Raw genomic sequence first — 113,152 nt, 5'->3', positions numbered from 1 at the left:
ATCCTGTGAGGTAACTCTACCACTCCCAGAGGTCTGAGGTCCACAAGTTGGGACCTGTTGGGCCAATTAATTTGAAATCAGTCTCATTTGGAAAATCCAAAATGTATGATGGTGATGCCTTACAAAAATATCTCTTTTAGTATTCCAGTCTGTGGACTCTGGCAGAAATAATAGATTTTTGCAAAACAGATCACTTTTTTTTTGGCTGCATGGAGTCTTCGTTGCTGCGAGGTGGCTTTCTCTAGCTGTGGCGAGCGGGGGCTACTCTTCGTTTCGGTGCACCGGCTTCTCATTGCAGTGGCTTCTCTTGTTGCGGAGCACAGGCTCTAGGCACGTGGGCTTCAGTAGTTGTGGTGCACAGGCTCAGTAGTTGTGGCACGCGGGTTCAGTAGTTGTGGCTCGTGGGCTCTAGAGCGCAGGCTCAGTGGTCGTGGCCCACGGGCTTAGTTGCTCCGCGGCATGTGGGATCTTCCCGGACCAGGGCTTGAACCTGTGTCCCCTGCATTGGCAGACGGATTCTTAACCACTGCGCCACCAGGGAAGTCCTGATCACTCTTTTTTGTTTGCAAAATCTTCATACCAGCTGAATCACAGCTTGCTTTTCACTTCTCGTAACACCTTGCAACATCGCAAAATATTTGCTGGAGTTTGGGAAGGGCGGCTACAGAATTAGTAAACTGAAAGGAAGCCTGCCTTCACTCCCACCCCTGTCAGCACCTTCTGTTCTAGCAGACCGAAAGGCAGCTTGAGAACTCTGATTGCTTCTCCAGATAAGGACAACTCTTGGCACCGTTGCCTGGGGCAAGAATGGAAGCAAAGGAAACATTAGGGAGTTGTGCAGGTGCCAGTACATAATACCGTCACTTCACAGAATGAAATTTATAACTGACTCCATGAAGGTAAATTGCTATGGCAACCAGCCTTCTCAACTTTTGTATCTGTAAGTGAAGACAATATGGGCCATTTCTATTTGGGAGTATATAATCTGGGTTTAATGAATAGCTACCATGCTCTAACTCCTAGTACTCGGCTCGTATAATGCTAAACCAGGACGGGACCTTTGCAAGTATCTAGTTCACATCCCAGGTTTATAGACGGAGAACTGATACTCAGAGAAGTGATGCTACACAGCTAACATGTCTCAGACCTGAGCCCATGTTTCCTCACTTAGTTTTCTAGTGCTCTTTTCCTTTCACCATGCTGCCTTTCTGAATGGACTCACCCAACTTCCATGAGTGGATAAGAGAAATGGGACCACAGTTAGACATAGGGCCACCATCACTTCTTACTGAGATGTCAAATCAAGTATTATGGATATGCTGGTATCTAAGTATATAACTTTCTCCAGAGTTATGACAGATTCCATATTCCAACAATTTTCATTTAGCCAGCTGATACTAAAAGTAGAGTTAATATCATGCTTGTGTTTAAGCAAAATCTTTTTTTTTCATTGTTGAAATGTAGTTTTCACACTTGTTAGATCATTTGACTTGATTATTGGGTCAGAGAATTTGGAAACCTTACCATTAGGAGAGAACGTTTCCCCCAGTTGTTGGCTCTACTTTCATGGCATATGCTGGACCACCAAAGGTACTAGGAGAAGACATAGCAGTGTGGGGAGGTAGGTAGTAACCTGAAGAGACTTGATCCAGTATTATGGTTCTATCATACATAGGTTAGCAAAGAATTAGAATGTACCAAAACTATATTGAACAGGTATAGTAGGTAAACTTCTTTTGGTGATTCAGAAAACATCCTTTAGGAATTTTCAAGGCCTAGTCACTTGAACGACAATTTCCATCGCATAAATACATGCAAAGGTGCTTTGGATACCACCACATGCTCGGTGGTATCAGAGCAACTGGTCCTTGGTTTACATCTTTAGAAGAAAGGGACAAGTTTACTTGCTGCCCATCTCTTTAAATGTGTTTTCTGTGGAGGTCAACCCTGACTTTCAGATCTATGACCACCCCAGTCATAGGAATCTTCCTGGCCTCTGAATTCCTAGTGCTATTATTATATAAATCATCCACGAGGCACTTAGGTACTTCAGTGTCTTATGTCCTGTATATGCGTGTCTTGTATCCCCTACTAGATTATAAACTCATCTGTGTTTGCTCAGCCCTCTGTGTGCAACACAGATGCTCAGTGAAGAACTACTGATGACTGATTGATACACTGTATATCATTTACTCCTTCCTCAGAATGCTACACATGCTGTTGGAGGCCAACAGTCCTGGGTTCAGAGCCTCATTATGTCACCTGCAAGGTGTGCTGGATAGTTTTCATGCAGGGTATTAGCTCCATCTAGTGGCTTACTGCTGCCTAAGCTTCCTCACAAAACTCTTCCCCTAGTACATTTATTTATTTATTTATTTATTTATTTATTTATTTATTTATTTATTTATTTATGGCTGCTCGCTGGCTTTCTCTAGTTGCGGTGTTGCGGTGCGCGGGCTTCTCATTGCAGTGGCTTCTCTTGTTGTGGCACACAGGCTTCAGTAGCTGTGGCTCGTGGGCTCTAGAGCGCAGGCTCAGTAGTTGTGGCGCACGGGCTCAGTTGCTCCGCGGCATGTGGGATCTTCCCGGCCCAGGGCTTGAACTCGTGTCCCCTGCATTGGCAGGTGGATTCTTAACCACTGCGCCACCAGGGAAGCCCCCTTCCCCTAGTACATTTGATGGTCGTTTGATTCATTCATGCAACAGCATTTATTGAATGCTTACTGTGTGCCGAGCATTGATTTGTCTGCTAAATCTACAAAACAGTGAACAAGATAGACGTGGTCCCTGCCTTAAGGGAGTTCACAGTCAGATGGGAAAGACAGAAATTAAGTAATTTGTCAAGTAAATTTATGTTTTTACTTTTGTTTTTTAAATTTTTATTATTTTTAATTGAAGTATAGTTGATGTACAATATTATATAAGTTATAAGTGTACACTATAGTGATTCATAATTTTTAAAGGTTATACTCCATTTATAGTTATTATAAAATAATGGCTATATTCCCTGTGTTGTGTAATACATCCTTACAGCTTATTTTATACATGACAGTTTGTACCTCTTAATCCCCTCCCTCCTTCCCTCTCCATGCTGGTAACCACTAGTTTGTTCTTAATATCTGTGAGTCTACTTCTTTTTTGTTATATTCACTAGTATGTTGTATTTTTTAGATTCCAAGTAAATTTTGAGTTCAAATTGTGAAAAGCAGTATGAAGTACAGGATCCTGTGAGTTTGTAATAAGGCTTCCCTAGAGAAGTGACACTGAAGAGAAGTTGGCCAAGAAACAACATCAGGCAGGTATCAGGCACCCAGCAGCATCCCTCTGGAGACCTCAACTCCCATTTAGGCTCAGCATCCTGCCAGTCCATTGGGAGCTCCAACCTTGAGCTATGGCCTCTTTCATCAGTCATTTAGCATCTATCAGTCCACCCTATGCAAATCAGTTTACATACATCATCACTAATCTTCTCATATTATTCTTTTACAGACAATATTCAGAGAAGCTGTCATTCGCACAAAGATATAAATTGACATGTCAGAGACAGGATTCACATGCTGATCTTTCTGCCTCCAATGTCCATGTCCTTTCTTCTACTCATGCTGTCTTCCTAATGCCAAGCCCAGATCTCTTTATTCTGCTGCTTGCCTTCCACTAAAAGGAAATCATTAGGGGGAGTGTCTTAGGAAGAATGAAAACACGAAGGGAAAACAAAATAATAGCTTGGTGGGTCATGTGTGAAGGACATCTTACTGAGGGATCTGAATCACTCTTTGTCCCACCTTTTCTGCCTTGGTCTATGACTAAGCCTTTCTTTGGACCTCAGGTTTTGATAACTGCCCCAGCCTGACTTTCATGGGTATAACTTTCATGGCCTAACCTTCAGACCCTCCCAGTCTGGCCCATTTCTAAGATGACCAATCAACATGGTTTGCCAAGAAATGTCCCAGTTTTAAAGCTGCAAGTCCTGTGTTATAGGAAACCTCTTAGTCTTGGGCAAACCAGAATGGGTTGGTCACCCTATGCACCAAACAAACCTGCAGCCATTTTCTGATCCACTGAAGTTTAGCTCCTGGTTTTAAATCACAAGAGGGTAAAGAACATTATTGGGGAGACTTTCTTTACTTTTTTTATTTTTAATATTTATTTATTTATTTAGGCTGTGCTAGCTCTTAGTTACAGCATGCAGGCTTCTTAGTTGCGGCATGCAAACTCTTTAGTTGCGGCATGCATGCAGGATCTAGTTCCCCGACCAGGGATCGAACCCTGGCCCCCTGCACTGGGAGCACAGAGTCTTACCTGCTGGAACACTAGGGAAATCCTGGGAGACTTTCCTTCCTGATGGAGGAATCTCTCCAGTTTACTTTTCTAAAACACAATGATGGACCATAACTAACCAAGCCAGCAGAGCAGTGCCTGGCCCATAAGAATACATAAACTGTCACCATGGCATTCTCAGGAAGAGGAACTCACGCGTCACCCTGTACTGATCACTTCTATAGCTCAGTTTGCCCATCTTTGTACAGTGGAAATCAAAAGCCCTGTCAAAACTTTCATAAGAAACAGAACAGGCCATGATCAACAAGGAAATGGATAGTGGTTAGGAATGTGTGCTCCGGAATCAAACCACCTGTGTCACATCCAGCTCTGCCATTTAGATGTTCATTTGTTATTTCACAAACACTTATGGGCCAGGCACTGTGCGAGCACCTTACGCATATCAGCTCACTTAATTCTCTTAATTCTCATAGCAGTCTTATCAGGTAGGTACTGTTATTCTTCCCATTTTACAGATGAGACCGAGGTGAGGCACAGAGAGGTTATTTAACTTGCTCAACTCATACAAGGAGCCAGAACCTTGGGCTGGTTTGTTGACATCTCTGTTCCCCTAGTTCCCCCAGAAAAGTGGGGCTAATAAATTATGATACCTACTTCACTGGGTTGTTTTGCAGATTAGGTGAGAAAATCTATGTAAAGCACTTAGCAAAGAGTCTAGAACATAGTAGGCTCGCCATACTTAAACACGAAGTATGTACTACTTAATTGGAGTGACAAAACACATATTATGTGCTATAATTGTCAAAAACATAACCGGCCGTTAAAGAAAATGCCTAAATGAGTAAGGTAGTAAAAGTCTGGGGTGAGGCAGGATACATAAAATACCCTGAGCTTAGGAAAAGGAGGGCAGGCCTAAAGGTCTTATTTGCATGAGAGACAATTCTCCCATTTCTTTGGGGAGAACTGGCAAAGAGGACTGTAAGGATTGACAATTGGTCCCAAAGCTCCAGGCTTTACTTTCCTGAAAGAGGGACAATAAACAAGTCCTCAGTTCTGGGAAGAAGTTCTTGAAAGCCCCAGGTAGGAGAGCTGAGGTACCTGGAGAAGTCCACACCTGGGCCTGGGCTGGGCTGGCCAGGGAGGCCTGTACACGCAGCTTTTTCTGGCCTCTGGCTGTGGAAAGCCTGGGCAGGGGCAGGGCTCCAGCCCACATACCAGATTTCTACCATGACCTGCTTGCCAGTGTGAAGCCACTGTTGTCTTGGCATTATCTCCCTGGCTTCATCCATTTAGACTCCCGTCTTTGGCTCACAGAACTCAGCCCTCTCCTCTTCACCTGTTCTATTTTTGATTTGCTCCCCTGATTCCAGGGCAGACACATGCCCATCTGCCCCAAGCAGGGGGAACTTGAAGGCAGAGGGGATTTAGCAGGGATGGGTGAGGTAAGAGGAATACCTTTGATAAGAGACGTGGCAGCGTTACTCACAAATAGCTCTAGACTCCTGGCAGAGTCCTAGGAACTCGTCCAAGTTCTTCATCAGAGCGGGCGTTAAACTTCATTTCGGAAACCTAGTAAGAGTTGTAATTAGCAGCACAGAGAGAACAAGAATCCTCCTCTGGGTTGAGTGACCAGGGCAGTAAGCATTGAATGGACATAGCTTGTCCAGTCAAGCTGTGGTCCCTTTCTTCTTCTCCTGCCTCTTAAAAAGTGGCTGGAGCTGTGGTCTTGGGCTTAGGGAATTCTTCCTGGCTGCACTGCTTTGCCTACAAATGGATTCTCCATCTCTCCTAAGCCCTTTTGGATAGATGACTGGATTGGATGGGATCGGATTTGCATTTCCATTTCTCCCCTGGATGTTGCCCTCTTCAAATCATTGGCACCCAGAATTGGCAGATTCCATTTCTCCCCCTTGTGTGAGTGCTACTCCCTGCCCAGAGTCAGTCCCTCAGGACCCCTGGTCTGTGTGGAGGATTTGGACGTTGTCTGCTGCAACCTTGGTGCCTGGCATTTCAACCTTGGTTTCTGCGGTCTTGGATTGTGGGTAGGAAGTTGCAGAGTGGAGCCACCACACGGCAGAGTGGGGCACAGCAATGAGGAGATTCTCCCACAATGATTTTTGTGGGAGGAAAGGAGCACCTGGGAACCCAGGTAGTGGAAGGCAATTGAGTTGTTGCCTACAAATTGATGTTGCCTGGGGAGACAGCTAAAGTTATCATGTGCCTCTAGGGTTCCTCTAGGAAAGCTTCCAAGAAGAGACTGCAATTGAGCTTCAATTGGGCTTGAAGGGTGGTCCACCCACATTGTGCATTCAGGTCTGCATTTCAGCTCCAAGTGTTGCAGGAAAAAGGAGCGTGAGAGGATGGTCACGTCCCAGGTCTCGGGTGAGTCCCTGGGATGGGCTGCCAAGTGAGGGTCCTTGGCTTTGCGCAGGAAAGACTTCAAGAGTGAGCCATAGTAAAGTGAAAACAGATTTATTCAGGGAGATACACACTCCATAGACAGAGTGTGGACTGTCTCAGAAGGCAGGAATCAGCCCCAGGGCATGAGGTCATCTGGGAAATTGCGAGCAGCCCCGAGATGTGGGGTAGTTAGTTTTTATGGACCGGGTAATTTCATAGGCTAACAGGTGGGAGGAATATTTTAACTATCTTGAAGAAGGGGTGGGGATTTCCAGGAATTGGAGAATTGCCCACTTTTTTGGCCTTTTATGATCGGCCTCAGAACTGTCATGGCGCCTATGGGTGTGTCATTTAGCATGTGCTAATGCATTACAATGAGCGTATAATGAGCTTCAAGGTCTACTGGAAGTCGAGTCTTCTGCCATCTTGGATCTAATGCGTTCTAACCAGTTTTTGTCCTGTCCTCTCAGATTTGAGGTGAACCTGTCTATGAAGTAAGGTGTGGACTTATTTTAGTTTAGTTTATTGTGATTTTAAAGGGCAAGGAGGAGAAAATGCAGACTGAGGCAAGGAATGGGGAACTAGCATTTATTGAGCCCTTCGAGTGCTTGAGATGGCTGCCTCACACGCATTAACTTGTTCTTCCTCACAATGATCTTGGGAGGTGTTATTTATTCCATTTTACAGAGGAGGAAACAGAAGGTACTTTGTAGCACAAAGTACCACAGCTAGTAAACAGAGAAGCCAGTTGCTGATTTGCTCTTTATTTAGTGTAAAACTTAATGAAAATTTTCTGAATAATTCAGTCCTTTTTAAAAAAAAAAAGACTTCATGAAGCATGCCATCCAATGAGCTGTGTGACCTGGGACAAGTCAGTGAACCTCTCTGGGCTATAGTTTGAATTTCTATAAAATCAAGAGGCTATTCTGGAGTGATCTACCATCTAAGAGCTTTTGACCCAGTCTTTAATTACCCTTGTTCTCAAAGAAGGACTTCCTCTTGCCCAGCCCAGATCTCTCAAGACCCTAAATCGTACTAATAGGAAGTAAATGATTAGTACTTATCAGGAGTACATCAGGAATTCACAACCGTTTTGGCTGGACAGCACTTGTACAGCTATGCTGTAACTCTCCTAAATCAGGACCTATGAATAGGCAGGAGGATGAAAAAATATAGTGAGTGCTGAAGGGTTTCTACCTCCCCTGGGTTTCTACCTCACCACTCTCCGACAGCCACTGCAGCCAGTGTGCCTCAACCCTGCCATTATTCCCTGTGCAGCACAGGTGCTCCCCCGCAGCTGGCCACCAGCATCACGGGAAGGGCCAATGCCTACCATGCTTTATCCCTGGGCAGGCCTAGCCAAGACACAGAGGCCGGATTGGCATGACCTCCCCTGCACCCTGGGAGAGCACTGTCCAGGTAGGGGAAATAAGATAATATTTATGAGAAACAATAAAATCTGCAGCAGCATGTGCACCTTGACATTCTAGGAGCCGTGAACTGAAAAGGCACTCCCTGACTCCCCGTGCAATTTGTCCTCACCTGGCCTCGGTGGGGAAGGGATCACATATACACACACATATGCGTGCATGCATGGACACACATGTACACATATGTATTTATATGCATGTGTGCATACCAGCTCTCTCCTTGGGGTTTGCTAAGCCTCTTACATGAAGCATCAACAGCCCTAGGAAACTGTACTTATGAACTCTAATTCGGCTGGAGCTTGCCAGCATTCCAGGGCCAAGTCAAGGCTTTTAAATAGCTGTGGACTAGATTCTGACCTCAGAGCACAGACTGGACAAAAAAGGGCCTAAAGATGCCAGGGAAGCCAAAGCCTACCTTTCTCACCATCCATGTCCCTCTCTCCTCTCCAGCCTCCCAAACCCACCCCGCAATACATACACCAAAAAAGCATTAAATCCCAGAATGGGCAATTGGGTATAAGAGAGACAGACACCAGTTGAAGCTTTGTGAGTGGGTGTAGCTGTGCCCAGTGCTCGATCCAGAGATGACCACCAGAGGCAGTGTTATAATTTAAGTCAAGTCGTCTTTGGCACCCGCCTGCATCTCACAGTTTAGCCTCTTTGTTCCCATCCCAGCCCTCCTCAGGCACCCCTCCAAGCTGCTCTGTGCAATTCAACTAAATTTATAGGACACTCCTCTGCTCGGCACTGTACTGAGGAATACAAAGTCATTCTGGTACTAGGTCTGTTGCAAGCTCTGTGACCTTGGGCTTCTTAAGTGACTGTGTTCTTGCTCCGCCTTAGAGAAACCGGCATGATGCAAGAAAGATGACAAGGAACTTGTACTTAGCGGAAAAGCCTAGGTTTCTCATCAAAAGACTGGCAAATAAACCCCTATCTGTATGTTTTAAGTTAAAGTAAGATGCTTAAGGCTTGTGTGTTTCCTTGTCTTATCTGCTTTAACCAATGTTTTCAAGTAACTGATCAACAGTAGTCCCATTTGCATTTGATGAGAGGATCTGCAATGATATCTTAATTCCTTTTTTTATTAACGTCTACAATTTGTAAGGGACTAAGGACGCACTGTGCTGGAACCAAAGGGAGGAGGTACTGGAGGGGTGGGGCAGGGTGGGGGGGTCTTGAGCCAGGATGATTGACAGGAGAAAGGATCAGGCTGGGGAAGGACACATGGACCCAGGTCTGGATGCAAGGCCAGAGTGGGGGGTCAGGGAGGAGATGGGCCTGGCTGGGGCACAGGAACTTGTAAGAGAGTAAACAGTAGGAAATAGAATTGGATAGGTAGAATAGGGAAGAGGGAAAAAAATTAGTATGCACTAATTAGTTTATCATATGATTTTGCATACTATATATAGTTTCATTTAATCCTAACATCCCTGGGAATAGGTGGACCTGGGGATGGTGGTTCCTCAGCCTCTAACAGGGTTCATCAATGAAACTAACTTACTTGCTTAATCTCAAACAGCTAATTAGTGGTAAAACCTACATTCTCATCCTCCATTTCTGTCTCCAGGTCCAAGGCTATTTCTTTTCATTTTACCTCACCTACCAAGTTACTACCATGTTAACTTTCTAACAATATTATATGAAATGGATTATATGTGCAAATGAATATAAGTAATATACAAGTATTGTTTAAGAAAATTAAGTGCTTATGAACCCACCCCTCAACTTAAGTAATAAAATATTACCAATATTATTGAAGTCCCATATGCCCCTCTCTTCCCTTCCCACAATCCTGAAATGTGTGCCAGTGATACCTTTGTGCCTTATAATTTTACCATGTGTATTTGCTGTGTCATTGCCATTTGCCCCTCCAGATCCATTCTTCAATCTTCTCCATCCTTCCCGGTGCCCCCTGAGGCTGCCCTGTATGGACTGTACCAGGAGGCTCCCTTGATCCCTGGCTTTCTGATGGGTTTGGCTAAAGTGAAGTGCTGACAGGAGATCAGAGGATGAGGAGAATGAGGTTGGGATGTTAGCTCCCCTGCCCTTCCCTGCTGGGTCACCCACGATAAGTCAGTTGCATTCCTCTACCAAAGGCAGGCAGCCCTCCATACAGCTCCCTGCCCACCCCTGGCTCCTTCAAGCCTAGGGAGGGTGAAGCTTCCGGACTGTCTTGCCAGCCCCCAGGGCACTACACCATTGTTTGTGGTTACCCAAACCTAGTGTTTCTCAATTTTTTTTTTTTTTAATTTTCACACCCGCCCCCAACCACTATGTAGCCTTTTCAGATTTTTTTCCCTAATCTTCTTCCCCACCATGAAATTTTAATACCACAGACATACTATGTATCTATTTATGTACTATACATATCTCTGCTTTATACATGACAAGAATAATACTTTTTTGCCCTCAAGAATCAATTTTTGCCCCCTTGGGGATAATACTCGCCTCATTGAGAATGCATACCCTAACCCAACTCACATTTTTTGTAAAGAGTGCCTTTAAGAAGCTTCATCAGCCACCCAGCTTGTGTGTGCCATCTCTTTCTTGCTAGAACACTGACTAGAACATACCTGTGTCCCTGAACAACATGTTTTTAGTTTTCCTGGGTTTTGATCTTTACATAAATGAAATGACATAGTGTATTTTTCTTGGTCTTGCTTTTCTCACTCAATATAGTTTGGGAGATTCATCCATATTGAGGTGTGTAGCTATCGTTCATTTTCACTGCCGTATAGTATTGCATTGAAAGGAACACATCAACATTTACATGTTCATTTAGTGTTGATGGATATTGGGGTTGGTTATTCTGAACATGTGGCAAAAACATTCTTGTAAGTGTCTCCAGGTTTGGATATGGATATCCATGAATGTGGATGTGGATATAGGTATAGGCATAGATATAAACATAGATAGAGAGTATCTCGGGTACATACTTGGATGTAGAATTGCTCGTGGTAGGGTATGCCTATCTTAACCCTTAGAAGGAAATACCAACTTGTTTTCCTATACCTGTACCAGTGTACACTCACACTAATAAGGAGTTTTGGTTGCTCCACATTTCTTCCAGCATTTGTTTTTGTTAGACTTTAAAATTTTTGCTCATCTGGTGGGTATGAAATGGGTATCTCACTGTAGCATCTTGTCACTTGTTCATTAGCCATTTGTGTTTCCTTTTCTTTGAATGCCTGTTTATGTCTTTTGTCCATTTTTCTACTGGGGTGTTTCTCTTTCTTCTTTATTCATTGGTATCCTTTGTATATTCTGGACACTAATCCTTTGCCAGTTACATATGTTGCAAATATTTTCCCAGACTGACTGTGGCCTGTCTTTTCATTCTCTTTAAGGTGAATTCTGATGAATAGGAGTTTAAAATTGTAAGGTAGAAAAATGTATTAATCATTTCCTTAATGGTTTATGCCTTTTGTGACTTATTTGAGATACTCTTTCCTATCCTGAGTTCCTAAAATTATTCTGTAGTTTTTTAAAGATCTTTTAAATTATGCCTTTTACCTTTAAATTTTTATTCTGTCAGAAATTCGTTTTTGTACATAGTAGGGATCCAGTTTCCTTTTTTTCCTTATGTTAATAGAAACTAATTTTCCAGTCTCACTTACTGAGTAGACCCTCATCTCCCTTGCCTATCTTTAGTACCTTCTCAGTCATATATTTATACATGTGTGGCTCTGTTTCTGGATTCTTTATTCTATTCTATTAGTCTATTAATATATCCCTGAACCAATAACACAGTTCTAATTTCTATAAGCTTAATAATAAGACTTGATATCTGTTAGAGTAAGTCTCTTCTCTTCTTATCTATTCTTTGCTCTTGGCTCATCCCTGTAAAAATTTTTAAATGGTTTGTCAGCTTCTTAAAGGGACTTGTCATGGGTAAAAGCAGGAGCAGGGAGCAGCATCTACATGCAGAGCAATGAGGACCACTTGGGGCAGAGTAGGTGATGAAAGGTGGTGCCAGTGAAATCCAGTAGCCAAGGCCTCTGGGAGCCAGAACAAGATCACCCAGTATGGGGAAGCTCAGCCAATGTCAAAAAGTGATACGAGGCTGTCTCTACTTATTTTTATTAACCCGGTGGCCCAGGGGCATCATAAAGGTACTAAACCTCTGCCTTTGGGGAGGTTTATTAATGAACTGGAATTATTTATTCTGAAAAAAGAGAAAAACTAGGAGTGACTTAATTGTTGAATACTGTTCTAGGCCAAGGAGATAAGTGAAAATGGGAAAAGAGGCCAGAGTTGGGGATTCAGACTCATAGGGCTCAACTGATATCACAAGGAGACAAACCTAGCTGAACCCATAACACCCGCCTGTTTTCTTCCAAAAAGAATAGATGGTTCTGGTACAAATCCATGTCCATTTACTGGTATTTTTGTTTGTTTAATTGTTTGTTTAGACAGCACTGAGCATTTGCTATGGGCCTGCCTCTCTTCCAGGAACTTACCATGTAGTAATTTATTTAAATCCTGCCTACCCCAACCCAAATCAACTCAGAGTGTGTATCCAACTGATGATTTTCCTGTCGGTGTGCTCCCATGAGGAACAGACCACTGAGGGAAGCTGAAGAATTCTGTGTATAGACCTTCCAGAGCCACTCCTCAAGCCAGGCTTTTAAACATTTCCTAGTGATATTGTTTTGTGTGTGTGTGTGTGTGTGTGTGTGTGTGTGTGTGTGTGTTTGTTTGTTTGCAGTACGTGGGCCTCTCACTGTTGTGGCCTCTCCCGTTGCGGAGCACAGGCTCCGGACGCCCAGGCTCAGCGGCCATGGCTCACGGGCCCAGCTGCTCCGCGGCATGTGGGACCTTCCCGGACCGGGGCACGAACCCGTGTCCCCTGCATCGGCAGGCGGCCTCTCAACCACTGCGCCACCAGGGAAGCCCTAGTGATATTGTTTATTTGACTAAAGCCAGGTGTCAAGTTATGCAGTTTAAAAACAAAAAGAAACAGGATTGTGGTGACAACATTTTCTCTGTGGAAGCAGGCAGAAGGAAGGGGATGAGCAGGAAGATGGGTATTCTAGAACAGGCTGCCTGGAGCAGCCATCATACACTCCACAGAGACTGTATGAATAAGACCTGGCCCTCTGCTACAGGCCAGAAAGCCCACGGTATCAGATTCCAGGTATTGGTAACAAGCGTTTTCCAACAAGAAGGCAGCACCTCAAATCCTTTGTGGAGCAAGACAGGTTATAAATAGACCTATAAATTTTTTTAACTAGAAGGCAACAGGCTTAGCACAGCTATTCTTCCTTGCTGGTCCTCCTCCCTGCGCTGCTTTGCCTATTAAATCCCTGCTACCAGGCAGATCCACCTGCCTCTTAGCCAATCCGCTGCAGCAGCCTCAGGAGTGCTAGGCTGGAAACTGGCTTCTATTGACTCCAGGTTGTGACCTTGCTTGTGGAAAAGAGTAAATCTTCCTATCTTCTCTCTGGCTAATTGGGCAGGAGGTAGAGGAGACAAGAATTTATGCTACAATTTGCCACCTGCCGACTAGAACACTAATGTATCCATTTCAGAGGCAGGCTCTGATTTTAGTGACAGGCTGAAGAGAAAAAGGATGTAGGCTGGGTTTCTGGAACATGTAGTGAAGACCTGCTCATAAAGCTTTTAACTACAAGATCCGAAGACTGGTATTTTACTGGTCAAGTTATATGTGGCTTGTGTTTTGTGTGTGTGTGTGTGAGAGAGAGAGAGAAACAGAGAGACTGATCTCATCTCTCCTAACAGATCCAAAGGCATCTGAGCATTCAGAGACTTAGAAATTATTTAGCGCAGGGCGTCTCAAACTTCGTTGTACATCAGAATCACCTAGGGCTTGTTAAACACTGATTGCTAGGTGCCGCCCTCAGCGTTTCTTTTTTTTTTAAATAAGTTTATTTATTTGTTTATTTATTTTATTTATTTGGCTGTGTTGGGTCTTGATTGCCGCACTCAGGCATTTTCTAGTTGTGGCGAGCAGGGGCTACTCTTCATTGCAGTGCATGGGCTTCCATTGCAGTGGCTTCTCTTGTTGCGGAGCACAGGTTCTAGGCGTGTGGGCTTCAGTTGTTGTGGCACGTGGGCTCAGTAGTTGTGACTCGCGGACTCTAAAGCGCAGGCTCAGTAGGTGTGGCGCACGGGCTTAGTTGCTCTGCGGCATGTGGGATCTTCCCTGACCAGGACTTGAACCTGTGTCCCCTGCATTGGCAGACGGATCCTTAACCATTGCACCACCAGGGAAGTCTCCCACCTCCAATGTTTCTGACTCAGTAGTTCTGGGTGGGGCCTGAGAATTTGCATTTCTCATAAGCTTCTGGGTGACACTGATGCTGCCAGTCTGAGGACCACACTTTGAAAACCACTGATTTAGCCCAATGTCCAGATCACAGATGAGGAAACCAAAGCCCAACAATTAATAAACGTATGTGTTTAAGGGCCCACAACTGATTATTAGCTAAAGTCGGACTAGAATAGAGACTCCTGACTCCTAATCTGGTGCTTTCCCCACGACTTCAGGCTGGTGCATGGTCAGAGTGCCATTCTAACAATAACCATGTTTTCCTTTATGGCTGAAGCCAGTCTCCACGTTGTTTCCTCTTCTGCTGCCCTCCCCAGCCCAACGTCACTGGTCCTGCTGGCTCAGTACATAAATAGCCCAGCCCAGCCCACTCACTCCACCATCCAGGGGGACTAAGAATCAGGTCCTGTTCCCAAAGCCTGGTGCCTACTGCTAAAGGCTGGTGCCTACTCACTCCCATAATAGCCTCACGGGTAAATGAGTGGAGATCTGAGGCCTCTGCAGTGACCATTGGTCATGCCTATTGGCCCCGAGTTACAGCTCTTCCTACATCCTCCATGTTCACCAGAGCTTTGACCTTGGTGTCTGACATTTAAGTCTTTTATCCTGCTTAGTAACTAAGTCCCCTTCTGAGGCTGGAGCTCCACTCTGAATGACCATCCAGCATTGGGGGACTATGCTTCTGTTGGTCTTCTTCCTGGGCTGGACTGTTGGCCTATTCCCAAACCTGGTGACTGGGTCCTACAGCCCGTGGGCAAACCTCCTACATGGTGTTTGCCCACCCAGAGGTCTTCTGAGCACTAATTGTCTCTTGAATTCCCCAGGGCTGCGCTCTGCCTGCCAGATTGGAAATCCCAGGCTTGACCTGGTGTAAATCATTGCTGAGATTTTCATCAAGCTTGGGATGCTTGTCTACCTATCATGGGCCAGCTTCTCCATTGGATCAGTTCCCCAACCCCATCTCACCCTAGCCACATTCCTTGGTTTGCCCAGTGAGATCCAGCACAAAGATGTCCCAAAGAGGGCAGGTGCTTCGAGTGGGTTTTCCCCAGCGTGGGGAAGGGATACACTGACCCATCCACGATGGTACCTTAGAGGCCTCTTTTCATTTGGAAGTGATGCTCCAAAGGCATGGTCTGAAAGCAGACAAAGAGTTGGCTAAATTATTCTGCATAAGGAATTGGTGGATACTGGAGGTGATGGAGTGAATACAAAAGAGAGGACCCTGGAGAAGGTTGGCGTAGTTTGAGTGACACAGTAGGATGCTGTAACCTAGGGGGAGAGGAGCCAATAAGAGATTCCCTGTGTGGCATGACCAGAGGACTTCTGCTGTTCAATTTTAATTTGTCTGCTGTGGGACAATATGAACTCTTCCCTGCTAAAAATCTGGATACACCTGTACAACTTTTGTGGTGGAGACATGAAGAGTGAGAGAGCAAGACAGTGTAGAGAAACGTGCTCTGCTCCACTCGCCTCTGCTGAGACTCACGTGTAGCTAGCAGCACTGGATCTCGATTCTAGGCTGGAATCTGCTAGTTCCAGGTGGTCAACACTAGAGGGGTGAGCAGAAGCTAAAATTGGGTCTGGGAGAAGCAGGGAGGAGTCCTTGACACAGAAACAACCGCGGGTAGACTTAGGCAGGGACATGAAACATACCCCCTGTTTGCCAAACATACTGGAGGCTTTGAAGGCAACTCTTAGATGACTGTGCCGGGTTTTTCTGGGATTCATTGTCATTACACACTCACCATTTGAGAGAGCTGGCCTGATATGAGACACTCTAGAGTCTCTTAAATTTGGATCCAATTAACTTGGAATTTGTGTTCCCAGGGTCAGGGGTTTGGGTGAAATTATCTTTTTCTTGTCTGTGAAGAAACAAATCAGAAGTAGAGACAAGATGGTAGGAAACATGTTTAGCCTTTGTAAATTTAGTAATTCTTGGTTTATCACCCTAGGGAAAAAATTACAATAAATACATTGATAGTTAATGGGGGTTTACAATTCTGGGGAAAATTGTTTTTAAAACCCTTGATCCTTTTTATACAATTTGATTTGAGGATAGTTCCAAACCTCTTCCTAGCCACTCCCTCCCCTGTAGAGAGTTGATTCCTTTGTTTCTCCCAAGCATACCTGGCATGGTGAGAAGACGCTATGGAAAGCCAGGTTGCCATTTTAAAGGCTCCCCCAAGCATCCTGGAATGGGACAAATTTTCTTTCTCGCGTCCAGGTAAGTGTCAATCATCAGGGCTGGAGTAGATTGTCAGGATGTGGCAGTGGGGATGAAAAGGGAGGCGAGGAAAAGGTTCTTGCTGAAACCATTCCCTTTCCTTCATTTGTTCCTAATCCAAGAGCTGCTGGAAAGTATCTCTCAGAGCACACCTTGGTCCTTTTCCTGAGAAATCCAAACTTGGAAGTGACTAGCAGGTCTAACTGTGCCTCTGTGGAATCTAAATTCTGGAAGGAGACAAAGAGAGTTCTGGAGGCCTCTGACTGAAGAGCCTAAAGGATTAAATCCAAGTCTCTTAACAGTCCCAAAAAGCTGTCAGGGTGCCTGGGCAGTGTGGAGCCAATCTGGACGATGCATTCCAGATGGTTTGCCTTCCTTCCTTGGGTTTGGGGCCAGTTGGAGCTCCCGGGCGGTCTCCCAAGGTAGACCCCCAGAGAGCACAGGGCAGCTGTCCAGATGGGAGGGACCAGGCTGAGGATCACTGTGGCAGGCTTGAAATTAGAGGGAAGGGCCCCCTCCTTTGTGCTGAGCATCTGGATATCATTTTTCAGGCTATTAAATAAACTAACTCTACTCTGCTAAATGCAGCCAATTCACTTTTTTTCAAAAAGCACTTGGGGGCCAAGCAGTTGCCCCAGAAGGGATCCAAATAATTTGGGGCTATATGATATGGTGAAGCTCAGAGAAGGGGCTCCAAAACTCTCTAACAGGCATCCAGCCACCACCCCCACTCCAACCTCCCAACTTCACCAGTTCACGGGCAATGACGCCACCAACTGCAAAGACTCAGGACCATGCCAGGTCTTTGCAGTATATTTTACTTTTTGTTTTTGTGCAAAATGTATGAGGCAGATGTAGAAGATTTTCTTCCATGTTGAAGGCTTTCTGATTAGGTTAATGAAAATAAGCAGGAGACAGATAGAAGGGTGGGGGCAGGGAGAGCACGTGAGAGAACAGAGAGAAGGAGCAGACTAGATGAGCCACCACAAATTCTCGGTGGACTCCAAGGTCTGTGAATCGGCTCTAGGCATTACTGAATTTTCTATTGCAGAAAGAAGGCCTATTTGCCTATGGTCCTGTTGCAACCGTGTGCTTTGGCCGGCAACCTAAGGGCAGGCAGCTAAGAGCAACCCCCTCCCCAAGGGGCCTGAGGAGGGGACAGGAGGTGAAGAGTGAGCTTCTACCTATGAGTGTCCCAGGCTGGTTGGAAGAGAAGCGGTCCCTGCTCTGGGGAAATCCAGGCTAACGAGGCAGCAGGTCCCAACGCTGGGGAGCTTCTGGCTTACTAGAAAAGAGTAATCACAGAGCAGCATGCGATAAACAATTGCAAGGGAAGGGAATCCATAAATATTGAGGGGATACAGGGAAGGGGTGAGCAGAACAGTCTGCGATTATTTGGAAGGAGAAGTGTTGCTAACAGAGAAAACCCTTTCCAATCCAATAATAACCTTACACAGAGGAAGCAGAGGAAGCCCAGGCACAGATCCTGCCCAACCATCCCAATGTCTAGTCTGTTGCTTTTGGAACTGTGCTTTAGTCAAGCTATTCTGGATACATTTCCAGAGGGTAAGTATTAGAGAATTAAAATCTTACACACCCAGTTAATCCCCGAAAGTCACCCTATTTGAGGAGTGGAAATGTCTTCTATATATATCTCCCAACTCTATGAACTACCTGTGATGGCAGAAGCAGGTTTCCTAAAATTTTCAGCCTAGTCCATGTTGGAAGAGAGTGATGACGTTCAGGACATAAATGTCTAAATATACATCATTATACATGAACAAGCCATGAGTAATCAAATACACAAATCTGTATACTCCAAACTTGCGGTGGCATACCACGATGTGATGTATCCACACACCCCTAACTCTTACACTTTGTCCTTAGGAATCAGTCAAGAGTATTGTTATCGCCATTATTTAGAGACTTCACTTGACCCTGGTCCTCCTGGATGCCTGCAAATCTCCAGCCCCGAGCCTCAGACCCTTGCCTCTCTTGACAGGGCTTTTCTAGGCTGCCAAGCAGCTCCCTGTTGTATGTATTAGTTAATTTTGATCTCGTTCATGGCAGCTCTGCTGTGAAATGTCAGTCCTGTTAATAGCTCACCATCAGGCTCTGTGATTATCTTCTCAGAGTCGTACCTCAGGACTAACCTTTACCTTCTTTTATGATACCAGAACATTGACAGACTCTCAAATGCCATAAATAATAATTTTCTGAAACTCATCCATCTTGTAACTGAAACACGTCATGAGCACCAGCCAATCCTTCTGAAACAATATTGATGTAAGTGACAGGCACACAAGGAAATGATAGGTATTTTTGCCTCCAGATTCAAATGGAGTGTTTCGATATTGTTTCTCAGACCAGAAGACTTACATGGTGGAGAACTTCCCTGGACTGAATCTTTCTTGCTCACTTGAATATTAAGAGAAACTTTCTCAAGGGGTCCAGACAGTGTTGCTCTGATTATTTAAATGGAGCAACATTAGTTCTTGTCTTGTTCATACTTGGTAACCAGCGTTGCTCTTCTGCATGATGTTAATGTACTTTCCCACTATGGTTGGACCTCTGCCCTTGTGACTCCTGCTTCTCCACAATAGGTTGATGAGGGAGCCCGGGATTCCCCCAATCAGAGAAACCTGAGACGGGCCCCAAATCAGTTAGCCTAGGGAACAGAAGCAACGGGGGCAGGGCATTGCTACCCAGCCCCAATTCCATGGCCATCCCATCCTCATTTCTTTTCCTGGAGTTGCCATGAGCTCCACTTGAGGTAGAAGCTCTGGTGCTTGCTCAGGAAGGAGATGCCTGGGGAACTATTCCATGACGAAAACTGGACTCCTTAAGGCTCTGCTCCATAGAGGTTTGGTCTAGCTTTCCTAGGATAACTCATCCCACCAGAGGAAATGAGCTCATCTGGTCACTGACCTGACAGATGGCAATGATTTGGGTCCAGAGTGCCAAGGAAAACTCCCCAGAAGATTGCTGCTCCTCCCTGCGGCTTTAGTGGCAGTGCCACATGGATGGGTCTGTCTGCCTGGTAGCCTTCTCACACCCACAGAGTGTAAATACCAAGAGCAGCCACGTTCCTTGGGATCTGCATAGGGGATGCCTCTGAGGGCATCTGACCTGATTTGAGTCAGCAGAGGAGAATCTGTCAAGCCAGATCTCATTCGGGAAATGTGGAGCTGTTTTTAGACTCTGACCTGGTAGAGTCCATCCTGGAACCATGAGCTGAGGAAAATTGGCTGAAAGGAGTAAGACTCATTTAAGAAGCTGTGATGGAGGAACACCCATCCTGCCCTGGTGGCTGGCTGCCAAAGTAGATTGGCTCCAGGTAAGTCACTGGCAAAGAAAAGAATACTTCTTCCTGCTCTGCCTCAGTAAACTGTGCATGGATCATGAGCTGCTGGAGCAAGGGCACGCCATGGAATTGGAAGGACACCAGGAGGGTTTTGCAGCCTGTACTCCTGGGGCTCAATGAATTCTTCCATCTGATCTCCTACTTCCAGGAGGCTTCCTCTCCCCGCTTCTCTCCAGGTACCGTGATAGGCCTTTCATTTGATATTGAACTGCTATTTCCATACCATCTCTGTCCATGCCTTCATCTAAGAGAATTTGTTGTGTTCTTGGCTGACCGGGGTGAATACAATCTGGGCTTTTTTTCCCCCCGTTTCTTTCACTTGTAACTGAGAAATGAGATTACCATGCAGTAAGTACTCTAGGAAGAAGGTACACATATTTGCTGTTACCAAGAGTATCTAAATCCATAGCAATTCGTGTTAGAGGGAAAGGCACAGCAGTTTTCCTTTTTCAAGAGTTTTCCCTCTGATTGTTCATTTTGTCCTTGTTACTCTTAGGACCTTGTAGGAACGAGTCAAATTACCTCCATTTGACAGCTGAGGACAATGCAGCTCCACAGTGACTTGTTTGAGGGAGTCCAGAGAATTGGTGACAAAACTGATGTCTGGTCCTGATTTCCATTCCAGGGTTCTTTTTACCAATCTTCCTTATTTCATTCATTCAGTGTAGCAACTGAAGTGAAAAATTGCCTACTACATGGCATGGTAGAAACAGGTTTGTAGTCTCATCTCCCACAGCCTGCCCACATAAACCATCTGTCCAGCCGCACCAAAATAGCATCGTGTTTCAGGCTCTGCACCTTTGCTCCTGCATGTCACTTGCTTGAACTGCCCTCCCCCAATTCTCTGCTTAATGAAACTTAACCATCCCTCAAGCCCAAGCTCAACTGCCCTCCCTTCTATATTGCTCTCCTGATTATAGCAGCAAGAAGTGGTTTTTCTTGCTTGGGATGGAGTTAATAAAAAAAGGGGCAACTTTGATGCCATCATATACTGCCTTGGATTATAGGTTTTTGCAGGTGAATTTTATCTCCCCAAATAAACTGTGAGTCAGAAGGAGACAGAAATTTGTTTCACAGATCTTGTGTTCCCTAGAGAGTCTTGCATAGACTATAAGCTCAGTATTTACTGAATGAGCAAATGCGACATGGAGGAGGTTAAGTGGCTCCTCTACAGTTTCACAGTACTGAGACTTGAATTCAGAATTCCAGAAGCTGATCTCCATGTTCTTTCCACCAAGTCGTGCTGAAAACAATGCAGTTTTCACTATGATTAGCCTCTTTGCAGGTCAAAAATGGTTGAAAGTAGGCTACTTCATATTGGCTCAATCTAATACAATGCATATTGGGTTATTTTGAAAGAACAGAATAGTTTAAATGATTGGGCTCAAAAGCTGAACTTCCTGGGCTGTTGGCTTGCATGAAATGAGCAGCCCTTTCCCAGGGATGCCACTTCCTTTCATAAGTTTGAATTGATTCTCACCATGAGTCAATGTGGGAATAAAATATGGTGGTCATTAAGGTGCCTTCATGGGCCAAACAAAGAGGAGGATGAGAGAGTGACCCAGTGTTACCTTCTTTTGATCATCCATGCACTGTTTACAACTGCGCTGACTAAGCATGCTCTGCCCACAGTGGACCAGTTAATGTAGATACAGAAGTAACACAAAAATCCCTAATGGAATGCCAATCTAGTGACCATCTACGGCTACTGCAAATCATTTAAGTAAGAATCTTAAATTCAGCGGAATTTTTTGTCTCTCTTCTTTTTGTTTCATCTGAAGAGTTGAATTAAGGTTGGAACTCCAGGTATCATTCTGTAAATGAAATGTATACTCAGTCTGTATACTGAATCAATCTATATACTGAAATGGAATAAAATAGAGGTAATTATGCTTACTTGGAACCTCTCAGGAAGCTGCTTGGGAAGGGAGACTCCCAAGGGTGTTACTCAAGTGACAGCAGAAGTGTGCTCACCTGCCTTCAGAGAGGGGTGGGGTGTGGTCAACTGTAGAGCTCTTCTGCTGAGCAGAGGGTACAAGTTTGGGTCAGAACTAAATTTCTCAAGGCAGTAGAGAAGAGACAGATTCTATCCTCTTTCTCTTGTGGTTGTCAGGCTGTCTTTAAATAAATATTAAGCCCATATTTAAGATTATGTGTTTGAAGCAATACCAAATGGGCCCATCAAGGCAGCTGTCTGTCTTGGTCTAGCCTTGTTTATCGGCATCATTTTACTTATCAAAGGAAATAGACCACTCCTTGAGCAGTCACAGAAACCACAATGGAACGCAGGTATCTTAACCCAGTCTTGCATCCTCTGCAATAACATCCCATTGCTAATACCAATTCATTCCATTTGTTTATTTATTAATGACAATTATCTGCATTGCTCAAATGACTTCCTCATCCAAATTAAATATTAGGATATTAGGTCAACAACATCAGTTTTCTGAAGGCCATTCCTCTCTGAAGTACAAAAAAGAGTTAATAAATCAAGCAAAGACCAACAGCCTACTTCCTACCAGGTGCTGTGCTGGGCACTGGATGTCACAGTAGGTTAGATCTAGTTTAGTTTATTCAGAAGACAACTCTGGTATACAAACCAAGGAATGTTTTTGTAGAAGGATAAAAATAGTCTTTAGTACATAATCTTTACAAAATTATAGACACACCCTAAGCAGCTCTTGCTTCCTTTAACAACTCATTGTGAATTCTTTATCCACGCAGTTACCTACGTTCCTATAGCATTTATTTTGCTCATGTCTCCAGTGCTTCTTGGTATGATGAATTTATAACTCAAAGACTAAAAGTAGAATTTCCTCTTACATGTTCTAAAATTACTCCCTTCAAAGTTCAATGGCTCCTTCTTCCCTTTAGTTTTAGTGATGGAAAATCTGGTGAATCATTCCTGATTACACAGTGTATAAACTTCATATTTTCATAAAATCTAATCATGTTTCTGTTCAGTCTTCTTTCCAAAGTGCTTCACCCCATTCAGTAAGTCAACAGTCCTCAAGTCATTTCTGAGACCTTTCTGGAACTTTTCTAGATCTTCATGTTTATATTGATGTGTATTGTTTCCAGGAGAGAAGGCAATAAGTACTCGAGGTATAGACTACCACAGTTCTATATATATCCAGGTTGATGTCTACATAGTTCTTTAGTAATAAACAGGTCAGTATTTCACACCACAGTTTGTCATTAATCCATGCTTCTTACCCAGATACTTCATTGCTATATAAATTTCCTTACTGCAAAAACAAACAAAACACCTCTACTGAAGCAAACACCTGTCGAGAACATTCCTTCAAAACTCCTTGTCTACTGCTACATTCTATTCCCTGATTTTGGTTTGCTGTGTACACTTAAGCACTCATCTATGTGCTCAAAATAAACAAACATGCAAAACAAAAGAAAACCAACATATCCTTCCTTTTCTCCTGCAAAATACAAATCAACAAACCCTCTCCTTATTCCCTACACATCCAAATTTTTCTCTTGACCATACTTCTACTCCCTCACTAAACTCCATTTTCTCTTCTGGCCCATAGGGGTTCTTTGTCATATTTCTTTTTTTTTTTCCACTGGGTATATGTTGAAAACACAACAAAAAGAAAAGACTTCCCACTCTCCAACAAATGTGTAGCCAATGCAGCAAGGGGCAAGTAGGTCTCTTAGGCCAGATAAATTTCAGCGGTTAACAGTATCTTCTGTGCCTCGTACTTAAAAATACAGCTTTTGACATTTCATACTTCACAAACGTCAATTGTGAAACTTACATTTAGGTAATAATTAAATACTTTAAAAATAGACTCCACAACATTGCCTATGATTTAGCATGGCGCCCTGTGTATAGGAAATGTATAGTAAATAATTGATGAGGGTTTACTCTGATAACTACATGAGAAATACCTCACTATCCTATAGGTTATACTTCTTACTGCAGATGTCTGGTGGTAGTTTAGTCAGCTCTATGAATGTTTTTGTTGGATGGATAGAAATCATGTGGTGAATTGATGAGGAATGGATGGAGTGTATGGGTTTTAAGTTTTTAGGAGGTAATATACCCTTTGGGACCTTCTAGATAGTTTGAGGGCTAGTACTCTGCAGAATTAACACAAATATGACAGCGATATATATTTAAGTAAATTAATTAGTTCTAGAAAATTATGCGTTTTAATGTTTCATTGGTGTATCTTCAAAAAAGGCAGCATTGTATCCATTCACTCAGGAAAAGCTTTTTTTAAAAAAGCTTATTAAAATTGGAAAATTGTCCAGGGTGTCTTTAATCTTTCACTGAACTGTCCACTCTAAGTACTTTTAGTCTAGGGAATCATCATTGCCCTCAAAACTTCCCAAAGAAAGCCTCTACTGACTTTTTATCCTGAGTTTTCTAGTGACAGGTTCAATGCCAGTAGGGCTGCATGGACATGTAAGTGGGATCTTCACCTTTACATACTCAGGCCGCTGAGCAGGTGGCATCATATTTCAGTATTGGGAGTGAACACAAAATTCACAGGGACAAATGTTGACCCAAGCGTAAGAAGATTGTTGAGTCTAATATTCTAAAATATATAATTAGTCAATGACTAGGAACCCTTCCACACATCAGTCTGGAAAGATAGTCAAATACAGAATGTTTTCTTTTTCTTAAATGTCTGCACTAGTTAAGTAGACAATACTATGTCCGTTGCTAATTTTTGAGGCCTTGGACTCAATTTTACAGTATAGACATAAACAAAATATGAGGACAAAAGAAGCAATTTTTTTGAGAACATAATGAAAGCCCCTGTCAGAAGCTACATGTTGTTCATGAGAATCCTGTTGAAATAGAAGAATATAATAAAAACCAACTGTCCGTTCCTGCTGACTTACTTTTTGAAGAAAGCTGAAAAAACACAGACATATGACTTGTGATTTGAGAGATGCCCAAATAAACTCCTTCAACATATTTATATACAAATGACCCCACAGAGATCTTCAGTTTCTGCTTCAAAGATGCTATGGATTATGGAAGGATCCATGTGCACCTTCCTCCTGACTGGGCCTCTGAAAGGCAGTATGCTTCCCTGTCCTCCAGCTGCCTTATTCATCTCAGAGCAGTCCATAAAGATTCTATAAAAATTCTACAGAGTTGAAGATCCCACCAGCTCTTATTTACAAAGCTCTCTGATACCTATTCACAGACTTTTGGTTCAGAATGAAAATGCACAGGACGTACAGCCTCTTCCTAGAATATTCACTATTTTCCTTTTGCTCTTTAAGAATAGGAAGTGTATTAATTTAAAGCAAATGTTCACAGAAAGCACATCATCCTCCAGGTAATTTGGTTATATCTACCAAATTTTAAAGCGAGGAGGGAATTCTGGGAAGATGGAGGAAGTGGTAGCATAGCTTTGAATGCCCCCCGATCCCTTCCCCAAAACAAAGTAACTAGGTAGCAAAACTCAAAACCCTTGAAAATATTTACAGTAAAGCTAGGTGACAAAGTAGCTCCATGAATATCAAAATATCAATGAAAGGGGATAGCCAGCAGACCTGCATGTTATCAGCACCTGTGCAGGAGGAAGCAGAGAAATCCAAGAGAAACAGCGTATCCGAAAGATCTGGGGACAGGAAAGTTCAACAATAGCTGAGGGGTATTCACTGGAAAGCATTGTGGGCTCATGTGACAACAACCCTGAGTTCTTCAACAGAGAAATTGCATGGAAAAGAAACGTTTGGAAGGGAAAACTGCATATTTAAAGAGATTTAAAAGATACATCAGAAGTTTTTTTAATGGACAAAACTAAACTATCATGTTTATGGATGCCACTTGGGTGGTTAAAACCACAAAAAAATAGAAGGAAGTGATTTCTATAAAAGTCAGAATAGTGGTTATTTTCAGGGAGGGAGGGAGTTTTGATCACAGAGCATATGGAGGGCTTCTTTCGTTGCTGACAAAGGTCTGTTTCTTGATCTGGGTGATGGGTAAAGGGGCCTTGCCTTATAACAATCCATTAAGCTCTGCATTTACTTTGTTTGGTTTTCTGTATTTGTATTTTATAATAAAAAGAGGCTTTAAAAATTTTAAATGCACATATCCTTTGTCCTAGCAATTCCACTGCGAGGGATTTGTCTATAAGATATACTCACCAAAGTATGCAAAGACAGGCATGCCCATTGCATTACTGTTTGAAATTGCCAAAAAGTTGGGGGTGGTGGGGGTGGAAATGAATGTCTGTTAGGTGGGAACTCTGAATAAATTATGATACAGCCAGCCATACGACAGAATACTATGCAGTCAAGAAAAAAAATGAGATGGGTCTGGTCTATGGGTTCCCAGACATATCATTAAGTTTTTAAAAGAGAGAGGTATACAACAATATTACTGTGATCCCTTGTGGGTAAATACACACAGAGACACACATTGTATTTGCATTTAAAATGTTTGGAAGAATAAGAAACAGTTAAATTCTTTACCTTTAAAGTTGAGGTGGGACTAGGGATGGAGTCAAAGGGTGAGAATTCACTTGTCATTTTATATGCTTTTATACTTTTCAAAAGTATGTATATATACTTTTATAATTTTTAAAAAGCTGATGCCTTGATTGCAGTCTTGTGAGAGGCCCTGAGTGGGAGAAACCAGCTAAGCTGTACCTGGATTCCTGACAGAAAGAAACTGTAAGATAATAAATATTGTTGTAAGCTCTCAGTTTGGGGATATTTGTTACACAGCAACATAGAATTAATACGGTTGACTAAATCCCATCCCTTTTGGAAGTAGACCACCTAAGGAAAGACACTTGCCTTTGGGAGAATATCTGGCACATCGGGTGGATGTAGTAAAGTCATGATGGTTTGTTTTTTAGCAAATGTCCTCACCTGTGCCACTTTGTTTGGTTTCAACCCTTCCAGTGAGGTGACCTTATCTGTGAAGGCTTAGTTCAAAATGGGCTTTCTTTACAAATTCATTTTGTTTTCTGGCATTGAGTTTTTTCAATCTCATATTTAAAAAAAATAACTTTATTTATGTATTTTTGGCTGTGTTGGGTCTTCGTTGCTGCTCGCGTGCTTTCTCTAGTTGCAGCGAGCGGGGGCTACTCTTCGTTGCGGTGCGTGGGCTTCTCATTGCAGTGGCTTCTCTTGTTGTGGAGCACGGGCGCTAGGCATGTGGGCTTCAGTAGTTGTGGCTCACAGGCTCTAGAGCGCAGGCTCAATAGTTGTGAGGCATGGGCTTTGTTGCTCCATGGCATGTGGGATCTTCCCGGACCAGGGCTCGAACCCATGTCCCCTGCATTTGCAGACAGATTCTTAACCACTACGCCACCAAGGAAGTCCCTCAATCTCATTTTTAATTTGAAAACTGCAATTTGAAAGTGATTTAGTTAAGAATCATCCCAGACTCCAATTTATTACTCTATACACTTATTATTTTCTGTCCTTGACTGCTTTTCTCCATTGTCTGCATTCTTCTACCTTTCTTTAAAGTTTTTCTTAATTCTTTCAGCTCTTGGATGGAGCATAAGAATCTACTTGAGTAAGATCTCATATTATTTCCACATTTCAACATTTTTTCTTTTCTTTTTCTGGCTGGAACTGCATTTTTAATATTATAGTCATTGCTCTGAAAGCTTGTGCATGATTTCCTTTTATTTCTCATTTAATTAAAAAAGAAGGAATAAATTCTACTTTAAGAGATAGACCATATGACCACATTTAGTAGTGGGAGAACAATATTTGCATTATTTTTTGCAGAATTGTCAGAATACTTGTTCTTTGAACAACATAAGGAATCCAGATTTAGGAGGCCTGAAATTAGAGGGGTGCTCTTCCCTCCTCTCCCCACCACGTCTCAGAATGGCAATTCCTCAGCTATATGGGAGAATTTAGAAAGATAAGTGGAAAGGGAAGATTTCTGAATACCGTTTTATGTTGTTTACCAAGTTCTGAGAAAGCCTATTTGGCATGAAACACAAAGGGATCCAAAGATTATTTTGACTGAATCAAGATTATAGGCTCTCTGGGACTTCCCTGGTGGTCCAGTGATAAAGAATCCGCCTTCCCAGGGAGACCAGCTCAGTGCTTTGTGACCACCTAGAGGGGTGGGATAGGGAGGGTGGGAGGGAGGGAGACGCAAGAGGGAAGAGATATGGGAACATATGTATATGTATAACTGATTCACTTTGTTATAAAGCAGAAACTAACACACCATTGTAAAGCAATTATACTCCAATAAAGATGTTAAAAAAAAAAAAAAAAAGAAGTGCAAGACAGACTCAGATAAGGGCTACATTAAAATATTCAATCCAGCCATGGAAAGACAGATGACAATATGCTGGTAGTATTTATCTCTGGTAGGATCATGTTTTATCTACACTTTGGTATATCATATATATACTTTATATTTTCCAGGATCCCTACCATGATTATGCATTACTTTAGGGAAAAATGTCTATTATTAAAGGCTATGACAGTCCAAAATGATGGTTCAGTTATGAATAAAACAGGACTCATGAATATAATATGTACTACAAAAACAAAAACAAAAACAATCCGCCTTCCAATGCAGGAGATGTGGGTTCGATCCCTGGTCAGGGAACTAAGATCCCACATGCCGCGGGGCAACTAAGCCTGCGGGCCACAACTACTGAGCTCGCGTGCCTCAATGACAGAGCCCGCGTGCCACAAACTACAGAGCCCACGTGCCCTGGAGCCCACGTGCCACAACTAGAGAGAGAAAACCTGCACACAACTAGAGAGAAACCCACGTGCCACAACTAGAGAGAAACCCGTGTGCCACAATGAAGAGCCCATGCCACAACGAAGGATCCCGCATGCCTCAACTAAGACCTGATGCAGCCAAAAAAATAAATTAATTTAAAAAAAATGAACAATGCATTAAACACAGTTAAAGCGTTAAAAAGAATAGATTTTAGGCTCTCTAAATTACAAATAATAATAATAACAAAACAAACAAAAAAATACATCACTTTTCCTTCTAAAATATTTAAAGAGAGATGCACGCAATGTGAGGAAAATGGCCTTAGAAGAGCATAGCAATATATGTCTTCTACCACAAAAAAACACACATGAGATCATGTCAAATAAGAGATCAAAAAAGCTGGCAACCAATCCTGCAAGGTTTTTACTTGCACTAAGTATTTTACCCCGTTCTAAGTGTAGCACAGACCTGACATAGTAAACGTACTCTTCACCAATCAAACCACAGGGGCAACAACAACAAAGACATGCATAAAAAATTTGTTAAATTTTATTTTGTTCGTTTGTTTAATTAGCACATGGCCCCAGAGAAGCTAAGCGAAGACTCAGTCCTCTAGCTCTGTGATGTTACTCTAAGTTGCTCCTCAGGGCAATTCAGACATCAGATATGGTACTTGAAGAAGAAAGATACTCCTTTCCAACCTAGAAGAAAATATTCAAGGATTTGGGAGAGAGCATATGATATTTTGCAAGGTGCCACCAGTCTTTCTCAATAAAATATCACCAGTGAAAAAACATGGAGGCCAGAAAGGGCTGGTGAGGGAGAAGTATGACAAGGAGGGCTGGCAAGAGTAAACCCTTGGTGAATTCAACCCAAGGGAAAATACAGAGAGAGAACATAAGTGAGTATTTCTCAAAAGTTTTTCTCACCAAATTCCTTTCATTTTAGAGTTGAGGAAACTGAAACATGGGCATAATGACCAAAGGCATACAACTAGTAACTGACAGAGCTGGCTCTTTCTACTATATCACAGTGCCTCTTCACGTTCCTAATTTCCTACCTCTGTTCTATTCTAAATTGCCCTTGTTAATTGGCATTAAAGTCTCTGCACCTAGTGTTTTAGACATATTCGGAAACTTTTTAAAACACGTTGATTCATTCATTCAGGGCTGAATTATTTGTGACAGCAGTAACAACTCAACCCTGGGGCGTATCCAACAAGGTGAGGGACTCAGGAATCAATCATGTTGTGTTCCATTCTTCCAGGCTCTCGATATTTTCACAGAAGAGAAATCAGTTTCCTGAGAGTGCACAAGCCCCAAAAAGCCATCATAAGGGTATCTGTGGAGAAAAGAAGGCAAAGTCCCATAGGTCCAGCCCTCTACAATCATCCTTAGAATGACCTTGGGGAACCTGATTCCTCCTTTGGCAAGGATGTATGTGGATTGGGTGATTTGGGAGAGGCAGGTTAACGAGCTATATGTATGTAGTTAAGTCTTTGGTCCTTCTTAGCATCAGCTGGCAAGACCATGTCCTTGTCGCACTGCCTCTGAGAGCCACTGCCTCTAGGCAGGGAGAGGAAGAGGGAGTGATATTGCCTCTAACTTTGAGAGTAACCATTACCGTGTCAGTGTGCAAATGACATGTTCCAACGGGCAGGGTAGGAGTGCACAGGATTGTCTACCTATCTTGTATATTATAGGCATGGTCTAATTCTTCCTCATATTCTTTCTTCTAATAATGAATTGTGAGAGAACAGGATGTACTGTTGTGCTTTATAATTCAGGAAGACAATACAGGTATTGGCTAACATTGACATGATCAGCTGCTTTTTAAATTTTTTTTTAAAGCCAGTCTGGCAGAAAAGCATTGGCCTATTGTGGGAGTTGCGTTGGCCCTTCCAACACTTTTCAGTCCAGTCCATCAATCAGCAGCAGAATTGCCAAGAGAACACATTACTACGCTGTAGCTCAAAAAGGTCTGTGGTTGTGAGTGGGTTGACTGGGAACAAAGTTATATCATTCCAGTTCTGATTGATTAATGCTGAAGTCCTTGCTAAATAATGATTACCAGTCCCAGTCTCCACAAATCATTCAGTGGTGAATAAGGACTAAGTTAAACAAACTTTGGCCTGTGAACACAGATTCTTCTTGCAGTGGGGGGCAGAGGTGTAGAGATGGTAGGAGAGGGGAGAGAAAAATCTAGATTTGACTGAATAAGCGAAGAAAAAACAACTGCAGTCTGGGTTCTCATGGCACCTTGGGCACTTCCCTTCCTCCTGCTGTTGCCTTGTCCCTATCTCTGCATTCGCCATTTCTCTGCAGTCAGATTACCTCCAAATGGTACCACCATAGTCACTCCCTTCTATCACCCTTGGCTCTTTTCTTACAGATGCCCATTACTAGCCAGATGGAGTTATTGCCTAGTCAAATGGTTTAAACCTCCCCTCTCTGAAGGCTTTTCTACCCAAATTCTCCAACTCCCCCCAATTCCTTCCAATTACTTGTTTCTAGCAAAGTACATTCCAAGTCATTCCCTTTGTCTCTTTCTCCCAATTTCTCTTCTTTTTCACTCCCATATCCAAGTATGCTCATGAGTGGAAAGATAGCATTCTTCTGCTTCGGTTAGATGGCCTTTTCAAAAATGCTTAGTGTATTTCCACCAATCCTGGACATGGAGTAGGTAGGGTATTAGAGTTGCAAGAATATTTTGGACAATATCAAATTTAAATATTGCTTTTCTGTTTGGGGTTCTTTGAGACATATCCAAACAATAATGGGGAAAATATTTTTTTCAGTTTTCTGTAAGCTCTGGTTGCTTCAGTGTCAGCAATCTCAAGTGCTGCTTCTTGCCAGCTTTCCATTTGGTAGAAGGTGCTTCCTAAAGATGAACTTCTGTGAAGTCAGAACCAGCGTAGACTGAGCCAAATCACGATTAAAACGCTTGCTGGCTGCTCCTGTTGCCAGTATAGTTCTGTGTTTCCACTTGTTGGAAAGCTATCTGCCTATCAATGTTTACAAACGCCAGTACCTTTTGTTATAACAAACTCACAGTGTTCCTCTTCAAGAATGCCAGCATTCGTAATTTTTAAGCCTCCAACTTTGAAGAAATGGAAGCCTCTGAATTTCTCTGCATTTAAAAGTAGAAATGGTAATATTACATAGCTAGAAATTTCTGTAAAATGGATTGGCAATAATGTTATTTATGCTTTCAAAAATAGGGTTCTTCTAAATTTGTGCCTGTGTATCAGTCACAAGCTAATAAATTCTTTGACTTTAAACGACTTTCTTTCTTGTCCTAGAAATCCTGAGTAATTGCTACGATGTAGACATTTACAGAAGTTTGACTTGAGACAAAATGTTTCAAAACTCAGGTAGATGTAAATTATAATTTATTACTGGCAGGAAAACACTTAGTTCCAACATCTCTGACTGGAAAATTTTTGAATTTTCTAGATATGACAAATAAAGATTTATGAGGTATGATTTCACAGAAGAAAAAGCATTTTGATGAAAACTTTTTTTGGTAGGTAAAATAGGAAATCACAAGAGTAACCAGGATGAACTTCAGTGGAAATCATCTGTGAACTTAATTGATCAAATGAAATCCATTAAACTCTGGGAAACTAAACATACATGTTTATTATTTAGTTTCTGGTATTGAGTCCTTTCCATTTCCCTACAGAGTTGTTTGTGGGATCTATTATTTGGAAAACATGCTATTTTAACTTGAGTTGTCAATAACTTGATCCTAGTAATTTGGTAGAAAGGGCATTAGATTAGGAACCAGATGGCCAGGGTTTCATTCTCACTCTGCTACTCACCGAGTTTGTGACTCTGGACATCTCTCTTCCATACTTTGGACCTCTGTCTTCTCATCTGTTCGACAATAAGAAAAAATACCTGATCTTGTTGCCTCTTAATGTTGTTGTGAGGATCAAAAAAGGTCCTAGTTGTTAAATCATTTTGAAACTATAAAGTGCTATATAATATAAGGCAGTCTACAGTCTACTCATTATCACCTCAGAATTCCTCTCAGATTACATTGCTTCAAATGCATTATTTAGCAAAAGCACAAACTTGGATACCATATGGAGTCCCTGTTGACACTGCAGATGTTGGTTAATTTTAGATTCTAAAAGAACAAAAGAACAGAAGCACCACCAAGCAAATTAGCCTCTCTTTAGCTTTTTCTTCGAAATCTCCTATTATACAAATACCAAACTAAAACTGGCATGCTAAATATTATAGAAAATTACATCATTTGAAGCATTGAAATTCTGTATATCCAAGGCTTTTTGCAGTTTATTTTTGCAGGAGTTTATCCCCTTCAAAGCACATCACCAATGAATTTAATGCTATAAGATTAATTATGGTTATTTCTTTGAGGACCAAGTAAGAGGATTTTAATCTTAAACTTTAACCTCAAATAGCACAGAGACAGGGGAAACATAAAAGTTTCAGAAGAGTCACAAAAAGACATGCAATCCATTTTGGTGGTCATAGTCTCTCTTGAACTAATGGAAAACTGAACTAAGCTCAGCTAGCCTTGGGTTCTGATTCTGAAGGTTCGTATTTACGAGTGGGAATTTCCTTGTAGGACAGGTGTGACAGACTTGCACATACTCATGACAACTGCTTTTACAGCCTCATCAGTTTGGGAAGACCTGTTCTGCTCACGTGTGCCATCTGTAAGACATCTCTTCACATTTTGTCAAATCTGACTCCCTGCTTACACATGCACCAGCAAGAGGTGTTTTTGTAAAATATATAGATGGCATCTGTCTTTCTATCTCTTGTTTGTATACCACCCACTAACAAAAAATATCCTGGAACAAGCTGAGCATTCTGTAAGTGTCTTGAAATTATTTATATTATAAATATATAATGATTATATATATATATATATATAAGGCCCAGTTGATATTCTAAACCTAGATTTTTACTTTTTATTTTAGAGGATAATCAATGTCCCCAAATTGTTCACTAAGTCTTAGTGCCTTGAGATATTGACAGACTATCATTTTAATTAGAAAAAATTTTCAAACTCAGGCCATAAGTGTTTCACCTACAAGACACTTGCTCCTCTAAAAGAGGCAAAATTTTCAAAGTATGTTTCAACCTATCTTTTAGTGATTGGGTGGATACTATACGATATTTCAAAATATGCTCTCATGTGGATTAGAAACATTAAAAGCAAATCCAAAGAGTAGATTTTATGACACAGCTTATTACGGATGCAGTCTAGGCTGATTATTTTCGTATTAAGTATACTATTAATCACCTCCCTCTCCTGCCCATATGCTACCTCTTTTAGCACAAAATGCCTAACAAGACGGGTGCAACTTGATTCTACGTTACATAGTTCTGTCAAACTGGAACAAAATTTTAACTCCCCCAAGTATTTTCTCCTTGTGAAGGACTTTGGATTACTGCAGATGATTACAGGCCTAAACCAGAAATGGATTCAAACAACTCTCATTCACTGCTGAAACTGAACTGGAACTGACCCCCAAAATAAATTGGCTTAATTCCCTATAAGAGGAATATGAATCAGGTTGCCATCTGTTCCCTTCTTTCTTTAACTTCTCCAGTGGGCTGGGTTTAAACATAGAACTGGAGGAGTCTTTAGGGGAAGGGGAAGAGAATTCTGGTTTGGTGTCTAGACAGGTATGCGGCAAGGGTAGATTCACTCTAGATGCAAGAAGAAAGGAGTCTGTGTATTAGCTGGGGAAATCATGTAATTTGGCAAACCGTGGGAACAACATGAGTTTAATTTGTCTAATTTTGTTTGAAGATGTTGCATCAACTAAAAATCCTTTGCTCTCCAGAGGTGAAAAACATAATCCAAAGTAGTTTAGTCAAAAAGGTAAATTTACTGGCTCGTGTAACTGAATAATTTAGAGTATCTGGTTCAGGTGAAGCTTGATCCAGGGCTCAAACAGTATGACGTAGGACTTGGTTTCTCTCTCTCCATTTCTCAATTCAGCATCTTCAACATTGACTCCATTCTTGGGCAATCTCTCACCTCGTGAACCCAATATGGATGCAAGCTGCTACTTACCTCTAGGTTCAAATCCAGAGCCAACTTTTCTAGTAGATCTAGAATGGATCACTGTGACCAGGGGAATAGGATATACTGATGACCGAGACCAAGGTCACATGTTTCACCCCTGAGGCATGGGGGTAGAGATATTGCTATTTTCCCCAAGCCCTGAGAGTATGGAGGTCCAGAGTCCCCAGAACAAAATTAGAGTATGGTCAGTAGAACTGATGTTCTCTACAAATACTCAGGGACCAGATGCACAAATAATTTTATCGAGTATTATTCCTCACTTAAGCAGGAATTCTGGCTATCTCCTAAAGACAGAGTCCAAGTCTTACCAACTGAAGAGAAAAAAGGAGAATGTAAGATTGACATTTCCTAATGTTCACATAGAAGAGTTAGTGCTTAATGAAAACTTGAAGGATAAATATTGCAAATAGAGAAACCAAAATATATGAGAAGGAATTTAAAAATTAATTAATTTAAAAACAAAAAAAGGGGGGGGGGCGTAATGGCCAAAAGAGAGACTGTAGAATCCTCACGTGAGACATTTAAAAAATTGAAGATAGTTTCAGTTAGAGCTGGGGCTAGATACTCTTCAGAGATATTGTACACTTCTAGTTCTACAATTTGTAGATTTTGTGATTTCTGACAAAGAGAGCTTTAGAGCTAAGGAAAGCTTTCTAGATGGCTGTTGGCTGAAACTTGTCAATTTCATGGGGTTTTTTTTCTTTTAATAAATTTATTTATTTATTTATTTTTGGCTGTGTTGGGTCTTCGTTGCTACACGCCTTCTCTAGTTGCTACACCCTTTCTCTAGTTGCGGCGAGTGGGGGCTACTCTTAGTTGCAGTATGCGGGCTTCTCATTGCGGTGGCTTCTCTGGTCGCGGAGCATGGGCTCTAGGTGTGCAGGCTTCAGTAGTTGTGGCACACGGGCTCAGTAGTTGTGGCTCGCAGGCTCTAGAGTGCAGGCTCAGTAATCATAGCCCACGGGCTTAGTTGCTCTGTGGCATGTGGGATCTTCCTGGACCAGGGCTCGAACCCATGTCCCCTGCATTGGCAGGTGGATTCTTAACCACTGCACCACCATGGAAGTCCCTCATGGTTTGTTTTTAAATACTTCCTTTCATGCTACAATTAAAACGAACAAGCAAATTAACAAACCTCCCCACACATAAAATGGAACCAAAGAGAAGTTCTATGTGGAAAGATAATTTTATTTTCTAATAATGATAGTAATATGGACGGGCTATCTTCTTAAGATGTATACATATATTTTTTAAGTGGCAGCTCTCACTGACACGTTACTTGTACATATTTCTACATCTGTATATGCTCTCCTAAATAGTTCATGTAAATTAAGTGCCCTAGGATTCTTCCATCCTGGTCTCATGTATCTGGAATCTAATAAATAAGAAAAAGTATGGGTGGTGGCTAGTGTAAAGACAGGATACTTACTTTACATGGCTCAGTTATAAAGCACATTTACCGAAGTCTACCCATTTCACCAAGGCATTAAACCTATTTTCCAAAAGCAACTATGGAAAACTGAAGAATTACAAAGAGAAATATAAAGGGGTGCTAATAAAAAATGGCTGAAGGATATTTGACCCTGGGGCTAGGGTAGCACTAGAGCTGTTTGGGGCAGTGCATACCTTACAAGTTCTCAACTCCAAACCCATCAATCCCATCTGAGACTTCATTCTAGAGATGCTTCTATAGGTTGAATTAAGAAAACTCAAGTATTTTCTAGAGCTTAAAATTCATTAACTGGGGCATAATCAAGCTGAATTTTATTCTCTTTTTTCTTCTTTTTTAAAACATTATGCCAGCTATTACTGGTTGCAGGAGAAAGATTAAATATTTAAAAAATTTCCTTTTTGGGGCTTCCCTAGTGGCACAGTGGTTAAGAATCCGCCCGCCAGTGCAGGGGACACGGGTTCGAGCCCTGGTCCGGGAAGACCCCACATGCCACAGAGCAGCTAAGCCCATGCACCACAACTATTGAGCCTGCGCTCTAGAGCCTGCGAGCCACAACTACTGAAGCCCGCGCACCTAGAGCCCGTGCTCCGCAACAAGAAGCCACTGCAGTGAGAAGCCTCCGCACCACAACGAAGAGTAGCCCCCGCTCGCCGCAACTAGAGAAAGCCCGTGCACAGCAATGAAGACCCAATGCAGCCAAAAATAAACAAATAAATAAATTTATTTTAAAAAATTCCTTTTTGGAAAAAATACAAGGATATAATTTACAGGCCAACGAATGAGGAACTATTCTTAATGGAACGTGAGAGTTAATCCTTGGAAAGCTAAGGTTCTACTTTGGAAATCTAGTCATACCACCTTAGAATATTCCTTTAGAAGATTTTATTAAAGTGTTTGGGAGACTTCTGGGGATTTATCCTACGGATAAAGCTGCAGACATACGTGTCAGGTTATTCATCACAGCATTGTTTGTAACAAATAGCAAAGATTGTAAACAGCCCAAGTGTTCATCAATAGGGGAATGGTTAAATAAACTGTAGTGTAATGCTATGCAGCTGTGTAAAAGAATGAGGCTGCTCTCTTAGTACTGATATGAAAGATCTCCAAGAGACATTGTCAGAGGGAAAGCAAGATGCAGATCAGGAGATATAATATGCCACCTCTTGTGTAAGAAGGGAGGAAGAGAAGAAAGAAGAATTGCTTGTATTTGTGTGAAGAAACACTGTAAGGACACATGGGAAAACAATATAAATAGTTATCTTGACCTATGAGGGTGGGTGGGCATGGAGAATGGGGTGGAAGAAGCAAGGTGGGAGGGAGACTTTTCACCATATACCTTTTAATTTTGTTTTGATTTTTGAAACATGTGAATATATCAGCCGGTCAAATATTAAAAATTAAATAAATACCAGAAAGAAAAAAGCTTGAGAAAAGTCGTTCAGGAGTCATATGGTAACCTCATAAAAGTTCCAGTTACAATTACAATAAAAAGAAGAAGAAATCTGAATTCATCGTCAACCAAAGGTCTACTATTGGCCTGGTACGAGTAAGTGGGTACAGCAGAAGCTCAGACCATACTGATTCCCATTCCTGTTAGCTGAGCACCTTGCTTCTGTCCAGCATCTTTAACCTACTGGCTGTTTTTCCATATCCTTCCTTCCTCTTCTCTTAAAAAAAAAAATCCAAGATCCTGGAAGATGCTGCTGACAACTATGGAAAGTTATACATAAAGAGTTAAATTAAAGTTTTATCTAGAATGTGGATTGCTGCACATATTCACAAAAGCCAAGAAAGTGCCCGTTATCTTCCCAAGAGAGTAGGCGTCCTGGTTCACTTAGCTGGACTAGACTAGGGGCCAATGCAGGGGACATGGGAGCTCCTTCCTGACACTCTCAGTGGAGACTAGGGGCTCCTTCCTGACACTCTCTGTGCAGAGCTCTGACATTGTGCTTAAAACATCCCACAGAAATCACCGGGGTAGGAGGCAGACCTCCCCACTAGCCTGGGTTTTTTGAGAGCAAGTACTGTGTCTTAGTGGGCTTTGTATTCTCAGAGCCTAACACAGCGCCTCCGTAGGCACTGTGTCAACTCAGTAAACTGAACTTTTATCCACCTCACTGCTTAGCTCCTAATCCTAAGAGTGATCTTTAATGTCTTTCCCTTACTCACTGTCACTAAATCCATCAGTTAGACCGGTCAATTCTATCTGCCAAACATACACCCAAACCTACTACTCTTTACAATCTTCAGGCTACCACCCTAATCCAGACCACCACCATCTCTAGTCTGGACCAAAATCACTAGGCCACTTTCTGATCCTCTCTCCCATTGCCCCCAGAACACATTCTCCATATGTAGTTAGGGAGATCCTTTTAAAAAACAATCAAATCATATCATACTCCTGCTTAAAATCCTTCAGAGCTTTCTATTACAATTAGAATACAATTTAAACTCTTTACCCTGCCCTTCCAAGCCCTGTCTGCTTCTTTGACTTCACCTCCTTCCACTACCCCTCCCTTCTTCCACACCATGTCGGCCTTCTTTCAGTTCCTCACATCTACTTTGCCTTCTCCTGTCTCAGGGCCTCTGTCTGTGCTCTTCCCTCTGCCTGGAAGGCTATTCCTCCTTCCTTCTGTAGGATTGTCTCCTCATTACTGATGCTCAAAGGCCACTTTCTCAGGGAGGCTTTCTCTGACCACTCCTGTTCCATCAGCCCCACCCTCAACATTGTTCTATCTGTAGCGCCTTTGACTCTACAGATTAACATCTTCATTTGTTGGTTTGTGCTTACCGTCCCCACTCTAATGTAAGTTCTGTGAAGGCTCTTGTTAGCCTCTGGATGACCAGTGCCTAGAACAGGGCCGGCATTTAATGGCTCTAAAAAGTTTTTGTTGAATAAAAACAAAGGCATTTAAAATTAATCATGGATAGACTATATATTCCATTTCCTCAGAGACCTTTTGATGAAACTATTTAATTATAAAGGCAATAAACAATTATAAAAAGAAATGAGGATGTCATGATTGGCTTTTATATTGTACAAAGTAGGCTAAGAGAGTAAACGGAGAGAATATGATTCTGCAAGAAATGGTAACTTATGTCATAAACCAGTCTAGGCAACAGGCAGGTCTGAGCATTATGTTAGGTAGAAGGGATATAAAGATAACCAGATGCTGGTTTTGCACTCAAGGAGCTCACAATATATCAGAAGATTCAGCTTTGTTATTATAGCTCTAATATCTGTATAGTGCAAATCACATTCACATTTATAATTATTTCATTTAATCACCAGAAGAGTCTTATGAGGGGGTTATTATTATGTGTTATCCCAATTTTATAGATTAAATAACTGAGGTTCAGAGAGGTTATGTGACTTGCCTCAGATGCACAGCAAGTGGTGAATGAGATTTTTAAGTTAGACCCAGATCTTCTGACTCAGCTCTCCTGTTCTATTTCACCACTCTGTCTGTTCAGTGTGATAAATGTATGTGCAGCATGCTGTGGGAGGTCAAGTGTAACAAACAGAAAGACTATTTTTATCTGGAGAGGTCTGAGAAGACTTTACCGAGGAAAGTCATATAAATGGGGCTGTGAAAGTTGGAGGAGTTTCCCAGTGGAGGAAGAGGCACATTTCAGACAGAGATCTGAGAAAATGCACAGAAAGATGAAAATGTATAGCATGCTTTATGTGGCAGGGAGCAGAGGAATCCAGGAGGGGAGGTTGGGACCGTACGGTGAAAGATTTTCAGTGCCACTTTGTATGCAGTTGGGCAGTCTCTGAACGTAGAGGTTTTAAAGAGTCAGATCTGGGTTTTCAAAAGAAAATTAGAGTGGCAGGTCGAATGAATTGGATCATGAAGAAGCTAGTCAGGAGATTTTATGTTATCATGCAAGGGAGATGTGTCTGAATGAGGATACTGGAAATGGAAAGGACTGATTACAAAATGTTTGTGTGACGTAGAATCACTTTTTTGGGAGGTTGAAGAGAGGGAAGAGTGAAGATTATTTTTTTAATTTTCTAGCTTATATGACTCAGTAGATGACGACTACCTCAGCCAAATTGAAGAATACAGAAAAATGATTTGAGAAGGGAATTGGAAGTAGGAGATGGGGGTTTTCTTGTAGCTAAGATAAAGCACTTACTTTATCTTTTCGTCCTGTTTGATTTGAGGTACCTGTGTGTAGTATCCAGGTAGATATGTCAAATAGGTAGCTAAAAGTATGGGCCTAGAATTTGAAAGCAAGGTTGAAACTGGAAATCTAGATTTAGAGTAACCAAAATATAAGTTGTATTAAAATTCCAACTGCAAAAAGGGCACAAGGGAACTTTTTGGGGGTGATGTAAATTTTCTATTTCATGATTACAGTAGTGGTTACAAGGGTATATGTGTCTCAAAACAGATCAAACTGTACACTTTAAACAGGTTCATTTTATTGAATCTTAAACTCCTTGAAAAAAAACCCACTAAAAATAGAAGTGAACTGCCTTGTACAACATAGTGCTAAATAGTTTTTAAAAATGTGTTAATCAATTGTTTTAGAAAAAATAAGAGAATGAGAAATTGTTCTACATACATCAGTTAAAAACAACTGATAAGCAGCAGAGAAAGCTGCCATGGTTCCAGTTGTTTCAGAAGCCAGTGCCCAATGTGCCAGTTTATGGGCCATTTGGGAGTTCTCCATTCGAAAACTTATTCCCTCCCCAAACCACCCTCCTCCATCCTCAGCCCACCCTTGTACCACCTGGGTTGACTTCCTCATTTGGAAGAACTGAGATAATAAATGTACTTGAAGAATATAATATGACTCATCGCTGAACAAGAAATCTTTCTCCTTATTGATTGATTTTAGGCTTATGGCCAATTTGGCCTCCTTGTTTGGCACCATTCCCTCAGCATCACTTCTGAATTGTCCTTTCAATGCTCAGCTTAAAATCTGTTTTGTTCAAAAAACCATTTTTAATTTGACAGAAGGAGGTGGTATCTGATACCTATATTCATCTCCCAGTGTGGACACATCTACCATGAGTATACAGTCACCAAATTTGCATATTTATGTTAGAATCTCAGTTCTGTCACTAAGTCTTTGAGACCTGGAAGAAAATAAGGACAATAAAACCCACCTTGCAGGGTGGTGTGGATCAAGTCAGTTAGCATATGTGAAAATGCCAAGTATGGCATTGAGTAGGCGCTCAATAAAAGGCAGATGCCTTGTCAAGCCTGACTATATTTGCTGAATTATTTAGTCTGTATTATAAGTTTCTTGAAAGTAAAAGCACTCTTTTCTGCACTCTGTACTCCCACCCTAACTAATACATCCTCTGGAGACATTGTAGAATGATGTTTAGAAAGCTGGCAGGTCAAGGATAAAGTTGAAAAAGATTTACACAATAAATATGTAGATGAGAAGAGATCATTCAGGGGACATGGAAAAAAGGAACTCCATTTAGAGGTGGTGGCAAGGTCTTTCTTTACATTTCCTCTTTTCATTCATTTAAAATTTTATCTTGCCAAAAAGAGGGGACAGAAGGTTTCATTTTGATGAGCAGAGCTGCAGGACTGTGTGCCAATACACCTGGTATTGATTCATGCCAGCTGGGAGAGGAGCTTGGCTTCTCTGTGTTTTACTACTGTGGTTTTCTGGGCTGGGCAGCTGGGTGCCTAATAATGATAAAAACCATAATAATACTTCATAATTACGCACCGCCCTTTGCCAGAACTTGGATTTAATTACGATGACTATGACGGAACTGGCATCATCTCATTCCCTGTTGGGGTGCAATACCCAAGGGCCTGGAAATAGAGTCAAGTGGCAACTGCAATCCTTCTCCTGCAGAGCCTCTCCTGGCAATTCACCCAGAGTGCTCTGGGTTTGAAGCTCGTCATCAGAAACAAAGAATACTTTTAAATTGCCCACATGTACTGGGCACTGTCAAGTAAAGTAGTGCTTATGATGCAACTCCTGCGCGACATGGGGCACAGCATCATGGAATCCCAGGCCTGGAAGGGACCAACAGAGGTAATCTCATTCATTATTACCCTGCCCCCTGCCATGAGGCATAACTGCCTCTACACTCTAATAGATGAGCTCACTGACCTTCCACTCTGATTGAGCTGGAGATGCTTCTGTGGCAGCCTGATTCAGGGGTCAGGGGATTCACCAGTTCATTTCAACATGCATTTTGTGAGCACCTATTCTGAGCCAAGGCCCTGTGGAGGCATAAAAATGTATAAGGTGTGATCCCTGCCCTCAAAGTAGCTTATCTCCTAGTTGAGGGATTTGTATTAAGGCAGCTGTAACATATAGATAGGGGGAAGTCCTGGCAGATGAAAGGAAAGAAAATCACTCCAGTTGAAAGGATCAGGGCTATCTTTTCTTCAAGAATAAGAGGAAAGGATGAGAAGGTGTTGAGCAGGGTGGGGAGGCCGAGGGGCATGGGGGAGCGGGGCGGGGGAGATTGAGGTGAAGAGCTGGGCAACAACTTCGGGAGGTTCTTGCCGGTTTCCCTGTTTTTCTGGGGTGGGGGGAGATCTTTATAGCACATATCACCCCTGAATTATTTTTTTCCTTAAGAAATATAGCTTATTTATTTTATTTTTAAAATTTTTATTGAAGTATAGTTGTTTTACAATGTTGTGTTAGTTTCTTCTGTACAGCAAAGTGAATCAGCTATACATATACAAAAATCACCTCTTTTTTGGATTTCCTTCCCATTTAGGTCACCACAGTGCACTAAGTAGAGTTCCCTGTGCTATACAGTATGTTCTCATTAGTTATCTATTTTATATATAATATCAATAATGGGTATGTGTCAATCCCAATCTCCCGATTCCTCCCACCACCACCCCCTTACCCCCTTGGTATCCATACATTTGTTCTCTACATCTGTGTCTTTATTTCTGCTTTGCAAATTAAGATCATCTGTACCATTTTTCTAGATTCCACAAATATGCGTTAATATATGATATTTGTTTTTCTCTGACTTCACTCTGTACGATATTCTCTAGGTCCATCCACGTCTCTACAAATGACCCAATTTCGTTCCTCTTTATGGCTGAGTAATATTCCGTTGTATATAGTACCACATTTTCTTTATCCATTCCTCTGTTGATGGACATTTAGGTTGCTTTCATGTCCTGGCTATTGTAAATAGTGCTGCTATGAGCACTGGGGTATCATCCCTGAATTATTTATTTGCTACTTTACTCATATATGCTTTGTCTCACCCTACTCAGGAACTTTGTCCCTTTTGTTTACCACTATATCCTGAGCACCTCAAAAAATGCCTGGCACATTGTAAAATGCTTAGTAAATACTGGGCTAATGAATAAATGGCCCAGGTGAGGCAGTGGCTGTAGAAATTGAGACAAAAGGCATTTAGTAAATATAATCAGCATGATGAAGTTCAAAGGGGTAGGGAAGTGTTACAGCTGTGAGGGAGTAGCCTGGAGGACTGCTCGCAGATTCTGGTGTGCTTAAGTGAATGAATGGTAATGTTATCAAAGAAGATAAAGAACAGATGGGAAGGAGCAGGTTTGCGGTCTTCTTAGTAGGTATTTGAGTTCTGATTTGGATATGTCAAGATTAGATTCACGTGGAGGGAGATATCCAAAAGCACTTAGGTATGCATATCGGGATCTCATTAAAGGTACACTCAGCCATCAAAATGGTTAGACCACCTAGTGTGCAGTAGAATGACTGTGCACCAACTGAGGATCAGATCCTGGGACTCTCTTAAAAAGCCAACACAGAACCGATTTATAAAGGTTAACTGAAGAGAAATACAATCTGAGGGTTTATGGTCTTAGGTAAACTGGGGTGAGGGGTACGTTGGGGAGGAGAAAAAGGATGTAGTCCATAGAATCAACTGCAAAAGAGATCATATAAGAACGAAAAAGTGATCCTTGAACTCGATCATATGGATGTCACTGGTAGCCTTAAGAGAAGCACTTTCAGTGGGTTAGTAAGGAGTATAATTTAGCCTGTACTGGAAGCATGAATTGAAATAAGGATGAGAACTAGACAGGGTCTCATAGTCAACTTTGTTTTGTTCTGTCTGGAGGCGTTGTAATACGATCAGGGGTATGTCTAACACAGAAGTGTTGGGTAAATTTGTGAATGACGACAAGGCTTCTGTAAGGCCAGATGGCCTGTCCTGGAGTCTGCACAATGCCTCAACTACGCTTTTATTCTTTCAGCCATTTCTAGGGCGGGGGCCCTTCCATACAAAGTGCAAGCAAAAAGTGGGAGACACTCCTCCATCTGATCATTGAGTCACGTTTGTGACAGCTGGGAGTGGGGATGGGAATGCTTGAATTAAACGAAGTGCCCTGGTTCCCGTGGATCTTGGAATTTAGTAACAGGGAGGCTCCTTGCTGGAGGGAGCTAGGGAGACTCATTCACAGTTTCCGACCGGGCACTCACGCCCTCCATTCAACATTTTTCCTTTCCTTTTCCCTAACAGAGTTGAAACCAGGGACAAAGCTTTCCTGCTTCTCCTTCCTCAAGGTTGACCTTCCGCCCCCAAGCCCACCTCTGGACCTTCTCCGACCACGTGACCCTCTTCAGCCCCCGTGACTCGCCGCCGCCAACCCCTCCCCTCCGGCCGCAGCCCGCCTTATCCCGCCTCTCAAGCCCACGTGACCCCCTCTCTCCCACCTGACTGGCTCCTCCCTTTCCCCCGGGCCGGACCCGGCCGCCGTCGCAGCGGCCTGACTCCAAAATGGCAGCCGCGCACAGCGCGCACCCGAGCGGCCGGACCTCCCTGACTCCCGGGCCTCCCCGCTCTCGCTCCCTGCCTCCCTCCTTCGGCCCTCACCCACACGCCTTCGGATTGGCCGTTAGGAATCCCGCCCCTCCAGAGCCCCGTCTGCTATTGGTCACGGTAGGCTGCCCTTCAGAGAGGCGTGCCCCCGCCGCCCCCCGCCCCAGGAGGTATTTTCCATTCCGGTGGGGGTTGGGGGAGGGGGGGAGGGGAAAAGGGTGAAGAGGGGGAGGTGGCCGGGGAAAGGGGTGGGGGCTTGGCGGGGGCATCCGGCGGAGCTGGGGTCTCCGGACTCCGTCCGGAGGAAGCGAGACTGCGCCCGCTCGGGCAGTCGGAGGGAACGGGACGGGACCGGCGGGCGGGCGGGCGGACTCGCCCTCTCGGTGACTGCGCCGTCCGGGCCCGTCCTGCCTGGCCGCAGGTGCCCCTGGATGAGGCCGCCCCGCGCGCCCCGACCGGTGAGTGTCCCCGGTGGCCCGGCCCTTGAGTGCTCCCTGGCCCCCGCACAGCCGTTAGCGGCCGCCTCTTCGGCCCCCGGTGCTTGCGCCCGGCGCAGTCCGCCTCCGGCCGGCGCCTCCACACCCCGGGCGGAGGCAGCGCCGGCCCTCTGGCCGAGAAGAGGACGACGGGCGGGGGACGGCGGACCCGGGCCGCGAGCCCCGTGCAGACCGTGCGGCGCGTAGTGGGAGCTTGCGCTCAGTGGGCTCTTGATGCATTTCGTTGAATTGTTTTTCTGGTTGGAGGAACGTAGGGCCCCTAAGAGGAAGGGGGTCGCTCCGGGCTAGCCGGAGGGCGTTCGTGATCTGGGTCGTGGTGAATCGGGGGGGAGGTCACCGGAGACTGTGGGGCATTTGCGCGCGTTGCAGGGGAGGGGGCACCCGCCAAGTCACTTGGGGCTCTAAGGCTCCGATCCGGGGGTCCTCAAGGTCGACGAGAAGAGAGGTTCATCCGGAGATGATAGAGGGAACTGGGGAGCTTGGATGGGGGAAGTGACTGGAGCACCTCCGGAGTTTAACCCGAGGTGGAAAGGGATGCGCAGGCGGGCGCTGGAAGACCCTCTGCAACTACTTGGGGTCCTAAGATTCTTTGGTGCTGGGATTTGGGGATTCAAGCAGCTGAAGCGAAATGACTTTCTGGAGAGGGAGTTGCATTTAAAAAAGGATGCACAGAAACAGTTTAAGCACACAACTTGCTTGGTTCTGAACTTTGAGAGGCCGGGGTATTGGAGTCACGAGGTGATTTCTGACATTTTCTTTCGGCATTCCAACCAAAAGGTGGACCTTGGCAGTTATCTTTTATTTTAAAAGGTATGTATGCGTTCGATGGTGTTATACCAGTTAGTAGTTTTGCTGGAAATTCTCAAACTGCACCTTGAAATTCTTGTAGCAGCTTCTCCATCTGCTGAAGATCCTTTCTTCAGGTCTCTCCATCCATAGCAGTGGCTTACTTCCAATTTAACATTTAGACTGGACTGTATTATTACAGTTTGCTACTGGCTTTTATTCTAGAAGATTAATAAGTAATTCACATGCTTTCTTTCCCTTGCTTTTAATTGTTTCTTTACAAGGTCATGCAATTTTAACTTTTTAAAGTGTTGGACTGGGAAGATGTTGGTAAGCTAGCAGCTCTAGAAAGCAGTATGCAAATTTGGGAATCTTAATGTCAGATGCTTAGTTTAATTTTAATAATCTTGTATTTGCATAATTCTCCTGAGAGTTGAGAACATAGAAAATGCATACCAGGGTTGGTCCACAGAATCCACCTCTGGCAGCCCACGGAGGTTCTTCATGTCACTGAGAAGAGGAAGCTAAGAATTGCACAGCTAGCTTTTTAATCTTTTCTTAATTATATATGTTATCTTACTAATTCCTCACAATTTACAAAATAAAAGCTTTTTTTTTAAAGGGAGCACTTAAACATGTATGAGAAAATTTTGTAGATTGTATTTTCCTTTGCTGTAAAATGTAATTCATCAGAGAAAACATTTCTGCAAAAAGGTGTTAATATATTCAGTTGGCACCTTCTTAGTTCTTGAATAAATAATGGATAATTAAATTTTTTCTCCCTATTGTCCTTGAATTTTACTGTCCGTCTTTAGGGAGAATGTACTGGCACACAAAATAGTAGCCTAAAATATTGAAACCTAACACCTTTTAACATTATAATAGCTTTTACATTATGCACCTTCAGACTCATCTATGGCAAACCAGTGGTCAGGAAGGCTTTCTCCTATCACCTTTGTTTAGAATGGGCTGTTTTCTCCCATTGTAAAACTAAGGGAAAATAACGCTTAATGCCTGCAAAGTAGTGGTAATAACTAAACAGAATGAGAATGGGAAGCTTGGAAAAAAGATGTAGGTGTATGAGTCACATTTCTTTTAGAGCTGGAAGAGTAGACCATGGATATGATTATGTTGCAGATCAGGAGACCGAGACCCAGACCAGTGGAAGGGACTAAAATTCTAGGTAGCGACGAGCCAGGATTGGTGGGCAGGTCTCTGAACTCTAGTCCAGGGTTTTTCTACTTTATGACATTCACATTGCTTATTTCTAAAGCATTCTAGTGCCAACTGTAAGTGGTTTTAGGATTATGGGTGATGTTGTTCCCTTCCAAGGATGGGGAAGTTTGGGTTGACTACTTTTATGCATGAAATGACATAAAGCAAGATGAGCTTTCATTGCACAGTTTAAAACAGTATGCTGCAGTGTTAGTGGAAGTGCTGATGTTCCCCTCTCATTGGGAAGAGACAAACTGTCATCTAGATTGAAGTATTAGATGAACTTCTTAGAGTAGGCTAGTGTGCTTTAAATTTTATGCTAAAAATTAATTGCTTAAAAATTTCTCAGAATTCAAAAGGCTCTAGTATTTTCAAGATAAATTATACAAAAATTATTATTTTAAGGAAGTGTGGGGGTTTTGTTATGTTAAAAGGGATTTTGGTACCTTTGCAAAGAGCAGTAGTAGAATTACATGATACTTAGGAAAACATGATTTTGATCATAGTTGTAGGAAAGACTGGATTTGTATAATTAACATTATGATCCTTGGCAAGTTATTTAACCATTATGTACCTACGTTTCCTCACATGTAAAGTGAGGTTAATAAAAGTACCCACCTCAGTAGGGTATTGGTGAGGATTAAAAGTGTTTCCTTAGCACAGAGAAAGGGTGCAACAATTATTAAATATTATTTGTAATGTTCATTAGGTATGTACAGGTACTTGTATGCTTATTTGTTTCCTTGCTGTTAACGAAGTCACTTTGTGGCTACAGAAAATTCCCAGATAAATACATGATCAGTATTTATCATATTTATTTTATAAATAACAGTCTGCCTTAAGGGGCACTTAGTGCAAATGAGGCCCTCATTTATTATTTTTTTTAGTCCTTACTCTGCTCACCTTGGACCTTGAATTAGGTGTACCTATCAAGGTAGAGTGAAGGTGGCTGTTTTTCTGAATGTCATTGGGAGACCCTGTTGCAGTTTCATTATTCTAGAATTAAAATGTTAATAATTGATTTGCAGATATTCTACTGAAAATACAGTGAGTTCTGGAGTCCTACTGATTAAACTTAGCTGAGGAAACCAGGGCTTTATAAGGTCTATTATTATTTGCAAACCCCTTCTCCCAGTGGAACCTTGAGAAAATCACTGAACCTTGTTTTCTGTTAAATGAATATTTTGATGACTTCATTCATTAAACTGTTAGGTTTTAGTGATAAAATTTGCTTAGCTCCAATTTTATAACGTTTCGTTCTTTTTGATTTGCTATAGTCCAGGCCTAGTTAGTCTGAAGAACATGTGGTTTAGCAAATGTGCTTTATGGTGACAGTGGTGAATTTCTTCTCCTGGATATTCTGGACTTCTTCCTTATCAGATTCTGCAGTTGATTTTATAGCAGCTCATCTTCCGTTTACAGTCCTCTTAACTTTTATTCAACCACGTTTTTGTGATCTTTCCTTCTCACAACATCTTTACCACCTGTACCTCCACGTAGCTTCTTACCAGCTGTCACACATGAGCTTACTTTTTTTTAGACCTCTTTTTTTTAACATTAATTTCAGTTATTTTTAAAATGTATATCACATAATATTTAAAAATTGCCCTTATTTTTAGAGTTTCATTGAATTGAACCCATTTTACAGGTTTGAGATTAAAATCAGAAACAGGTTATAGCTCAAAAGCATCTTTATTATGCCAGTAGTTGCTTTTTCCTATTTTGTTTTAGATCTCAGGCAGTCATTCTGTTGGTGGTACTTCAGATGATAAATACGTCCCTTTACTCTGAAGTAATGCTAACCAGCAGAGCTAAGAGAGTTACATGGCACCATCAGAAGCTTCCAGTTATTTTTTTTCTTTCATTGATACAGAATTTTAATGTTTGAGCGTGACCAGCTCCTAATCTTCTTCTGATAAATTATTTTAATAAAGATTATGAAATTATTACAATTTGTTGGCCATTTTTGGCCTCATGACATGCTTTTCGGAATTCTGTAGAACTTAGACATGCAGACCTTTTCTTCACGTCTATTGCAAAATCTAATTACGTGAATAAAATATTTAATTAAATGTGGTTTCAAAAGATACCGTAAATATCATGCTATAATAAAAACAACCAACCGTTGCTCAGTTTTTCATTAAGTTGATTTTCTTTATATATTTAAAAATAATAAACACATATATATGGAGTCTAAAAAAAAATGGTTCTGAAGAACCTAGGGGCAGGACAGGAATGAAGACGCAGACATAGAGAATGGACTTGAGGACATGGGGAGGGGGAAGGGTAAGCTGGGACAAAGTGAGAGAGTGGCATGGACATATATACACGCTACCAAATGTAAAACAGTAGCTAGTGGGAAGCAGCCGCATAACACAGGGAGATCAGCTCAGTGCTTTGTGACCACCTAGAGGGGTGGGATAGGGAGGGTGGGAGGGAGGGAGATGCAAGAGGGAGGAGATATGGGGATATATGTATATATGTAGCTGATTCACTTTGTTATAAAGCAGAAAGTAACACACCATTGTAAAGCAATTATACTCCAATAAAGATGTTAAAAAAAAATTATGGCTTATGAATTGCCTGTTAGTCATATTGAAAATTCATGGGTACATGGACTGAGTAGTACAGACCATGCAAACTACTTTCTTAGCTTCAATGTAGATGTTAGAGAGTGAGAGTTAGAGATGTTAGAGAGTGAGATAGTCTAAATTATATTTAGAGGCTGAGTTGTGACCCAGGAAGGGGATCCAGAAGTCATGGAGATAACTTCCTTGAAGGCATTTATTGTAGTTACTGGCTGGCTACAAAGTCCTAGGAAGAACGTGTTGAGTGTTGTGGGACATGGTTCTGAAAACAAGAATGATGTTGTACATGAAAATGATTATAAAAGGGGTTACCATTTTTTGACTGTTATGTTCCAGGCCAGGTGATTTGCAATCATTCTTTGATTTAATTTTCTTAACAGTTCTGAAAGGTGGATGGCATTATCCAGTTTTATCAAAGAGGAAATTTGATTCAGGGAGGTTAAGTGACTTTCCCAAGTTGGCCAATATGTGGCACAATTGGGACTAAGGCCCTGATCTTTTGATTGTTAACCCTAAACATTTCCGGGATATTAGGAGGCAGCTTTGAAAACTTGTAATCGTTTAATTTAGAGTTTATGAAATGTTGTTTTACTTCTTTGCTGTGGCAACTTTGGATGTCATTACCACAAGAGGTAGTATCTAGATATTTTGAGAGGATTTAGAGACATTCCTTAAATTCTTGATTGTTAAGGAAATCTAGGGATGTTTTGTGTACAGTCTTAAATGCAGTGCTGGCTGCCCATAAAATGTTTCTCCTGTTGCCTTTATAAAATGCTGGATCATTAATGGGCATTAATAAGGGTAACATTAACAAAGAAAATAGTTTTTGGTGGGAAAGACTACAGAGTAGGCGTCCAGCGACCTGGGTTCTTCTACTGGTCTGAAAGACTGGTGTGAAAACATTAGGATAGCATTGAAACAGCCTTAACGTTCTTGCTCTGGGAGTACGGGAAGGCTGAGCTGTGTCTTAAGAGATGAGCAGGTGAGGAGAGGTTGTAGAGTTGTAAGCAGAGGGAGTACCAGTGTGTTAGATGAATCACTGAGCTGTATTTTTTTGAACTGTAATTTCTTCAAATGTGAGTTAAAATATAAGAAAATATTTTACTTATAAGGGTAACTAATGTATTATATAGAAACTATTACACATGTTTCGTATTTGTTGATTTTGGAATCCCCCAAAAATGAGGTTCTAAGAACCAAGTAAATGTGAAAGTGCTTTGTAAATTTTTAAGTGTTCTACCAGTAAGAGGGATAGAGGAATACTGATATTCTTGTGAAGGATGGACAAAGAGGATGCTGTGAAAACTTAGGTAGCAGTACAAGAGGAGAAACAGCAGAAGTGGAAAAGTACAGAGAAAAGAGAAAAGTACAAGAGGAGAAACAGCAGAAGTGGAGAAGAGAGGTGTTAGAAGATGAAAGAAAGTATGTGAATAGATGGGCAGAAGATTGAGTTGTAGTTCTCTTTGTGCCTGTTGATCAAAAGGAGGGTTATAAGTCTGTAACTGAAGACTTTTAACATTAATTTATGGTAAGGAAAAAGCTTAGCAGGTAGTTGAAACATCTTATTCACTTCTCCATTTAGTCTACACTGACCATGTTAACAAGGCTATGAAAATAGGCTAATTGAGAGTTGGCTGTATTGTCTGATTGTTTCCTCACTTCTGTATAGGTTTAGCTAATGGCTTTAAATTGTATAAGGGTGCTCATAAAAATAAAATAAGCTGCACTGAGTTACTGTTTATTCTAGATTTATTGAAAATAAAAGGGCATAGTGTGTTTAAGGAAAAGGGTGAGGTTTGATCTGTCAAAATGAGTGCAAAAGAAAATTAGGAAATCAGAGTAGAGCCAAGGTAGAATGGGAACAAAATGCCATAGTAGGAGTTAGGTTTTTTGTTTGTTTGGTTTTTTTTTTTTTGCGGTACGCGGGCCTCTCACAGTTGTGGCCTCTCTCGTTGCGGAGCACAGGCTCCGGACGCGCAGGCTCAGCGGCCATGGCTCACGGGCCCAGCCGCTCCGCGGCATGTGGGATCTTCCCGGACCGGGGCACGAACCCGCGCCCCCTGCATCGGCAGGCGGACTCTCAGCCACTGCGCCACCAGGGAAGCCCGGAGTTAGTATTTTTATTTTGTTTTATAGATGAGGAAGTGATACAAATAGTTTGGTCCTTTAAAAACTGATTATAGCTGTAATGAAGAGTACAGGCTGGAGGAACAGAGAATTGAGACATTTATTCACCAAGGAATATGTATGGCAGGGTGAGTGAATGAGGCATTTTCTGTGGCCTCTGGTAGGCAAATCACAGTCAAGGATGCCATTTAAGGCTCTGCCCTAGTTCAGGAACGAGATTATGATGGTCTGAATTAAGGAATTTGTAGTAGGGATAGAAACAAGACCACTGATTTCAGAGATATTTAGGAGTTTAAGTCCTCCAGACTTGGTTAGTGTTTGGAGGTGATAGAAGTTGAAGACGAGTCTAAGGTTCCTGACTTGGCAGGAGAAAAATATGTGCAAGTTTGAGAGAAGGGGAATACTGAGTTTGCTTTCAGATAAGTAGTTACGCTTTTTAGATAAGTAATAACAAGATATCAGTTGGAAATAACGGGTCTAGCTCAGGAACATGGTTAAGTTTATAGATGTGATTTGGAAGGCATAACGTTTGTAGTTGAAAGTTTTGAAATTAGACAAGTAATGACCATAATTCCTAAATAATAATGCATGCAGAACAAAAAGTAACTGCCAGTGCTGGCCCTAAGTTCGAGAGTGTAGACGTTTTAAAGTATGTATTTTAAATTTGCCCACCTCCAGTCAAACCCCCACCGCATAGCTTTATAAAGAATATATAGAAATATTTGCTGCCAGAAGTATTTTAGTGTCCTTGAAATAGTGTCCCGCATCCTGTCTGGCCATCAGCATAACAGGGAATTTGTAGACAAATGCACTTCCTTCTTCTTCACTTTAGTCTCTTTGGAATTCTCTTTGCTTCCTTGAGCTGGTGAGGTAGTCTGAACAGATTTTGAAGCCTGAAGGCTTTTTTCACCTTCTTTAAAATCTAGCCCAGATCAGCCCTATTCAACCATCTCTTTGCCTCTCTTTCTCTCCTACTCCTACAGCCCTATGGAGCTCAAGGCTCTGGCAAATAAAATGGCACTCCAGGAAAGAAAAGTAAAAACAGCACAAGAGAAAGAACCTTGAAGAGGACTGTAATCTTTTCAGTTCTCCCCCAAAGGTTCTACTCTCTAAGCCAGGGGATGGAGTTGGTGAGTCATTAAGAAGTGATGTCCAAATTCAGTAAAATAAATACATCTATTGGGAGCAAGGTCTTCAAGTGCTGAGGGAATTTGGAAAGAATCTGAGGTGGTTTAGCACTTAGTGGAAAAGATGAGTTTTTGGTTCAGTTTTAAAGGAGGTAGAAAGACAAGGCTGTGCAGCAAAAGGTAACAATAACATTATTAAAGAGGGAGGGAAAACAGTATGTACCAAGGAAGTAGAACATTAAGAAAAAACAAAGGAACTGGCGAACAGGACTCTTTATCTAAAATGCATGGTTTGGGATGGAGTTAATGAGAAATTAGGGTTGTTAAATGATTGAAGACTAAAATTTGGAGTTAGTACTCCTTGAACACATAGTAGAAAATTGAACATGAACAGAAGAGTATTGTAACATGATTTAAATAGCAATCAAGCAATTATGGAAGATGACAACGGTTATATATAGGTTATGATGTAATGGCACTGATTAATTTATATACCACCCAAATCCCTTATATTTTCTCTTTTTGTTTTCTTATTATGTACTTCTATACCCGTAGTTATCAAACTTACCTGGGCATAAAGATTATATGAAGCTCTTGTTTGAAATATAGATTCATCCATGTTACATGTAACAGTGTTTAGTTCCTTTCAGTTGCTGACTAGTGTTCCATTGTATGGATATACTGTATTTTGTTTATTATTATTGTGGAAAGGGTTGTTCTAGTTTTCAACTGTTATGAGGAAAGCTGCTATGAACATTCTTGTATAGGCTTTTTGTGACACATGTATTCTTTACTTGTGGGTGAATACCTAGAAGTGGAATTGCTGGGTATATGGGATAGGTGTGTTTAACATGAGAAATTAACAGAACAGTTTCCAAGGTGGGTTTACCATTTTACACTCCTACCAGCAGTGTTCCCTCTTCCTTTCTTTTAGGGAGGAGTTTGGGTGTAATTGATGTTCTTCCTTAAATGTTTGTAGACTTCACCAGTGAAGCCATCTGGACCTGGAGTTTTCTTCGTGGAAAGGTTCTTAATTAAGGATTCAGTTTTTAAAAGAATAGGTCTAAGACTGTTCAGATTTTCTGTTTCTTTTTGTGTCTGTTTTGTGTCTTTCAAGGAATTTGTCCACTTCATCTAACTTGTCAAATTTATCAGCTTGAAAATAAATTATATATTTTATGAAACAGTATTTCCTTTTAATGTGAGTAGGATATGTACTGATGTTCCCTTTTATTCCTGGATATTGGATTCATTTTCTCCTTTTCCCTCCTGATTAGTGTAGCTAGGGGTTATCAATTTCATCAGTCCTTTCATATAATCAACTTTTGGTTTTGTTGATTTTCTCTCTGGTTTATCTGTTTTCTATTTCATGATTTGAGCTCTTTTACTAATTCCTCTTTCTCCATACTTGGGTTTAATTTGTTCTCCTTTTTCTAGCTTTTAAGGTGAAAGCTTAGGTCATTGATTTTTAATTTTTTCAAAAAATTATGAACACTTAAAGCTATACATTTTCATTATCATTATATTCAAAATAGTTCCTAATTTCTCTTATAATTTTTCTTTGATTCATGGGTTGTTTCAAAGAGTTTTGCCAAATAATTTCCCAATATTTGGAATTTTCCAGGTGTTTTGTTACTGTGTTTTCATTTAATGCCATTGTGATCAGAGAACAAACCCTTAATAATTTCAATCCATTTAAGCTTTTTTTATTGTTTTATGGCCCAACACATGGTATATCTTGCTGAATGTTCAATGTGTACTTGAGAAGAATGTATATTCTCCTGTTGCTGGGTGGGATGCTCTCTAAATGTCAATTAGGTTAGGTTGGTCTTTGTATATCTTCTATATTTTTACTAATTTTCTGCCTGCTTGTTCTATCAATTACTGAGAGAGCAGAGTTGAAGTTTTCACCTACAATTTTGGATTTCTCTGTTTCTCTTTTCAGTTCTGTCAGATTTTGTTTCATGTTTCAAGCACTGTTAGAGCACTGTTAGGTGCATGCACATTTAGGATTGTTAAGTCTTGTTAATGAATTGGTCCCCATGTCATCATGAAATGTCCCTTTTTATTCCTGGTAATTTCCCTTGTTCTGAAGTCTCTGTGTCCTTTTGATTTTGCATGGTATATCTTCTTCCATCCTTTTACTTTTAACCTATCTATATCGTTATATTTAAAGTGGGTTTCTTGTAAACAGCATGTAGTTGGGTCTTGCTTTTTTATCCAGTCTGACAATATCTCTTTTAATTTGGTGTGTTTACCAGCAATTGGCAAACTATGGCTGGCAGACCAAACTCTACCACTTGTTTATGTAAATAAAGTTTTATTGGGACATAGTCATGTTCATTCATTTACATATTGTTTGTGGTTGCTTTTGTGCTACAGGTGGCAAGGTTAAGTAGCTGGGACAGAGACCAAAGCATAAAATATTTTCTGGTTCTTTATAGAAAAAGGTTGCCTACCACTAGCTTAGACCATTTACACTTAATGGAATTAAGGTTGGATTAAAATGTACTATCTTACTATTTGTTTACTATTTGTTCTTTTTTCCTTGGTTTCCTTGTCTTCTTTTGGATGGATTATTCTTTATGGTTCCATTTTATTTTTTCTGTTGGTTTATAACATTTCTCTTAAAAAAATTTTTAGTGGTAGTCCTTCTAGTTAATTAATAACAGTCTGCCATCAAATAATATTATACCACTTCATGAGTAATGCAAGAATTGTACATAATGTTACAATTTCTCCTTCCCATGTTTTGTGCTTTTTTGTCATACATTTTGATATGTGTGTTTTAACCCTGTTGCTGATCTTTTTGTTTTTGTCAGGCAGTTACCTTTTAGAACAATTAAAAATGAGAAAAATGTCTTTCTTATTTGTCTCATTTTAATCACTTATTTAGATCTTCATTTCTTTGTGTAGATTCAAGTTTGTGTCTAATATCATATCCCTTTTGCTTGAAAAACTTCCTTTTATATTTCTTTTAGTGCAGCTTTCTCTCTCTTTCCCTCTGTCCCCACTTTGTCTCTCATTTTGCCTTCAGTTTTGGAAGTTATTGTTAGTAGTTACAGAATTGTAGGTTTTCAGGGTTTTTTTCCCCCTTTGAGCACCTTAAAATGTTATTCTCCATCTTCTCATTTGCATAGCTTCAGAACTCTGTGGTGATTTTTCTATTTGTTTCCCCATATGTAATATGTGTTTTCCCTTTGGCTGCTTTTATGATTTTTCTCTTTATCACTGGTTTTCAGCAACTTTATTATGATGCTCCTTGGTATGGTTTTATTTGTGTTTATTCTTGGGGTTTATTGAGCTTCTTAGATCTGTGGGTGTATTGTTTTCATCATATTTGTAAAATTTTTAGCCATCTAACTTCAAATTTTTGAATTCCCAAGTATTTTTCTCCTCAGACTCCAGTCCTGCATATGTTCATTCAGCCACTTAATATTAGTTCACAGATCACTGAAGTTCTCTCCATTTTTCTTCTAATCCCTTTTTCTTTTCTTTCAACATGAAAAGTTTGTTTCCCAGTCTTCAAGCACACTAATTTTTTTTTTTTTTTTTTTTTTTTTTTGTGGTACGTGGGCCTCTCACTGTTGTGGCCTCTCCCGTTGCGGAGCACAGGGACGCGCAGGCTCAGCGGCCATGGCTCACGGGCCCAGCCGCTCCGCGCATGTGGGATCCTCCCAGACCAGGGCACAAACCCGGGTCCCCTGCATCGGCAGGCGGACTCTCAACCACTGCGCCACAAGGGAAGCCCCAAGCACACTAATTTAAAAAAATTCTCCTTTGTCTAATATGCTGTTATACCCATCAAGTTAAATTTTTATATCAGGTGTTATTTTTTTTTTAGTTCTAGAATTACTATTGATTTAAAAAAATAACTTCCACTTCTCTGTTAAGATTTTTTCTTTTTTTCATTATGTCCATGTTTTCCTTTAAGCCTTTGAACTCTTTTCTAATAGCTATTTTGAAGTCCTTGTATTAAAATTCTCTTTATCCCTACCACTCCTGGATCCTGATTATAGGTTACCATTTCTTATTTTTTCATACATCTGGTAATTTCTTTTGGGGTTATGGTGTTGAGTATTTGCCTTGATTTTTTTTTTTTTTTTGTCTTTCCTTCTTGAGTATTAAGTTTTATTCTGGCAGGCAGTTGCTTTGCGGATCAGATTGATCTTTTGAGTTTTGTGTTCAGGGTTTTTTGGGCTTTGGTTTTGGGCAGTTCTAGAATAGCTTTCAGTTTAGGGCTAGTTTGGGCCCATTACTGAGGCATGCCCCTTCTTGTGTCTCACCTGATTGCCCCATGTGTTCATCAAGGTTTATTCATCCCAGCTGGTGGAAACTGAATGATCCTGGCCCTATGTGAACTCTGGAAGTTGTGAGGCTTAGAGCTCCCTGGTATTTGTTATTTTCTTGAAGTTTTTCTTTGTCTAGCCTCATAGATTTACATAACACACATACGCAGATTGGTGTTTAGCCAGAAACTCAGGGAGACCTCTTCTGTAGATTGTTGAGCGTTTCTGTTTAGTTTCTTCCTTTATGGTAATATGCCCTGCAAATTCTAGTCGTCTCAGACTCCACAAATTCTGAGCTCTGTCACCTCAACTCAGTAAGACTGTTGGCTCTGTTTGGGTTCCCACTCCTTTTGTTGTAGTTCCAAACAGAAAGGTGGGGCAATCTTTGGGTTCACCTCATTTCTTTCCCTTTTTTCAGAGGTCATATTTCCATACTGCCTGTTACCTAGTGTCTGAAAATAATTGTTTTATGTTTTGTCTAGTTTTCTACTTGTTTGTGTCAGGAAGACAATTCTGGACTTTGTTGGTCCCTTTTGCCTTCATTTTTGAAGGGTATTTATGCTGGATGTAGAAATTTAAGTTGGCAGTTCTTTTTTTTTTTTTTCTTGTAGCACTTTAAAGTCATGATTTCAATATTCTCTCGTTTAAGTTGTTTCTGATGAGAAGTTAGTGGCCATTCTTACCATTGTTCACTTGTAATACGTCTTTCCCCCCACCTCTGGCTGCTTTAAAGATTTTCTCTTTATCTTTGGTTTTCAGCAATTTTATTTATTCTAGGACTAGATTAGCCCTAATACCAAGGCATGGCCTTTCTGAGATCTCTATCAAATGCATGTCATGTTCATTGAGGTCTCTCTACTCTAGCTGCCAGGAATTTGAACAACTCCCAGGTAGTTGTTCAGCTCATGCTCCGTAGTTGTTCTTTCCCCAGATTTTGTTCTTTGACTCGCCTCATGCAGTTTTGCCTTGTGCATATGCAGCTTAGTCCCTAGGCAAAGGATTAGAAGATCTCTCTACAGGTTTTTGAAACTTTTTCTCTCCACAGCTCCCTTCTTTCTTGTATTCTGCTCCTTAAATTCCATGCCTTCAGTAGCCTCAGGCTTGGAGCTCTATTTTCTCAACTCAGTGCAATATCTGTGTTCTTTGGGGGTTCCCCTTCCCTGTGGCACAAGCAGAAAGCCAGGGTGTTCGTGAGTCTTTGTTTCCCTTCTCTCAGAAATCACAGTCCTATGCTGCCTGTTGTCCAGCATCTGAAAATTATACTTAATATATATTGCCCCATTTGATGGGCAATATGTATAAAATATTATTTTCAGATGTTGGACAACAGTCAACATAGGACTGCCTTTCACATCAGGAGGTCATAACTGGAAATGGAAGTGTAGAATTTCATTTTAATTTTTCTTCTTTTTAAAAACTTTTTTGCCTCACGGCTTGTGGGATCTTAGTTCCTGACCAGGGATTGAACCCAGGCCCTTGGCAGTGAAAGTGCAGAGTCCTAACCACTGGACCACTGGGGAATTCCCTAAAAACTTTTATAATTTTTGGTACAGTATATCATACCTTTTAGAGTATGGCTTCATTAAAAAAATAATGCCAGGACTTCCCTGGTGGCGCAGTGGTTGGGAGTCCGCCTGCCAATGCAGGGGACACGGGTTCGTGCCCTGGTCCGGGAAGATCCCACATGCCGCGGAGCGGCTGGACCTGTGAGCCATGGCCGCTGAGCCTGCGCGTCCGGAGCCTGTGCAACGGGAGAGGCCACAACAGTGAGAGGCCCGTGTACCGCAAAAAAAAAAAAAAAAAAAGCCAGCTCATATTTTAATTTGCAAGCCATACAGAGAGCTATAAAGAAGAAAGTTCAAAAGAAAGAAAGAGAGAAAGCTCAATATCCCCAAACCCAGAGTTTACCATGGTTATCTTTATCATTTCAGATGTCATATTGCAAATATGCACATAGAAGAATAATTTATTTTTTAAATGAATTTATGCAGTTCATGCTATTTTTAATTAAAAGCACTTAAATTTAATTAACGGGGTAAATTTATTAAACAGAAGCAACACTGGAAAAATGGCTCAACCACGGATAAATGTTTATTTACTACAAGAGATATTTCCTAAAAGATTTTTCTCTAAGTTTATGAAATAAGATTACGGAAAAAGCCTAAGAGGTTAGAATCATTATGTCGTAGTTGGCATGCTTCAGTAGGTCTCTCATATAAAAAAGAATCACGTGTTGGCAAATATGTGCTGTTGGTAGGAGAATAAATTGGTACAAATTTCTAAATGGCTATTTTAGCTCAAGCTGCTATAACAAAATACCATAAGCTTATGGTATTATAAACAACAGGTGGCTTATAAACAACAGAATTTATTTCTTACAGTTCTGGAGCCTTGAAGTTTGAGATTGGGATGCCAGCATGGCTGGGTTCTGGTGAGTCCCCTCATCAGGGTTGCAGACTGCAGACTTCTTGTATCCTCAAATGGCAGAAAGAGAGCTAGCTAGCTCTCTGACTGCTTCTTATAAGGGCCCTAATCCCATTCATGAGGGCTCCATCCTCGTGGTCTAATTATCTCCCAAAGGCCCCACTTCCAAATACCATCACATTGGGGATTAGATTTCAATATATGAATTTTGGGGAGATACAAACATTCAGTCTATTACAATGGCGATTTGGCAATATTCAGAATCCTTAAAAATGTTCACATCCTTTGCCCCAAATTCCATTTTTAGGAATTTATTATAAGCAAATAAGAGGTGTGTACATTATGTGTACACATGAGTGTGTGTGTTATTCATTTCAGTGCTATTTATAATGTTTAAAAATTAGAAGCCTGTTAAATGATTAAATTATGATACAGCCATATAACCAAATACCATAAAAACATTATAAATTATGTTTTTAAAATTTTTTGTTTAGTATACTACTAATAAAAATAATTGGCAGGTGATAAAAATCATGAGCTTTAAGATGTTTAAGGGTATAAGGTATAAGAAAATATTCAAATATAGTAAATGAAAAAAGTAAGATGATATTTTGGAGTATCTTAAAAAGGATATATTTATTTAAAAAATAGGATGTGAAATAAAATATGCTAACTTTGAGTAGTTAAATTATGGGTTATTTTTCAATTATATACTGTTGAATATTTTTCACATTTTCTACAATAAGCATGTACTATGTTAAAATCATACAAAAAACGTAATTTTTAAAATTCTGATAAATTGAATGATTGGGAGGATGAGGGAAGAAGGATTTAAGTGATTGTAGTTTTTCTCATCTTAATCATATGCCTCTTCTCCATTTTTGCAGGTACTTTAGCTTGAACTTTATCTGTATAGATTTAGTGAAACAGGCATTTATTCTTATACTGTATACATAATATATATCCTAAACTTTTTCTAATTTAAGGCAATCTCCCATGTTTCACAGTTTAAAATTTTGGGTTTCTATCGAGCACTGCTTTGTACACTTGAAGAGGTGTAATATTGCTTTCTTTCCCTTTTCCATTTTTTTCCAGAGCTGTTTTTTTTAAGTTTTTGTCCTGCTTTCTCAGCCAGCGTTACTGCCCACCTCCTTGCAGATGTGGATGCCCTTACATTAAAGAAAGAAGTCGTAGTCTTTAGTTTTCTTAATGAAATATTACATTTGCTGTCTCAGTCCCTAGCATCTTAGGCATATGGAGTTGGTGCTCTTCAGGAACTCACTCTAGTGACTCAGCTTCACATTTTTTGCTATATATTGAACATGTTAGAAATCCAGTGGAGAAAGTTAATATTCTAAAGAAGAGACAAAGGAATGTTGTGGTTAATGAATAAAGAAATAGACATGTCCTCCAGGGAGGTATCATTTATACCAGACCTCAGAGAATGACCTTAACTTGAATAGTCTAGTGTCTATACCTCAGCAGTTACAGATCCAGAAAACTCATTTTGGTCAGGGGAACTGATTTCATGCTAAGCAAATTTACTGAAGACTCATATGCGAAACAAAGTTAATTTCTTAATTTATATTAAGAAATAATATCAAGCCATAATATTTTGATAGCCTACATCTTCATTGTAGGGCTACATCTACCAAAGGGATGTGAACAGTTGGGTCCAATAATCAGACTGTGTTTTCCTGAAGGCTCAGGCAGTACATTCTTCTTCGATTACCTTATTTTTAGTCCTTGTGAAGGGCTCTATAGCTGTGGGCAAATTTTTTAACCTCCCAAGTCTCAATCATCTCATCATTAAAATTGTGATAATAACTAGCTACTTCCTAGGCTTGTTGTGAGAACTAAATAAGATAATCTATGAAAAGTGACTAACCTAGTGCCTATCAGACAGTTGCCATTCAGTAATTGTTCAGATGATTTGTTGTCTTCTACTTCTAGATTTGAGGTCTGGGGGTTAAGAAAGGCACTCTTGTTCTTTTCTTTCCCTTTGCAGGCATTGCTGGGAACTCTATGGGGCTAAGTGGTGTTGAGGTACTAACACTACTTGATTTACAAGAATATTGTTCTGAGTGATAAAGTTTAACTTAATCTAGTGAAGAACTGTAATGAATCTGCATAGGTTATGTTTCACTGTGAGATCTAGCCATTTTAATATTTTGAGACTAAGGTAAGAATCATTCTTTTAAGGAATTCGGTAGTGTTTGCTTTTCCAATTTGACATTTGTAAAACAGCTTGCTATTCCTTGTAAAACAAACAAGTAAATTCCAGATAACAAATTTAATAAGCTGTTTTTACTCGTTGCTGACAACTTAGTAAGGTTCGTGCTCGGTAGTTAATATTTCTAATTTATTATATTCATAGATTATAATGTTGTAAAGGACCTAATCCCTTTCCCTTTCCTTCAGATGAGCTTACTGAGGCCCAGAGAACCAGCCTGAAACTAAGCCAGACAGCTGATGCATCATAGCGGGTCCCTGGGACTGTGAGGTGCCAGTGCAGCTGGGCCCAGGACAGTGAGGCCCTTGATATAAGAGTTTGTACTCTGGAGGAGGCAAGGAGAGCGGCCAGCTCCTTCTTTTGGATGTCAGCATCCTTTCTTTCACATGGTTGTGAGAAGGCGGCATTGAATTCAAGCAGTGAGCTTGCCATAGTCCTGAGTGGCAGACATCCTAAGTGAGTCCCTTCTAGAAGGAGGCCCTGCTTGCCCCTCCTTCCTTGCTTAGCCAAATCCAAATCAGAGTGAATGAACAAATGTCCTTTTTGTGTCAGGTACCACGTCTACTAACTAGGCACTGTGGAGCAGTTGGGACTTACCTGAGAGGTTTTTTTTTTTTTAATTTATTTTATTTATTTTTGGCTGCGTTGGGTCTTCGTGCTGCACGTGGACTTTCTCTAGTTGTGTCGAGCGGGGGCTACTCTTCATTGCGGTGCACGGGCTTCTCATTGTGGTGGCTTCTCTTGTTGCAGAGCGTGGGATCTAGGCGTGCAGGCATCAGTAGTTGTGGCACACGGGCTTAGTTGCTCCATGGCATGTGGGATCTTCCCAGACCAGGGCTCGAACCCATGTCCCCTGCATTGGCAGGCGGATTCTTAACCACTGCGCCACCAGGGAAGTTCCTACCTGGGAGTTTTTAATGGCAGAGCTGAGACAGGTCTCTAGACTCCAGCACACTCTTCTTTTTGCCATATCCCTGTCCTCCTTACATCAGATGAATTTTTTTTTCTCTTCTGAATTACTGTTTGACTTATATGGGAGACTTGTTAAAGAATATTTTGACATCTGTTTAGATGTTATTCTCTAATTGTCCTACGTAGTACTTTCTTATTTACAGTTCTGGTTTCTCATTATCTCATGGGTGTGTATTATGTCCTCAGCTAAATCCTTGTGGACCTATACCGTTTTGATCTCTTTCCTGTGACCCTCAGGGCTTGGAATATTTTAAGCATTCAGTAAATTGTTGATCAATAAGTAAGTATTTGTTATCAATTTTTTAATTGCACCAGACCTTACATTTTAACATACTTTCAACTAGAGAAGGATCTGGATTTGCTACTTAAAGCTTGTAATCTCAGAAGATTTAAGATTGAAAATAGTTATAAAAGTGCTGTTGTCATTTGAAAGAAACTGAGTGCTCTCACAGATAACTAACTTCACATGCTTTAAGATCTAGGAAAAGTTAGGGACGGTGAGGTTGGTCACTTATTTAAATAAATGACTTGTGGTCATCCGGTGTGTTTTTGTTTTTTAAAATCACAATCTAACTTTTTTGGCAGCCATCAAAAAATATATATGGTTATAGAGAATAGCTGTCTTGAATTGTAATCCTCTGTGTGTGTTGGTGGACTAATTTGCTATGGGTTTATTTCTTGAGAAGAAAAAAAAAATTTCATGTCTCCTTAGGATAGTTTACAGAGGGATGCAGTTATGACCAGTCTTAGCATGTGGTCCCAGTCAGCAGTCTTGTTTTCCCCCCAGCTTTATTGAGGTATAATTGGTAAGTAAAAATTATACATATTTAAGGGATACAGTGTGACGATATGATACACATATACATTGTGAAATGATTACTGCAATCAAGCTAATTTATATATCCATCATCTCACATAGTTACCCTCTTTTGCGGGGGGGCTGAAAACATTCAGGATCTACCCTTTTTGCAGATTTCAAGTATACGATACAGTAGTATTAACTGTAGTCACCATGCCATACATTAGATCCCCATAAATTATTCATCTTATAACTGAAAGTTTGTGCCCTTTGACCAACATCTCCCTATTTCCCCCACCCCCAGGCCCCTGGCAATCACCATTCTACTCTGTTTTTATATATCTCACCTTTTCTTTATCCATCCTGTCAGCATTCTTAAAAGTGTATGTTTTTTATATCAAGGAGAATCAGATGAGAAAGATCTGGATAAACCGTTGTAAATCTATAATTGCTATTAGAAAAAATAAGGGACATACCATACTAATAATGGACAAAAATGTCATTTTTATTTCAAGGACCAAATGAATATCTAGTATGAATGTGGAATCTTTCTTTTGACTTGATATTATTTGTTGTGTCTCAAATTATCTTTCTTACATGGTGATGTTAAATATTTATCTTTAGTTGTTACTAGGTATTAACAACCTCTATGGTTGGTTGAGGGATGTAATTGTTTCTGAGTCTAGAATTTATACTTATGCCATATCTTTGTATAATTTTTAAAAATTTAAGTCTCCTGTCTGCTGTCTCTGCATGCTCCCATTTCACTGGTGTTCACATTTATTTTGAGCCTTAATTTGTATATAACTAGAAAGTTCTAGGATAATTTATACTGTGTATTTTTTTTAAACAAGTTTTCATACTCAGAACAATGTTGTTTTTTTTTTTTTTTTTTGGCTGTGTTGGGTCTTCGTTAATGCGCGCAAGCTTTCTCTAGTTGTGGCGGGCAGGGGCTACTCTTCGTTACAGTGGCTTTTCTTGTTGCGGAGCACGGGCTCCAGGCACACGGACTTCCGTAGTTGCAGCACGTGGGCTCAGTAGTTGTGGCTCGCAGGCTGTAGAGCACAGGCTCAGTAGTTGTGGCACACAGGCTTAGTTGCTCTGCAGCATGTGGGATCTTCCCGGACCAGGGCTCAAATCCGTGTCCCCTGCATTGGCAGGCGGATGCTTAACCACTGCACCACCAGGGAAGTCTCTACGTATTTTTAAAAGCTTTAAAAACCTTTGATTAACGTACAATAAAATTGACTTTTTTGGTGGGGAGGGCATATGGTTATTTAAATTTTACCTCGTATATAGATCCATGTAACCACCACCACAGTCAGGATACAAAACAGTTCCATCATGCCCCAGAACTCCCTCATGCTGTCCCTTTGTATCACACCCCAAACCTCTGGCTATCCCCTCTTAACCCCAATCACTGATGGTCATATAAATGGAATCATACAGTATGTATACTTTTGAGGCTGGATTCTTTCATTCGCAGTAATACTCTTGAAATTCATCCAAGCTATTGCATATATCAATAATTCTATTTTGTTGCTCAGTAGTATTCCATTGATAAACTGTACTACAGTTTGATTATCTGTTCACCTGTTGAAAAACATTTGGGTTATTTTCAGTTTGGGGCAATTATGAAAGAACTGTTATAAACACTTATGTACAGGTTTTTGTGTGAGCACAGATTTTCATTTCTGTAAGATAAATACCAAGGAGTGGGATTGCTGGGTCATATGATAAGTGTATATTTAACTTCATAAGGAACTTGCCAAACTTTTTCAGAATTTATGTCCCATTTTGCCTTCCTACTTAGAATGTATGCAAGTTGTAGTTGCTCTGCATCTTCTCCAGCATTTGGCGTTACACTTTTTAAAAACAATTTTAGCTGTTATAATATCGTTATGCCTTTAATTTAGATTTCCCTAATAGCTAAAAATATTGACCACCTTTTAATGTAGTCAGTTGCCCTCCCATCTAGCTCTTTGGTGCACTTTTTGTTCAAGTCTTTTACCCAGTTTTTAATCAGGGTCTATGTTTTCTTACTGTTGAGTTTTGAGAGTTCTTTACATATTCAGAATTCAAATCCTCTGTCACGTATGCCATTTGTAAATATTTTCTCCCCGTCTTGTAGCTTGGTATTCATTTTCTTGACAGTGTCTTTCACAAAGCAAAAGTTTTTAATTTTGAAGTCCAGTTTATAACTTTTTTCTTTTATGGATCATGCTTTTGGTGTCGTGTGTAAAACTTTGCCTAACCCATGTCACTACAGTTTTATCCTATAGATTCTAAAAGTTTTATAGCTTTGTATTTTACATTAAGATCTGTGATCCATTTTTAGTTAATTTCTGTATAAGGTGTGAGGTTTAGGTTATATTCTTGCCTATGGATGGCCAGTTGTTACAACACTATTTTTGGAAAAGACTATATCCTTCTTCCGTTAAATTGCCTTTGCAGACATCTTTGTCCAATATCAGTTGCCATATTTGTGTGGATCTGTTTCTCAACTATAGTCCATTGATTTATGTGTCTGTTCTTTAACCCAATACTGTACCCTCTTAATTACTGTAGCTTTAGAGTAAGTTTTAACATCAATTAGTATGATTCTTTCATTTTTATTCTTTTTAAGAATTATTTGGCTTTTTTAGTTCCTTTGCTGTTGTTTTTAGAACAAGTTTGTCTATATATACAAAAAATATCCTGGGGGGTGGTAGTTTGATCAGAACTGTGTTTAATCTACAGATTAAATGGGAAGAATTGACACCTTTACTATGCTGAGCTTCCAATTCATGAATGTGATATGACTTTCCATTTATTTAGATCTTCTTTGATTTCTTTAATAGTGGTGTAGCTTTGGCATACAGCTCTTTATACCTGTTCTATTAGATTTATACCTCTGTATTTCAAATTTTGGGGAGCTATTATAATGATATTTAAAATTTTTGGTTTCTACTTTTTCATTGCTAGTATTATATACGTGATTGATTTTTGTGTATTGACGTTATACTTTATGACTTTGTAATTTTACTTATTCGTTCTGGGAGATTTTGTGTAGATTCTTTGAGATTTTTATGTAGACCATCATGTTGTCTGCAAATAGGACTTATTTTTTTCTTTGTAATCTGTATGCTTTTTCTTCGCCCTTGCCTTCTTATACTTGCTAGGACTTTGAATACAGTGTTGAATAGAAGTGGTGAGAGTAGGTATCACTGACTTGTTCCCAATCATAGGGGGAATGTATTCAGTCTTTCACCATTAAGTATGATGTTAGCTGTAAGCATGTCCTTCCTTCTACTTGATTTGGGTTTACTTTGCTCTTCTTTTTTTCTAATTTAAGGTGGACACTTAAGATTATTGATTTGAGAATTTTCTTCTTTGATAATGTAAGCATTTAATGCTATAAATTGTCCCCTGAGCATTGCTTAACTGCATTGTACAAATTCTGATGTGTTTTAATTTTCTTTCAATTAAAAATATTTTCTAATTTTCCTTGAGATTTTCTCTCTGACCTGTCGATTATTTGTAAGGGCATCATTTAATTTCCCAAGTTTTAGAGGTTTTTCTGTTATCTGTTATTGATTTCTAGCTTAAATTCATTGTGGTCAGAGAACATATTTTGTGTTACTTAAGTTCTTTTAAATTTGCTAAGATTGTTTTATGACCCAGGATAAGGTTTGCCTTGATGAATATTCTCTGTGGACTTGAAGAGAAAGTTGTTGGGTGGAGTGTTCTACAAATGTCAGTTAGATCCAGTTGGTTGACAGTTTTGTTCAGTTCTCTATCCTTGTTGATTTTTTGTTTACTAATTAGATAGATTTCTGAGATAAGCATGTTGAAGTCTCCAGCTATAGTTAGAGATTTCTGTATTTTTCCTTCCAGTTCTGTCAGATTTCACTTCATATATTTTGAAGCGCTGTTAGGTGCACACACATTTAGGATTATTATAATCTTGGTGAACTGACCCTTTTATCATCATATAATGTCATTTTTTATGCCTGGTAATTTTCTTTGCTTTGAAGTTTACTTTATTTGGTATTAATATAGCTACTCCACCTTTCTCTCTCTCTTTTTTTTTTTTGTGGTACGCAGGCCCCTCACTGTCGTGGCCTCTCCCCTTGCGGAGCACAGGCTCCGGACGCGCAGGCTCAGCGGCCATGGCTCACGGGCCCGGCCGCTCCGCAGCATGTGGGATCTTCCTGGACTGGGGCACGAACCCACGTCCCCTGCATCAGCAGGCGGACTCTCAACCACTGCGCCACCAGGGAAGCCCCTCCACCTTTCTCTTGATTAGTATTTCTATGATATATCTTTCCCCATCCTTTTACTTCTAAACTACTTATATTATCATAGTTGAAATAAATTTCTTGTAGGTGGCATGTAATTGGATCTTATTTTTTTAATCCATTTTCATAATCTTTGTCTTTTAATTGGTATGTTTAGGTGCTTTACATTTAATGTAACTGCTTATATATTTGGATTGAGTGCTACCATTTTATTGTTTGCTCTCTGTTTGTTCTTTTTGGTTTTTGTTTCTCTTTTTCCCCTTTCTGCCGTGCCTTCTTTTTGGTTATTTGAACAGCTTTTGGAGTTCCATTTAAATTTATCTTTTTTTTTTTTTTTTTACTATATCTCAATCTAGTGTTGGTGTGGGTGTGTGTGGTTGCTCTACGGATTGTAATATACATATTTCAATTTTTATAGTCTACTTAGGATAAATATTTTCCCACTTAAGTGGGATGTAGAAATCTTAATACTATATATCTCTTTACCCCACTCTTTTTTTGTTGTGTTGTCATATAATGTCTACATACAGAGAAAACTCCATCAGACAATGTTACAGCTTTTACTTTTAACCACCAAACATTTTCAAGAATTCAAGAAGAGAAAAATAGTTTATTGTATTTACCCATATGGTTATTAATTCTTCTTTTTCATAATTCTTTCTCATTCTATTTTTCCCTTGGCATCATATCCCTTCTGCCGTTTAGTAATTCTATTAGAGCTTATTTGCTTATAGTGAATTTTCTTGGTTTTACCTTCACCTGAGAGTGTCTTTATTTTGCCTTCATTCCTGAAGGATATTTTCACTGGATATAGAAATTCTGTGTTGATGGTCCTTTTCTTTCAGTCTTTTAAAAATATGCCATTTCCTTCTGAACTTAAGGTTCCTGGTGAGAAATGCACATCCATTCAAATTGCTCTTCCCTTATAAACACTGAATCACTTTTCTTTTTCTGTCTACTTTCAAATTTTTTCTTTGTTTTTAGTTTTTATCAGTTTGACTTTTATGTGTCTGGGCATGGATTTCTTTTGTTTTTTGAATTTTATTTTACTTTTTTTTTATACAGTAGGTTCTTATTAGTCATCTATTTTATACATATTAGTGTATATATGTCAATCCCAATCTCCCAATTCATCCCACCACCCCCCGCCCCCCCTGCCACTTTCACCCCTTGGTGTCCATACGTTTGTTCTCTACATCTGTGTCTCTGTTTCTGCCCTGCAAACTGGTTCATCTGTACCATTTTTCTAAGTTCCACATATATGGGCATGGATTTCTTAGGGATTTATTCTGTTTGGGTTCTCTGAACTTCTCAAATCTATATATACATTGTGTCTTTTACCAAGTTTGGAAAGTTTTCAGGCATTATTTCCTCAAATACTTTTCTGCACTGCACTCTTTCACTTTCCTTTTAGGATGCCAGTGACTCCAGTGTTAGACCTTTTGGTATCCCAGAGGTCCTTGAGGCTTTGTTCATTTTTTTTTCTCCTTGTTTTTCAGACTTGATAATTTCTATCCATCTGTCTTCAAGTTCACTGACTTTGTTTTGTCATCTCCATTTTGCTTATTGAGCTCATCCAGTGAATTATTTCAGCTGTATTTTTTATATCTAAAATTTACATTTGGTTCTATTTCTTTGCTGAGGCTTTTTTAAAGTCTTTTAAAGTATTAGGTTAATTATAAAAATTAGTACATGCTTGTTGTAAAATAAAGATATATGTAGAAGTATATGAAGTTTTAAAATCTCATTGTGTGGCTCTTACTATTAATGGCCATATAAATTGTTTTTACTTTTTGTCTATTGCAAACCAACATGCAAGTTTATATGTGTATATTTGTGTGCACACACTCCCACTTGTATGTCTATAGAGTAAATTTTAGAAGTAGAATTCTGGGTAGGCATCATTTTGAATACCCACAAAATAGTCCACATAACCTTTCCCCATTGAGGTGTAGTGTGAAGGTTATTTCTTGTTTTGCACTAGCATAAATTCTTGGAAAAAAATTTTTTTTTGATCAGAAAAGCTTTTCTTATGTTTTAGATTAGTTCAGTAAAATGGCTTCCCAGAACTAGAATTAGTAGATTAAAGGTTACGAACATGCTTAAAGTTTTTGGTAATTTGTAAACCGATGTTCCAAAGACTTGGTTGATTGACACTTGTAACTATGGAATTTAAGCTCAGGAATAAAGCCTTTGTGTTTCCACTACCAAAGAACAAGAGAGTATTGGCAATATGCAGAGACCTTCTATTCATTTCAAAAATGTTTGCCCTTCTTGGAGCATTTTTATAATAGCTGCTTTGAAGTCTGTCAGATACTTCCAACAACTGTGTCATCTCAATTGTTGATGTCTCTTTATTGTACCGTGCAAGTTGAGATTTTCCTGGTTCTTCGTATGCCAAATAATTTTGGATTGCATACTGAAGTATTATGAGACCCTGGGTCTTGCTTAAATTCAGTGGTGAATGTTCATTTTTGCGTTTTAGCAGGCAGTGGACCCTGTTGGTTTAGGCTGCAGGTTGCAGCTAGCTTTCTGTGGGTTGTGATTTCAATATCAATTTGGTTTTCAGAGCCTGTAGTGCTTTGCTATTTGGATCTGTCCTGTGTGTACACTGCCCATTGGCCAGTTTGAGATAGGTGACTATTTTTTTCTTTGTTCAATTCGCAAAAGTTTTTGGTTTGCTATTTAGGATAAAGTCGATGCCATGTTCAGCTCTGGAGTGAGCCCAGGCGTTCATAAGCAACCGTATGGAGTCGTTTTTCTGAGTTCCTCCCACTCAGCTATTTCCCCTATACTTTCTACTTCCCTGGGAACTCCCCTTTTTAGTCCTCCAGCCAGAAAGCTTTGTCTAAGGTGCTCACTTCCTGTGATTGTGCCCACATGCAGGGACCAGGGGTAGGAGCACAGAGAGGGGGAAAAAAAGGTTAGGAGAGGGTTTCGCCCCACCCTCTTGAAACCACAGCTTCTGGGATTAGAGAGGATTTCCCTCCCTCAGACCTTTAGGTACCTGTGGGCCCCCTGTTGTTACTGCCTCCCTTTTCCTGCCGAAGCCTGAACTAAAGCACTTCACGTGAAACACTGTCTACATTGCTGCCCACTTCCAGGTTTCCCCCAGTTGATGTGGCAGGATACAAGAGGAAGAAAGTAAACCCACCCTTGGTTCCATGGCCCTTTGAATTCTGATCTTCTTCCCCAATCTACCTGTTACCATTTACTTTTTTTTTTTTGCGGTACGCGGGCCTCTCATTGTTGTGGCCTCTCTCGTTGCGGAGCACAGGCTCTGGACGCGCAGGCTCAGCAGCCATGGCTCACGGGCCCAGCCGCTCCGCGGCACGTGGGATCCGCCCGGACCGGGGCATGAACCCGTGTCCCCTGCATCGGCAGGCGGACTCCCAACCACTGCGTCACCAGGGAAGCCCTACCATTTACTTTTTACAGTCTTTAAATAACTGCTCCGTACATTTTGTTTAGATTTGATAGCTGTATTCAGTCGGAGGGACAGGGTGGAGTGTTTTTACTTTATCTTAGCTGGCACTAGAAAGAACCCTGTATTGTGTACTTTTAAGAAGGGCATTATTTATTCAACCAACATATGTCCTTATCATATGAGTCCTCACCATGTGCTGGACACTTTAAATATATTATTTGTTTAATTCTCTGACAACTGTTCCCCTTTTAGACATGAGGAAATTGAGGAGTAAACTCTTAAACTAGGTCCAGAGGCACAGATAGTGACAGGCTGGTATTTGAACACAGGACCCAAGGTGTGTTCCCAGGACCAGCATCATCAGACCCACATGAGAACTTGCTAGAAATGCAAAATCTCTAACCCCGCCTCAGATCTACTAAATCAGAATTCTGGGAATGGGGCCCAGTAATTTGTTTTGATGAGCCTCTGTTAATCTGATATATGCTAAATTTGAGCACCACTTCTCTATGCTGTAGGACTTAACAATACTGTTTTAGTTTCTTAGCAGAACTTTAATATAAGAAACAGAAGTAGCTTTTCACCCTTGTTTGAGACATATGGTAGTACGTTGAGTGAGAACTAATTTTCTTACTCATGTCACTAACATATAGCTTTAAAATCACACTTTTCTATATTATTCAAGCTTATGGTAGTTAAAATATAAATACTATGAATTTTAAAAATGTAAATGTGTGTGTATGCAAAGAAATCAATTTAGATGTGGTTTTTGACCAATAAATCACTTAGCCTCTGGTAATTACTATGTTATATAATGCTCTGTATTTTAAATTTTAGGATATTATTACTGATTTCCCTCAATTTCAGGGTAGCTTTTGATACAGGTTTAGAATAATATTGGGTTGGAAAAAATGGCCCATATTTGCAGGATAGGTCCTATTTTGTGTAATTTTATTTTTTTCACAAAAGATTAAATGTATCGTTATAACTAAATTTAATTTGCATATTCTTGTAAGACATTTTATTTTTTTTATTGAAGTATAGTTGATTTAAAATGTTGTGTTAGTTTCTGGTATACAGCAAAGTGATTCAGGTATACATAGCTATATATATTCTTTTTCACATTCTTTTCTATTATGGTTTATTACAAGATATTGAATATAGTTTCCTGTGCTCTACAGTAGGACCTTGTTGTTTACCTATTTTATATATAGTAGTTTGTATTTGCTAATCGCGAACTCCTAATTTATCCCTCCCCACCTCCTTTCCCCTTTGGTAACCATAAGTTTGTTTTCTATGTATGTAAGTCTGTTTCTGTTTTATAAATAAGTTCATTTGTATCATATTTTAGATTCCACATGTAAGTGATATCATATGGTGTTTGTCTTTGTCTGATTTCACTTAGTATGATAATCTCTAGGTCCATCCATGTTGCTGCAAATGGCATTATTTCATTCTTTTTTATGGCTAATTAGTATTCCATTGTGTGTGTGTGTGCGTGTGTGTGTGTGTGTGTGTATGCTACATCTTCTTTATCCATTTATCTGTTGATGGACATTTAGGTGGCTTCCATGTCTTGGCTATTGTGAATAAGTGCTGCTGTGAACATAGGGATGCATATATCTTTTTGAATTGTAGTTTTCTCTGGATATATGCCCCAGGAGTGGAATTGCTGGATCATATGGCAACTCTATTTTTATGTTTTTAGGGAACCTCCATACTGTTTTCCATAGTGGCTGCACCAATTTACATTCCCACCAACAGTGTAGGAGGGTTCCTTTTTCTCCACACCCTCTCCAGCATTTATTTGTAGACTTTTTAATCATGGCCATTCTGACCGGTGTGAGGTGATATCTCATTGTAGTTTTGATTTGCATTTCTCTAATAATTAGCAATGTTGAGCATCTTTTCATGTGCCTTTTGGCTATCTGTATGATAAGACATTTTAAATAAATTTACGAATCAGGAAAAAAAGTCTGTTAGAGCACATCTTCAGAATCTGTTTTTTTTTTAATTAGCTTACAGTCCACATATACTTTGAGGTATGTAGATTAGTAGATTAGATTAGTAGGCATATGTAGATTAGTTATGGAGCATTTTCTTCTGTGATAATCTCTCCTCTTACTAATAGAGTAGCTGGCGGTTGGGGCAGAGAAGATATTCTTTATTGTAGAAATAGGTTGGTTTTTTTGTTTGTTTGTTTTGGTTTTTTTTGCAGTACGCGGGCCTCTCCCTGCTGTGGCCTTTCCCGTTGCGGAGCACAGGCTCCGGACGCGCAGGCTCAGTGGCCATGGCTGACGGGCCCAGCCGCTCCGCGGCATGTGCGATCTTCCCGGACCGGGGCACGAACCCGTGTCCCCTGCATCGGCAGGTGGAGGACTCTCAACCACTGTGCCACCAGGGGAGCCCGAATACCAAGTTCTTACCATAGACTAGATGCTGTTCCGTTATTACTTAGTATGATAACCACTTGTGAAAAGAAACCATGGATGTAAGCATATAATAAAAATGTGTTATAATCAGATGGCCGTAGTTATACTGTAGTTCATGGACCTCATTTGCCTTAAAAGGCAGATTCTAATCTTTACCTAATCTAGAAATTACCAAATTATATGTATGCTTCCTCTTTTCTGTATTGTCCATATTCCTCTCCCATAACTCTCAGGACTCGTAATCTTTTCTTTGTGCCAGGTATTTCTTCTAGTCCTCGTCATTTACAGAAATAATAGTGTGCCTTTCTCTAATAGAAATAAGGCTTTCTTTTTCTTCCTGACCCTGTCCTCACCATACCATAATCCGTATTGCTTTGTTTTCTGACTGAGCCATTTGGCTCTTCTAGAATATGAAAGAATCACCAGTGAAGTCACAGTCATTTAATACAACCAAGTACAGGAATAAATCACCCTTTTTAATCATGGCATGTACGACCCTTTAGAGTCTTTCTTCCTGGCTTTTCAGGTTGCTTTTTCTTTTACTTCACTCCACCTATCCTGTACTTCAGCCATCTAAACCACTCCTCACCTTTGGAAAGCCAGAAGATCCTGTCCTCTCTGTCTGCCTGAAACACCTTTCTCTACTCTACTCAGCAGGCAACTAATTCATTCTTTAAAACCTAGCTCAAAATCACCTTTTCTGTGAAACCTTCCCCGACCCTCTGCATTAGTTATGATTAGGTACAGTGACAAGTAACAGAACCTCCAAAATAACAATGGTCTAAAAACAAGAGAGAATTTATATCTCTCCTATAACAGTGGACTTTGCAGTGTGGGGCTGAAATGACAGCTCTGCTTCATGATGTCATTAGGGAAGTAATGTCTACCTCATGGCTTCAGAATCTCTCACATTTAACCCTTGTCCTCACCATCCAAAATGGAGCTATCTGTCTTATGCTCTATGATGTACAAGGGAACAAAAAAGGGACTAAAGGCATTTGAGAGCTATCTCTTAACATTTCCCTAAAGCTCCCAAATTATGTATCTGCTTGCATCTCATTGGCCTCAAGGAAGGCCTGGAAATAGTCTTTATTCTTGGTGGCTGTGTACCAGCTAATCGTATTATTATGGAAGAAGAACAGGTATGGAGTACAGCTAGTAGTGTGCCACACTTCCCCAGCTAGAGGTAGTTTCTTTGTGCTTTGTGTTCCCGACAGCACTCTAATTAATTAGTATTTAAGTTATATTAGAATTCATTTGTCTTCTTCACCAGATTGTGGACTTCTAAAGGCATTCAGGAAAATTATAGCAAAAGTATCAGAGACAAAAGCAGGGAGTGATGTTTAAATACCCATGTGAACAAGGGAATTGCTTATATAGAGCTGATTTCTTAGACTTACATTTTTTTTTTCTATTTTCTCCATTTTGTAGAGGGAAGTGGACACTGACAATAGTAGAGGGCATGGCTTCTCCTGTTCAATAATGCCTCAAAATTGATCACACAGAGAGAACACAGTTATTTAAAAGGTGATATATTCTCTGTATTATACTGTTTTTTTTTAAATTGTGGTAAAATATACATAAAAGTTACCATTGTAACCATTTTTTTTATTTTTTATTTTTATTTATTTATTTATTTGCAGTACGCGGGCCTCTCACTGTTGTGGCCTCTCCCGTTGCGGAGCACAGGCTCCGGATGCGCAGGCCCAGCGGCCATGGCTCACAGGCCCAGCCGCTCCGTGGCACGTGGGATCTTCCCAGACCGGGGCACAAACCTGTGTCCCCTGCATTGGCAGGCGGACTCTCAACCACTGCGCCACCAAGGAAGCCCCATTGTAACCATTTTTAAGTGTACTGTTCTGTGGCATTAAGTTCATTCACACTGTTGTGCAACCATCACCACAATCCAATACCAGAACTTTTCTATCTTCCCTGAGATTCAGAACCCATTAAACACTAACTCCCTGTTACCCCCTTCCCCAAGCCCCTGGCAACCACCATTCTACTTTGTCTATGAATTTGACGACTCTAGAAATTTTATATAAGAGGAATCTGTATTTGTTCTTTTGTGACTGGTTTATTTCACTTAGAAGGTCTTCAAGGTTCATCATGTTGTAGCATGTGTCAGAATTTCTTTCCTTTTTAAGGCTAAATATATTGTTATATATATGTACCACATTTTATTTGTCCTTTCATTCTATCAGTGGACAATTGGATTGCTGTGTTACACTGTTGTTTTTGGTAAGATTTTTGTTTTCTAAAGATATTCTCCACACAAATAATGTCTTATTATAAGTTCACCACAACTACCCCCAGACACAAACCACATAATAACATATCTTTTTAAAAGGAAATTTAACAAAAATGCGAAGAAGATAAAAACAATCATCTATATTAGAAATTTATTTTTATAGGAAGTAATGCCCCCTCCCAATCACAGTTTCTGAAGTATAAACTAAAAAATAAAATTAAGTTATGAAAAACATTATCCTGGTGTCAAATCTGGAAAAAGTACAAGAGTGGAATTAGAAGAAATATAGTAGTTTTTCACAAGAAAATATTAAATTTTGTTATATTTAAGAGTCTCTTGATGATATGATAGAGACACAAAGGAGAGTGCAACCTATGAATCCCTATTCTTTTGAAATACGGAAATTTTACCAGTGGACAGTGAGAAAGAAATGGCTATAGCTGTAGCCTGCTGGATTTGCTTTTATGATATTTCTCCAGCATTGAAGAGAAAAGGGTTATAAATGGTGGAGTAAGGAAAAGTAGCTCCATTTCTCTCACCTCACCTCCTTTGTTATCAGATGGGAGTTAGTTTAGTGACAATAATTATTGGATGTTTGATTGCCGGTAATGTGACTGATGCCTAGAAAATTCTGGGGTTTGGCCTCTATCCCACTGTATACATAGTCCAAATTGGTAGTTAAATTCTTACTAAAATTCTGAGTAAGCTTTCAAATAGTTACTTAAATAAAATGCATGTCCAGTGGTTTAAACTGGATCTCACAGATACTTTCCCATTGCAGCTAATTGTTTGGTCAGCTTGGCAAAATGGTGAGTCATACTTCTCTAGCCAGCCACAGACCAGCTGTTGATTTACTCAGTTACTTGAGCCAAGACCGAAGCACCAGAATAGAATAGAGCACCTTGGCTCTGATACCGATTTATCTTTTTCCTAAAAGTCTGGATGTAAATTTCCATCCTTCCCCTAGGTGTTTTGAGTTACAAGAAGCAGTCTAAGAGTTCTTTGTCTTTTAAATCTTTTAGTACTGTTGTAGCAATAAAATTGACATGCCTGAAAGGATCTGAGAAGAACAGAACACATTGTGGTGTTAGCTGTAAACTCTTTTAGGGAAATTAGAACTTGATGTAGACATTAAAAATAGAATTGAATGGTGGAGGACAAAGTAGTGGAGGTGTTTTAGAGCAAGAATTAAGTTTGGATATAAAATGAGGCCTAATTATGGATGGCAGTGAGTGAAGGTCAGCCACGAGAAGCTGTGTGTGACTGTTGAATGTTCCTGAAAGGAAATGAGTCTGGCGGTGTTAGGAGTTAGGAAGAGCGGAGAGACTAAGGTGTTGCAGAAATCCAGGAAAGTGGCAATAGAAATCTGGACAAGGTTATTGGCAGTGAAAGTGCAGAAAAAAAGGTAAATTTGAGAGCCATTCTGGGAAAAGAAACTATAATTGTGTCACATGGAAGAAGAGTAAAATAAAAAAATTTCTAAGAAATTCCGTGGTGTACTGATATCCCATTTTGGGGAGAACTCTTGAATTAACTTTAGATATGGTGAATTTGAGGTGCGATGGGGAATAGCCAAAATAAGACAGATTTTTTTAGGCTATTAGTGGACTGAAAAGCGGGTGGAATGTGTGGACTAGACTTGTGCTTCTGGTACAAATCTAGCTGTACTCAAGGAGGTAAGAATTGGTCCTAGAAAATACCTGATTATAACAGTAAAGGCAAGAACATATGTTCTCATAGCTTCTGCATACCTGAAAAGCTCTTAAATAAGTTTTTTTTCCGCCCCCCATTACCTTTATTTCAACTGAAGGGATTAGGTTAGTTAAATAGGTGTAATTCATAAATTACATCCAGGACACTGAAGTTCTTCTCCCATACTATTGAATAAGAAAGTAGAATCTAGATTGCCTTACATAGAAAGATGCAGAACAGGGGCCAAAGAATTTAGATTCTTTCATAAAGAACAACATCTTAGAATAAATAGATATTGTGGCAGAATAATGGCATACCAAGGAGCATTATGTTCTTAAATATTATAAGTTAAGTTATTGAGTTAACTGTATTTAACTTGCAGTGTAATTTGTAACATTTGAGTAATCTAGTGTGCAATTGAACGTTTTGTGTTTTTCTTTAGTGGAGCCTTTAGTTGGAGCTGCTGTGCCAAGTGTTTCTTTATGGCTTTCTCTCTCGGAGCAGCTCTTCGTATATGTAGCAAAATATTTAGAACCCTATGGAGTAAAGTAGAAAAGAAACTTGGCAAAAGAGTATTTCTCTTATAATTAGAAATTGTCTTAAGATACAATATGTTACAGCAATGATAAAGCTAATATATTAGAGAAATAATAGCTTAGTGTAGAGATGACTGGCATTTCGCTGAAGATACCTAAGGGGGTAGCGTTTCCCTAGTGCCCTAGTGCCTGCAACAAATACTGCTTACTGCTTTCTTCTCACTCGAACCCGCGCCCCCTGCAGTGGAATCACGGAGTCTTAACCACTGGACCGCCAGGGAGGTCCCTCTTCTGTCTCGTGTACACTTCTTTTTTTGCTCTTTATTCCTTCTTTTTATGGTGAAATATAACATATATATAGCACAGTGAATAAAATAGAAAGGTACAGTTTAATGAGTAACTATAAAGCGTATTCACCACCCAGATCAAGAAACAGAACATTGCAAGTATACCAGAAGCCTGCTACGTGCCCCTTGCCAGTCAGACCCCACTTGTATGCATCCCGTCCTATCCTCCAGAAGTAACCATAGTCTCACTTCGGTGATAATCATTTCTTCCTTCTCTTTGAAGTTTATCACCAAGTATGTGTCCCTAAATGATGTAGTTTACTTTTGCCTCTTTTGTATACATATATACAGACATATGTATATATGTCAATACATAATCTTTTGTATCTGACTTATTTTTGTGCCATTTATCCATGTGGTATGTGTGTATAACATTTTCATTTCTCTGATTATTTGCATACTGTTCCACTGTATAAATATGCCATAATATGTGTATTCTGTTCCGTTTCCTAATATTGAAAAACTCAGCCTGTGACCATTCTTGTATATTTTTCTTGGGGCACATGGGCACCAGTATTTCAGGAGTTTATACTTAGGAATGGAATTGCTGGATCATAGGGAATTCACATCTTCCAATTCACTGGATAGTACCAAAGTGTTTTCTAAAGTGGTTATTTATACTCACCCAAGCAGGACATGAGCATTCCTTTTGTTCTCCATTCTTGCCATCAGTTGGTATTGACACACTCAAGTGTTTTGGGCAGGAAAACTGTGTCTCTTATGATTTTATTAAGGAGGATGAGCCCCTTTTCATATTTGAACTTCTTTTTGTGAAGTGCCTGTTAAAAAGGTCTTTTATCCCCTTTTCTATTTGGTTATCAGTTTTTTCCTACTGATTTTTAGAAGTTCTTTATATTTTCTGGATATTAGTATTTTAGTCTCTAAACAATTTTGTGTATTGAGAATTTTGTTTCCTTCCCTGTGTTTTTGATGATTAGAGAAGCCTTTAATTTTAATGTCATATGACTTATTCTTTTCCTTACAGATTATACTTTTTTCCTGTGAAAATTTGCAGATATTTTCTTAGATTTGTCCTAAGTACTTCATATCATTGATGCTATTGCAAATGGTATGTAATTTTACATTTTGTTTTGTTTGTTGCTGACAGGTAGGACCACAATAGATATTTTATATACTGATTTGTATCTACCAACGCTTCCACATTCTTGTTAATTCTAACAATTTTTTAGATAATTTTGAATCTTTTAAAATACACAATTATTTCATCTGAGAATAATGATAACTGTTTTTTTCAGACCTGTAGAGATGAATTTAAACAATGCCTTTTATTCCTTAACTTGCCTTATTCTGCTGATTAGGACCTCTATCACAATGTAGAATAGGAAGGATGATAATAGGTATCCTTTTCTTCTTCCAATCTCAGCATTTCTTCAAGGATAAGGTTAGCTGTCGTTTTTTGGAAATGCTCTTTATTTAAGTTAGGTAAGGTTACTTTTCAGTCTTAGTTTACTAAAAATTTTCATCAGAAATATATGTTGAATTTTATGAAATACTTTTCATTTTATTTTATTTTTTATTTCTTTTTTTTATGAAATACTTTTTCTACATCTAATGAGATTATCATGTATTTGTTGTTCTCAAACTATCAGTGTAATAAATTACATTAATTTTCTAATGTTAATTCAACCTTTCATTCCTAGGCTGTATCTAACTTGATCATTTTTATATACTATTGGATTCAGCTCGCTAATATTTTGTTTGTTTCATGACTGAGATTAGCCTGTATTCTTTCTTCTCATAGTGTCCTTGTTAGGCTTTGCTATCAGGTATATTAGCCTAATAAAATAAGTTGGGGAATGTTTCCCTGTTCTGATCTCTGAAAGAGCTTGTGTAAGATTGGAATTTTTTTTTTTCCTTAAATAATGATAGAATTCACCAATGAAGTTATCTAGGCCTTGGGATTTTCTTTTTGGAAAGAATTTGACTACAGATACTTTAATGTTATTATATTTTATTTCCTGTGGACTCTTGTTCTCACTTACGATGTCTTCTGTATGCTTATATTTGACTGTGTCTAATGCTTTTTGTTTTTAAAATTACTTGTGGGTATTCTTTGAGGCCTAGAATGAAGTTGTCTTCCTTCAGAGAGGGTTTATATTTCCTTCTGCTAAGATGTGTGTAGGTATCATTAGCCCAGAAACATTTTAAAAGAATTTCACAGTTTGAAGTTCCCTGGATTAGGAGTCCATGCAGACACAGACTGCAAACCCCTAACCAGGCTGCTCAAACTTCTTAGGGACCTACATCCTGGATGTTCTATCCACCATTCTCTTTTTCTCCTGCTTCTCTCTGAGCTAAAGCAATCTTCCTGCAATCTCCTGAGGGTGGGATTAGGCTTTAGATTCAGTTGTAGTTTACCTTTACCTGAAGTTATAGCCTTTTAGGATCCCAGTTTAATGTGGGGAAGAGTTCCCTTGCACTCTCTACCTTTTGAAGAATCTGTGTTTGAGAAATTTGTTGCCCTCATCCTGTGAGGCCAGTGAAACCAAAGACCTAATTTACCGAGCTCTATCTACAATTGCCCTCAGGACCAGAGTATCTTCAGGGAGTCCTATTACCTCTCTAGGTTCTAGTTGCTCCTAGTTTGTCTGGCAGTTTCCCACCATCTTGTCAGCTTTTTATTTTAAGGTGTTTTTGGTTTTTTTGTATCTAAGGACTTTTAATTGTTTTCAGTAGTTGGGTTGATCTAAAAAATCCTAGCCTGTCATTACTAGAAATTGTAGTTCCTCTTAATTTTTTTCCCCCACTTAGTCTTCTATTTCTTTTGTTGACTTCAGCCTCCATGTTAATGCCTTAGTTTCACAAACATTCATATATTGAGTATCTAATATGTATCAAGCATGACACAAAACAAAGTCCTTGCTTTCTTGAAGTTAACACTGTAGTGGATTCTGGATTGTGGGGAAAGTTGCAGCACCATTGGACAGCATTTTCCACACTGATTCACAGAGCATTGGTGACCTGTGAAATCCTAGTAAGGTTGCCATTGTCAAGTAAATTTGAGAAATAATGCCCAGGAGGATATCCTCTCTTAGAGAGCTAAGGCACTAACGTATTTGAACTGAAACCGTTATTTGTAGAATACCTCTTAATATCTCATTAGCATACTAGAATTCCAGGGAACATGATTTATGAAATGTTGGAGTAGGACTAATGTATTAAACATCTCTATATTATTTACATGTTGTCACAGAGCAATTTCAACTTCTGCTTTCCCATAGTCATGTCTAAGGGGAACATCTGCTGAGGGAGTAAACCAAGGCAGCTGTGCTCTGCATTCTGAACGACTTTCCTTACTTGGCCGTGGGTAGTTAGACTAGCATGGGTACCCAAATCAAAGATGCCAGACATAGGTCAGTCACTGGCCAACCAGAGAAAGTGCAGAAAGTGCTGAATTAAGTTCTCACAGATCTCATTGGTTGGTTAAAGAAATAGAGCTCCTGCTTTCAACTTTATGTCTAGATGTACTCCGGACTGACAAGTAAGGGAGAGTGGTGGTTTCTGTAAGGATACATGTGATGATGCGGGTCACAAAACTCACAAAAAGAAACATATTTGGCAGTTAAGCAGTGGAAGAAGCAGAATTTGAAAAGTCAAGAGAAAGAGATAGAAGGGACCTATGATGGACCAAGAATTAGCCAAAGGTATGGCAGGGTGGCAACTATGAGATAGAAAAAGAATCAAGCGGAGAAGCAGAGACCAGCTTGTGTATGAATTCTTGTTTCCCTTATCATCAAATTCATACTTACAATCAGTTCTCCTCCCCCACCACACACAGCTACATCTGCCAACCTGAGTGTCAGTACCCTGCCACCAGAAGAGACTGATACATAAGGAAAGAGTTGGATTCGTAAGACTGATGTATGAGTTGAATTCATATCAGTGTTGCTTTTTTGATTAACATTTTTATAACAATGGAATACCCACCATTCCTACCCCTGCTTTTTTCTTCTCTTTTTATTACATTTTGGAAACTCATCTTCTAAGCTCAGCTGTGCTAGCAGTGTTAATGTTGTATTGTGTCACATAATCTATTTCTGTTGGTTATCCTATAAATCAGGGGTCCCCAACCCCCGGTCCACGGACCAACACCGGTCCACGGCCCAATACCGGTCCGCAGCCCAATACCGGTCCGCGGCTTGTTAGGAACCAGGCCGCACAGCAGGAGGTGAGCGGCGGTGGGCGGGGGGGGGGGGGGGAGCGAGCCAAGCTTCATCTGCTGCTCCCCATCGCTCGCATTACCGCCTGAACCACCACCCCCCAACCCCCTCCGTGGAAAAATTGTCTTCACGAAACCAGTCCCTGGTGCCAGAAAGGTTGGGGACCGCTGCTATAAATAGTATCTCCATATACAAAAGAATGCACATTACTTACTCTTGGTACTCTTTGGCAAAGAATATTTCCTACTTCCCAATCCAATGTTATTTGCTACTGATCCCCAATACTGTTTGAGAATCACGTTGGCTTTAGTGGAGATCTCCATATTTGTTATTCCTTTCTCCACTGATTGTGTTCATCTGCCCCTCTAACCCCCATTTCTTTGTGTCTTTTTCCTCCACACTCTTCCCCCACCTTTTCTTTAAAAAGTTTTCTTAATACTTCATTATTTATTTCTTCTGCATTTTACACATAATTTGGGGTTTATAATATGAAATTAGATTGGTCTTTTTGAGGATCTACTTCCTTTTTATTTATTATTATTAGGTGTTTTTTTTTGCAGTACGCGGGCCTCTCACTGTTGTGGCCTCTCCCATTGCGGAGCACAGGCTCCGGACGCGCAGGCTCAGCGGCCATGGCGCATGGGCCCAGCCGCTCCGCGGCATGTGGGATCTTCCCGGACCGGGGCACGAACCCGTGTCCCCTGCATCGGCAGGCGGACTCTCAACCACTGCGCCACCAGGGAAGACCCTACTTCCTTTTTAAATAACATTTTTCCAGCCAGGAAGTTCGTACATTTGAATGTAATGTCTTGGAAAGTACAGAAAAGAAAAAAGAAAAAACGAAATTACAATAACCAAAAACCACCCAAAATAACCACAGTAGTATTTCCTATCCATAAACTTTTTATTAAAATATGTTTATATGTATATGTTGAGGTCAATTTATATACTGTTTTATAACCATATTTATTTTATATCATGAATATTTCCAGAACATTAAATGCTCTAGAAACATGGTTTTAATGTCTATTATTCCAGTAAATGAAAGCACTACAATTTATTTAACCAATCCTCTATTAACTGAACAATACAGTTATTGCCAATTTTTTTGCTAATATTATGCCATGGTGAATATCTCTTGCATATAAACCTTTGTGTCTTTATCTGATTATTTTCTTGGAGTACACTTCTATTGTGAAACCTTGAGTCAAAAGGTATATACATCTTTTCAAAGTTTTGATACATAATACTATATAAAATTTCTTTCTTGAAATGCCATGTGGATTTATATCCTCACATCAATGTGTAAAAATACTGGCTTCACAATACCATGCTTAGGTACTACCATTAAGATGTAAAAGAGGGCTTCCCTGGTGGCGCAGTGGTTGAGAGTCCACCTGCCGATGCAGGGGACACGGGTTCGTGCTCCGGTCCGGGAAGATCCCACATGCCGCGGAGCGGCTGGGCCCATGCGCCATGGCCGCTGAGCCTGCGCGTCCGGAGCCTGTGCTCCGCAATGGGAGAGGCCACAAAGTGAGAGGCCCAGGTACCGCAGGAAAAAAAAAAAACAAAAGTAAAAGAAATAAAAACAAACTTTGCCAAATTGATAAAGGAAAAATCTTTTTTTTTAACATCTTTATTGGGGTATAATTGCTTTACAATGGTGTGTTAGTTTCTGCTTTATAACAAAGTGAATCAGTTATACATATACATATGTTCCCATATCTCTTCCCTCTTGCGTCTCCCTCCCTCCCACCCTCCCTATCCCACCCCTCCAGGCTGTCACAAAGCACCGAGCCAATATCCCTGTGCCATGTGGCTGCTTCCCACTAGCTATCTACCTTACTACGTTTGTTAGTGTGTATATGTCCATGACTCTCTCTCTTGCCCTGTCGCAGCTCACCCTTCCCCCTTCCCATAACCTCAAGTCCGTTCTCTAGGATGTCTGCGTCTTTATTCCTGCCTTAACCCTAGGTTCTTCATGACATTTTTTTTTTCTTAAATTCCATATATATGTGTTAGCATACGGTATTTGTCTTTTTCTTTCTGACTTACTTCACTCTGTATGACAGACTCTAGGTCTATCCACCTCATTACAAATAGCTCAATTTCGTTTCTTTTTATGGCTGAGTAATATTCCATCGTATATATGTGCCACATCTTCTTTATCCATTCATCCGATGATGGACACTTAGGTTGTTTCCATCTCCGGGCTATTGTAAATAGAGCTGCAATGAACATTTTGGTACATGACTCTTTTTGAATTTCGGCTTTCTCAGGGTATATGCCCAGTAGTGGGATTGCTGGGTCATATGGTAGTTCTATTTGTAGCTTTTTAAGGAACCTCCATACTGTTCTCCATAGTGGCTGAACCAATTCACATTCCCACCAGCAGTGCAAGAGTGTTCCCTTTTCTCCACACCCTCTCCAGCATTTATTGTTTCTAGATTTTTTGATGATGGCCATTCTGACTGGTGTGAGATGATATCTCATTGTAGTTTTGATTTGCATTTCTCTAATGATTAATGATGTTGAGCATTCTTTCATGTGTTTGTTGGCAGTCTGTATATCTTCTTTGGAGAAATGTCTATTTAGGTCTTCTGCCCATTTTTGGATTGGGTTGTTTGTTTTTTTGTTATTGAGCTGCATGAGCTGCTTGTAAATTTTGGAGATTAATCCTTTGTCGGTTGCTTCAATTGCAAATATTTTCTCCCATTCTGAGGGTTGTCTTTTGGTCTTGTTTATGGTTTCCTTTGCTGTGCAAAAGCTTTTAGGTTTCATTAGGTCCCATTTGTTTATTTTTGTTTTTATTTCCGTTTCTCTAGGAGGTGGGTCAGAAAGGATCTTGCTGTGATTTATGTCATAGAGTGTTCTGCCTATGTTTTCCTCTAAGGGTTTGATAGTTTCTGGCCTTACATGTAGGTCTTTAATCCATTTTGAGCTTATTTTGGTGTATGGTGTTAGGGAGTGATCTAATCTCATACTTTTACATGTACCTGTCCAGTTTTCCCAGCACCACTTATTGAAGAGGCTGTCCTTTCTCCACTGTACATTCCTGCCACCTTTATCAAAGATAAGGTGTCCATATGTGCATGGGTTTATCTCTGGGCTTTCTATCCTGTTCCATTGATCTATCTTTCTGTTTTTGTGCCAGTACCATACCGTCTTGATAACTGTAGCTTTGTAGTATAGTCTGAAGTCAGGGAGCCTGATTCCTCCAGTTCCTTTTTTCGTTCTCAAGATTGCTTTGGCTATTCGGGGTCTTTCGTGTTTCCATACAAATTGCAAAATTTTTTGTTCTAGTTCTGTGAAAAATGCCAGTGGTAGTTTGATAGGGATTGCATTGAATCTATAGATTGCTTTGGGTAGTAGAGTCATTTTCACAATGTTGATTCTTCCAATCCAAGAACATGGTATATCTCTCCATCTATTTGTATCATCTTTAATTTCTTTCATCAGTGTCTTATAATTTTCTGCATACAGGTCTTTTGTCTCCTTAGGTAGGTTTATTCCTAGATATTTTATTCTTTTTGTTGCAATGGTAAATGGGAGTGTTTTCTTGATTTCACTTTCAGATTTTTCATCTTTAGTATATAGGAATGCCAGAGATTTCTGTGCATTAATTTTGTATCCTGCCACTTTACCAAATTCATTGATTAGCTCTAGTAGTTTTCTGGTAGCATCTTTAGGATTCTCTATGTATAGGATCATGTCATCTGCAAACAGTGACAGCTTTACATCTTCTTTTCCGATTTGGATTCCTTTTATTTCCTTTTCTTCTCTGATTGCTGTGGCTAAAACTTCCAAAACTATGTTGAATGAGAGTGGTGAGAGTGGGCAACCTTGTCTTGTTCCTGATCTTAGTGGAAATGCTTTCAGTTTTTCACCATTGAGGATGATGTTTGCTGTGGGCTTGTCATATATGGCCTTTATTATGTTGAGGAAAGTTCCCTCTATGCCTACTTTCTGCAGGGTTTTTATCATAAATGGGTGTTGAATTTTGTCAAAAGCTTTCTCTGCATCTATTGAGATGATCATATGGTTTTTCTCCTTCAATTTGTTAATATGGTTTATCACATTGATAGATTTGCATATATTGAAGAATCCTTGCATTCCTGGAATAAACCCCACTTGATCATGGTGTATGATCCTTTTAATGTGCTGTTGGATTCTGTTTGCTAGTATTTTGTTGAGGATTTTTGCATCTATGTTCATCAGTGATATTGGCCTGTAGTTTTCTTTCTTTGTGACATCCTTGTCTGGTTTTGGTATCAAGGTGATGGTGGCCTCGTAGAAGGAGTTTGGGAGTGTTCCTCCCTCTGCTATATTTTGGAAGAGTTTGAGAAGGATAGGTGTTAGCTCTTCTCTAAATGTTTGATAGAATTCGCCTGTGAAGCCATCTGGTCCTGGGCTTTTGTTTGTTGGAAGATTTTTTTTTTTTTTTTTTTTTTTTTTTTTTTTTTTTTTTTTTTTTTTACGGTACGCGGGCCTCTCACTGTTGTGGCCTCTCCCGTTGCGGAGCACAGGCTCCGGACGCGCAGGCTCAGCGGCCATGGCCCACGGGCCCAGCCGCTCCGCGGCATGTGGGATCCTCCCGAACCGGGGCACGAACCCGTATCCCCTGCATCGGCAGGCAGACTCTCAACCACTGCGCCACCAGGGAAGCCCATGTTGGAAGATTTTTAATCACAGTTTCAATTTCAGTGCTTGTGATTGGTCTGTTCATATTTTCTATTTCTTCCTGATTCAGTCTTGGCAGGTTGTGCATTTCTAAGAATTTGTCCATTTCTTCCAGATTGTCCATTTTATTGGCATAGAGTTGCTTGTAGTAATCTCTCATGATCTCTTTTATTTCTGCAGTGTCAGTTGTTACCTCTCCTTTTTCATTTCTACTTCTATTGATTTGAGTCTTCTCCCTTTTTTTCTTGATGAGTCTGGCTAGTGGTTTATCAATTTTGTTTATCTTCTCAAAGAACCAGCTTTTAGTTTTATTGATCTTTGCTATTGTTTCATTTATTTCTGATCTGATTTTTATGATTTCTTTCCTTCTGCTAGCTTTGGGGTTTTTTTGTTCTTCTTTCTCTAATTGCTTGAGGTGCAAGGTTAGGTTGTTTATTCTAGATGTTTCCTGCTTCTTAAGGTGGGCTTGTATTGCTATAAACTTCCCCCTTAGAACTGCTTTTGCTGCATCCCACAAGTTTTGGGTCGTTGTGTCTCCATTGTCATTTGTTTCTATGTATTTTTTGATTTCCTCTTTGATTTCTTCAGTGATCACTTCATTATTAAGTAGTGTATTGTTTAGCCTCCATGTGTTTGTATTTTTTACAGATCTTTTCCTGTAATTGATATCTAGTCTCATGGCGTTGTGGTCAGAAAAGATACTTGATATAATTTCAATTTTCTTAAATTTACCAAGGCTTGATTTGTGACCCAAGATATGATCTATCCTGGAGAATGTTCCATGAGCACTCGAGAAAAATGTGTATTCTGTTGTTTTTGGATGGAGTGTCCTATAAATATCAATTAAGTCCATCTTGTTTAATGTATCATTTAAAGCTTGTGTTTCCTTATTTATTTTCATTTTGGATGATCTGTCCATGGGTGAAAGGGAAAAATCTTATATCACACTTTAATCTAGATGTCTGATCAATACTAATGACCTTTTTCATATATTTATTGGCCAAGTTTGTGATTTTTCTGTACATGTCCTTTGCTCTTTTCTATTTGAGGTGGTGTGTTTTATCTTCTTATAAATGTATTAACACTTGGTCATATGTTGAAAATTTTTTCCAACTCATCACTTGTCCTTTAATTTTGTTTATGGCATTTTTTGACATGTAAAAGTTTTAAATGTTCAGTCATTAAGTATTTTGATAATTTCGTTTTGGTCTCTTTCTTTAGCATGTTGTTTAAATAGACTTTCCCATCTCTTCTTTGAGAGGTTAAATGGTTTCTTATATTTACTTATTTATGTTGAGTCTGTTTTTACAATTCATTGAAATGCTCACCCATTCTTCTAATATTGGAACATTTGAGATTACAAACTCTTAGATCCAGATGTATAGAGTTTTCTAGTTTCAGAAAATCTGTTAACTTTATTTTTACTCCCATCTACTTCCAAAAAGAAGGAAAAAAATTAATTAACAATAAACCTACACTTGGACATTTAGTATGATGATAATTGATTTAGACTTATGCAGGGGCATGTGAGGGATATCTCAAAGTCTGTCAGAAATTTATAAACTAAGGCCTTCCATTTGGGTCTCCTGTTAGTAATAGCAGAAAGGAGGAGGAACAATCAGTTACATGTTTCACATTGTCTGCTTAAAGGAAACATATCAGTTTTCTTAAAAGAGAAATCTTGGCAGTGAAGTCAAAGATGAATTTTTTGTGTGGGTATTTATGTGAAGAATGATGTCTTGATACCACTTTTATAGAACATAGAATAATACAAGGCAGTTTATTTTATAAACTCTTAATAAAAGTTAAGGGCATAATATTAAGTTCTAATTATGGTAGAGTACTATGTCTGCAGGCAGTCAAAATAATACAAACCACACATGTGTCTTTCTGGTGAAGTAGTTTGATAAGGGGTAGAGCTTAGACAATCTCTGGTTAGATATTTCTTAAAAACTAGCTCTTTCAGCATAATAGTTGAGATTTTTAAAAATCAGATTTTGATTCATGTATATTTGTGATTTCTATTTAGAAATAGCAATTGTGGAATGATTCATACACATTAGGTCGACGTGTTTAACTGGAAAGTTTGACATTTTATTGTGAGAATTAGCCTACTATTTGAGAAGGTGGAGAATTATCTCATATAAGTGGGTTTCCAGAATTACCTGCCATCAGTTATACAATTTTTGCTTGCTACACTTCAAACAGTTATAATGTGAACAGTTTAATAGTAAATCTTACTTCATTTCAGATCTGACAGAATGTCTAAGAATTTTTTGTTTTTCATGAGGTACTGCTTCCTTCATTATCAAAGAATATTGAGAATTAAGTGTACTTTAAGCTGCTCAATTCATCTTTGAAACTATTTAAACTTACTTTATCTGTGAAATAACCCTCATTTTTAAGCTGTGTGTAAGGGAAGTAAATATATCTTAAACTGTGTAGGAAGGTTTTTTTTAAGGGAAAACAGGAAGGGGAAAGTTTGTGTTGACAGAACAGTATTGCTTTTATTAGTTTTCTTTTTTTTTGCAGCTGACACTAAACTTGCAGTGTTTATATTGAACATTAAATCAGCACCTGACTGAAACATGACTAGCTAGAGAGTTCAAGACTATGTAGATAACTCAGTATGTTGGACATTAGGGGATTATACTTTGATCAGACAGTAGTATGATTAGGAATCAGAGTTGTATCTGATGTGCTACCGCTAGACCTGAAATAACTTGAGTCTATTTGTGGAATGCTATGCTTATATTTTAAATTCTAATATTTAAAAAAGTCACAGATCGTTGAGGTTAATTAATTCAGTTGCTTGTAGAGGAAGGACTACCTGGGCTTGCCAGAGACAGAGGGTTGCTTATCCTCTTTAACATCTCCCATGAAAGACTCCTCACAACTCTCTTTTGCTTGTTTATTTACATTTTTAACTATTTGAAATATTAATTTTTTTTCTAAGAGTTTCTTTGTTTTTATCTTCAGAAGGATTGAAGGGTGACCACTCAGAATTCTCCTTTTTAGAGAAAGACTCTTTATATACATAAGAACAACCCATTGGTTATGTTATTTTTCCAGGTGAGATGATTTCAGCTATATCTTTACATTCCTAAATTATAATACTGATAACTGTTGTTTTTGTTGCTCCTTTTGTGCTGAGTTCTTAAGATGTAGAGGAAGCAGCCAGACATCGAGTCCCTTGACTTTTCTTAGCTGCTTGAAATTCTGGGATCAATTTTATGGCAGATGTTCTAGAGGGGAGTGAGAGTGGAGGAAGGTGCACTATTTAAGCAGCTGTTTCAAGTAACACATGCAAATGATGATGAAGACTGAACCTGGGAGAAGGGCAGTGGAGATAGAGAGGATGGGAGGACCTGATAGGGCTCTGGAGTGGACTGTAGACCCCATTTTTCCAGTTCACCACTGCCTAGGGGAAGTATAAAGGCAGTGGTAACTCTAGGATATCTAGCATATTTCTCCCCCTGCAGCTTGAATCTCCTCATCCTTCTGGAACATACAGAAGTTAGGGCTTTGGCTAAAGGCATTATTTTAAAGAAATGTCCCATCAGCCTGTTTCCTTACCCTTTTAGGTCATGTTCTTTGTTGCATCCATTTTAATTTCAGTTTCCATATGTTTGTTTTTGGCATATAGATCTTGTATCCTGTAACCCTGCTGGGTTTTCTTTTCCTTTTTTAAAAAAATTTTTTTTAAGATTCCTTAGGGTTTTCTATGTGGACAATCATGTCATCTGAAAATGGGTAGTTTTGTTTCTTCCTTTCCTATCAGTTTTGCTTTTTTTTTTTTCTTGCCTTACTGTGATGGCTCTCGCTTCTCTTTTGACCCTAACCTCTTGCTCTGGACACAAGTGATTAGAAATCATAGTTGTTAGACAGATTGACTTTTGCCTGGAACAGAAGTCAGGGTTGCCTGGGTTGGTGCTTTTCTTATGCAGAGATTTTTAATTACTGATTCAAAATCTTTTAGAGTTATGGGCTTTGCTTTTTCATTTGTTTTTGAGTCAGTTTTGAAATTTTATGTTTTTCTAAAAATCTAGCCATCCGTTTTTAAAAAGCGTTTTAATTTATTGGCTTAAAGTTCTTCATCATGGTTTCTTTTAAATGTTTGCTCCTTTTTTAATGTCTTACATTGTGTATCCCTGTAGTTTGTGACCCTAGGCTATTATGCTTTCTAAGGTTTTTTAGTCTCTTGCTCTGGTCTGTGTACTGGCTCAAAGCACTTAACTTCTCTCTAAAGCCTCTGCCCCCACTGCCCTTTTCTCATTTGCAGTTTCCAAACTGCTAAGCACTTCTGCAGGTAGTATCAGTAAATGTTAAAATGAATATATATTTTTATCATCTTTTTAGATTACCTGTTTTTCAACTTTTGATAGGTGAGGTTTTATTTCATTTCTGTTAACAAACTAAAGGCTTTTTGATTGTCCTATTTTTTTTTTTTAAGGGCAGTTGCCTTTTTAAAAAATATTTATTTATTTACTTACTTATTTGGCTGTGTCGGGTCTTAGTTGTGGCACGTGGGATCTTCGTTGCGGCGTGTGGGCTTTACTCTAGCTGTGGTGTGGACTTTAGAGCACGCACGCTTAGTTGCCCCATGGCATGTGGGAGCTTCCCGGACCAGGGCTCGAACCTGCGTCCCCTGCATTGGAAGGCGGATTCTTAACCACTGGACCACCAGGGAAGTCCCTTATTGTCTCATTTTTAAAAAATAAAATACATAACATAAAACTGGGGTATATTGCTTGGAATTTCTGGTCTGTAATTTTGGTCAGAGTGCTTCTCTTGGAATTAGTTTTCTTAAATGGTTAAAAGGTATCCTGTTTTTCTTTACCTCTCCCAGTACTCCTCCCAAATATCTTTCTAAAGCATAGACTAATTTCAAGATGTTTAAAATTTCTTTTTACTTAGGCCGGTTTGAGGATCTAGATTAAAAAACAAAGGAAGTTGTCCTGATTATGTTTTTCTTTCTTTCTTTCTTTCTTCGATTCATTACAAGCTGTCAAATTATTTGAAGACCTTGGCTTCTTCAGGCCTATAATCTGGCATAGAAGAGAGTAGTATACTTTAGTTTGTAAAGGAATGATAACTGTATTCTAAGTGGTTTTAGGTAAACAATAGAAGGAAAGTGTTACTATTTTAAAAAAATCATTTTAGTCCTTAGAGTCTTTGTATTTCTTGTGATACTAAACTACTAGAGTTACAAAATGGTTATCCTTCCTAGAGAAGGAAATGGTCCAGATTACAGCTGCTCACTTACCATTGGTAATTGAGTATACTTTGTAAATTATTAGCAGGATCACAGTGAGCTCATTGTTAAGCAGTCCCAAATCAGAGATTCTTTTCTGGGTTAAGGCTAACCAGTGTGGTAGCTTGATCCACTAGGTTTCTCAACTAAGAGTTGAGAGTTGCTTTGTTGGTCTTCGTTTCTTTCTAGTTCACCTTTTGGTCGTAAAGGAGATTTGTGTGCCCTGTGTGTTGTGGGGTAGGGGTGGGGTTGATGCCCTGTGCTCTAGGGAACGTTACAGGCATTGCCGAGACAGCACTAATCACATACCGTTATGATGCTTAGTAGAAAGTTTTGCTTTTTGCTGCTATCACCAACATGTAGCTTCTGCTGCCCTGTGGATTGGTTGTATAACAGAAGCTACCATTTTTGAGCCCCTGTTATAGACTCAGCTGTGCGTACCTTTATGTCATGTTATCCTCTTAAAAACCCTTGTAAGAGAGGGGTAGTTGTTCCTGTTTTTAGATGGAAAGGCTGAGGCTTAGATTTCACACAGCTAGTGAGTGCCTGAATTTGCTTTTAGGGCTCTGAAGCGAAAGCACATGTTCTTTGTGTTCCACCACAGTCTGCCAGTAACGCTGGCCAGATAAGAAACATTTCAATGCATAGTATGTTTGTTAGTATATTACATAAGATACTTTCTCCATAGAAAAGGAAGCATAGCTTAGGATTTTATGCCTCCCTAGTGTGCAGTATCTATATGGTCAAATTTAAATTGTGGTGGTGTTAAAGACTAAAAAGGAATTTTGAAGCAAAAAAATGAATAAGGATTATGTTCCTGGGCCTTGCCCAGTACTACACAGATTGGCTATGCTTAGTTCAGGTTGTAGATGAGCTATAGCTTCAACTGCTAAGGAACACTGAAATCCCTGTAATGTTTCCTAGGGAATAGTATAGAGGTTTAAATGATTAATAATAGAACTTGCAATCCCGCATGTGTTGTACATAGGAAAATACTGACATTTGTGGCATGTCCTAGAAGAAATGAAAGGGAGAATCATTTATAAAAAGAAAGAGAAGCTAAAGCTTTATGCTGATAGTACTGGTAACATTTTAAAAGTTCCTGTCTTTCTTTTGAGTGTCTCCTGGGAGCCAAAGGCTTTATAGATATGGTTTCTAATCCTCACATCCAACCCATGAGGTGGATATTGTTATCCTCATTTTATCAAGAGGGACACTGAGGTTCAGAAATATGAAGGACTGCATCAAAGTTCACAGCATTCGTAAGTGGTGAAGTTGGAATTCAGCCTCCTCCCTACCACACCCCCTCAACTGACTGCCTCTTGCCTATGCCCTTTTCATTATGTTGCCCCTAAGCAAAGTTCAGGCAGAATCACTACAGGGTTTAAGAATCTGGGATTTTGATGGTTCAGAGCGCCCTCCTGTATGACACTGGAAATTAGAATTGTGTGAGTAAAATTGAAGAAGCAGAGATGCAAATTTTAGATACTTTTTTTTTTTTTAATCAGAAAAAGAAATAGCTCTTAAATTGTCTTTTTTGGGGGGGACAGTATTAATGCAGAGTCTTTATAACACTGTTACTCTTAATTTGATTTTATGTCCTTTTTCTTTTTTCTTCTTTTTTAAGATGTACTACTGTATTTCCCTTAATATAAAGAAAGAAATATAACAACTTCTTAAACTTCTTTCATCCCTTGAAATTAGGCATGTGGTTTCATATTTTTTTGATAATTTTATTGTTTTTATTTATTTTATTTTTTAACATCTTTATTGGAGCAAACGTATTCTTAATTGACCACATAGTTGAAAGTAGTATTCTAGAAAAGAAGTGAAATTTAGTCATATAGATCCATTAGTTATAATAATATCAGAACATTTTTGAGTGGTATACAAGCCTACAGAAAGAGTTATGACTTTCATAGTAGATGATAGGCATAGAATATAGACACCAAAACATTCACAATAGGCCTGTGAATATACCCTTTGCTCTGGATTCTTTTGGTCAGAGTAATGTTTCACACATTGCAATTAAAATGGAGCAAGCCAGTAGTTTTCTTTTGAGTGTGCACGTGCTAGGTTTGTCAAATTGTAATATCAGTTTCATCCTTTAATGGAACATTTTGATAAACCACCAAATTGCCATACAGAAAAAAAATCCCCCAGATATTAATGTGCTATTTTCTAAATAGTCTAATTTTCAGTTTTGAATTCTTCTTTTACCTGAGAGGCTTTTATTTTCCTAGTGGGTATTTTTTGTTTAATATTTGGTTATTAATTCCCATTATGGTCAAAATGTGGCTGTATAATTTTTAAAATTTTATTGTGCAATGTATCGTGTACAGGAAAGAATGTGTAAAATTTTAAGTGACGTCTAAAGAATATTTAATAAGTAAAAATCATATAGCCTTTACCCAGCCAAACAAATAGGAAATTAACAGTGTTTTAGAAGCCTTCTGAGTGCCTCTCACTAATTCTATATCCCTCCCCACAAAGGTAACCATTTACCTGCTTTTTATATTCTTACTAGATATGTATACATATCTCAACAACATATTTTGGACTTTGCCTGTTTAAAAGATAAATTGATTCATAGTGTATATATCTTAATTTCGTATCTTTCTCTAAGCATTATATCTTTGAGATTCATATGTATAGATGCAAGTAACGGTAGTTTATCACCCCTGCTGTATAGTAATAGATTGTTTGAATATACACTCAGACTGATGAGGTTTCACTGGGATGTCTCAATGACAGTCTCAACTGCAGTGTTTCCTAAATTGAATTTATTAACTCTCTTCAACCCTTCACTTGCCAAAACTGCTCTATCGATTGTGTTTTCTGTCTCTGAAGTAGCATCTCTTTCCACCCATTTGCCCAAGCCGGAAACTCGTTTTTGACACCTCCTCCTCATTCCCCATTTCAAGGCAATCTTTAATCCTGCAGGTTTATCTTCTAAACATTTCAAATCTATCTCTATCTCCACTATCACCACCCTCGTGGAGTTCTTACCTGGACCTCTGTAGTAGTCTTTGTGCAGTATCAACATCCTTTCTTATGCTCTTACCGTGGATTATAGGCCTGCCTACCTCTTCCACTTCATCTTGGCACTCTTCCCTTCACTTGCTAGTCTATGTTAGCTTCAGCCATTGTTCATGCCATGCTTATTCCTGCTTCAGGACCTTTGCAAATGCTGCTGCCTCTACCTGTGGAACACTGTCCCTAATTCATTCTTACTCATCCTTTAGGACAAAATTTTAAAATACCACCTCCTCAGAGAGAAGTCTTCGTTGCTCACCATCCCTTAATCTAGATCATGACTCCCTGTTATCATTAGGACTTTGTACTACTCCCACCTGGCACGACTATAAAATTAATTAAATGATTATTAAGGAAGACCTCTCCTTCGATTCAGTCAGAGACAGTAGTCTACAGAGTCTAATAAAGCAAGAAATCATAAAAAGGGATGCGTGCCTTAAAATCTTTACTCTAAGAACATGACTGCATGTTCATTTGTCAGTCTTGTTATCCAGGGACAAAGGCCTTTTCTTTGGGAGTAGGTCCCTTAGCTGCCAGTTCCATATTGTTTATCTTTCAGAAACCACACCCATAATATATCCTCTCAGATTTCCAGTTTGGGTTTTTTAAGTAGAACAAGAATTTAAGACTCTTCTGATACATTCTGAGTTTAGAATCCTTATGTATTTTTGCAATATTTTTTCCAATTTTTAAAACTATTTTCTTGCCTGTACCTAATTCAGCAACATAAGTATCTCACTTCTACTGAGTATTTCAAAGTCATTCAACTCAGTCTTCCCTACTCCCCCGCATTCTGCTAAGTTAATTAACTAATTACAATAATAAGTATAAATGGCATGAACAGGTCTGGAAGCGAAATAAAAGTATAACTTAGCTGATGGGAAGAAGTCTCCAAGTGTACCAGGTCGGTGGACTCCACGGTTTTTGAGTGCACATGTACATGGTCTACTGTATTGATATATTATCTATAGTGCAATACTGTAACTCTGAGGTTGAATTATGTGGCCATTTATTACCCACAAAACAGCAATTGTATATGGTTGAATATAATATTAAATAACAGTATAAAAGATAAACAGGCATCCAGTTGGATAATATAGATCATGTCACAGTAAAGTATGTAAATAATTTTAAAATAATTTTCTAAAAAAACTCCAGTGGTTCTCAGATTCTTTTAAGGGAGTATAGCTATGATAGCCATGCATCCCTGGATTTCTAGGTCAGTCTTTAATATTTAACATTGTATTATTTTTTCTAAAAATTATTGAAATGTCACCAAAACATCAATCAAAAATGGAATCTCCTGAACTGCCTCTTGTACCTGACTTTAGCACAGAAATACTTCAACCAGCCATGTGTCCCAGTTTTTGTACTGTAACTGAAGAGCTTTCTATTGGAAAGGTATTACCATGACTTAAGTAGTCTAGGTAGACTAAACAGTAGAGGAGGGATTTTAGTTGGGTCACATTCTTCCTCTTTACTCACTGTGGCATGCCATGTAGTCTTAAAACTTGTTGAATTTAATTTATTTCTAATAAAGTGTGGATCAAGTCCCATTGAAATGAACTGGGAACTATTTCAATTATTTTGTTTTGTGGAAATTTTGTAATAGATACTACTTGGTATTAAGAGGGCCATTGACTATGTATGGTCTTTACTTTTTTAATATATGTAAATTTTTGTAGTAATAGAATTTGACCTCTGATATTTCATAATTCTGATTTATAGCTTATCCTGTTAAGTATCATTTTTCAGCAAAAGCTGTTTTACTTACTACATTATTATAAAACCAATTTTAAGTTATGATTGTCCTTCAAGGAAGGAATGACTTTTTAGAAATTTGCTTTGGATAGTTTTAAGCATAACTCTGCAGGTATAGAAATGTGAAAGATGATGAACTTTCAATCTAGAATCAATACAATTGAAATTTAACACTTTTTTATAACCCTGTGTAACTTTATATAAAACCATAAAGTAACAGAGTTTTAATTTAGTTCTCAAAGGGTTTCAGCCAAACACATTCCCAAAAATTTAACAAGAAAACAAATAAAAGAACCTCAGACTGACATTGTAAATATTAATAAGATAGTTGAAATGCCTTCCTGATTCTTACATGGACTCTTCTGTGAATCACTATCAGTGATTTTCTTCCCAGTATTACAGCTGCCCACATAGCACTCCCCATCTTAGGAAAAATCTACTTTCTGTCCCCAAAGGGGTGTGGAAGCATAATAGTCTTTCTTTAAATTAGGGTATTTTGTCACGATGCAATCTAGCAGCAGTCTCCACGTTAGGAATAGAGAAACCACTAAATTTCATGCTCTGTCTGTGAAACTGAACCAAAGGCTTAGTGTTAGAAACTGCCTACTGTCACCTGGCAAGTACAAATGTTTTCTGCATGTCCCACTTGTTTATACAGCTTACAAAGAACTGTATATGGAAAAAGTGGTTTTAAGTTTGGTCGCTTTCTAAAATGGACGTTTTTTTAGGTATAATTTGCTTGTCAAAGAAATATCTTTAGATAGCTACAGAATTTATCTTATAAACACGGAGAAGAGAGATTTCTGTACTTTTTGAATATTGCTCTTTTAGTTTCTGCAGTGGTGTGGTTTATAATCTTACATACACTAGACCAAGGTCAACAAACTTTTTCTGTAAAGAGCCAGATAGAAAATACTTCAGGCTTTGTAGGCTACATGTGGTCTCTGTCGAATGTTCTTTGTGGGTTCTTTGTTTTTGTTTTTTTAATCCCTTTTAAAAATGTAAAAACCATTCTTCGCTGAGTCTATACAGAAATAGGCCACAGGCCAGATTTGCTTCTCGGTCTATAGCCTGCTGACCCCTTCTCTAGATCAGTACTGTCCAACAGAAATATAATTTGAACCATATATGTAATTTAAAATTTTCTAGTGGCCACATTTAAAAAGTTAAAAGCAGATGAAATTAATTTTAATTCTATATTTTACCAGTTGTATGCAAACTATTGTTATTTCAATATGTGGCACTAGCCACATTTCAAGGACTCAGTAACCACATATATCAGACAGCACAGCTCTAGACCAGAGCTATTTAAAGTAGGGACCATGAACTGGTGCCGGCCTACAGTTTGTTACCAGTTTATGACAGGTTAAGTATAGAAATTAAAGCAAGAATTTAAAATATTTTATAGCAGTTTAACCGTTACTTTATATCTGTTCAATCTAATAAGAAACTTGGCACTTGTATTTCATATATCTTTTTTACATTTCTTTTTTTTTTTTTTTTTTTTTTTTGCGGTACGCGGGCCTCTCACTGTTGTGGCCTCTCCCGTTGTGGAGCACAGGCTCCAGACGCACAGGCTCAGCGGCCATGGCACGCGGGCCCAGCCGCTCCGCGGCATGTGGGATCTTCCTGGACCGGGGCACGAACCCGTGTCCCCTGCATCAGCAGGCGGACTCTCAACCACTGCGCCACCAGGGAAGTCCCTGCACTTCATTTTTTAAGCAATTTATTATTATATCTTACAAAAGAATCAGTCTGTGAAGTTAAAAAGAAACTGGCTCTTCACTACATATAATTTAAGAGGCACTGTTCTAGACAGTTCCTCCTAAGATTCTGCAGGCCTCTTGGATACATGGCAAAAATAAAAAAAGGAAACAGTGATAAGATTGTGGTAGGTAGTTTATTTAGTACTACTCACATGCCACCAACCACTACAGAGCAGTGTCCTTTTACTTGTCTCTTTCACAGCTACCATTGGAGCCTCTGACCAGGCTACCCTAGGCCAGTGGCTTTTTTACACTGCTCTAGAATCACTCAGAGAGCTTATAAAAAATAGCAGTGTCCAGGCCCAACTCCAGGCCAGTTGAATCAGAATTTCTTGGGAGGGGGCCTGTGTACAGTTTAAAAAGCTGTATATTTTTCCAGTTACATCCAGGTGATTATATTTTACAGCCAGCATTATTATTGTATGGATTCCCTCATCCCAGAAGAATTTGCTCTTTCTCTGTTTGGAAGAAATCATTAATCTGGGTGGGGGATTTTCTGTGCAGGACCATTCACTCTCTTTAACAGCGAAAGGGGGACTTTCCAGTTAAATATGTCAGATTGAACTTTGGCATTTTATCTTTACGCCCTCCTAGAACCCCACTGAAATGAAAGGAATAAAAAAAATAGAAGGCATAAATCACAAGTAGAAAGCAAATGAGAGGAGACAGAAGTAGGCCTGATTGGTCAACAAGTTTTTGATAGAAGCAGGTTTGTAGAAATTAGCAGAACTGAGAAAGCTGATCTAAAAACCTGATGTTAAAAAGAAGCAACCCAGGGCTTCCCTGGTGGCGCAGTGGTTGAGAGTCCGCCTGCCGATGCAGGGGACACGGGTTCGTGTCCCGGTCTGGGAAGATCCTACATGCCGCGGAGCGGCTGGGCCCGTGAGCCATGGCCGCTGAGCCTGTGCGTCCGGAGCCTGTGCTCCGCAACGGAGGGGCCACGGCAGTGAGAGGCCCGCGTACCGCAAAAAAAAAAAAAAAAGAAGCAACCCAGTTTATGCTGCTGGCTCAGAAATTCAAGGAACTAGTTACCTCAGAAGGTAAGGGTGGAGTATGGAGCTGAAAACAGGAACGGTGGGAAGTCTGTGTATCAGTCTCCCGTGTGTCCTCCTTCACCCTGAGCAGCCTGGAAACGATTGTTCCTTTACCTTGGATAAAACAAGAGGTTAGAGCTGGGAGAAATTTAATCTAAGAAGTTATTTGTAACTGAAGGGATATCTTGTGAAAATAAGGACAACTTTTGAAAAACAGGGACTAAGCGGAAGTCTGAATGTTGAGGTTAAGACCTCACCATTCCCTTTTCCCTGTTCTCAGAGCGTGGCAGTCAGGTGTGTATGCCCCAGACAGGAGATTGGAGCATTTCTCTCTGGGATGAGCAGCCAGGAGACAAGGTTTAGAGATGCTAACTTCTGAGGATTCCCTAATAAAAAACCAACTCATTGTCTCATCACCTTGTAATAAAGCCAGTTGACAAGCACCGCCCACTCACCCCCACCTCCCCAAGTGGACAGAGCTTCTGAACAGCATGTCAGTGGTGATGCATCATCAGACACTTGCGGAAAGCCTCTGAAGTAAAAAACAGAGACCTAAAGATTTAAGGAGAAAAAAATAAGGTACTAAGAAGAAAGAGATAAAAATATTTAAAATGTTAAAAAAACATTTTACACTTTGTATCTGTAGAGAAATGAGATATTATATCCAAGAAGCTAGAATAGGATGCTATTAAAAAGAACATTCAGGACTTCCCTGGTGGCGCAGTGGTTAAGAATCTGCCTGCCAATGCAGGGGACACGAGTTCGAGCCCTGGTCCGGGAAGATCCCACATGCTGCGGAGCAACTAAGCCCATGCGCCACAACTACTGAGCCTGTGCTCTAGAGCCCGTGAGCCACAACTGCTGAGCCTGCGCACCACAACTACTGAAGCCCGCACGCCTAGAGCCCGTGCTCCGCAACAAGAGAAGCCACCACAATGAGAAGCCCGCGCACCGCAATGAAGAGTAACCCCCGCTCGCCACAACTAGAGAAAGCCTGCACGCAGAAACAAAGACCCAACGCAGCCAAAAGTAAATAAATAAATAAATCTATTATTTTAAAAAACATTCAGAGAACAAGAAAATGGTCTTGGAAATTAAAACTGTGATAGGAAGAATTGTAACTGCAAGAGAACTGTTAGAAAGTAATACCAAAGAACTCTACCAATAGAAAATGAAAAGAAATGCAATCCTGAAGATATATGATAATCAAAAGATGAATGCATCTAAGTGGTCGAGTGTCTAATGAAAAGGATTTGTCAGGAGGGAGGGAGGGAAGGTGGGGGAATAAAAAGACACTGAAAGGGCCTGGCACAATGAGTGTAGAAAAGGCCCCACACTAAGGAGAAAAAGAAGAGGTACAATTTTTCACGAAATAAAAACAGGTCACATACAGAAGACTGGGAATTGGTGTGATATTAGACTTTTCAACAGCCATGTTGAAGCCACTAGCCAACAGTAGAATAATGCCCTCAAAGTTTGGGGGGTAAGTTATTTCCATCACCCAATAGAATATTATCAACCAATAGCAATATGAACATGTTATCTAGAAACAATGAGGAAAATAGCAGCAAGAAACAGCTAACAGAATTCAAAGTAATTTTCCTTGATTCCCTGGGAGTGGGAATCGGGAATGGAGAGGATGTTGCAGGCAATGCTCTTTTTTGTTATAAGCCTCGTAGTAGTATTTGACCTTTGGAACTACAAATGTATGAATTAGGTAAAAATAAAAAGCAACTCAAAGAAATGAGAAGGAAGCCAGGCTAGAAGGGACCAGGGTATCAGAAGAGTAGATCTACAAATTTTGGAGTCAACAGGAATGTAGCAGGAATTAGTCCTAAAAATAACAGGGCTATGAGTGAAATCTTAATATAAAAAAACAGTAAGTGATAACAACAGGCATGTTAAGTTCAAATGGTGTAAGCCTCAAAAAAGGCTTACAAAAAATTTTTTTTGCAAGGAGGAAGAGACAGAATGTTCTGACAGAGTTTAATAAGATTTAACAGTTCCATCTAACAGATTTTATTAGAATATATACCACTTAACAGTATGCTTTTAGTAAAGAAGAATCTGAAAGTACAATTTATGATTTTATAGACATAAATTCTCTATGTTGGCATTGTCACTAGTCCAAGAGCACTGTTAGTCCAAGAGCCCTTTCTGTAAGAAACTAAAGGGAAGATATGTAACTCATCTTAAGAAAGTTTATTCTTTATTTTTCTTGATCCTACTCAGCTTCTTGAAAAATGCAGGTATTTCTGACAAAGAGGATTAGTCAGTTATGGAAGGATCAGCTGTAATGACTCTCACCACTATAAGAAACAACTCAGATAGTTTTCCGATACTGATTTTAAACTGTGCAGAATAGTACCTAGTGACATAGTAATAGAAAAAGAACACTTTTTAAAAACTTCTGGCTGTCATGTTGTGACAAAACTAGTTGAATTTTAAGTTTAGGCTTTTCCATTTCATCTGATGTTGACTTTTAGGTTACTGAATGAGACAGTGTGCCTCTAAATGCTGTAGTCTTAAAATAACTCACTTATAAAGTGCCATAAACTGCTTTAGATTTTTTTTTTTTTTTTTTTTTTTTTTTTTTTTTTTTTTTTGCGGTACGCGGGCCTCTCACTGCTGTGGCCTCTCCCGTTGCGGAGCACAGGCTCCGGACGCGCAGGCTCAGCGGCCATGGCTCACGGGCCCAGCCGCTCCGCGGCATGTGGGATCTTCCCGGACCGGGGCACAAACCCGTGTCCCCTGCATCGGCAGGTGGACTCCCAACCAATGCGCCACCAGGGAAGCCCTAGATTTTTTTTAAAGGAGTAAGAATAAAGATGCCAAATTGCATATTTTTTGTTTTTTATTTACTAAAGTATCATAACTTCTTTTCTATTACTGTTATTTTCAAGCTCTTCCAGGGTTAAGAATTGGGAAGCTTAAAGACATCTTCCATTTAAACCTAAATTTTATTTTATTTTCTCCTATTTTCCATTATACTCAAACTGCTTCTTCAAAATCATGGATAAAATTTGTTATGTCATAGGGCGAGGAGGGCAGATACGGAATTTTTACAGGTGATTGACCTGTAAGGTTTAGACTGCCAGATGAGTAGAGCGGCAGTTAGTTCGTAAGTGAAATTGGTAAGATTACTACTTAAAGGTTTTTGAACTAATGCATTACAGAAATGTGGCCCTGATTATCACTTTTGAGAAGTTGAATGCCGATACCTTTCAACAATACAGAACATACTTTCCCTTTGTAATATTTGAGGCAGTACCTAAATTATTCAAAGAAAGGAGACAGAAATCAATGTCATAATGAAATTAGGTCGATGCATAGGAAAAAAACAACCAGAGTTTAAGGGTTTGTTTCCTTTCCCCCAAGTTCTGAGTATTCTATCTGAAAGGACGTGGATAGCGAGGACTAGCTTGAATGATAGTGCCACAGAAGGGCCTGCTGGCCTTACAGCTGCCAGACACTGTAAGAGCCTCATCACCTTAGCAGGGCAATGTAAGCTGAATTTCTGACCAGAAGCCCTGAAATTTCCAATCAGAAGAAGGGGGGTGGGTACTTACTGCCTTTTCTGTTTTCACACACAACTTTGATTGATTAACTTATTTTCTCCTTTTCCTGTTTTTGTCTTTAGGTCTTATAATCAATGGATAAAGTGGGGAAAATGTGGAATAACTTCAAATACAGGTGTCAGAATCTCTTCAGTCATGAGGGAGGAAGCCGTAGTGAAAATGTGGATATGAACTCCAACAGATGTTTGTCTGTCAAAGACAAAAACATCAGTATAGGAGACTCAGCTCCTCAGCAACAAAGCAGTCCCTTAAGAGAAAATGTTGCCTTACAACTGGGGTTAAGCCCTTCAAAGAATTCTTCAAGGAGAAACCGAAACTGTGCCACTGAAATTCCTCAGATTGTTGAAATAAGCATTGAAAAGGATAATGACTCATGTGTCACCCCAGGAACAAGACTTGCAAGAAGAGATTCCTACTCTCGACATGCTCCTTGGGGTGGGAAGAAGAAACATTCCTGTTCTACAAAGACACAGAGTTCACTAGATACCGATAAAAAGTTTGGTAGAACTCGCAGTGGACTTCAAAGGAGAGAGAGGCGATATGGTGTAAGCTCTGTGCACGACATGGACAGCGTTTCCAGCAGAGCCGTAGGAAGTCGCTCTCTGAGACAGAGGTTGCAGGATACTGTGGGCTTGTGTTTTCCCATGAGAACTTACAACAAGCAGTCAAAGCCCCTCTTTTCTAATAAAAGAAAAATACACCTTTCTGAGTTAATGCTTGAGAAATGCCCTTTTCCTGCTGGCTCGGATTTGGCCCAAAAATGGCATTTGATTAAACAGCATACAGCCCCTGTGAGCCCACATTCTACATTTTTTGATACATTTGATCCATCCTTGGTTTCTACAGAAGATGAAGAAGATAGGCTTCGAGAGAGAAGGCGGCTTAGTATTGAAGAAGGGGTTGACCCCCCTCCCAACGCACAAATACATACGTTTGAAGCCACTGCACAGGTTAACCCGTTATATAAACTGGGACCAAAGTTAGCTCCTGGAATGACTGAAATAAATGGGGACAATTCTGCAATTCCACAAGCTAATTGTGACTCTGAAGAGGACACAACCACGCTGTGTTTGCAGTCACGGAGGCAGAAGCAACGTCAGGTATCTGGAGACAGCCATGCCCACGTTAGCAGACAGGGAGCTTGGAAAGTCCATACACAGATTGATTACATACACTGCCTCGTGCCGGATTTGCTTCAGATCACAGGTAATCCCTGTTACTGGGGAGTGATGGACCGTTACGAAGCAGAAGCCCTTCTGGAAGGGAAACCTGAAGGTACATTTTTGCTCAGGGACTCTGCACAGGAGGACTACCTCTTCTCTGTGAGCTTCCGTCGCTACAACAGATCCCTGCATGCCCGAATTGAACAGTGGAATCACAACTTTAGTTTTGATGCTCACGACCCGTGTGTGTTTCACTCCTCCACTGTAACAGGACTTTTGGAACATTACAAAGACCCCAGTTCTTGCATGTTTTTTGAACCATTGCTTACGATATCACTAAATAGGACTTTCCCTTTTAGCCTGCAGTACATCTGCCGTGCAGTCATCTGCAGATGCACTACGTATGATGGAATTGATGGGCTCCCTTTACCGTCAATGTTACAGGATTTTTTAAAAGAGTATCATTATAAACAAAAAGTTAGAGTTCGCTGGCTAGAACGAGAACCAGTCAAGGCAAAGTAAACCCTCCTGTCCCCAAAGGGCATTAACTAGATCTGCTTTTACGTGCATCGGGCAGTACACCTCTAGCAAGCACACATATCAGTGTTAGGTTTTTTTCAGTACAGTATGTAAGCTTAGTGTTAGTATTTGTCAGGTGCAATCTGCTGTTACTTACTCAGATAAACGTGGTGCCTATTGAGACAACAGAGGATACAGCTACAGGTGTTCGGTAAGGCTACAAAAACATTCTGCCGATTTAGCTGACAGTTTGGTTTTTAATGGCTGTAGTTAACTGAGTGAAGCAACTCTGGGGCATTTGCTATGAAGAATTCTATTTCTTACTGAAGAACAAATTATTAATATTGGATGAGTATTTCAACAGTGTGACTAATGTTTGAAATTATTATTTTTTCTAAGAATTTTTCTATAACCTTCCAAAAGTAGTGATGTTTGTAGTTACTATAAATCAAGCTTTGGAAGTCCAAAAAATAAAGACTGCCTTCCTTTTAGAAAAAAATGCAATTTTCTGGCCACAAGGGCATAGTGCAGTGCAGTTCACTTAAGTGTTGATATAGTTTATAGTCAGTCTCCTTTTCTCTTCTGCAAAAGGTACTGTTAAGTAAACCAGTTTTCTAAGTAGTAGTTCTTAAAATTTCAGACTTATGAAAAGTTGGTAGTAGAATTTTATTTAGAATTTTATTTAAGGCCTTAAGTATTCATTTTTTAATGAGTGCTTTAACATAACACATTGGGAATAGCTGCTGCAAAGTAGGCCTGCGTGTGATTTTTTTAAGGTGACATGTGCAGTCAAATCGCTGATTCATTAAAGTTGGATCTTTTTCTATGCCCGTGATGAGTTTGTGAACCATGAAGAAAATGAGACTAAAAGATACCCAAACAAGTCAGATAATACTACAGTGGTTGCTGATTGTTGAGATTATTGTTAAACTGTAATTCATAATTTAGATGGCAGTATTTATCTCTTTGTTGTAAACTCTCATAGCTGAATTGCTTAAGTACAAGTTATAGAATTTCAGTGCACTTAATTTTTAATGGAAAAATCTTAAACCTAAATTGCTGATTTAAAAGGTACTGTACAACCATTGTATCTGTAAATAACTTTACTTAGCACCTTTTTGTCACTTAGAATAGTATGCAATACTACTTGAGTGAGCTATTTTGGAAGTAATACCAAGTTCTAGTGTTTGCTTCTTAGTATTGGACTGAATTTACAGTTCCGTCCTGGACATTTTGCACTAAAGTAGTCGAATCCATTCTTCTGTCTTTTTTGTTAACGTGCTCTGTACCACTGGTGAGTGCTCCTTAGTTTCCTTACCTGCTGCTACAGAAAGTTCTTTTACATCCCAATGGCTATCACCAAGGCCACAAAAAAGAAAAGCTATATTTGTATGCAACACTAACCCTTTGACTGCTAATGTATGTTTCTGCTTGCTGTGCCTTGTTACGGCTGCTTTTTTGTGCTAATAAAGTACGTTTGGTGTTCTCCTTGTATATCTGCTGTTTTATACATTTGCAACAATTTCTCTTGTAAATGGAATGGTTTGGGGTTTTTAAATAAGCATTACCTGACAACCTACTATAGTTAATGCAGAATTACTGAACAGTCTAATATTGACTTATTCCAACTAAGCTAACTCTAAATTTAATTCTATACATCTTTCCAATCATAATCACATATACTGTGGAACAGTATCTATAGTTACTGCAAATTACTGTATAGTTTAGATTATAACAGAAAATGAACAGAGAAATACTGGCTAAACCTATTGATTTCTCTGCTTATAAGTGAAAGATTGAAACTATCGATGACATGTTATAATAAATGAATATCTATAGCCTCCCACTGCATCAGAAACAAGTTAAACGAAGTCTTGTAAACTAATAATACATCAGCACCATTTATTGGTTTGGGGACCATTTTAATTAACAACAAATGCCCAAAATGTAGAACTTTAACCAAAGACTTGTCCATTTTAAAGCAAAATGGGGATTGAAGGGACTTACAATTCCTGTTGTTTCTAATAGAAGTCCCTGAAGAACATATACCAAAGTGTTTGAGAACTTCATCCAAACCTACTTTAAAGCATTATGTGCAATTAAGTTGTTATGACATAATTACAGTGCATAATTGTTGGGTCCGTTTTCTTGAGCTTATAATGTACCTGGAAAATAAACCTCTTGGGGAAAAAAAGTTCATACTGATTATTGGAGAAAGACTATATACGCAAGCAAGATCTTATTTTAAAGAGGTAACTTGAAACTCCAAGAAAGCACTTGATGTTTTGTATGCTTGTAGCAAATTGATGTTTTAATTGTAGTTTTATAGAAAGTATTAATGCTTTTATGTATTTCAGAAATTTCATATGTTAAATGGAAATTGTTTTAAATGTGTAAATATTTGAGTTTATGTAAGCATGTATGTTACTGTGCTAAAAGTCACTTATGTTTCGGTTTGTGTGTAATATTAATATGCAACTTTTGGTTTAAAATTTTTTCTTAAACAATTAGTGGCTTACATTTTAAAAAAGAAAAATCACCAGCATGAAACTGCACCTAAGTCTATATTCACTGTGTCTTTTTCTGAATCCCGTTGTAGCCTGTCAACTAAATTTGTGTTTTCATGGTCTTTTTGAAGTGCGTTTTAATGAGAACTAGGAAATTCTTTAGAAGTTTAGACGTTTCATAGTGAAGTAATTATAATTTAACCCGAGGAAAGATTGCTCTGATTCATATCCACTCTCATTCTTACGTTCACTTATTCATTCATTCACACTCCCTATATACATATGCATATATATACATATATATATTTATGCTGTTATTAATTTCAACATTAATATTGCCATCTGATTCAAAAATCATGTAAAGGCCTTATTCTATATATATATATATATATATATATATATACTATCCTTGTACCATTCATACTTGATTATCTGCACCTGAAGTTTAGTCTTACAACTATAATCTTGTTTGTAATACCGTCACCTTAAAAAGAGAAAGCATTCATCAGTATTTTCTTTACTGGCTAAACACAGTAAAAAAAATTCTGAAGGAACAGCTTGGTTTAAATATAGTTACTAAGAGTCATAATTAAATTTATACTTTTTAGACAAAAATTGAGCCCAAGTAATCATACTCCACAAACTGATCTGTGTTCCTATGGTCCATGAGAAGGTTTATATAAGATTTATAGTGGCTTGAACTATAAAAATTGATACTTGAATTCTAAGCTTCATTTTGACAAAATTCAAAGTTTATGAACATTTTTATTTGACATTTTGACCTGGTTGCTATTCATTTTCCATCCTAAGCTTCCTTTGCTCCATGGCACTAAATACAAGTTTGGTAAGTTTTATTGAGATTGATGTTAGATCCCTTATTTTTGTAGCAAAGAAAGTTCTAAAGTTCCTTTTTGGTAGAGGCAAAGAGTCTAGAGTGAGTCAGAACTCTCCTAGGAAAGATGCAGAGCCTATATCTATCTCTGGGAGTGTGTTACCACCACAGATCACACCAGTTCCTTCATTTATTCTGTACCGCAACACATAACAGTTTTACCTAGATGAAATTAGGTAAACATGCACACTAAAGGTGAGAAACGTTTCCACAGGGGGCTATGCTGCTTGGTGCATAAAAACTACATATCTATGAGGCTCAGGTTTTGTTTCATATTTTTGCAACAGCCAATAGAGAACACAGTCTTTTATAATGTGGTATATTTCTAAGGAGATTTGGGGTGGGATTTCTGTGGGAGGTGGTTGGTTGTTGTTTTGGAGGGTGGGGCATGGAGGGATTGTCCTTTCAAAGTAGGGATCAGTTGGAACAGCTGTTTCCATGCCCAGGAAGCGTGATTGAATATAGACTCATTTCAGCCATTCATTCAACAAATATTCATTGAAGACCCATGTGCCAGTCACCATTTTAGGTGATGGGTATATATTGGGTATATATTAGGTGATGGGTATATATTAGGTGGGTATATATTAGGTGATGGGTATATATTGGGTTACAAGACAAAGTTACAGGGTCACCGGAGAACACTGACCTTGAGTGATGAGAAGATGATCACCAAGATCAAAGAAAAGAGTATTTTAATGAAAGAAACAAAACTAAAGATCTCAAAGCAGGAGTGAGCTTTTATACTGAAAGAGAGAATGCCAGTAAGACAAGCCCAGTGAGTGTGGTGAGGAATGGTGGGTGATAAGTTTGTAGAGATTGGCAAGGGCCTGATCACTTGGGACTATGGGCCCAAAGTAAGGAATCTAAATTTTATTCTGAGTCTGATGGTAAGCAAGGGAGTGACATGGTCTGCTTTATATCCCTTTAATAGATGGAGAACAAGCTATAGTGGGGCAAAATTAAGGTGACTGTTGCGGTTTCCTAAGTGCAAGATGGTGACAACCTGGACTGGAGTGGTAGTCATAGGGAGGCGTTTTTTGGTGGAAAAACCTGACAGGATTTGGTGATGGGTTAGATGTGAAGAAGAAAGAAGAAATCAAAGATGAGTCCGATTTTGAGCAAAGGATGGTGATGCTGAGATTTCAGAACAACAGTGGAGGAGCAAATTGGAGGGTTGAAATCAAATCTTGCCTTGGATATGTTGAGATTTGAGATTCCTATTATCTCAATGTAGACAGACATTGGGTAGACAGATGTATGAATGTAGAGTTAAGGGAAAAAAGCAAAATACGGGGAGTTGCTATATGGATAATATTTAAAACTATAGGACAGGATGGTAACAGGGATTTTGCAGGAGGTTAAGTATTTCTTCGGGGGAAGTAATTATGGCGGCATTTATCTTAGTTTGTCGATTCAAGATTCTGTATCATTGAAAGCCATCTACTTTCAATAGAGGGCTTGCCATTCAAAAAGTTTTTAAATACTGGAATCATAAGCCTTGCACTCAGTTTTAAAACTTCATCCATGTCAAATTGGTTGTCATGTTTTCCATGTCAAGTTGGCTTGTGTATCTTTTTTAGTACAAATTTTTATATGAGAAATGCAAGTTTATTATGGAATACTTAGAAAATACTGAAGATTATAAAGAAGCAGGACCACGGAAAAGTCCATATTATCATTTTCTCTACCATCACCAACCCCGACGCTGACCCTCTCAACTCCCATTTTGTAATCTTCCAGAGGTAACTGCTATTAACATTTATTATATTCCCTTCCACTATTTTTAATGCATTTCTAACAATTAGAAGATGAAAGTTTATGCAATATGGATACAGATAGATGACAACATACCAAGGGAGGAAGAGAGTTATAGGCCTTGAATCACTTTTAGAGAGTATACTCAGATGTGCTCCAAATTTACTTTTTACCTGATTCAGTGTGGACCTAGGTTTCTTGAGACATTTAAGACAGGTCACTGAATGGATAGAGTAACGGACACTGCTCAGGCCCAGTTACTGAAGGTTTCTTGAAATAAAATTTCAGTAGAAGATGAGAACCCTCATCTCATAGAACTTTTAAACTAATGGGGACAGAGGCAAATATATAAATGTGTAATGACGAGAATATATGAAAGTAAGCAAAAAGTAACTGAGCAAAAACTGGTTGTGTGCTTGATAAGGAAAAACACAGAAGTGACCCACGTGGAGGACCGGTGATTCGGTGCCTTAGATTTGTTTCATCACAAGAACGTTTAAGAAATTGACTTAGTGGATGGTGGAGCAGTCAGGTGTGGAAGTGCAGTGGTAAGTAACAACTGATGAGGGCAGGGTGTGGTAGAAGAATTCGTCGAGTGTAGCATTTGAGTGTACTAGACTGAAGAGTCTGAATTTATCTAGGTTTGTAAGCAAGGTAGAATTAGAAATTCTGCCAGCAGCTGTAAGATGGATTATGACCAGGAGAGACTGGAGAAAGGACACCCTGTGAAATCTGCCTGGGTCAGATTGATAGCACTGGAATTAAGCTGAGGAGCACATCAGAAAGAAACCACACAAGGGAAAAAAAAATAGCACCAAAAATTTGGGGTAAGGAAAACAAGCAGTTTGCTTGCCTAGAAGATTGTTAGTTAACTATGTCATAATTTCTCCAAATTCAAGCAAATTATAAGAAAGCCAAGCTAGTATCTCCTACTTAATATGAATATGTATCCTCTATTTTTAAATAAAACTAAATATGTGTAGTATATTTTTGAAAGGCACATTTTTAATGCAAAAAAGTAATATTTAAATAAGGAAAACTTCATCACTCTTAGCTATACTTACAGAGAGAAATTAGGAAAACTATGTCAAATCTGAACATCAAAACTTTTTTTCAACCTGACAAAAATGCTGAGAACAGGTGGCAAAATAAGATTTAAGAGGGTGTTACTGAATTTAACCCCCCAAATGCTATTGTGATTGATGTATTTTTTTTCATTCTTAATTTGAGTGAGTGAAGCCTGCACTGAGTTTTTACTTAGTAGTCAGTCTTACATTTAGAAATGTATAGTATTACTGCCTGATATTTCTTCCTCGAAGTATTTACTAAGCATCCCTCTATAACTGGAAACCCAAGATTTTAGGGTATTTTTTTAAACTTAATATAACTTTATCATTACACTGAATGGTATAATACTTTCTCATCTGTTTTAAAATACAATTATGCACTTAATCCTACTTTTTTTGCTTCTATTTTTAAGATGAATTATTTTAAATTCATAGTGATTTTTGTAAACATTTTAATATACTTTTAAAAATTGAACTGGAATAATTTAAAGCTTTTGTCATCTAATTTTATAAATATTTTTTAGGTATCCTTGGGTGTAATACAGGCAGTGTGGAATTTTAATGACATTATAGGAATAGAGAAAAATTTTGGTATACAGTAGTAGTTACAATACTGTGAATGATAAAATCTGTAAATTATATTTTTAAAATACTGTCTTTTAGCAATTTTTATCTAAATAATAACAGGATTAGAAAACTAAAATTAATTTCTAAAATTTGGCTATGCTAAGTTTCTCATCTTTCAAGTAGATAATCTTAGATGCAGTATAGTTTATTGGTGAAGTGAACAAAAACTAAACGTTAAGGGCCTACATTTGATCTATGAATTCTGCCAGAGGCCGAGTGATGTACCTAAAATAATCCTAGAGAGAAAGCTGCCAGAATAGCTTCCTGGCCCAGCAAACCAACCATATATAACCTGATGCAGCAGGCGGATTATTATGTAA

General features: G+C 39.5%; 1 protein-coding gene across 6 annotated transcripts; it reads left to right on the top strand.

Moving 5' to 3' along the window:
* The first annotated feature begins 44,939 nt into the window (after nt 1-44,939).
* SOCS5 (suppressor of cytokine signaling 5) lies at nt 44,940-108,749 on the top strand. Of its 6 annotated transcripts, none has more exons than XR_009521454.1 (3): nt 45,254-45,445; nt 75,615-75,710; nt 75,827-81,357. XR_009521454.1 is itself a non-coding variant. In XM_060026680.1 (3 exons), the coding sequence occupies exon 3, from the start codon at nt 104,374-104,376 to the stop codon at nt 105,982-105,984; it is 1,611 nt and encodes a 536-aa protein (XP_059882663.1). In that variant the 5' UTR covers nt 76,405-76,424; nt 90,850-90,942; nt 104,362-104,373; the 3' UTR covers nt 105,985-108,749. The 6 variants fall into 6 exon arrangements, 5 of the variants coding, with proteins under 5 accessions (XP_059882665.1, XP_059882660.1, XP_059882664.1 ...); XM_060026680.1 differs by lacking the exons at nt 45,254-45,445; nt 75,615-75,710 and adding exons at nt 90,850-90,942; nt 104,362-108,749 and having other exon boundaries at nt 76,405-76,424; XM_060026682.1 differs by lacking the exons at nt 45,254-45,445; nt 75,615-75,710; nt 75,827-81,357 and adding exons at nt 44,940-45,157; nt 104,362-108,749.
* The last annotated feature ends 4,403 nt before the right edge of the window (nt 108,750-113,152 follow it).

Source organism: Delphinus delphis, chromosome 12 (genome assembly GCF_949987515.2).
Source record: "Delphinus delphis chromosome 12, mDelDel1.2, whole genome shotgun sequence".
Classification (NCBI taxonomy): domain Eukaryota; kingdom Metazoa; phylum Chordata; class Mammalia; order Artiodactyla; family Delphinidae; genus Delphinus; species Delphinus delphis.
This window is presented reverse-complemented; position numbering and strand designations above follow the sequence as displayed.

Excerpts from the sequence above, each read along its gene's own strand:
- SOCS5 (XM_060026682.1), top strand. The coding sequence starts at position 104,374 with ATGGATAAAGTGGGGAAAATGTGGAATAACTTCAAATACAGGTGTCAG.